Source organism: Bufo gargarizans, chromosome 2, assembly GCF_014858855.1.
Source record: "Bufo gargarizans isolate SCDJY-AF-19 chromosome 2, ASM1485885v1, whole genome shotgun sequence".
Classification (NCBI taxonomy): Eukaryota; Metazoa; Chordata; class Amphibia; order Anura; family Bufonidae; genus Bufo; species Bufo gargarizans.
The window spans coordinates 569,095,537-569,206,956 of record NC_058081.1 but is presented as its reverse complement, the minus strand read 5'-3'; the positions used below and the strand labels follow the sequence as shown (position 1 = coordinate 569,206,956).

General features: G+C 43.6%; 1 protein-coding gene across 1 annotated transcript; it reads left to right on the top strand.

The window, feature by feature from the left end:
• The first annotated feature begins 1,099 nt into the window (after positions 1-1,099).
• Positions 1,100-108,850, top strand: EPS8L1 (EPS8 like 1). Its single transcript, XM_044281699.1, has 22 exons — positions 1,100-1,219; positions 42,337-42,382; positions 46,619-46,659; positions 73,809-73,867; positions 76,459-76,620; positions 78,781-78,930; positions 79,018-79,100; positions 80,462-80,684; positions 82,974-83,082; positions 83,600-83,649; positions 90,140-90,266; positions 92,050-92,138; positions 92,224-92,298; positions 94,270-94,412; positions 96,689-96,824; positions 97,990-98,039; positions 100,074-100,170; positions 100,581-100,727; positions 101,728-101,839; positions 102,138-102,318; positions 103,230-103,362; positions 107,854-108,850. Exons 2-22 carry the CDS (start codon positions 42,366-42,368, stop codon positions 107,938-107,940), a joined length of 2,271 nt encoding a protein of 756 aa, XP_044137634.1. The 5' UTR covers positions 1,100-1,219; positions 42,337-42,365; the 3' UTR covers positions 107,941-108,850.
• Positions 108,851-111,420: the final 2,570 nt, after the last annotated feature.

Below are 111,420 nucleotides of genomic sequence, written 5' to 3'. Positions count from 1 at the left end.
ATGGCAGTTGTATTTTGGTCTTTTTTGTTTTCTCATTGCAGGTGCGGTACCGGCTCTGGTGTGGATCTTGGGGCATTCTTATGTCTTTTGGGGGGCTGTCCGGGCAGCGGTTTGGCTGGACAGTAAGCAGTTGGGATTCCCACGGTCTGAGGTGGTGGTAAGGTGGCTGGGGCGTAGAGGTGTGGTCTGGAGTATTCCAGCCTTGTGTCCGAGTCTTTATAAAAGGTAAAGGGGGTATGGGGATGTTTGGGGAAAATGTATTAATAAAAGAGGTGGCGGTAGTTCGGGGGGTGTCTTTAGGGGCATAGGACGATGAGAAAAGGGGTCGACCGGCAAGTAGCCAATACCCCCGTAATGAATTTGCACTATGGCTTCTTCCCAGTAACACCTGAATCCAAGGGAATTCAACAGAAGGACTCCCTATAAATCAGTTATGGTCCGTTTACCCAGGCTGATCATCAGGACAATTATCAGGAATGAGCATTCATGGAAATGCTAGTTCCCAATACCTATCCCATGTAAAGGTACTGGATGAATGAGTCTATTTATTGGGTGATCGGATTTTGTACCCCACAGCCAAAATTATTGCTTGTGTTCAGCACATCACCCTGTGTAGACAGGGACCTATTGCCGACAAACAATGAACCTGTATAGACAAGACAGTGAGGATCACTCCTGCTCATACAGCCGAGATGATTGCTGCATGTAATTGCTGCTCTCCCCAATTCTCAATGACTGGGCAATTATCGGGAGCAAACCAGATAATTACATGAGAATAGGCCCCTTAAAAGGACCAGAAGTATCACTGTGAGAAGAAGTGTCCCATATAGAACAATACCTATAAAATACTAATTCAGCTCTGCTACATCTGTATGTACAATGAATACGTAATTGCTGGGACGTCACAGCCTTCTCTTCCAGTCAGTGACTCCAGCACACCCTCAAGCTTCTTAAAGGGCCACCTCGGACTCCTTCTACCAGATATGTGTACTGTGTTTGAATAGTTGCCAAACTACACCTAGTTTCCAAGTGTTCTGGAATGTGGGTGTGCCTCATGTGAGGAATACTAGAGAGGGACCTGCACCTGTCACACAAGTAGCTGGGGACCTGGAGAAGGCGCGCACACCGTCCTTGGGCCCTTTTTAGAAGGAATGTGTATTTATCGCTCTGGGATTGTGGATTAACTGGCTTGGATTTGCCTCACTGCTCCTGGACTAAAGTAAGCAGTCACCTTCAGCTCTAGTTCCAGTCTTCTTATTACCTGCAGCAGGGTTATACTGGTGGCATGCCCAGCACTGAGCACCCACAGTACCCGCAGCAGGGTTATACTGGTGGCATGCCCAGCACTGAGCACCCACAGTACCTGCAGCAGGGTTACACTGGTGGCATGCCCAGCACTGAGCACCCACAGTACCTGCAGCAGGGTTACACTGGTGGCATGCCCAGCACTGAGCACCCACAGTACCTGCAGCAGGGTTATACTGGTGGCATGCCCAGCACTGGGCACCCACAGTACCTGCAGCAGGGTTACACTGGTGGCATGCCCAGCACTGAGCACCCACAGTACCTGCAGCAGGGTTACACTGGTGGCATGCCCAGCACTGAGCACCCACAGCTCCTCTGTCTCTGAGGAAGACTTGTCATTGATAAGATCTGAAGTGATTGATCGGATGATGAGCTTCCTGATCTGCTTCCTCTTGCTGCATTTTCCTATTTCTCTTACTTTTTTGCTGTGCTTATCTCATCATGAATTTAGTTACAGTACCTCAAAAATTAGATATTTGTGCAAAAATAATTTTCTACATAATACAGTCATGATATCCATCTCCCATCTCCTATCTATCTGTCTGTCTGACTGTCTATATATCTTCTATCTGATATCTGTTTATCCCATATCTATCTGTGTGTTTGTATGTATATCTTCTATCCCATATCTATCTGTCTATCTATTTATCTCATTATCTATCTAATAATAATCTTTATGTATATAACGTCAACATATTCCACAGCCCTTTACAATCTATCCGTCTGCCTGATTGTCTTCTATCTATCTATCTATCTATCTATCTTCTATTATCTCTTGATCTATGTCTGCCTGTTTGTGTCTATTTTCTTTCTTTCTTTCTTTCTTTCTTTCTTTCTTTCTTTCTTTCTTTCTTTCTTTCTTTCTTTCTTTCTATCTTTCTCTCTCGCTGGCTATTTCTCTTGCTCTCATGTATCTGTCTGCTTTCTATCTATCTATCTATCTATCTATCTATCTATCTATCTATCTCTCTATCTCTCTGTCTCTCTGTCTCTCTGTCTCTCTATCTCTCTATCTCTCTGTCTCTCTGTCTCTCTATCTCTCTGTCTCTCTGTCTCTCTGTCTCTCTATCTCTCTGTCTCTCTATCTCTCTGTCTCTCTATCTCTCTGTCTCTCTGTCTCTCTGTCTCTCTATCTCTCTGTCTCTCTATCTCTCTCTCTCGCTGGCTATTTCTCTTGCTCTCATGTATCTGCCTGTTTTATATCTATCAAGATGCCTATCTGTCTTTCTACCTCAATATCTATTTTTTGGAGATTTTTTAAAATAGTTTTTCTTGTGTTTTCTGAAAGTCTGTGGAAATTATGAAACAATACATGTTTTTCAGGAGTTTTTCCATAAGGGAAAAAAGAAAATGCCTGAAAAAAATGGATTTCACACATGTGAAGAAAACACCATAGAAATTAAAAAAGTGCATGCCGTTTTATAGCAGTTGTATGGCTTTTTTAGGTGGCAGAACACCCAGCAGAGCACCGAGGCGTGTAGAAATGTGTCTTCGGCATACATTCAGGCTGTATACCTTTCTGCTCACTGTATTGAAAAACGTAGTCAACTTTTCCATGTTTATCAATCACTTGAGACATTTTCCTCAAAACACTTAAGAATCGTGTCCTGCAAGTGGCAGGCAGTACAGATATCTCACTGATGTCTGGAGACGGACCAGAGAGTCAGATGACAGGTCGGCCTGTCATCCGTTTTTTTTGCGGATCCTCAATTTGCGGACCGCAAAACACATATGGTCGTGTGCATGTTGCCTAAGTGAAAGATCAGTCCTGACTCATGATCCTCAGGCACCTAGAGCTATGTCATCTTTATGTCATCACATGGGAGCAGCTCTATGTATTCTAAAGCAAACGTCAGCTGAATCACACGGCTTCTATATTTGGACGGTATTGATGCCATCGTTACAAGTTCCTATGGTTAATGGAATTCCCGATTGCAGCTTCATTATTCTTGTATTATGCAGAAGAATGTCAGAAGTCACTTCCGAGTTTTATGACGTTCATAAAGCTTCTGTATATTGTAGGTGTTACCATGTCTTGTGAGGTTATATATAGGACATAAGCAGGGACCTGTGACCCTTGCTGAGAGTATACTGACCCTGGCGCAAATTGCAGACATAAAACGGGGCAGGAAAACTTTTTAAAGGGGGTGTCTCACGTCAGTAAGTGCAATTTATCATGTAGAGAAAGTTACTACAAGCCACTTAATACGAGCCATTGTTATTATCCATATTGCTTCCTTTGCTGGCTAGATTCATTTTTCCATCACATTATACACTGCTCGTTTCCATGGTTACAGACCACCCTGCAATCCATCAGTGGTGGTCGTGCTTGCACAATATAGCAAAAAGCACTGGCCTATGTGCGCTCCCATGGTTCCGGCCACCAGAGAGGCTGATGCTTTTTCCTGTATTGTACAAGAACGACCACCACTGATGGATTGCAAGGTGGTCTGTAACCATGGAAACGAGCAGTGTACAATGTGATGGAAAAATTAATCCAGCCAGCAAAGGAGGCAATATGGGTAATAACAATACATTAGTAAGTGCCTTGTATTACCTTTCTCTACATGATAAATGCCATTTGCTGAAGTGAGACAACCCTTTTAAGTTGTTTTATAAAGATGCTGGTAAAATTTCTTATTTCAGGCCAGTGACGACTGACGTTGGCTTTTAAGGGCCCCATTTACATTAGTGTTTTGTCGTCCGAATCCAGTGAGTACGAGAGCTCGGGGAAGAGAAAGATTGGGCAAATTGAATATTTTCACTGGATCCGAAGAGATAAGACACCACCAGAAGTGTCTGGCAGTTGCTTTCTACCCTCTCCTTACGTTCATGGATGTGTATGGGAGGTAGTAGGAGAGATCAGGGGCGGATTGCCCATAGACCTTGCAGGGAAACTTCCCGGTGGGCAGATGCCAAGGGGGGCACCTGGGCCCTCCTCATTGCCGGCCAGTGAAAGTTTTTGGAGATGTATTTTGTGCTGCTGGCAGTATTTTGTTATAAAATAAAATGCGAGGAGCACTCGAATATCTGGTTGTAAATGGACTCTCACCAATGTGTAAAATAATACAATATCTAAATGTCTAGTGGATATAAAACCTAATTCACAACATTATTACCCAAAATTCATAAATAGTATAGCATTTATGAAGTTTGGGTAATAATGTTGTGAATATTCGAGTGCCCCTCACATTTTTTTTATTCAACATTTTATTTGACTTTACGACATTGGGTGTGTCGTGGGGTGTGCACCAATCCATTTTTGGTCAATTGGTTGAGCCGCTATTACAATTTTATCTCTTAAGTATTTTGTGATGGACTCTGTTGGGTACATGGCAATATGGTATTGCTGGCCCTGCCTTCCATCAATTTGGACCCCACCACAAAACAGGGCCACTTTTAGTATTTGTTCCAGGGCCACTTTAAGTTCCCAGTCCGCCCCTGTTAGAAATAGCTGTCAGATAAACAATCGTTCAGACAACAGCTGTTGAATGTGAATTGTCGCATTAAGAGTGGCCTAATCATTTTCCTCACCCTTGATATGGACTAAACAGAGACATTAAAAAAGATCTATATTAACCACTGATTGAGAGGCGCTATAAACTATTAGGCACATTGAGCTGAGGTGAGTCCCTTTAATTTGGACAACCTTAGGCTAAGTTCTGCAAGTAGCCTATTATATATCATGGAAAAATCTCTGAGTGGATTCATTAACAGCTCCATAGACAGCCATTCGCCAGACAGAGACCAAAAGAGAGTCCTTCTCCATGTTCCCATTATGCATCGGCATACTGTCTTTTTAAACTTTATTGGAATTGCACTTTCCAATACAGGGGGCCTCCATTTCAAAAGGGAACAATATGGGGGACAGATGCCATGACAGGCCTTTGCTGGAAGTATATGTACTGTATATACCCGATGATAGGCTTGAACATAACATATACAGAGCCTAAACGTATGTGAGGGAAAGCAGAAATGTTTGCATATGCTTAATGAGATTGTACACATTTATAATGCTGTGTGTCTCTGCCTGACCTGTATCTACAGAATTAGGCCGAATGCACGCGGCTGTGTTCCGTGGCCGAGAGCGGACGGTTTCCACGGTGTGCTCTCGGCCGCGGAACACGGCCGTGTGCATTCGCCCTTATACTGACGGCATTATTAAGCAAGATCATGCAGAGACACACAGTATTATAAATCATTATAATGCCATGCTCTCCTGAGAAACAAGCAGTGTCCATAACGGAGAATCACGCTCCCACACGGCACATTTTTTCCGCACCGGACACGATCATCTGAAAGAGGCCATACTATAACTTTGTTGTTTGCTTTACCTGTGTAGTATTTACCTGTCTTTAGACTTTGGTTAATCGTCAAGCTCAATATGTTAATCCCTTCCCTGCCCTGAGGGGCTCAGGTAGTTTGGCAGTCCTTGAATACAACACATAATGATGTCTGTATTCAGAAGATATTTTGCCTGTGTGTTTAGTTGACTACTACTGACACAACAACTACCCCATTAAAGTCACAGACCTGTTTATCTGTTTGGATTCCATAGATGATGTCCTTCCATAAATATATATTTTTTTATTGATGTGTGGGTTAGGTTTGTCGGTGGGCATTTATTGGGTAAAAGTGACATCTAGTGTTTGCAGTGATGGTGCTCATGTACCTAGAATTTACAGGGTCACTGGAGATCAGTATGAGAACCATGTTCTTGTGTATTTATCACACTGACCTACCAGAGGATGTACCACTAGATCTTGTAAAGACTTTGACACAAGGTCAAGCAGAAGACACAACAATTTAGAGTTGACTTTAGAGCCAGTTGCTTGCCACTAGGGACTTTCTGATGAGATGTGACACTGGAGGAGGTGTGGTTCCTCTGGATTGCTACAGATTTGGCTTTGGGATAAACATAGTCTAGGCCCGGGATGCCCTGCTATTCACCCTTAACTGATTTTCTTTCATGGTCACTGTGGACTGCTAATCCCGTTTTTCAACTGTATGGCAATAGAATATTTTTGGCTCATGAGGAACTTTTTCAATTGTGTGAGATTATTTGGAAACAAATATAACTAGTCCAACTGCAGCAATGAACGAGAGCTGGCACTGCTCCTTCTTTCTCCTTGGATATAGAGAATATCAAAATGGGTCCCCATCAAGATGATGGTTTGACCACCCACCACCAAGGCGCCTTGTGTTTGTTTCCTTCTCCTCACCATTTTATGACCCTTGGTTCAACTCCAGAGGGGAATCCTGTGTGTAGATATTTGTCATGGAGTAGCAAACACTAGCACTAACCAAGGCTGGACCCTCTTTCTCCTAGAATCCCACAACAGGTTTCCTCTAGGGTACATACTTTCTGCGTTCTGCCCCCTGTTTCTTGAACATGGGAGCCATTCTAAGTTTTGCACTGGAGCCCATGATTATTAGTTATGCTTCTGTCAGGGAAATCCTTTATTTTTTTTAAATAACAGAGAAGAATGAGAAGAGGGCCCTAATATAGAAGTTCAGGAGTGTGACCCTTCGCAGATCTTATAGTCACACCTGGTCCCTGGAACGTGAGGCAGCCCAAAGGCCCCTCTTTCCCATAAGAGCAGTCCAGTAATATAAATGATATGGATATGATAATACCTGAGGGCCCCATTTAAGTTATGCCTCTGCGTTTTCTGATGTTTCACATTTAAGCTGCATTTTATTAAATGGAGAAGAACACCTTGTACATTTTCCACTAGTAAGCGTCAGGCTACTTTCACACCTGTGGCCGTGTGTTCCAGCTGGCAGGTCAGGCAGACAATGTCGGGGATCGACCAGACAAAAAACACTGCGTGCAGTGGTTTTTGTCTGGCCGATTCTCGCTATACTTGCCAGGTAGCAGCCGGATCTCTGCCAGACCCCAATATAGTCAATGGGGTCCAGCAGGAAGGTGACAGCATCCACAATGCCGGATCTGGAGTATTCCGGTAGGTAGATGTGACAATAGATCTATGTCAAGACAGAGCTTTCATTTTCCCACAAATGTGTAGGGAGTCCTAAGGGTGGTATTACACTGCCCAATCTTTGGGCAATGCAAGCGGCGATGGATGATATCAGTGCTCGTGTGCTCCGGCCTGATTACACAGTGTGGGAGGATGGATTGCTACTGCAGTCGTTTCTTCCTCATTCTCTTGTATTCATTATCTGGAGCAGATCCGATTACACAGGGAGATGTCCTGCGATAATCGGGCATCGTTTATCCTGATGAAAGATGCCTATCAGCTGATGACCGAGCATTTGCTCATTGATCGGCTGCTCGATTATACAGTACAAGCCATTTCTTGTGAATGAGCGTTCATATTTCCAATAATTGGCCCGAAATCGTGCAGTGTAATAGGGCCCTAAGTGTTCAGAATTGATATGTGCACATTTAATATTGACTTGTACATACCTGGGGAAATTATCTGTACTGGCAGAAAGGGCATATGTAGCTTTAAAAATATCTGACTTTGCAACGTTCTCTACATTTTACTATTGTTGTCTCGGTGCCTGTTCATGCCGATTATGGTCTATTAAAGGGGTTAATTACCAGGATTAGAAAAAAAGAGCCTTTTTTTCCAATGACACCACTCATTCTTGTAAATGGTGCAGTACCAGACATAGCCTTTGGACAGTAGTGGCACTGTTTCTGGGAAAATAATATATATATGATTTGCAAATCCTGAACAACACCAGTTTTTAAACTAAATTGTATTCAAAATAATAAAAATAAATGTCTATATAATTTCTGTATGTAACTATGACTTAAATACTCTATGCGGGGCCTGAGGGGGAAAAGCGTGATTCTCCCTTTGGTGTTATTTCAATCAGCTATGCCCAGACTGTTCCTTTTAACAGAAATCAATGTGTAACTTATTTTCTAAGTTGTTCCTACCCTTGAAGGAGCTTAGTTTTCACATAACTACGTTCACATACCAATTGCTAACTATGTTACAATTTGGAAGGTACATTAGGAGGGGGAGTATAGCATGTATACATCAGCTACATTGTGGAAACCATACTATAATATCAAATACAGGGTCGGAGTACAGCATGTATATGACAGCATCTGAAAATATGTGGACTGGAACAACCTCTATCAGCTACATTGTGGAGGCCAGCCGCTTGCATTCCACAGTTTGCGGACCCAAACGGGCCACCCATTATAGAAATGCCTATTCTTGTCCGCAAATCAGACAAGAGTAGGACATGTTTTTTGAGGGGCCACGGAAGGGAGCAACGGATGCGGACAGCACATGGAGTGCTGTCCGCATATTTTGCTGCCCCATTGAAGTGAAAAAATGCAGCTCGGATGCGGACCAAAACAATGTTCGTGTGCATGAGGCCTAAAGGAGTATATAACCTTTAGACTGGGCATAAATAACATAAATTCATCAAAAGTCTAAAATTCTTTGACTTTTTGATGCTATTTTTCTGGTGCACAGCCGTTGATACAGTTTCCCCTATGTGATAGCCAATTTATACCTTTGACGTGCGTTTTGACTTGAGCTATAGCCCTCAGAATGCTTTACCCTTCAAACCAGCCATGACGTATAGCAGATTACAGGAGAATTATAGAAAAATTCCCTGTAACCCAGCACATGCAGGTGATTTTGTTCCTGATTGTTACCTATACTGTCAGTATTTGGAAAGATACGTTGCAGCCATGAGCGGACTTTACAATTCTAACGCTCGATTATTGCGGATTTTTGGCACTGAAGGTGATTTATGCAGATTGATGGAAACTGCTGGAACTACATTTAGTTATCCTAATGCAGGGATGCTCAACCTGCGGCCCTCCAGCTGTTGTAAAACTACAACTCCCATCATGCTCTGCTGTAAGCTGATAGGTGTAGGCTGTCAAGGAATGCTGGGAGTTGTAGTTTTGCAACAGCTGAAGGACCGCAGGTTGGCATCCCTGTCCTAATGAGTGTTAAGAGGTGTTCACTGTTTCTTGGCATAAAGTCGCTAAGAGCTCTGTTACTTGCAAGAACCATTCACCTTATTAATAGTCTTAATATATTAATACAATAGAACTGACACATTGATATATTTAGCAAAAAAGTATTTGCAGGAATTGGGTAAAATCAGGGAATTCCTAATTAAACTAAGCTCATCCTTTATTCCCAAACTGCATCTATTAACCAGAGCAAATAATGGCCACAGAGAGCATCTCTTCTTCTACTGTAGAAGCCCCACGATAACAGGCAGTACATTGATTTGAATGGAAACAGTGGAATATTTCATTTCTCCTGTAGTAGTGGTGCAGGAGAGCTGAATACTTAAACCAATGTGTCCCCACAGATTCCCTTTAATGTAACAAACTTTGATCAGCGTGTGTTTGAGGGACCATTTTAGCAAAAAGGTATTGCCCAAAATGGACAACCTCTTAAATATTAACAATTTTCAGATTGCTTGCCATAAAAAGCTATGTTGACATAATGCTATTGGTTGGCATTTATTGCCATTTTCCCCAAATGTGCTCATACGAGCAGTGTAATGAAAATCAAGCATGCCTTATGACCACAGAGGTATGCTGGCATGGTGTTGGTTGGTGGTGTTGATGGGTCGCAAGGCAGCAGGTTAACTTTTATTAAGAGAGATCCTCTTGCTATGCAGGGTCAATAATTATGGCACCCCTCCTTACTAGAATGTGATGCGACAGTGTTATTGAAAGTATTATTGTAAAGAGTGGAGGGACCATGTTTGATCACTTTATGAGCATAGTATTTCTCTGGAACTAGTCATGGCCCATCCAACATGGTACTGGGAATATCCCGACCCAGGAGCCATGATTGCTGGGGAGCTAGACTGTGATTTACCCAATCTAATGTCGGGACACACAAGTACGAGTGTGTAGTGTCTCCCACATGGAACCTATGGTAGAGATTATTTAAAGAGACCTTTCCTGCGCAAAGACTGCTGTTGTGGGACAGATTGTTATGCTGTGTCTGTGCCCGTGTAGCTTCTAAAGGTAGACGATCATGAGCTTCCTTTGGTGAGGACCCATGTCAATGGCAGATCTTATGGAGATACTGCCAGTAATTGTCTGTGATCCTGCATCTGAGAAAGGAGAAAGCAATTAAAGTGTGTGTGTAGCCCAAAACCCACCAGAGACCACCAAAACCATTAGTCACCACCAAGGCATTTGTGGATTGTCCAATGTTCATATCTCTCACAAGAAGATCTCTGCTGGCATTTAGTAAACTTGTTGCTACTAGAAAAGTCTTCTGCCATTTTTCAAGCCACAACACACTTGCCCTTTACCATTCATGCTCATCCTGACTTCACATTATTAGTTGGCAGTTTTTAGGGTAATTTAATTAAGTACTTTACTGATTGGTGCTGACATGGCCACAAGTGAATCTTATGGTTGGCAAGGCTGGTGTGAAATTTACTGTTAAAATATAGCGTACAGTAGATATAGCTTTGTCTGACCTATGTCCGTAGACCAGGCCATAGATATAGTGTTGCTGTTGCACTCCAGGTCATAGATATAGGGTTGCTGTAGCACTTTTTGCTCTAGGAGTATTTAATAGCCCTTATACCACATAAGAGGATAGCATTATAGGATAAAAGAGTTTGTGTATTCTCAATGAATAGGATTTTTTCCCAGTGTAAGTTTACAGAGATTTTAGGAAATGTCTTTTTTTCAAATTCCACTATACTACAGTATGTGATGTATTTGCCCACTGATTTCAATGATTTTTCAGTTTCCATTTTGGTTCAATAGTAGCGTTCTTCATCCTTCTTCATTCATTCATCATCCTTTCATCCATGAAAACCCAGCATCCAGCTTCATGCATGTGATGTTGGCCTCACAGTGCCCTAGTATATGTATCCAGTAAGGTGTGGATATGGATCCTAGCTATCTTCTTCATCATTCTTCTTCATTCTTTATCCTTTCATCCATGAAAACCCAGCATCCAGCTTCATACATGTGATGTTGGCCTCACAGTGCCCTAGTATATGTATCCAGTAAGGTGTGGATATGGATCCTAGCTATCTTTCTACATCAATTTACTATGTCAGATTCCTGTGGTTATGGCACATGGCTCTTCCTTGTCGAGGTTAAGAAGAAATTATTTCTGACTTTCAGCTATATGTTAGAAGCTGTTTGTGAAATCCATGAAACACGTATTCAAAGATTATGTAGGTATTAAGTTATGTATAGTTAACAGCTTGATTTCATGTATTTATGTTTGTGGCTTGTGGTCTCCAATAAAAAGAAGGATTGGCTCTGAGGGAACAAAGAAAAATGTCCTAATGCTTTTCTAGAACTTTGCTTCCTTACTATGTTAGACCAACTGAACTTAAAAATTGATGGATAGACTATGAATATTGGATCACTGGAGGTCTGAATCTTGAAACCCTCACCAGTCAGATGTTTAAAGGGGCTATTCCATTTGGAAGAGCTCTACAGCCACTTCCATGATTACATTGGTCTGCATCTGTGCTTAGTATTGCAACATAGCCCATTCAAGTGAGTTGCAGAGGTGCCAGGAGTAGGACCTACACTGATCTAATATCGAAGTCATATCCTAAGGATATGCCATACATTTTTAAAACCCAGATAACTCCCTAAAAGAATATGGTCAAATATTGATCTTGTTAGGAAGTATGAGAGTCACCATCCAGACCACAGCCAGTGACTCCCAAAACTGCTACCAGCCTTCCAAAACCACTCCGGATAGTATGAAACTAAGGCTGCCCCTAGATATTCACCAGAGCCTGCTGCAAGGCAGGATGGACTTGGCTGCTAGGGACCCAGCATACTTCTGTAGATCTAATAAACGAATACTGGTGCAGGTACACAAGTAGCAGACCATTCAGAATGACCAAAAAGGTACAAGCAGGGTCAAAACCAGGGAAATACATGCATGATCAATGCAGAAAATGAATGGTTAACCTAAGGTCAGTTACTAAGAGAGGCGGTATAAGCAGGAACAGCAGGCACAAGGTTAAATCCAAAAACACGCCAGAAATCAGATCACCAGAAATGACAGAGGAAATTTGCACACTATAGAGCCTAGAATACTAAACGCAATCACAGGCAAAGATGATAGGAAACAGCTGTTTTAAATCCCCTGCCTAGCTCTAGGGATTGGTCAGAGAGTCAGAAACCTGATTGGCTTGGTTTCCCGTCACTCTGACAAGTCCAGCAGCGGGGGTAGTCTGGTAGGCATAGCAACCTCTCTGGACCGCAATGCAAAGCGTCGCGACGTGCACTAATCTTATTAAATGCTGTTATCCATAAAAATAGATGCTTGATGGATACTGTGCAATGCGTTTGTTTACTTAGGGTTACTCAGGGGTAGCATAAAGGGGAGGTGTAGTAGGTGGTCACCTAGGGTGCATTGGAGACCACAAGTTATGGACTTAAAGGGGATCATCAGTAATATTATTTTTTATGCAAGTGTCTGCAGCCTGCAAACTGAAATAGAAGATTTCTACTTAGCTGCTCCATGCCGCTCCTGTGTCCACACTGCCTTCGCTGTCAGCAACTCACAGTCCCGCAGTGACACTGCTTGGGCATGGTGACATGCACCGATTCAGCCAATAACCGGCCTCAGCGGTGATGTGGCCACAAGCAGCACATCACCAATGAAGCCAGTCATTGGCTGGAGTGGTGAATGTGACCATGCCCATGCACTGCCCATGCCCATGCACTGCCATATGTAGATGGAGATAATGGAGGAATTGTGAAGGACTGGAGTGGCATGGAGAAGGTAAGTATGAATCTTCTATTTCAAGGTGTAGGCTTTGGACACTTGCTTAAAAAAACAATATTAACGGAAAACCCCTTTAAGGGATTGTAATGATTGACAGTCTATGGAACAGCTATTGTGCAGCTTCAGAGACCTAGGGTAGTGGGGCGCATTTTGTACCCACTGCCCTTGCGCAACAAGAGAGCTTCTGCAGTCCCTGGGTTTCATAGGAGCACTTGCCCAAAGGTACCCTGGCAAGCTGATCACAGAAATCTAATCAGTAGAACTCCATACAAAGAACATATTCACCGAGGTCCTGCAATCTAAACAGCTACTGCCCAATTTCAACTAAATCTTTAAAGTGGTCCTGAGAAAGATAAAACATTGACGTTGCCATGTCAAAGTTTAGCTTCATACTGCAGTCCTTAAAGGGGTTTTCTGGAGGATAGGTATTACAATCTTGGAAAACCCTTTTAAAAAAAGTTTAAGGGGTTAAAGGCTCAGAGTGGCATGAAAAAAAAAGGTGTCATATTCACCTACACTGATCCCTATCTGCTTCCGTTCCAGTATCTGCTTCCTCATCCCTCGTGACATAGAGGGAACGGCTGCTCTTTAGGGGTACGAAGAAGCAGAGATGATCAGAACGGAGGCAGCAGAGGATTGGTGGAGGTGAGAGTGGCTTCTTTGTTTTTATGCCAACTGGCTAACCCCTTTGAGATGTTTTCATATACCTCAAATGCATCTTTTCACACCTGCAATCCTGTTCTGTTGGTATTTGAAGGGCTGCCAGGTTCTGTCTATAAATGTACAAGGTGTGTCTGTTTGCACAAATTCTAACTGCCCCTCCTGGGCAATTTCAAAGAGCAGAGTGATATAAGTAATAGTAGTAGCATACTTGTAATGTGGGTTAGAATTGCAGTTATTTTATTATGTATCAATACGCAGTATTTGTTCAACTGTGATAAATGGATAAAGTTTGAGGGCATGGAAAAGACTGTTATCAATCAGATTCCAGGAAATAAACCCATCCCTATTACTTAATCTCACATACCTCCAGGTCTTAGAACCTTCCAAAACTACTTAAATACCAATGTGCATATGTATGGTAATAGGGAGTGTAGAGGTGGCTCACCCATGGATTCTTTGAACCCTCTGCCATATAAAATGCCACTAGTAATATAAATGATACATGGTCGGTGGGATCCTTTTACAGATTGGAATTGGCCAAGGAGCTTCTAGTTACAATTCTGTGAATGGTAGCAGCTCTCTGTTTAGTATGAACTACATTTTGATAAGGTTCAAACTTTTGACTTAGTGTCCTTCGAAACTAGCCATGTCAGCTATATATTTCTGGCCTACCTCCCTCATATACATCCATGTGTTCTAAATGGGCAAACTGGAGTAAGCTGTAGCCAGACACGTCAAGAGTTTATCACCCATTTTACAGTCCATAAAGAAATGTTTTTGTAGAGCGACGTGCATGAAGACTGCTCTGTAAATTCCACTGTAGAGTTATGGTCATCTTTGTTTAACTAATCTTACATTATGCTCTCAGAGGTCAAAGAAAAACGCTGACAATCGATGTCTTAAAGTGCCGATTGACATTAGTTAAGTTGGCTGAACCCACTTTTGGTGGTGTACTAACTTGATAGCAGGTTTTATGGCAAAAAAAAAGATCAGGTAAGTTGGATTTCAACTTGTTGAATCCTATGTTCTTGCAGGAGATAAACCACTGCCAGAGGAGTCCAGCAGTGGTTTATTCTTCCACCCATTGAAAAACATCTATCTAAGGTGGATGACCATCCTTGGGCCTGTTTATCTTCTATGGGAGTTTAGTACTGACAGACCAGAAATATTCATCCCACCCATGTCATTATTTTGCATAGAAAGTTAAAAATATGGACGGTTCTCCAAGCACTTACAGCTCGATTATCCACGTAACACTTTCTTATTATTATCCATTTTTTAGCAGTTTGGAAGAACAATACGTATTATTGACTTGAGGCAACTTGGTCCCGGCAGGGTAGTGCCTATACAGAACAAGTGCATGTCCCCTTACACTGTAGACTATCCTTTTGTTGCACACACGTGATGTATCATCAATAAGGACTATGGGGCATTAAAAACTACCCAAAGCAGTGATTAACCCTAGCAGTAACGTTTGCCCAATGCTTGGTTGAACCTGCTATTTTTGTCAGGATCTGCAGGTTATATAATGTGTATGAAGCAGTCCAATGATGTCAACCATCGTGAAAGAAGGATCTAGCATGTTGGGTTTCAAAACGGGTGTAGCTACAAGTGAGCATAAGCAACAATTGCACCTAGGACTTGGCGTCTGAGGAGAACCAAAGACCCCCCTGCCTATGACAAATTTTATATAGGGGCCCATGAACTTCAGATTACACCTATGGTTAATATTTTGTTCCTCTGCAAGACAGTCTGCTGACAGAGGTGACTGGCAGTAGTCACACCTAGGCTCTAGCTTTTGGGGGACCTAAAGGCCATCTCTCCAAAAACTCACACCTTTGGATGTCAACATCCAGAGATAATCTGCTTTTCCCTGTTGAAATAAACAAGCATGCTTGCTAGAGTTGGGAGGGCGAGCTGTGGCTCAAAAGAGTTTTCAACTGACTGCTTTCTAATGGGTATGGCTGACTTAAAGGCACTTTCCAGGAATACAGATTTTTCAGCAAGCGCCCCCAGCCTGCCTCAGTAAACAGACGATTCATACTTAACTGTTCCCTGCCACTCCAATCTTCTGTTGTGTCCATGCCCCCCCCGTCCCCCCAGTTTGTTTTCTTCTGGAGCCACATGGGCATTGGAAATGGTCACAAAATGACAAAACTTGTGGCTTTCTCCTCTCTCCCTATTGAAAACACACTTTTGGTCAAAGTGAGTGTATATGTACAGTACATGGAGACAGTTGTTAGCCGAATGATTGTCCATTGACATGGGTACTAAGAAATTACCTGAACTATAGGTCTAACTACATTTTGGGGAAGCAGATATGATATTACTATCCATGTTTCTTGTAGTTGGGAGGCTTTAGATCTTCCAGTTCTGCATCTACAGACATGGGTCAGTATTGGGATTGTCCTAAAATAGCTGACCATCCCTATATGGGCTGTGTAGACTGCATCTTCTCTTAGATGACCTCATATGTGTAAAAGGTCTTATAATGTTTACTTTTGACAAGAGTCTGATGAGTAAGTATTTTATATGATGCAGATTGAAACTGTGTAATATGTAAAAGGTTAATTGATGATATTATGTGGTAAAACATCTCCTACAATGTTTGCCTAAGGGCTCATTCACCTGACCGTATGGTCGCCACGCCTGTGTTGCAGACCACAAATAGCCGTTTGAAAGGTGTATTGGAGTACGGACCCTTTGACTTGAATGGGTCCACAATCTGCAAAATATGGCAAAAGACATCTTTTGCGGTGAGGACGCACGGACCAGAAAGCCCACAGAAGCGCTTCCGAGTGTTTCTGCGGGTTTTCAATTCAAAGCCTCTGCTCCGCAAAATATAAGGCATGTCCTATCTCTCGCCGTATCTTGCAGATTGCGGACTCTTTTAAGTGAATGGGTCCGCATCCGCAGTACAGAGTGCACCCGTTCATGCCTGTGCTGCGGACCACAATTTGCAGTCTGCAATGCATGGGCACCGGCTATGTGAATCCGGTATTGCGGTGCGGACCCGTTGACTTGAATGGGTCTGCGATCCGCAATATATGGCAAAATATAGGACATGTCTTATCTTTTGCAGTGCAGACGCACTGCCCAAAAAGCCCACAGGAGCGCTTCAAGTCAATGGGTCCGCATTTGTGATATGGGATTTTAGTTAAGAGGAATGCTGACAGACAGGACCCAATATATACATTTCCAGGAGGCGTACGAGAGGAACAGAGATAACATAGACATATAGTATACTAAAAGTGGTGGAGGAATGTGCTAGTGCCCTGCTCTCATGAACATACATTGTTGGCATTATCTATTTACATTGTGGTATAACGTGCCTATCATAGTACCTCATTACCTCATTGCCTCATTTGTTGTAAGCTGCACTGTAGGGTGAATTATAATCCGGTGAGGAAGTAAGTTTCTGAGTATTCAGCGGATGTAACATAAGAGCATGACTGTATGCGACAAAACTATAAAAACATGCTGGAAAAAAACTGTAAATATTTCTAAAACAGTTTCTTTGTCTCAAGAGGAGCTGCAGGTATTTAGCATAGGCCCTCCATGGTTTGATTAGTTTCAAAGAAATAATTTGATTCTATGACGCTGTTCATGAGGATTATGCAAAGAACTTGCAAACTCTCATATTATTTAATACTAAAAGATAATCTCCACATAAAATAGCTCATTTGTGTTTGTTTCTTTACTGATGTAACCCCTGCAGAGAAAGAAGTGGGTCTAGTGGATGCTGTGGCCGTCAGTTAAAAGCAGATTCTCCTGAGGTGAAGTGGACTACAAATCCCATGAGCACTTGCTCCTCTCTGCGGCCAATAGCAGGGGGACCAGGGAGAAAGGCTAATGAAGGAAGAGAAACAGCAGCCATCTTAGGCTTCTTTCGCACTGGTGTTAGGATTGTCCAGCAGGGGAACAGCACCATGGGGATGGGCTGGAGATGCGGCTGCAGCACGGCAAACATGCCGAGAGGTGGGCTGACAAAAAACGCAGCACACTGCCCCATCTCCATCCGTCCCCATTATAGTGAATAGGGCGGGAGCTGACTTTCAGCAGCACACGTGTGCAAACGTCAGTACGAATCCATCAGGCTGTTCCTCTGGCGGAACAGCCTGTAGGACAATCCTAACACCAGTGTGAAAGAAGCCTTAGATACAGCAGCATGATCTCCACAGACAGAAGTGTGCCCAGCCTCTGTAAAGATATTACAGCATAGCCCAGACAGCTCCTGTGTTTCCCGTATGGGAAGAGAGAGCTCAGCTGCTGCATTAACCCTACAGCACAGCACAGCACAGACAGCTTCTGTGTTTCCCGTATGGGAAGAGAGAGCTCAGCTGCTGCATTAACCCTACAGCACAACCCAGACAGCTCCTGTGTTTCCCGTATGGGAAGAGAGAGCTCCGCTGCTGCATTAACCCTACAGCACAGCCCAGACAGCTCCTGTGTTTCCCGTATGGGAAGAGAAAGCTCAGCTGCTGCATTAACCCTACAGCACAGCCCAGACAGCTCCTGTGTTTCCCGTATGGGAAGAGAGAGCTCAGCTGCTGCATTAACCCTACAGCACAGTCCTAGCAGCTCCTGTGTTTCCCATATGGGAAGAGAGAGCTCAGCTGCTGCATTACCACTACAGCACAGTCCAGACAGCTCCTGTGTTTCCCATATAGGAAGAGAGAGCTCAGCTGCTGCATTAACCCTACAGCACAGCCCAGACAGCTCCTGTGTTTCCCATATGGGGAGAGAAAGCTCAGCTGCTGCATTAACCCTACAGCACAACCCAGACAGCTCCTGTGTTTCCCGTATGGGAAGAGAGAGCTCCACTGCTGCATTAACCCTACAGCACAGCCCAGACAGCTCCTGTGTTTCCCGTATGGGAAGAGAAAGCTCAGCTGCTGCATTAACCCTACAGCACAGCCCAGACAGCTCCTGTGTTTCCCGTATGGGAAGAGAGAGCTCAGCTGCTGCATTAACCCTACAGCACAGTCCTAGCAGCTCCTGTGTTTCCCATATGGGAAGAGAGAGCTCAGCTGCTGCATTACCACTACAGCACAGTCCAGACAGCTCCTGTGTTTCCCATATAGGAAGAGAGAGCTCCGCTGCTGCATTAACCCTACAGCACAGCCCAGACAGCTCCTGTGTTTCCCGTATGGGAAGAGAGAGCTCAGCTGCTGCATTAACCCTGCAGCACAGCCCAGACAGCTCCTGTGTTTCCCATATGGGGAGAGAAAGCTCAGCTGCTGCATTAACCCTACAGCACAACCCAGACAGCTCCTGTGTTTCCTGTATGGAAAGAGAAAGCTCAGCTGCTGCATTAACCCTACAGCACAACCCAGACAGCTCCTGTGTTTCCCTTATGGGAAGAGAGAGCTCAGCTGCTGCATTAACCCTACAGCACAGCCCAGACAGCTCCTGTGTTTCCCGTATGGGGAGAGAGAGCTCAGCTGCTGTATTAACCCTACAGCACAGCCCAGACAGCTCCTGTGTTTCCTGTATGGGAAGAGAGAGCTCAGCTGCTGCATTAACCCTACAGCACAGCCCAGACTGCTCCTGTGTTTCCCGTATGGGAAGAGACAGCTCAGCTGCTGCATTAACCCTACAGCACAGCCCAGACAGCTACTGTGATTCCCATATGGGAAGAGAAAGCTCAGCTGCTGCATTAACCCTACAGCACAGCCCAAACAGCTCCTGTGTTTCCCGTATGGGAAGAGAGAGCTCAGCTGCTGCATTAACCCTACAGCACAGCCCAGACAGCTCCTGTGTTTCCCATATGGGAAGAGACAGCTCAGCTGCTGCATTAACCCTACAGCACAGCCCAGACAGCTACTGTGATTCCTGTATGGGAAGAGACAGCTCAGCTGCTGCATTAACCCTACAGCACAGCACAGACAGCTCCTGTGTTTCCCATATGGGAAGAGACAGCTCAGCTGCTGCATTAACCCTACAGCACAGCCCAGACAGCTACTGTGATTTCTGTATGGGAAGAGACAGCTCAGCTGCTGCATTAACCCTACAGCGCAGCCCAGACAGCTCCTGTGTTTCCCGTATGGAAAGAGAAAGCTCAGCTGCTGCATTAACCCTACAGCACAACCCAGACGGCTCCTGTGTTTCCCGTATGGGGAGAGACAGCTCAGCTGCTGTATTAACCCTACAGCACAGCCCAGACAGCTCCTGTGTTTCCTGTATGGGAAGAGAGAGCTCAGCTGCTGCATTAACCCTACAGCACAGCCCAGACTGCTCCTGTGTTTCCCGTATGGGAAGAGACAGCTCAGCTGCTGCATTAACCCTACAGCACAGCCCAGACAGCTACTGTGATTCCCATATGGGAAGAGAAAGCTCAGCTGCTGCATTAACCCTACAGCACAGCCCAAACAGCTCCTGTGTTTCCCGTATGGGAAGAGAGAGCTCAGCTGCTGCATTAACCCTACAGCACAGCCCAGACAGCTCCTGTGTTTCCCTTATGGTAAGAGACAGCTCAGCTGCTGCATTAACCCTACAGCACAGCCCAGACAGCTACTGTGATTCCTGAATGGGAAGAGACAGCTCAGCTGCTGCATTAACCCTACAGCACAGCACAGACAGCTCCTGTGTTTCCCATATGGGAAGAGACAGCTCAGCTGCTGCATTAACCCTACAGCACAGCCCAGACAGCTACTGTGATTTCTGTATGGGAAGAGACAGCTCAGCTGCTGCATTAACCCTACAGCGCAACCCAGACAGCTCCTGTGTTTCCCGTATGGAAAGAGAAAGCTCAGCTGCTGCATTAACCCTACAGCACAACCCAGACGGCTCCTGTGTTTCCCGTATGGGGAGAGACAGCTCAGCTGCTGTATTAACCCTACAGCACAGCCCAGACAGCTCCTGTGTTTCCCGTATGGGAAGAGAGAGCTAAGCTGCTGCATTAACCCTACAGCACAGCCCAGACTGCTCCTGTGTTTCCCGTATGGGAAGAGACAGCTCAGCTGCTGCATTAACCCTACAGCACAGCCCAGACAGCTACTGTGATTCCCATATGGGAAGAGAAAGCTCAGCTGCTGCATTAACCCTACAGCACAGCCCAGACAGCTCCTGTGTTTCCCGTATGGGAAGAGACAGCTCAGCTGCTGCATTAACCCTACAGCACAGCCCAGACAGCTACTGTGATTCCCATATGGGAAGAGAAAGCTCAGCTGCTGCATTAACCCTACAGCACAGCCCAGACTGCTCCTGTGTTTCCCGTATGGGAAGAGACAGCTCAGCTGCTGCATTAACCCTACAGCACAGCCCAGACAGCTACTGTGATTCCCATATGGGAAGAGAAAGCTCAGCTGCTGCATTAACTCTACAGCACAGCCCAGACAGCTCCTGTGTTTCCCGTATGGGAAGAGACAGCTCAGCTGCTGCATTAACCCTACAGCACAGCACAGCACAGACAGCTCCTGTGTTTCCCGTATGGGAAGAGAGAGCTCAGCTGCTGCATTAACCCTACAGCACAGCCCAGACAGCTCCTGTGTTTCCCATATGGGGAGAGAAAGCTCAGCTGCTGCATTAACCCTACAGCACAACCCAGACAGCTCCTGTGTTTCCCTTATGGGAAGAGAGAGCTCAGCTGCTGCATTAACCCTACAGCACAGCCCAGACAGCTCCTGTGTTTCCCGTATGGGGAGAGACAGCTCAGCTGCTGTATTAACCCTACAGCACAGCCCAGACAGCTCCTGTGTTTCCCTTATGGGTAGAGAGAGCTCAGCTGCTGCATTAACCCTACAGCACAGCCCAGACTGCTCCTGTGTTTCCCGTATGGGAAGAGACAGCTCAGCTGCTGCATTAACCCTACAGCACAGCCCAGACAGCTACTGTGATTCCCATATGGGAAGAGAAAGCTCAGCTGCTGCATTAACCCTACAGCACAGCCCAAACAGCTCCTGTGTTTCCCGTATGGGAAGAGAGAGCTCAGCTGCTGCATTAACCCTACAGCACAGCCCAGACAGCTCCTGTGTTTCCCATATGGTAAGAGACAGCTCAGCTGCTGCATTAACCCTACAGCACAGCCCAGACAGCTACTGTGATTCCTGTATGGGAAGAGACAGCTCAGCTGCTGCATTAACCCTACAGCACAGCACAGACAGCTCCTGTGTTTCCCATATGGGAAGAGACAGCTCAGCTGCTGCATTAACCCTACAGCACAGCCCAGACAGCTACTGTGATTTCTGTATGGGAAGAGACAGCTCAGCTGCTGCATTAACCCTACAGCGCAGCCCAGACAGCTCCTGTGTTTCCCGTATGGAAAGAGAAAGCTCAGCTGCTGCATTAACCCTACAGCACAACCCAGACAGCTCCTGTGTTTCCCGTATGGGGAGAGACAGCTCAGCTGCTGTATTAACCCTACAGCACAGCCCAGACAGCTCCTGTGTTTCCCGTATGGGAAGAGAGAGCTAAGCTGCTGCATTAACCCTACAGCACAGCCCAGACTGCTCCTGTGTTTCCCGTATGGGAAGAGACAGCTCAGCTGCTGCATTAACCCTACAGCACAGCCCAGACAGCTACTGTGATTCCCATATGGGAAGAGAAAGCTCAGCTGCTGCATTAACCCTACAGCACAGCCCAGACAGCTCCTGTGTTTCCCGTATGGGAAGAGACAGCTCAGCTGCTGCATTAACCCTACAGCACAGCACAGCACAGACAGCTCCTGTGTTTCCCGTATGGGAAGAGAGAGCTCAGCTGCTGCATTAACCCTACAGCACAGCCCAGACAGCTCCTGTGTTTCCCGTATGGGGAGAGACAGCTCAGCTGCTGTATTAACCCTACAGCACAGCCCAGACAGCTCCTGTGTTTCCCGTATGGGAAGAGAGAGCTCAGCTGCTGCATTAACCCTACAGCACAGCCCAGACTGCTCCTGTGTTTCCCGTATGGGAAGAGACAGCTCAGCTGCTGCATTAACCCTACAGCACAGCCCAGACAGCTACTGTGATTCCCATATGGGAAGAGAAAGCTCAGCTGCTGCATTAACCCTACAGCACAGCCCAGACAGCTCCTGTGTTTCCCGTATGGGAAGAGACAGCTCAGCTGCTGCATTAACCCTACAGCACAGCGCAGCACAGACAGCTCCTGTGTTTCCCGTATGGGAAGAGACAGCTCAGCTGCTGCATTAACCCTACAGCACAGCCCAGACAGCTCCTGTGTTTCCCATATGGTAAGAGACAGCTCAGCTGCTGCATTAACCCTACAGTACAGCCCAGACAGCTACTGTGATTCCTGTATGGGAAGAGACAGCTCAGCTTCTGCATTAACCCTACAGCACAGCACAGACAGCTCCTGTGTTTCCCGTATGGGAAGAGACAGCTCAGCTGCTGCATTAACCCTACAGCACAGCCCAGACAGCTACTGTGATTCCTGTATGGGAAGAGACAGCTCAGCTGCTGCATTAACCCTACAGCACAGCACAGACAGCTCCTGTGTTTCCCATATGGGAAGAGACAGCTCAGCTGCTGCATTAACCCTACAGCACAGCCCAGACAGCTCCTGTGTTAACTGTGTGAGAAGGGAAAGCTCAGCTGCTGCATTACCACTACAGCCAAGCCTGCATCCCAGGAGGATCTTGCCCCCAACTCCACTACCATCCAAGCTTCTGAATGCCTCAGTCCCCAGCTGGTTTCCGGGCTGGACAATCATAAGTGCACCAACATTAGCGCCAACGTTTTCTGCAACCGGGCCCCAATGTTTGGACTGGGTTAATTGCCAGACAGTGGGGTATAGTAAGCAGAGTGCTAGGAGTAGATAGCTAGGAAGTGCAAACTGTCTTTATCTTCCAAAGGGGAGTGTGTGACGTATGGGAAGAGAGAGCTCAGCTGCTGCATTAACCCTACAGCACAGCCCAGACTGCTCCTGTGTTTCCCGTATGGGAAGAGACAGCTCAGCTGCTGCATTAACCCTACAGCACAGCCCAGACAGCTACTGTGATTCCCATATGGGAAGAGAAAGCTCAGCTGCTGCATTAACCCTACAGCACAGCCCAGACAGCTCCTGTGTTTCCCGTATGGGAAGAGACAGCTCAGCTGCTGCATTAACCCTACAGCACAGCGCAGCACAGACAGCTCCTGTGTTTCCCGTATGGGAAGAGACAGCTCAGCTGCTGCATTAACCCTACAGCACAGCCCAGACAGCTCCTGTGTTTCCCATATGGTAAGAGACAGCTCAGCTGCTGCATTAACCCTACAGTACAGCCCAGACAGCTACTGTGATTCCTGTATGGGAAGAGACAGCTCAGCTTCTGCATTAACCCTACAGCACAGCACAGACAGCTCCTGTGTTTCCCGTATGGGAAGAGACAGCTCAGCTGCTGCATTAACCCTACAGCACAGCCCAGACAGCTACTGTGATTCCTGTATGGGAAGAGACAGCTCAGCTGCTGCATTAACCCTACAGCACAGCACAGACAGCTCCTGTGTTTCCCATATGGGAAGAGACAGCTCAGCTGCTGCATTAACCCTACAGCACAATGAATTGCTTTGTAATCTGGACCTGGCACATTTAAATCTATTGGCATAATTATAGTGGATTATACATACCGTAATTAAACTGACAGAATAGCATGCAGCCTTCTGTGTAATCTATAATTATATTGGCTAGACTGTTAATGTTATCCTAATTCTTCAGCTTTACTGTTATAAACAAATAAAAACCATTCATGATGACAGATGTGGGCCACCACCAAGTCCTATCATAGGATCCCCATTACCTGCCTCCACTATGCACCTGGGCTGTACAAGGCATGTAGTATAATCTTATATCAGTATTAATAGGTCAGAGCATAACCTTGTACTGGGGACCAGTTTGACAAGTTAATGTCAATGAATAATTAGAAAAATATCTAGCATGATATAAAAAAATGTCAGAAGATTACATGAGTGAGGGTCCTTGTGCTGGGACGCCAGCAGGTGCTTTGATTTGATGGACCATAAAAACCTCTGCATGACCATGACTTTATTGAAATCAATGAGGATGACAGAATCCTTTCAGTCAATGTAAAAGGCATTTGGGTCATCTAGTTGGTGGGGGTTTGGTTCCACGGCTGTAACCTAAAATATTGCACATCATGGTGTGTTATGGTTTACACGCAAGAAAAGAACCGAAAGAGGACACCAATATGGTGCCAAAGTAAGTCTTTTCTTGCCATAATTGTGCCCGGTTGAACTATCAATCTACTTCAACAGTACCTTGATCCATTCTTAGCTTCTCCCCTTTTCTTTAGTTCCATAGGACCAATATGCTCTCCATCAATAGCGTGAAGGGCTTTCTATCTCCAGAGATATTGAGATGTTAGGAATTAAAAACAAGGGATTGCAAGGTTGGGTGAACAAGCCCTGGGATATCTTGTCCACATATGGAATAATGTGATAGCAGGAGCCAACAACAAGGAGACATTTTTTTCTTTTCTTCAGTATAGGACCATACATAGACTTGAAGATATGTATGAAGCATATACTGTCTAATTTTTTGACAGGTCATTGTAACATTGTACATTCAACTTACACTATGCTGTGTGTCTGTCATGACAATACGTTTTCCTAGTCCGCAGTGGTCCTACCTAAGTATTCACAAACAGAAATGTTTCCATGTTGAGGAATGTTACCTAGGAAAAGCTCTGTGTGTGTACCTGTCAGGCTGTCCCTCCTACCCTGCGTCACAGCTCAGCTCAAATGATTTGCTACCTGGATGCCAAAACAACTTCAGCATAGGGCTGGAATTTAAAGCCACTGCATTCACGAGGCATTAATCTTCAAGAAGCATCACGGACCTACCTTTAATCAACGTCTTTCTGTATGTGATCATCATTCTTGTTTGTCTCATGATTTATACATGGATTTTTATTTGACAGTACGTCAACCTGTTAATAACCGGGTAGAACCATAGACAATTCAGCAATTTTTGGAATGTGCTGCTACCATTGTTCCAGGTATTGCTGTGCTGGGCAGCTTTAACCCATCAGTGAACCTAGAGCAAAGATACAGTGTTATGAGTGGGTTCCTAACGTGAAGCAGTCATGGTATGGTACAAAACTTCCTCAATTTTTTTTACAACCAATTGAAGAGTTATTCCTAGCTCAGCTATACCATAAAAGTTTGATAGATTGGAGTTCCAACCAGCAACAAGAATCGGGCCTCATTTGTCTGCTGCAGGAGAATGCATGCCTCGTTCCATTCACTTCTATGGGAGTTCCTAGACACCCAAACAGTCGCTGTGGATATGCATTAAATGTCTGAGGTGCAAATACCCATTTAAACAGCAAATTTATAGAGGGAGAAGAGGTACCAGCTGCACCTGGGCCTTGATGCCTATATTGGTACAAAGGCATGTCTACTTCTTTTCCTGGTATAGTAATCCAGCAGTTCACTACTAAAGAGTTAATTTGCTGCTAACCTAATGGTTATGTACGGGCAATAAGTGGTTAACACTGACAGTCTTAGCCTAGTTTCCAGGGTGATGGGCTGGTCCCGCCCTTTGTTTGAGGGAGTCTTAGCTGAGCAGACCTAGAGACAAGACCTCCATATGTGATCTCCTGAGAAGTAGGTCCGAAGAGAAGCCTGATCCAGGAAAACATAATTTCTGTGACTGAAAGCTGCCAGAAAGCGAAGGAACTAAAGAACTACCCCTAAGGCAAAGAGAAGGGACATTTAATTTGCTGCTAACCTAATGGTTATGTACGGGCAATAAGTGGTTAACACTGACAGTCTTAGCCTAGTTTCCAGGGTCATGGGCTGGTCTCGCCCTTTGTTTGAGGGAGTCTTAGCTGAGCAGACCTAGAGACAAGACCTCCACAATGGAAGCGCTCATCTTCCTGTGTCCTGTGCTCCCTGGCGTCCCCTAAAATTTTGCACCCGGGGCAACGCCCCCTCCCCCGGGTCCCTCCCACGCTATGCCACTGGTTGAAAGCCCTGCCATGAGAGGCAACACACGTGGCCGCAGAAAGTCCTGCACATATGGCTGAGCTGTTAGTGTCCTTTATATCATTATTAGAACATCACTCAGAACATCACACCAGCACATAGGGCAGTGTTTCGCACCACAGCAAAGCCAGGTTTAAAGCTTTCACCACAAAGCCACCATGCTCTAACCCAACCATCATTGGATTCCAAAGAGAACCTGGATCTCTCGCTAAAGACTGAACAGTTCCAGTGTGTAGCATTCCAGGTTTCTTCTTCATGACACCACTGCAAATTCAATGGCGAGACATGTAATGGACGCAGTGATACCAAATTTACTTCTGCTAAGTGCCTGTAAATAATCCGGGCAGTGACAGGAATGTGTAATGAAAGTGCCACCTGTGTTTGGATGGTGGACAACAAAAGTGGTAGCTGCACATGCTTGTCGGCAGATCAAGCGATCTTCTCTACTGATGGTCTGTCTGGGCCATCCAGTGCCTGCTTGCCGTGTGTACATGCCCTCACATAACCACTGCTCCCAAAATCTTCTAACAGCTAGGTCAGAATGGCCTAGATGACAGACCATTTATCTGCATGTCTAGCAGATAATGATCTCTCCCCCAGAGGTACACCACCTGAAAGTAGCCTCTGAGATCCTCCTTATAGGGCAACAGGGGAAACAGTTTCTAATCAGACCACACCTATAACCATTGATATATGTGCCTGAGATATAACTGCATGCCGAGTTATGCACATTGCAGCTTTTCTATCTGGGTGCTTCATTTTCTTTTGTTAGTGAGTATATATATATATATATATATATATAATGAACTGAAAGAACCTAGTATGGTCTCAGGTCTTGCATCATTGTTCTTTAGTGAGTTGGATAAAGAACTGTTAATGTTCTGGCACAGTTAATGATTGATCATTCAGTACTACACCCTGTCACCACCTTCTGCTAATTTTACAGTCATTGCAAAATTATCTGTTAATTAAATATCGATTCAAAGGTGTGATCCAACCAAAACAAGCACGTCCAGCTAAAATATGCTATAGTAAAAACGGTCAATAAACACTACAAATAACAAATCTACCCTCCCCCATGGAAATGGAATTCAACACCCCCAACAATCTACACCCATCAACAATGACATTGCAACACCAAGAAGGACAAGCAATAAGGTTATGCCAATTGAGGAAGTAGCAGGTAGTGATTGACGAACATCGGACAGGACATTTTGCGAATCAAATGTTTGCGAACCACGCATTTGCGGCGGGCCCCATTCACTTTAACGGCAAGCGAACCTGAAAAACCTTCAGGTCATATTTGCAGCCACCAAATACTTACTAGAAGTGCACAAATAGTCCCACAACATGGACAGTGACATACTAGAGGAGGACCAACGGCAAAAATTCCCACAAAAAAATATGTATTTTAACCAGGGGCCATTTTTATGCGTCTTAAAGGGAAACTCTCAAAAATGTGCCCTTCTGGAACCTAGAAACGATTTGTTTTAGGCCACAGGAGTACAGACCCCAAAAATTCGGCATTCACCTAACAGAAAAGAACAAGTGATTATGTGGCTGGAGGTACATTAGGCAGTCACTGAATAATAATTTTACTGTAGGCCAGTGGAGTACAGGCACCCAAAATTTGGCATTCACCGGACAGAAAAGAACAAGTGATTATGTGGCTGGAGGTATATTAGGCGGTCACTGGATAACAATTTTACTGTAGGCCAGTACAGGCCTAAAAAATTAGGCATTCACCGGACAGAAAAAGAACAAGTGATTATGTGGCTGGAGGTACATTAGGCGGTCACTGGATAACAATTTTACTCTAGGCCAGAACAGGTTCCCAAAATTTGGCATTCACCTGACAGAAAAGAACAAGTGATTATGTTGCTGGAGGTAATTAGGCGGTCAATGAATAACAATTTTATTGTAGGCCAGTGGAGTACAGACCCCCAAAAATTAAGCATTCACCGGACACAGAAAAGAACAAGTGATTATGTGGCTGGAGGTACATTAGACGGTCACTGTATAACAATTTTACTGTAGGCCAGTGGAGTACAGGCCCCGAAAATTTGACATTCACCTGACAGAAAAGGCCTTTTATGCCGCTGTATATACATTAGACAAGGACCATTCTTTGTTCTAGGTGTGGCGGATATGTGTGGGCTGGCATGAGGAAATTTAATTACACGTGGTCGTCACAGGTGTTGAATTCCTCCGAGATCCATGCCTCATTCATTTTTAGAAATGTGAGGTAGTCCACACTGTCGTGAGCTAGACGAGTGCGCTTATCGGTCATGATCCCCCCTGCTGCGCTGAACGTCCTTTTGGACAGGACACTCAATGAGGGGCAAGCCAAGAATTCCATGGCAAATTGGGCCAGCTCTGGCCACAGGTCAAGCCTGCACACCCAGTAGTTCAGGGGTTCCTCGCTTCTCAGAGCGTCCACATCGGCCGTTAACTCGATGTAGTCGGACACCTGTCAGTCTAGGCGTTCCTTGAGCCTGGACCCGGAGGACGGCTGTCGATGGGTTGGCTCCAAGAATGATCTCATATCCAAAGTGACCAACACATCTTCAAACCGTCCTCTTCTTGCAGGCGCGGTAGGATTGATACCCGCACCTGTTTCGCTGTGTGTGAAAAAATTCCTCTGCCAGCGCCCGCAACAGCAGAATGCAGCATCTCTCGCAGCAAGGTCTGGAAATGCTGCATTCTGACAGCCCTCTGTGATGCTGGTAACATGTCCGCCATTTTGTGTTTGTACCGGGAGTCTAAGTACATTGCCACTCAGTACTGGTCCTTGCCCTTTATGGTTTTTATATGGGGTCCCTCTTCAAACACTGGAGCATAAAGGCCCCCATTTGCACTATATTGGAAGCGGTGGAGCGCCCTGGTGCTGATAATCGCCCAGGAGAATGTCGTCCTCGGTTTCCTCCCCCCAGCCATGCACAACACCAGGGATCCCCGAAAAGTTTAAAGTTCTCCTCAAAGCCTGCTCTTCTTGCTCCTCCTCCTCCCCCCAGCCACCATCCTCCTCTGACTCCTCTTCAGACTCCTGCTGACTTGTCTCATATGGAGTAGCCCCCCTGGGAATTCATTCAGCATTGCGACTTCCTCATCCTCCAGCTCCTGCTCCTCGACGGCTTGATCAATGACACGACGCAATGTACGCTCTAAAAGAAGGTGTAAGGTACAATGTCACTAATGATGCCCTGGCTGCGACTGACCAGTTTGGTGATCTCATCAAATGGCTGCAGAAGTCTGCATGCATTGCGCATGAGCAGCCACTGGCGCAGTGAAAATAAACCAATCTCCCCAGAACCTGTCCTGCTGCAGAGTTCGTACAGGTAGTCGTTAATGGCACGTTGCTGCTGGAGCAGCCTATCAAGCATATACGGTACACGGTGGAGTTCCAGTGTGTCGGGCTGTCACAAATCAGACGTCTAACAGGCAGGTGTTGTCGCTGCTGAACTTCCGCAAGGCGAGCCATGGCCATGTAACGTCTTCTAAAATTGCCTGAGATTTCCCTGGCCTGCCACAAGACGTCTTGGAAGCCAGGGTATTTGGCAACGAATTGCTGCACGACCAAATTCAGGACCTCTTCAGGACATGTGCCATGCACGGCTTGTGTGTCATTTTGCCCTGTTTCAGCGTGCTCAGCAGATTGGCACCGTTGTCGCACACCACTTTACCAAATGTCAGCGGGGTTAGCCACTGATCGGCCTGTGACCGCAGAGCTGAAAGCAGTGCAGGACCGATGTGGCTTTTGGCTTCCAGGCACAACAGCCGCAGCACAGCATGGCAACATCTCACCTGGCACATCGAATAGGTTCTGGGGAACTCCCCTCCTCTTCCTCTCTTGTGGGCACCAACGTGATGTCCATCGACACGTCATCATCGTCCCCTTCACCACCACTGACATTAGAAATCTCGGAGTAGGCAGCAACAACGGGGACCACCCTCCTTGAGCGATCTGGGTACTGTCGTCAGACAGCTAAGTATCGAATTTTGCTACCTCCTCTTCCTCATCCGCTGCCAAGAATGGCTGCACATCGGTAAGGTCTGGGAATGGATGAGAAAATAATTCCTCTGACTCGAGTGGAGGGGCTATGGTGGTGGTGGTAGTGTCTTTGGGGGTGCACACAGCAGAGAGTGAGGAGGGTGCAGAAGTAGAAGTCTGAGTGAGCCATTTAACCAACTCTGGTGTGTCCTTTGACGTAATCGCACGCACCTTCTCCAACTTCCCACTTAAGCTCCGGCCTGGTGCACCTGCCCGACCCCTACCACTCCTGTGGAACGGCCTGCCTCTTCCTCTACCTGTCATTTTCAAAATGACCCTGTGCCAAAGTCCCTAGAGAAGAGCAGTGTTTTTTAAAGCAGGTATATCGCAGGCCTCAATCAATATTTGGTGGAAGCTGGTATATCAAACCCCTTAATCAGTATTTTGTGGAAGCAGGTGTATCGCAGGCCTCAATAAATATTTGGTGGAAGCAGGTATATCAATCCCCTTAATCAGTATTTTGTGGAAGCAGGTGTGTCGCAGGCCTCAATCAATATTCGGTGGAAGCAGGTATATCACACCGCTCAATCAGTATTTTGTGGAAGCAGGTATATCGCAGGCCTCAATCAATATTTGGTGGAAGCAGGTATATCAATACCCTTAATCAGTATTTTGTGGAAGCAGGTGTATCGCAGGCCTCAATCAATATTTGGTGGAAGCAGGTATATCACACCCCTCAATCAGTATTTTGTGGAAGCAGGTGTATCGCAGGCCTCAATCAGTATTTGTTGGAAGTCAATATATTAATCCCCTTATTCAGTATTTTCCGGAAGCAGGTATATAGAACCCCTTAATCAATATTTGGTGGAAGCAGGTATATCGCACCCCTCAACTGTATTTTGTGGAAGCAGGTATATTAAACCCCTTAACCAGCATTTTGTGGAAGCAGGTATATTAAACCCCTTAACCAGTATTTTGTGGAAGCAGGTATATAGAACCTTTTAATCAATATTTGGTGGAAGCAGGTATAGTGCACCCCTCAATCTGTATTTTGTGGAAGCAGCTATATCAAACCCCTTAATCAGTATTTTGTGGAAGCAGGTATACCGCACCCCTTAATCAGTATTTTGTGGAAGCAGTTGTATCGCAGGCCTCGATCATTATTTGGTGGAAGCAGGTATATCGCAACCCTCAATCAGTATTTTGTTGAAGCGGGTATATCAAACCCCTTAATCTGTATTTTGTGGAAGCAGGTGTGTCGCAGGCCTCAATCAAGATTTGGTGGAAGCAGGTATATCGCACCCCTCAATCAGTATTTTGTGGAAGCAGGTATATAGAACCCCTTAATTAATATTTGGTGAAAGCAGGTATATCGCACCCCTCAATCTGTATTTTGTGGAAGCAGATATATCAAACCCCTTAATCAGTATTTTGTGGAAGCAGTTATATCGCACCCCTCAATCAGTATTTTGTGGAAGCAGGTGTATCACAGGCTTCAGTCAGTATTTGGTGTAAGCAGGTATTTCGCAACCCTCAATCAGTATTTTGTGGAAGCAGGTATATCAAACCCATTAATCAGTATTTTGTGGAAGCAGGTGTATCGTAGGGTTCAATCAATATTTGGTGGAAGCAGGTATATCGCAGCCATCAATCAGTAGTTTGTGGAAGCAGGTATATAGAACCCCTTAATCAATATTTGGTGGAAGCAGGTATATCGCAACCCTCAATCTGTATTTTGTGGAACCAAGTATATTAAAACCCTTATTCAGTATTTTGTGGAAGCGGGTATATCGCACCCCACAATCAGTATTTTGTCGAAGCAGGTATATAAAACCTATTAATTAGTATTTTGTGGAAGCAGGTATATAGCACCCCTCAATCAGTATTTTGTGGAAGCAGGTATATAGAACCTATTAATTAGTATTTTGTGTAAGCAGGTATATAGCACCCCTCAATCAGTATTTTGTGGAAGCAGGTATATAGAACCCCTCAATCAATATTTGGTGAAAGCAGGTATATCGCACCCCTTAATCTGTATTCTGTGGAAGCAGGTATCTCAAACTCCTTATGCAGCATTTTGTGGAAGCAGGTATATTGCACTCCTAAATCTGTATTTTGTGGAAGCAGGTATATCAAACCCCTTAACTAGCATTTTGTGGAAGCAGGTATATTGCACCCCTCAATCAGTATTTTGTAAAAGCAGGTACATAGAACCCCGTAATCAATATTTGGTGGAAGCAGGTATAGTGCGCCCCTCAATCTGTATTTTGTGGAAGCAGCTATATCAAACCCCTTAATCAGTATTTTGTGGAAGCAGGTATATTGCACCCCTCAATCAGTATTTTGTGGAAACAGGCATATAGAACCCCTTAATCAATATTTTGTGGAAGCAGGTATAGTGCGCCCCTCAATCTGTATTTTGTGGAAGCAGCTATATCAAACCCCTTAATCAGTATTTTTTGGAAGCAGGTATATTGCACCCCTCAATCAGTATTTTGTGGAAACAGGCATATAGAACCCCTTAATCAATATTTTGTGGAAGCAGGTATATTGCACCCCTAAATCGGTATTTTGTGGAAGCAGGTATTTAAAAACCCCATAATCAGTATTTTGTGGAAGCAGGTATATCACACCCCTCAATCAGTAATTTGTGGAAGCAGGTATATCACAGGCCTCAATCAATATTTGGTGGAAGCAGGTACATCGCAACCCTTAATCAGTATTTTGTGGAAGCAGGTATATGAAAGCCCTTATTCAGCATTTTGTGGAAGCAGGTATATCGATAGCACACCTATACCAGTCCTTAAAAATACTTTTGTGGCCCTATTAGCTAGCGTTTGTAACAGTCTGTACCTGCTCCACAAAGCAACCTCTCCCTACACTGGCAAAACACAGAATGTAAAATGGCTGCCAGATCGGGTTCTGTTATAGGGTGGGGGTGTGTCCATGTGATGAAACGTCTCAATTAGCTGCCCTGTCCCACCTGATGTGTGTGTTATGGGTCAAAGTTTGGCGCAATGCAAAAGAATATGGCGCTGGCGAACATCGTGCAAAATCCGCCGTGAAACTACCGCCGGGCGAACCGCAAGGCTATCTCTAGTAGCAGGTGTCTGCAGCTGATCACATTTTCAAGCACCTAGCGCCAATCTGTGTCATGTGGGAGGGGCATAATAGCCAGATTAAAAGCAAAGTTTTTCAGCCAAATGAAACCTCCAAAATCAGATTAAGTCATGTGGGATGATTGTGTGATTCCTCCTGTGTATTGGCGTGCTAGTTGGCGTCACTTATTACAAACTGAAAGGGACAGAATCCTTGAACTAAGAGACCATGTGTAACACCCCAGAGTGGTGTTACCACTCCTGCACCCTGCTACTATCTCTAATGGGCTAACAAAACGTAATCTTATGTATTTTGTTCAGGTCCTCCACAACGTGCATTCCTATATCTTTATGCAACTTTTCATATCATGTGCCTGGTTCACCAGCAGATAGCAGCAAACATAGCAAAGCTGTACTTAGGTAGAATGAAACTCTCCATTCCATTCTAAACCCCCTCTGGAGAGAGGTGGGCTAGTCCAACTTCCTGCAGGAAGCATGGGGACCAGTTCCAGTTAGTTCTAGCTTACCCCATGCAAGGGGAAGGGTGTGCAGAGGCACGTCTCTGCTGGACATGCCCACACCAGCCAGAGCACCCTAAGCTTCTGCTGGCCATGGAGGCAAAAGCCTAAAGTATCAAGAGCCAGGAGATTAGTTCCGTGGTTGAAGATAAGTCAGACTACAGAGTGAAGTGCAGCATCAAGAAGAAGCTGAGTTATCCAGTCAGCCTGTCAGTACAGCAGTGAGAGATAAAGATATAGCAAAGTTGAGTTTGCCTGCCAGTTTAATGCTAAAACCTGCTGGAACTAAGACAAAGCATGTAAACCCTTTGAAGAAACGTTTATTCATGTAAAGCCGCCATTTAACTTCATCTCAAGTTCTGGACACAAGTTATTTCTTCAAATCCCTCAATATTCCCCCTATATATTGCTTCGGAGCCAAAGCTTGGGGTCCAGCCATATCCAGGTAGGAAAAACAAAATAAAAAAGTCAAAATGCTGCACCAACCTGATATATCTTATAATGGAAGCACAGACTGTGCTTGGAAAAGGCACCACGTAGAGAACTAGTTAAAAATAAGGAAGGAGGTCCAGCCTCCAAAAAAGGTGATGTTCTTGATTCCAATACACACACAATGGTTAAAAATCCAACATAGCAGACAGGGCTGCGCGTTTCGGATACTCTAATACCTGATCCTTATTCATGACCATGATGTTCAGTAAGATGGCACAGTAAGATGTCAATGGAGGCTGAAATGGAGGTCTGACCTCTTCAGCGATGAGTTATGCTTTTGTCCTGGATACAATGATAGCTGGAGAGTGGTCTGGAGACCAGGTGGGAAAACACAAGAAGGGAATGTCACACCAGTCCTAGTCCATAGGGATTATGGTGTGGAGTATGTAGATGTACAGTAGCCGGACCCCTCTAGTCTTCATTTCAGGTGCACTAATAGCTCAGCGTTACAATGATTTGACCGTGGAACCCGTAGTACTGCCATTTCTCAAAAGCCGTTTTCCAACAGGACAACACCAGACAGCATGTTCCTTGTGCCACTGTGAGCAGCCTGCATGGCCTAAACATGGTACCATGGCCTGCAGCATCACCAGATTTGTATCCCATTGGGCACATCTGGGATATCATTGTTCTGCAATTGCAAAGCGAGCTGCCAACAGCGGATCTTGATGATAGCATGTGTGAGACAGTGACAGGTTTCACACAGGGTAAAGGCAAGGAAGGGTTGGATAGTGCGGTCCACACCCCTATTCCACCACAGGTGAGACCAGCTGGAAGTAATCAGGCTGGCATAAAGCGCCTCCCAGAGTGTCAGCCAGGGGGGAGTGTGTTGCCTGTGGACAGAGGCCTGGAGACTCTGTGTGGTCCAAGTCAGGAGGGCTATTCCCCAAGAGGCACTGCACTGGAGAGAGTGGGCATACTGTGCTCTGTACAGCCAGTAGGCTGTGGGACATTGGCTGAGAAAGCTGCATGTGAGTCAGGGATCTGTTTGTTTAGTTAGAGCCTGGACGGGCAAGTGTTTGTATTATTGTTTATGTTTACGCGGATGTGCCGCAATAAAGCACAGTGTTTGGACCTTAAACTTGGTGTCCTGAAGATATCTGTGAGAATGACCCCCGAAAGAGAGCTAATTCCCTACACATGTTAAGGTGTGCATGTGGCGCTCTGATACTCAATACTGATTAAATTGAGATGTTTACAATATTTTGTTTCCATTTTTGTTATAATTTATTAGCATTTAGTTAGCATATCATTCTTCTTGGTGTTCATTTTCGGTGGCGAGGAGTGTAGAATAAAGGATTTCTGTGTAGCCAGGTCTATGTTATCATTACATAGTACATATGAGTATAATATGTGTCTGTAATCTTTTTGGTTTTGTGACCCACAAATTGCAAAATGTATGTCTACGGATTACTTTCAATGGTATAAATAATGGCTATGGTAACTAAAACAATGAATCAGTGTCTCTGATTAAACTCTAAACATTGTCAGGCCCAGAAGACAAGTTTACTGATTGTTTGGGATGGCAATAAACCTAGTGCAGTCCAATGCTGTATAAGTGTCTTTAACACTATAAACCAGGGAACTGACAAACAAATGATATACCATGACAGAGGCTTCATGCACATGCCAGTGTCACACATGAAGACTGGGTGGAGGGATACAATGTCTTGTGGAATTTGTAGAACAAGCTTTCATTGTAAATGGAATCTGTCAGCAGTTCTGAGTCATTAAAACTGCTTACAGCAATTTATAGGTGACAGGGATAGAAATGAAGACATACTTAGAAAGATGGTCATGTAGATTGTATAACAGGAATTAAAGCTTTCATCTACCTGGCACCATGGGCACAATTGTCCAGAAGTTAGTCTCTTCATGTTCAATGCTTTGGGATCTCTGCCCTGAATATTTCCCAGCCCCTAACCTCCGCTCTAATGGATGGCTCAAGTAGTCTTCTGATTGGATAGTAGTTCTCAGAGCAGAGGGCCCAAGAAGTGTGTGCAGAGGGCCCAGGACACTGAAATGAAAGGGGCAACCTCCATCTATGTATTGCTCTCCACATTTTTTTGAGCCCTGGGCTCTGAGACTCCCTTTAACATCTTAGCAACCAATGATCGCATATTTACGTTCACGGTCTCTAAGTAATTCATTAAGTGAATTCTGCTTCATGCATGGTGGGTTCCGGCTTCGTTGCACAGTTGAGTTTGCTGACAGCAGCTGGGATCTGAGTGGCTCCAATCCTGGCTGTTTAACTAATCAGATGCCGCTGTCAATAGTGAATAGTGCACCAACAGTCAATAGTGTGCTCTTCTGTCCTCCAATCAGGATAGCCACAACGTAATCATGGACAGCTGATCAGCTGCTATGGCAGCCGGAGATCTTCTGAAGGTCCACAGAATACACAAGTATTGCTGAAATATTACAGGTTTAAAGGGGTTGGCCACTTTGTGGCTATTGTTGACCAATGTGTATGTAAGATGACTATATTATGTGACACTTACTAATATTGCCTTTGTTGATATTCTATGCCGTTTGCTTTATTTCATAAGTCATGTCCCCTTTTTGGGCAAATGTTCTGTGCTGTCCGCTTAGAGGTACTGTCCATAAGACTGCTGCTGATGTAGGGTCATGTGACCAAACACATCAATCAGCCTCCTCTAGTCTAACACACTGCACCAAACCTCCAACAGTGCAAGTGCAGACCATAGGTGAAATGTATTGAAATGGAGGAGACTGAGTGATTTGTCTGGTCACATCTGCAGCCATTTTATGGACCGGACCTTTGTGCAACAAGGGGAAATGTAGAAAATGGTGCAGAATTTAAATAAATAGGTGCCATATCATCATCTTACAAACACATTTGTCAACAGTAGCCAGAGGCCAACCCCTTTAATTAACATAAGGGGACTAATAAAAACAGTAAAATTTAACTGAATAAAGTTAAAAAAAATATTAAAAAAAGTAACACTACAGAGTCATAAATCCCTCCTTTCCCCATTTCTCCTATGTCTGTTGTACATTATGAGTAGGAACAGAGAACACGTAGAATATATGGTTGGAAACTCAAATTCCCTGTAAATCTATTTATCTATAGGCATTAATTAGAGAAGCTTGTGTCTGCTGATAGACGCTCAAAAGGCCTCTTTGCAACTTCCATTGTGTATTCTGTAGTAGCTCACTCCTCCGGTATTAACTCATAAAGGCAGTAATCCACATTTTCTAGTGTGATTTTTCCTAGATCTTGTTGGAAATTGCCCAAAAATATAGTGCAGGTTTGCCCTTTTTAGTGCATTTTTATTTGGAACATTTTATTTTAGAGAAATCCACTGCAACTAGCTACCATGGGAGGGTGGGGCTAACCTGGAAAGGGGTATGACCTAAAACGCACCATTTAGCAAAACTTGGCGCCATTTTGGCATTCAATTCTTCCACAATTAAAGGGCTTCTGTCACCCCCAAAACACAATTATTATTTTTTTGGGCTTGTTAAAATCCTTATTTAACGACTATTCCCTATATAGGGCTCTTACCTTGTTCTGTGGCTTCGTTTCCTTAAAAATCGATCTTTTAAAATATGACTTCACTACCAGCAAGTAGGGCGTCTAGGCGAGCCTCCTTCTCTCAGAGCGCCTGAGCCGAATGAAATTTGAAATGGTGACAGGGCCGGCCGGAGGAGGAGAGGGTTCGCTGGCCCTGTCAATCAACAGCAGGAGGGGGCGGTTTTTTGCGGCGGCTACCAGCAAGTAGATGCCCTACTTGCTGGTAGTGAAGTGATTTGCATATTTTAAAAGATCGATTTTTAAGGAAACAAAGCCACAGACAAAGGTAAGAGCCCTATATATCGAATAGTCGTTAAAGAAGGATTTTAACAAGCCCAAAAAATAAATTTGTGTTTTGGGGGTGACAGAAGCCCTTTAAGCCAACCAATATTTGGAACAGAGTCTGAGAAAAGTGTCTGTCCCTGCACCAGATTTATTATCCAGCCTGAGCCCCTGTGATAAACCTGGTGCAGGTGTAAACATCTACTGTCTACAGGATTATTAAATCTGTCCCAGTGAGGCTAACAATATAAATATATTATGATACTACTCTATAAGCAGTTCTCTGATGTATACATTTGGATATCACTATTTGAGTGCCTAAGCTTTAAGTTGAATCTCTACTTTTTAGCAGCATTTTGTTTCTAGGACCACAATTCTGTGCTGATTAATTTCTTAACCTATCCGTATAGCTGTCATAGCTCTATTTCTGTCATTATGAGCTGGAAATGACAACATTCTTGCTTTCTCCAGCCACCACTAGGGAGTGTTTATGTGTTAATGCATGCATTAAGCTTTAAAGCGCCCTCTAGTGGTGACACAAAGGATTTGGAGCGCTGTATCACAGAAATCTAAATTTGACTGCTGTAAATACACTTAAGAAATTGATGCAGCATTTTGAACCTACTTTTCAAAGAAGAATATTTAGTTCAAACTATTTTGGGGAGCATCTCCAGAAAAAAACATGTGATTATTATTCTTTGTTAAGACCACTTCCATAGACAGAAGAGAATCTCAGGATTTACAAGCATTGTAATGGGCATGAGTGAGGACCCACTGTACCAACCAACTGGTTTGGCTTATGGCTAACTCTGAGGGTGTTATCCTGGAAGTCCTTCAGTACTCACCATTTAACTTCTATACAAGGATCTGGACTTCGCTGTGCAGAAACCACAAGGCTGCTACCCCTTGAGATGGTCCCTGTGTGGTTGGCAGCTGACCCACGGGGTCAGAGATACCCTATGTGTGGGCAGGCAGCGTACAAGGGTATCCATAAGACAAGTCTGAGGTCAGCCCAGGCAGCAGTAGGGTAATCTAAGAAACAGGCTAAGGTCAGGGCAGGCGGCTAGAAGTCAGAATCGGCAGTCAGGCTGGAGTGCGGTACATGGGTGGTCAGACAATGAATACACCTTTGCTGGTTACTAGAGACTAGTTACTTGAGATTAGCATTAGAACCAGTTTGCTTGATTTGTCTTGTGTCGTACAGTTTTTTTTTTTTTTCTGCTTTCTATATCTGAAACACTGATCCAAAGTCATCTGTTCCCAGGGTCATTCAGTGTTTTTAAATGTATTCATTGGCTTAGTTATTAATACTGATTCACATGGACACTACCTAGTTGGGAGTACTGGTTCTCCTTGCGGTCATCTGGCTAGTGTTGGAAGTTTTACAGGCAATGCTCCTCAAGAAAAAAGTATGGAAATAAGCTCCCCTCCAGAAGAAGGAACACTTTGTGGGTCATGTATTAAGACCAGTGTTTCAGACACTACACCAGTCTTTTATAATGCCCTGTGCTGGTGTTGGATCTACCAAAGTTATGTAGAGGCACCGGCCTCCATATAACTTCAACCGCTGCTTCTAAATCCTTCTAGCTCCCTTGCTGGCATAGATTTAGACAATTTTCTACACCTAAAACAGGTGTAGAAAATGATGAATGAGACGGGCCTGCCTGCCCACCCCCTTTCCTGCCCACACCCACTTTTTTAGACCTGCCATGAGCGGGGAAAAGTTGCAGATTGCGGCACAAAGGACCTTTGCGTCACAATCTGCACCAGATACACGCGTAATATAGGTGTATTTTCTGTTTAGTAAATGACCCTCTTTGTCTCTAGTTCCAAGTGTAAGGTAGATACCTGGTAAGTCAAGGTCCACCCTACTAGGGATATCAGCCAAAACATGGGTATCTCTAAACCTCAGTCAGATTTCAAGGATCTTTAAAGCATCTGACATTGACTTCCAGGGCAGCTTCCTACTACATGTGGCACTAGAGAAACAGTTTCGTCCTTCTAGAAGAGAACTCATTTGTAGACACAACTCATAGTTGTTGGGTTTCACCAAGTGAGTTACTGCTAAAGGTTACATAAAATCAAGAATACATCCATGCATACTCAACAGTGCAGTCATAGAATAAGTCACTCATTATGAAGTGACATCCAAGGTGACAATGATTGCACCGTTCCAATAGGCTAGTTCAACTTCTGCCTTACTAAGAGATGCTCAAGTCAGACCTTAGTAATAGACACTTGTGGGGTCATTTATCAAACTGGTGTAAAGCAGAACTGGCTTAGTTGCCCATAGCAACCAATCAGATCCCACCTTTCATTTTTGACAGCTCATTTGGAAAATGTAAGGAGGAATCTGATTGGTTGTTATGGACAACTAAGCCAGTTCTATCTAACACCAGTTTGATAAATGACCCCATTGATCTGTGGAGTGATGATGTGAGTTTCAGAATCTGACAGTCTGACAGATACATTTTGGCTTAGTGGATGCCAGAAGAACATTCTTACTCAATTCATGGTGCCAACAGTAAACATTATTGGAGGAATACTGGTTTAAAGGGGTTTTCTGAGATATTAATACTGATGAGAAGGCAGCAGTGCTCTCAATTTTTCCTAGGCCAGTGACGTCACGGTCCTCATTCACGTGACCTAGGTGCAGCTCAGTCCCATTACAGTGAATAGGGATGAGCGCAATACCAAGCACAACCACTATACAATGTATGGCGCTGTGCTTGGTAAGCTGCAAGAAGACCACAGTGCTCACAGGAACTACTCTGACTTCTCAAAAAGCTGATTGGCGGGGGGCCCAGGTGTGGGACCCCCACCAATCAGATACCGAAGACCTATACAGAGGATAGGCCATCATCAATATTAAAATGTCTGAAAACCCTCTTAAGGTGGCTTTATCCTGGGTTCCCTAGTTCAAGTAAATGGAAACATCCACAATAAAGTTATAATAATACTGGGCTTCCAATTTTGCCAATATACAAATCAAGTACCATAAAACAATTCTTGCTGAGATGGTTGGCAAAGACTATCCTTACTATCAGCCAACTGTGAACCGTTGCCAGACCCCACTAGGGATCTTATGGTTGAATGGATGGAGTCATGTTGCAAAATGAAGTATTTCCAAGAAATGAGATGTTCACCCAAAACATATAGATTTGATATTCTTCATACTTTAGGCTGTCTGGTATATCTGTTTGCCTGAACTTTTATCGTGAAATTCTAGTATGTGGAGCAGTTACAATTTTTATGGTTAAAGTCAGGAGTGGATTCAAAACGAGTGGTAAATAATTAAGGGCTTATGCTTCTTCTCTTCCTGTTGGAGCCACCACTTTCTTTGGCTGAAAAGGACTGCATTGAAAACTGCCCTTGTTTCCAGCCTAAGGCTAGTTTCACATTTGCGGCAAGAGATTCGTCAGGGAACAGGCTGTCGGAGCTCTCTGGATCCAGCATTGCCGGAATGTATCAGAATGCCCACTGGCATCATCAACTATAATGCAGTCCTGGCAGAGATTCGGCCACTACTCTGCAAATATGCCGAGAAACATGCGGGACAAAAAAATACGCTGGAAAACCCCTTTAAGTATACTGTATGCCATGTTCTTAGTTAGGTACTAATGAAAAATAATAATAAAGAAAAATAATGAATATTTTAATAATCTATTTTGTATGAAAAAGCTATTTGTGCCCATATTTTCTTAAAATTACACATTTTACCTGCAGTAATGAATAATAAATGTGCAGTACTGACCATCTATTTTCTACACAATTAGGAAGAAGATCACTTAACCTGAAAGTCAAAATGAATGCCTCACCTCGGTATGTACTATGCCTGCATTTATTATTAGTTAAAATTAGGAACGTAACTACTTGTGGAATTAACGTGTTTAGAAATTTTATAGTATGTACTGTGGCAATCGATAGGTACTCTGTGTGCCACCATATGGTACCTCCAGCAATGCTTCTAGGGCAGAACACCTCCATAACATGCCAAGTCAGTGGTACCTTGGTGACGAAACTAAAGTAATAAAATTACAAAGTAAAAATGCATCCTATGCAAATATTCCTACAACTTAGCTGAACTTAGGAACTTTTGGTGCACCAAATTCAAGAGTTAAAATATAGTTACAGTGGTGCTTAAAAGTTTGTGAACTTTCTATATTTCTGCATAAATTTTACCTAAAACTACATCAGATTTTCAGACAAGTCCTAAAAGTACTGTATAAAAAGATGACCAAATCAAACAAATGAGTCAAAAATATTAGGCTTGGACATTTGTTTATTGAGGAACGTGATCAAAAATCACATGTCTGTGAGTGACAAAAGTATGTGAACCTTTGCTTTCAGTATCTGGTGTGACACCCCCCCCCCCCCTTCCTTGTACAGCAATAACTGCAACTAAACATTTCCAGTAATTGTTGATTAGTCCTACACGTCACCTTGCAGGAATTCTCTTCAGGTCTTTCCACAACATTTCCTTAAGATTAAGGTCAGGACTAGTGATGAGTGGCAGGGGCTATATTCGAATTTGCAATATTTCAGGAATATTTGGGTGAATATTCATCAAAAATTCGTGAATTCGCGAATTCAAGATTATTTTCTTGATCGTGAAAAATCGGCAATGTAATATTTGCGTAATTCACGCAAAGTACAGGCGTGGGTTGCTTTTGCTACATTTTCTAAGCGGCTAGAAGTTTCCTGAGATTGGAGAAAATAGTTGGCACTGCAGAACATTAAAAATGGCATTATATGCAGTTAGAGTGCTCCAATATATTCGCAAATATATGATGCGAAAATTTTTGCATAATACGTGAAACTTCACATTTTAGCAGGTTTGCATGTATGTATGGACAGCAGATCCTATCACACTACCTAACACCCTGCACTGCAACAGATACACTATATCAGGATATAACCTACACTGACTATCTGTATTATATACACTGAACAAAACTCTTTCTGTTTTGCTCCCATTTTGCATGAGCTGAACTCAAAGATCTGAAAAATTTTCTTCATACACAAAAGACTGATTACTCTCAAATATTGTTCACAAACTTCTCCTTTACCGAGATAATCCATCCCACCTCACAGGTGTGGCATATCAAGGTGCTGATTAGACAGCATGAATATTGCACAGGTGTGCCTTAGACTGCCCACAACAAAAGTCCACTCTGAAATGTGCAGTTTGATCACACAGCACAATGCCACAGATGTCGCAACGTCTGAGGAAGCGTGCAATTGGCGTGCTGACAGCAGGAATGTCTACCAGAGCTGTTGCCCATGCAATGAACGTTCATTTGTCTACCATAAGCCGTCTCCAAAGGTGTTTCAGAGAATTTGGCAGTACATCCAACCGGCCTCACAACCACAGACCACGTGTAACCACACCAGCCCAGGACCTCCACATCCAGCATGTTCACCTCCATGATCGATTGAGACCAGCCACCCGGACAGCTGCAGCAACAATCGGTTTGCATAACCAAAGAATTTCTGCACAAACTGTCAGAAACCGTCTCATCTGCATGCTCGTCCTCATTGGGGTCTGGACCTGACTGCAATTCATCGTCGTAACCGACTTGCTCACATTTGATGGCGTCTGGCACGTTGGAGAGGCATTCTGTTCACGGATGAGTTCCGGTTTTCACTGTTCAGGGCAGATGGCAGACAGCGTGTGTGGCGTTGTGTAGGTGAGCGGTTTGCTGACGTCAACGTTGTGGATCGAGTGGCCCGTGGTGGCAGTGGGGTTATGGTATGCGCAGGCGTATGTTATGGACAACGAACACAGGTGCATTTTATTGATGGCATTTTGAATGCACAGAGATACCGTGAGGAGTTCCTGAGGCCCATTGTTGTGCCATTCATCCACGACCATCACCTCATGTTGCAGCATGATAATGCACGGCCCCATATTGCAAGGATCTGTACACAATTCCTGGAAGCTGAAAACATCCCATTCTTGCATGGCCAGCATACTTACCGGACATGTCACCCATTGAGCATGTTTAGGATGCTCTGGATCGGCGTATACGACAGCGTGTTCCAGCTCCTGTCAATATTCCGCAACTTCGCACAACTATTGAAGAGGAGTGGACCAACAATCCACAGGCCACAATCAACAACCTGATCAACTCTATACAACAGAGATATGTTGCACTGCGTGAGGCAAATGGTGGCCACACCAGATACTGACTGGTTTTCTGACTTCCCCCAGTAAGGAAAAACTGTGCACATTTCAGAGTGGACTTTTATTGTGGGCAGTCTAAGGCACACCTGTGCAATATTCATGCTGTCTAATCAGCACCTTGATATGCCACACCTGTGAGGTGGGATGGATTATCTCGGCAAAGGAGAAGTGCCCACTAACACAGATTTAGTCAGATTTGTGAACAATATTTGAGAGTAATGGATCTTTAGTGTATGTAGAAAATGTTTCAGATCTTTGAGTTCAGCTCATGCAAAATGGGATCAAAACCGAAAGTGTTGCGTTTATATTTTTGTTCAGTGTATATAAGCTATCTACCTAACTATCTATATACTGTAGTGTGGAAAGCACAGAGCACAGCAATGACGCTGCTGTCTCTCTCAGAACTTTAAAAAAAACTGTAGAAAATGGCTGCTGGGGAGGTTCTTATATAGTAAGGGGTAGGCAACTTTCCTATTGGTTGCTAGGGATGTTGCTAAGCTCAGACAAAGACATTGCAGCCGTCTCATTGGCCCACAAGCAAGAAGGGAGGTTACTAATGAAAAAAAATCTAGAATATTCGAATTTAGGAATATATATCACCATATTCTAAATATTTGCGAATTCTCAAAGTGGCAATATTAATATTCGTGATCAACACTAGTCAGGACTTTGACTTGGCCATCCCAAAGCTTTAACTTTATTCTTTTTTTAAAGGGGTTGTCTCACTTCAGCACGTGGCATTTATCATGTAGAGAAATTAAATACAAGGCACTTACTAATGTATTGTGATTGTCCATAGTGTCTCCTTTGCTGGCTTGATTGTACACTCCTTGTTATGGCCACCGCTGCAGCGCAGATGCGAGGTGGCCGGGGTGGGAGCTGCTGCGCATAGAAGTGAATGAAGAGAATGCTATGCATATATGGCATGCTCTCCATTTATAGCAGGATCTCACTCTTGAAAAAGGAGCTGGTTCCACAGGTGGGACCCGCACCTGTCAGACATTTATGGCATATCCTATCGATATGCCATAAATGTCCCAGATGAGACAAGCACTTTAAACTTTTCTCTACACTACCATGATTTTGAGAAGTGAAAACCTTCACTGGCATCACCAATATACATAGCATCAAATCTACGATGATGCAAATACTGGTAACTAGTAATGCCATCAGGTAGGTTCCTCTGTAGGCAGGTCATGCCATCAACCTTTACTTGTGCTTAGCCACCAGTAACTATTTAGCAGTTTGACCCGCCATTTCCACGTGCCATATGGCGCAACCTCTAACCACATATGATCTTGACATCCTCCTACCGGTTGCCGTTTGCTTTGACTCCCGGCTTTTGTCCTTTATTGTGCTTCTTTGTTGTTTCATGGAATTAATGATACAATTGTAGAAAATTTGGCAGCTGTGATAACAATCTGCCTGGATCTTATCATCCCCTTAATCTGGTCTAAATCTGCCTGGCAGGTGTAAGGAGGAAATACAGAAATGTGAATAGAGGGTGGGAGTGGGACCTGCACTCAGGCCAAACCACTCCAGCTGGATTCTTTTGGGTTCCCTTAAAACAACATTTCCCGTCTGGTGTTTTCTCTGGTCATAGATCCTGCATGAATGTACATATGTGATGTGACTCATGGAGGCGCCAGCGTGCATGCGGCACTGACGTAATACACCCTCTGTGCATGTATCACTGTATGACAAGAAATGGGTGACACGCCATATACTGTAAGACCTCTATTGGAGGCTGTATTGGTTATCTCTGCAATATACTGGCATACGTGCTAGCATCCACTATAGACGGTCAGTGTATCATTATTCTCTATATTACTAGTCTGATCATTACATTCTAATATCTTTTTCTCTTTCAGACTAAACGGGGTGTCAAAACCCAACGCCAAATCCATATATGGTGAGTCCAATATTAGCACTGAGGAGCCTGTTGTGTTGGCAGCCCCAATACCTGGCCTAATTAAAGGAAATGTGTTATCGGAAATTGACCTATTGTTTAAATCGAGTTTTTATGCTGAACATATTTTTTTTTAAATGTTGGTTATTAATTTTCCATGCCGCTATCTATATTTTTCGCTTTGGCCACTAGGCCTAAAACTAGATGCTGTTTTCAGATTCTCTCCTCTCTGGTTAAATAGGTTGTTCAATGAAGATCCCTGTCCATATGGCATATTAGGTTATGGAGGTTATCCCCCATTTGGGGTTATGGTTGGCTTGAGCCATCCTTGTATTACTGCTACAATAGCAGTTTGTGCCCACTGCCGCTCCTCTCCTACTGGTGGGCATGAACGCCACCTTACTCACCCATTCCATAGCTACAGGGCTCGGGAGACTTAGTCTCACCATCGTCTTCCTGCCCTGCAGTCCCAGGCGCTGGGGTAGAGATGCTCCTTCCATGCAGGCTGGGGCCTACTTCCTGCTAGCAATGCCTCTCTCTGCCCGTAGGGCGCTCCTCAATCTTTCCCAGCCAATAGCTGGTTAGCCTGGGTTACTTTAGGCATCTTCCCCTGTGGGAAGGTGCCTGAGCAATACATTTTAGTACCCTAGTTTCCTCCAAAGGTGTGCCGTATTCATTTGGATGTTCCATGTACCTTCCTCCGCTTTTTCTCTGTTCTAACCCTGATATGACTGACACTACTTCAAGAGGTAGCGGTCTAGTGGTTCACCTGCAGTGAAGTGTAGATCCCTGTATTGGGATAAAGGGTGAACAACTGAGGAGCCATTTAGATAAGCACTTAGGAGTAGCCCCAAGCCAAACCTGTTCAAGTGACACAGTGAGTGGCCGCCGTATAATGCTTCGTTCCTCTGCATGGGAAATGCCTGGCTGGCCGTGACTTTCCATAGCATGATCAGCTGGGGGGTGCCAGGAGTAGATGCCCAAAGAGTTTAATTTTGAAAGGTCGATGTCTCTGATGTGACAACTTTTTAAATATTGGGTGGCTCTAATAGGAAATATGCAGTGTTGGACTGGGGTGCCTAGGGCCCACCAGTAAAATTCATTTTGGGGGCCCACTGTAAAGCTGCATATAAATATTAACCACCCATACAGTGGCGGCAGCAGCAAGATGCTACAATATGATTATGGGGGCCCATGCAGTAACTTTGAGAGGGAAGGTCCCTGGGTAAAGAGGACATGGCTAGCCTGACTCTATATCTAAAAGTCATCTCAGCCACCCAACATGTCTATAATAATAAACTGGGTGCTTTGTTAAATAATGTCTCCAGGCTTATCTAGTGCTGTCAGTGTACTGTGCCATGTTCCACTTGTAAAAGGGTTAAGGGACCCATCTTGCTCAGGGGCCCACTTGTTCCCCTGTGGGCCAGTCCGAGCCTGGACATATGTTGTCTTGATAAAATAAACCCTTTAGTGCCATTTTAACCAAACAGATAATTGAGATTTATGCTTTGACTTTAGCTTTACATTGACGATGGTGCGGGTTTGGTGGAGTTCTGTCCATATCAATAAGCAAAAAAAGTAATCTCCTTTGTAAAGGCTCAGTTACTAGAAAATCTAGACTATCAAGTCTGCTAGTCACACCTGTCATAGGCATGGATCTAACGTCTATAATTATGGTAGCTACAGGTGGTACAACTCACAAACCCACCTGCTTTTCATTTCCACAATGTGTAATAAGCAGAAGGTTGGAAACAAGAAAGTAATGGGGTGGAGGACGACCCAGGGTTCCATAAATCTATAAGTCCATTGTGAACCAGAGTTGTTCGAAATGGCCACATGAGAGCAAGGGGGACACTATAGAAGGCTATTAATTTAGGAGATTTCTAGCAACTTATAAAAAAAAAAAAAAAAAAGGTGTTCTGATGGTTCCACTGGTGCAGAGAGAAGAGAAGAACCATTTTTGGTGGAACTGGGCTTCCCTAATGCCCTGAGATAAAAGGGTATTTACCCTGCTTTTATACATACAAATGGGTTTGATTTGCAAGGTTGAACAATTGTCCAATGTGTTTTAAAAAAGCCTAGGATGATTCTACTGTGGTGAACACCAGATTATTCAAGGACTTGAACCACTGGACTCATCTCATCGATTCATGTAACAGATGAGTTCTTTTACGACATAATGCCAAAATGGCCATTTGTAACGGGACATCTTTAGAAAGCTAACCCCCAGTTGCATAAGGACATGCTGGTGGTTTAGTGGTCCCAAGTCTAGTTTGAGAATCATCCCCACATTTTCTATGATTGCAGTTTCTTAAATGAGGGCCTAAGTTTTTAAAGGGGTATTTCTACCTAGCCAGCAAGTGTGATAAAATCATAAAGACTATATACTTAACCATTTTATCCTCCACCACATCCAGTGCCACCACTCTGGTCCTCCCCAGTGTGCTGTGTTGTATAAATTACATGCCTGTATACTCCATGTGACTGCCACAGCCAATCACCAGCCTCAGCAGTTAGGTGCCATATAGTGTATACTGCTGAGGCCATAGATTGGCTGCAGGCAGTGTCCATTGTATAAGGTTATGTCATTGTTGCAGCTAAAAAGCGGGGAGGAACAGTGCTGGAATTGTGGGGATGAAATAGGTAAGTCTATATTCTTTTATTATTTTATCACAATTGCTGCCACGGGGGGATTTTGTTATTAAGTTAACAACCCCATTAAACCTTTTGCTTATGTGCACAAGGGATTGACATCCTGTGTCAGAATGAGAGCAGGATCAGGCAGGGATAGCTGTGCTCCAGTCTGACAGTAACCAGAGAGAACACAATATGAACAATGTCCACTTGTTGTCTTTACAAACAGATATGACATTCAGACTACATGTTACCAGTTACCCTGACAAAATCTGGGGCTCAGGCAACAGAACAAAGCTGGTCATACATCTGTGAACGGGACTATACAGGGGAAGATCCAAAGCAATGTATAACACAAAAGAGATTTTACAGCATCTTGGCTAATTTTATTGGGATGAACCAACTTCTTCCTTTTGTCATGAGAAACCAAATATAGAGACACTTTACACCTACACGGACATTGAGTTCAACCATTCTTTGCTTGGTTGTCCTCTACTGCAGGTGACAACATACATGGCACTTTTAACCTAATATATAAAGCTGAGAGTATGTGAGTGTGTGTGTATGTCCACTAAAGGAATCCGCACTGTCACATTTACAATCACGAAATTTGGCACACAGGTACATCAGGTGTCCGGGAAGGTTTTAGACCAGGTCTCAGCTATCTAAGACATATTGTTCCTGAGATATTCCCCAAAAATGCATTAGCCAATAGAAGCTTGGTCACATGACCCTTATCAGCCAATAGAAGCTCGCAGGTCCTCCAGCCTCCACATACAGTTTTACTCCAGGTTTCCATAACAACCCAGCCAGTTATCTTCACTGTTGTAGATGAGTTTTAAAGGAAATCTGTCACCAGGATAATCGCTATTGAAGTAAAGCCATGGCCTAATAGCACTTAGTACCTTATTTCCAGATGTGCCTTTGTTCCAGCAAAATATGTTTTTATCCTCTGAAAATCCAGTTTATTTGGTGTGCAAATGAGCCAGTAAGGTGCCCAGAGGGGCGTCACTCTTGCAGAAAGGAGCCCAGACACGCCCCCTGCCACAATGTGTCCACCCTCAAAACACTTAAAACCCCACCCCCAGGTCCCCTAAGCCACGCCCTTACCTTATTAGCCCACGCCCACTCCCATTCCCACTCCTGAGCCGATGGGGATTGAAAAAAATGAAGGTAAAAATCAACTTCTGTCAGCTGCAGGGGTGGGAGGGAGGGTGACTTTCTCCCTGCAGCTCACACTCAGACAGTACAGTGCTGCTGTCTTAGATTGAGCTGTTCAAAAGGACATGCCCCAGATCCAGTTAGGACATGCCCCCTCCCACTCCTCAGCCGACTGAGATTAAAAAAATTAAGTTAAAAATCAATGTCTAAGTTTTGCTAAGCCATGCCCAGATCTGGTTAGGCCACACCCCTCCCACTCCTGAGCCGACAGGGATTGAAAAAATGAAGGTAAAAATCTACTTCTGTCAGCTGCAAGGGTGGGAGGGAGGGTGACTTTCTCCCTGCAGCTCACACTCAGACAGTACAGTGCTGCTGTCTTAGAGTGAGCTGTTCAAAAGGACACTCCCCCAATCCAGTAAAGGCCACTGTTAAGGGGGCGGGCCCCTTTGGAGGTCACTGTCAAGGGGGTGGTATGCTGTGAAAGTCACTGTTAAATGGGAAGACTGCTGTAAAGGTCAAAGTTAAGGGGGTGGGCTGCTGTGGAGGTCCAATTTTAAGGGATGGGGCACTGTGGGGGGTTCAGTGTTAAGGGGTGGGGGGCTGTGGAGGTCACTGTTTTGGGGGAGGGGGCTGTAGATGTCACAGTTATAGTGGATAGTGTTGATATCTTTTAACGACACACACAAACATTAAATTAAATAGATTAAATATACCCGAGCGAAGCCGGATCCTTCAGCTAGTAATAATAATAAAGCTCATTATTTGCCCCTGTGCGGTATTACTTTATAGCACTGAAATGTTTTGGCTTTAAAAAAAAATGCAGAAGATGTATGATTGAGCAGCTTCTTCAGCTCAAGGATTCCTAGTGAATTATTCTGATTCTGTTTATCAACTCCCCAAAATTGTACAGTGTTGTGAAAGATGGAGTTCCTGCCCCAGTATGAGACTGGTCTCATCATTGCCAGCTTGCTACATCAGAATTGCACCGTGTGTAGGTCCAGAGTTCAAGATGTTGAAGACAATAATTGATTGCTGGTACAGTGTACCAGTTATATGGTGTTGAAGTGGCATCACTTAAAGCATGTGTATCAAGATATTAACATCCTGTATCCACGGGAGCATCTTATGGAGGTCTGACTAGAGGTACCCCCTCCACCAATGAGAACAGGGGTCCTAAGTGCCTCAAATGAATGGAGCGCTATACTCGACCACCGCTCCGATGATTTTGTGTCGCAGTGCCAGAAATAGCTGAGAGCAGGAGTCCCACAGATCAGATGCATATCTATAGCCTGCAGAAAGAGCATAAGGTCATATCTAAGTACAAACCCTTTAACTCATAGTTAAAAAATTCTCCTGCACTATAGAGGAACCTCCTGAAGTAAGAAGAGACTCTCAGAGTCCTGGAGGCATTAGCGAGTCTCCTGCCAGATGTTTTAATACAGTCAAGTCTCCTGCAGGATAAAAAAAAATTCTAATTCCAACTCATTTAAATTTTTTTGCCGAACCTACTGCATAGTATGGAAAATTATGGTAAACATCACCAGTAGAAAATTATAATAAGTTATAAGAATTGAAACAGTATATTATTTTGGGGGTAACACTGAACATCCTATAGATCCAGATCATGAGACCTCCTGTGAGATGTCCTGTTATCTCCCTGCACACCCTAGAACCTGTGCATGAATACAAATATCCTTCAAGCTTGCCCATCCCTAAGCAGAAGAGGATATTGTTTTATAAAGTGTGAACCGCACCCTGTTTGGTTTCATTCCTTTCATATTTCTTCTTGTGAGAGGTTTGTTCTTTCCTTATCTTGAGAATACATCACTTTTGCTGAAATGTTCCCGTCCTGTTCTCGAGGGTCACCTGGCTGTCCTGCTATCACTCTTTATTACTGTAGTCCCTGTAGGAATGACATCACGTGTTATAGGGGATAGTTTTTTTTCTGGAATCATATATTTCATTTACATTCTCTAATATAGTTGTGTCTGTCTCTGTTATTAGTTTGCATCCACATAATGGGTATAGATTGATGTAAATATCATCCCTGTTCAATATACCGTATATCAATCTAAATAGTTTAAAAGAGCACCTGACAGCAGGACCAACAATAATTAATCAAAGATACTGCCTGGTAGGGTTGATCCTGCTGACTAAGGATGCCTGTCTTGTGAAAATCAGTTTTGGTGTTCTCAAGAAAAATAAGAAAACGTATTTATGCAAATTAGAGCTTCAGCGCATCGAGGGGCGGGGTCAGCTCTCGGTGCACTTCAGCTACCCATCTATCAAGCACTGGCCCCACTCCTCAGTGCACTGAAGTCCTAATTTACATAAAGAGTAAACATTTCTTTTTATTGGGAGTGCTGCAACTGATTTTCACAGAACAGATATCATTGTAATCAGCAGGGTCAACTCGTTCAGACAGTCTGCCTGGTTTAATGAGGTTGATCCTTTTGACAGCAACTTTTTAACTGTAATAATCAGGAAATTTGGAACTGTGATCCTATGTGGTTAGGTCATTTCTCCTAATCTGAGTGGAACTTCAATTGACAACTATTCTACGCACTTCATGCTGTAACAGTCATTGACATATCTACATAAAGACAGACCAAGCCACTGCTGTAAAACTCTTCAGGAAAATGATGAAATTCTGACTGCCTGAAGCTGCCACTAGGGGGAGCACATTGCCTAAAATAGACAATACGTCAGCAGTATAAATCTATTGAAAGAGAGCTCCTCCTAGTGGTGGCTGCAGGCAGACAGGATTATTAAAAGCGGTTGTCTAGCTATTTTTTTTTTTAATTGTCAGTGTAATAATAATAAAAATAATATATACTTATCATCCAAAACCCCCTCCATTCCAGCACTGCTGCTGTTCTCCTCCCCATTGCTGCAGCCGTGATTTAATGGTTTGGCTTGTAGCAATCACATGCCATAAACTGCAGGTGACTGCTGTTGCCAATCACTGGCTTCAACAGTATACAGCACAAGGTACTTCTGGTCTGATTGCTGAGCCATGGATTATCATTACAGAAAATAATGCACCGTAGATTTCCATGTGTTTCTCAAATATTAGCTAAGGGGCAGCTCGGGCAGCTCTCGGCTTATACAGTGACATCATCTGCAATACAAGTCATACAATCTCTACCAAGTAAACAGGTTACCAAGAACCTGCTTTCTTAGACGAGATGTCCTGCATTCAGTTCTCCTGCTCCGATTTTGATATGGCATAAATTAAAGGGAACCTGCCACTAGGAAATTCAATGTTAAACACACTAACTCAGCCGAATGTAATGATACCTTTCACTTAGTGGTCAATTTCTTCACTTTTAATCCATATGCAGATGAGCAGTTAAATGCACTGAGGGCGGCCCAAGCCACTCTGTGCACCCTTACTCCTCCTGTCAGCCCCTCCTTTTTCTTCTTTATTGACATGGTCAGTCGAGATGACTAGGCAGAACCTGGCCCCATCAATCAAGAAGGAGAGTGATATCTATCCATCCATCTCTCTGTCATAATTATTTTTTTTTCCATTTACATAGCCGTATGAGAACTTGTTTTTTGAAGGACAAATTGTACTTTCTAATGGCAGCATTTAATGTTGCATATGATGTAGTGAAAAGCTTGAAAAAATTCCAAATGTGGTGGAATTGGGTAAAAATGTAATTCCACCATAGCTATGTAGATTTTGTTTTTATGGCGTTCCCTAGGGGGTAAACTGACAAGTTAACTTTACTGTGCCGGTCAGTACGATTACAAGAATACCATATTTTTATAGGTTTTCTTGTGGTTTAATACTTAAAAAAAAAAAAAACTATTGATACCATGGGGTGTTTAAGACTTTTTGATCACTTTTTATTCATTTTTTGGGCAGTGTATGGGATAAATACTTTTATATTTTAATAGTACAGGCATTTTGGTACATGGCAATACCAATGATCTTAATTTTTTTGCTTATTTTAAGGCCTCCTGCACACAACAGTATTTTTTAACGTCCCGCAAAACGTGGTTCCGTTTTAGGCCTCCTGCACACGACCGTTGTGTGCACCCGTGGCCGTTATCCCGTTTTTCTGCGGTCCCATTGACTTTCAATGGGTCCGTGGAAAAATCGGAAACTGCACCGCTTGGCAGCCGCGTCCGTGATCCGTGTTTCCTGGCCGTGAAAAAAATATGACCTGTCCTATTTTTTTCACGGCCAACGGTTCACAGACCCATTCAAGTCAATGGGTCCGTGAAAATCACGGATGCACACAAGATTGTCATCCGCGTCCGTGATCCATGTCCGTGATCCGTGTCCGTGATCCTTGTCCGTTTTTTCCTATCATTTCAATGGCAAACTTGACTTAGATTTTATTTTCATTTTTCATGTCCGTGGATCCTCCAAAAATCACGGAAGACCCACGGAAGAAAAAACGGACACGGATCACGGTAAAACGGAACCACGTTTTGCGGGACGTTAAAAAATACTGTTGTGTGCAGGAGGCCTTACCGTGATCCGTGTCCGTTTTTTCTTCCGTGGGTCTTCCGTGATTTTTGGAAATAAAATGAAAATAAAATGAAAATAAAATGAAAATAAAATCTAAGTCAAGTTTGCCATTGAAATGATAGGAAAAACGGACACGGATCACGGACATGGATCACGGACGCGGATGACAATCTTGTGTGCATCCGTGATTTTCACGGACCCATTGACTTGAATGGGTCCGTGAACCGTTGGCCGTGAAAAAAATAGGACAGGTCCTATTTTTTTCACGGCTAGGAAACACGGATCACGGACGCGGCTGCCAAGCGGTGCAGTTTCCGATTTTTCCACGGACCCATTGAAAGTCAATGGGACCGCAGAAAAACAGGTTAAACGGGACAACGGCCACGGGTGCACACAACGGTCGTGTGCAGGAGGCCTAAAAATGGGGAAACAAAAGATGATTTGCCTTTTTATAGCTTTTTATTTTTTATATTTTCATAAACCTTTTTTCACGTCTTTTTACACTTATTTTAATTATCCCTATGGGTCTTTAACAAACATGCAATCATCAAATCATTTCTCCCATAGACTGAAATGATTTATCACTGCAGGCCATGGGAGATACACTGTGCTCCTATCAAGCCCTGCCACAGGCAGAGCTTGATCGGTGCTGTGCTTATGCCTAGCATCTATTTACACCAGTATTTAGCACCATCTTTTTAAAACATTGTGGGGGAACATTTTTTAAAACCAGAATTTTCCACACTGGTCGTAAGACCCTCTGTGCTGCTGGAGGAAGTGCCAAATTTATGTAGACCCAGAGGCCTCTACACAAGTTTGGCGTTTCCTCCATCAGGCCGTGCAACAGACTTAAATGATGGAATGGTGGAAAAAGATAAATGAGCGTGGCCTGCTGGCCCACCCGCTTCCCTACCCACACCACACACCCTTTTCTTGCCACTTCTGAAAAGTGACGTGAGTAGGGAAAAGTCACAAATTTTGTCGCAAAATGGCATGTAACAAAATCTGCAACTTTAATATGCCACTAAGCAAGACCATTTTCTTTTATTCTTTAAATCTGTCATGATAAGCATAGAAAGTAAAAACAAAAACTTAGAGTAACTGTCATATTGTTTTTATTTGCTAGTTTATTATAGCTGGGCATGTATACCTGAGTTAGTCTGTCAATGATTGTCAAAAGATCTGTAATGACCTTATAATAACAGCTTTCATTAATGTCCTCTGTCCCTTTCCACAGCTCCCTTAAAACCATTACTAGGGCTTGTCTGTCTCCCAACTTAATGTAAACAGAAGACAGAGGAGCGGTCCTTCACACTGCATGCCTGCATTAGGCTTCAGAGTGAGGAGGCGTGTCTCTCAGTAATCTAATCTGATTGGCTGTCAGGGAGCTGCTGGCTACAGCAAGTCTGTATGGGAAGTGTGGGAAAGCAGTTTTGGCCTCAGATAACTGGTAGAGGAGCCATCTTGAGAAAGTTCTCATATTGTAAATGTTTAAACAGCCGTAACTAAGGGGAAAACTCAAGGAAAACAGTGGTATGTGAAGAAACTAAAGATTGCTTTATGCATAATGCTGATGCAGCAGTAACATATGCTAAAAAAATAAATAAATCTGAAAACATGACAGTTACCCTTTAAATATTTGGCACTCGCCATGTACTATACTATTTTGGCACAATTAGTGGCAAAAATGTGGTGCATTGTGTTTAGTAAATATCTGTCTCTAATATAGATAACGCCGTCATTTTACTGGATAGGACAGTAAGATAGCGGCCAGCTGGCAGCCCCTCATACAATCAGCCCCAGATCTGTGACCCTGTGGAATGGCTGTGGTTTGGCGTTATAAGGTGGTATGAAGGGAAGGTATGAGGACTGTTACTTCCTCTCTGGGTAAGATGTGGAATGTGCTTCATCTCTGTGCAAACACTGGAGAAGAAATATCTTGTGTCTCTCATTTTATTCGGGTTGGAAAGTGTCTCACTAGCAAAATAAGACGTTCTATAAATAATGGTGTCCTGCCAACTCAAGCAATACACATGACTAGGCTGAACCTTACAAATGTGGATGGCCGACGTCATGGGGAAAGATGTCAGTTTTCCTGCAGGTCACTGTACGGTGCAAGGTGCTGAAAATAATCAAGCACATCATTCGTGGATGGGCCAAGGTCACTGTGGTTATACACATGAACGGCTGTGGATTAATATTTAAAGGGGTCTCCATGTAATATTTACAGACATCTGCAGCGTTTATGTCCCTTTATGTAAATCATTAAATCATCATAGCCTTTACCCTTATATTAGAAGACTCTCCGGTAAATTGACGTCTTTGAGGCGACCTCTGCTTCATTAAAACATTTATTCCAGAGTATAGAAAAGTGGCAATTAACCCGGGGCCTCCCCTATCCAGTCCCTTAATAATATAAAAATGTAATGTGTGGCAGGAGAGGAGATGATGAAGCTTTCTGTTACAGTGCTCTCCCTATCACAGCTGAGGGTGAATGTCCTTTCTGCTACAGATCTCTCCCTATCACAGCTCAGGGGGCATGTCCTTTCTGCTACAGTTCTCTCCCTATCACAGCTCAGGGGCATGTCCTTTCTGTTACAGTGCTCTCCCTATCACAGCTGAGGGCGAATGTCCTTTCTGCTACAGATCTCTCCCTATCACAGCTCAGGGGGCATGTCCTTTCTCTGGGGATGTGCCCCTTCTGCTGCCTCTCTCTCCCTGTAACTGTCACAGCCTCTAACAAAAGATACAACTGAAGGATGGAACTGAGCATGTGCGTCCACCACAGCGATGTTACTGAGGCGGACAGAGAAATATGGAAAATAACAAATAGCAGGTGGCACTATACAGAATACAGATACATTTTATCGAATAGCACAGTTGCTATACTGAATTTGTAACTACATGTAATTACAAAAGTATTCCAATCCTGGGGCTGGTTTAAAAAATGTATATATTTTGCAGTACAACCCCTTTAAGGTGCATAGCTAGGGTATGGAACCTGGTACGATTGCCTAAGGAGGGTGCCTTTGCCACAAAAGAACACACCAGTATTATAAATGGCGCATGGTAGGTGTTACGGAGAAATCAGGCAAATACTTTTGACAACAATGGCACAGATTTACTAATGTGTCTGCGCCCAGAATCTGTGTAAGGCTAGTTTCACACCTCTGGAGCCAATTCCAGCAGTCTGTTCCGCGGTTTGTGTCCGGCTAATTCTCTGCAATCTCTACTGGAATGCGGCTGGATCTCCGCCGGACCCCATATACTTAATTGGGCCAGTGGACATTCCGTCTGTATCCGGCTGTGCCAGAGGTGTGAAACTAGCCTAAAAAGTGCTGAAAATTTGGTGCAATTTCATGCAAATAGGGCTTCTACACCTTTTTTTAACTTGCTTGATAAGTGGGTGGGGCTTAGCGGTGAAGGGGTGTGGTGTAAGATGTAATAAGATTAAAAGGCTGTCTTTGCAAAAGGCAAGGGCCGCTCTTCATTCTGGCTCAAAGAGTTTTGTCCGAAGTGGGGCATCCCTTCTATGACACCCAAATGCCTCATTAGCACATAAGACAACCCGTTCATTTTTCTGACTCGCTTAACAAGGGGGTGGGGCTTAGTGGGAAAGGGGTGTGGTCTGATATGTGACAAGATTACAAGGCTGTCCTTGAAACAGCAAGAGCCGCTCTTCATCTCTTCATTCTGCCTCAAAGAGTTTGGTCCCAAGGGGGGTATCCCCTCTATGCCATCCGAATGCCTTATTATTAGCACATAAGACAACCACTTAGGCCTCTTTCACACGGGCGTCATGTTTTTTGCCCGGATAAGAGGCGGGTGCGTTGCGGGAAAATGCGCGATTTTTCTGCGCGAGTGCAAAACATTGTCATGCGTTTTGCACTCGCGTGAGAAAAATCGCGCATGTTTGGTACCCAGACCCGAACTGCGTGGGATTGATGTTCTGAAGATTGTATTATTTTCCCTTATAACATGGTTATAAGGGAAAATAATAGCATTCTGACTACAGAATGCTTTGTATAATAGTGCTGGAAGGGTTAAAAATAATAAAAAAGTTAACTCACCTTCTCCTCTTGTTCGCGCAGATGCCACTCTGTTCTTTAGCTGTGGACTGAATGACCTGAGGTGACGTCAGATCACATGCTCCAATCACATGGTCCATCACCATGGTGATGGAGCATGTGATCTGACGTCATCAAAGGTCCTTTAGCCCACAGATAAAGAACAGACCGGCATCTGCGCTAACAAGAGGAGAAGGTGAGTTAACTTTTTTATTATTTTTAACCCCTCCAGCACTATTATACAAAGCATTCTGTATTCAGAATGCTATTATTTTCCCTTATAACCATGTTATAAGGGAAAATAATACAGTGAATAGACTGTCACCTAGAACCCATGCGTGAAAATCGCACCGCATCCGCACTTGCTTGCGGATGCATGCGATTTTCACGCAACCCCATTCATTTCTATAGGGCCTGCGTTACGTGAAAAACGCACAAAGAGGAGCATGCTGCGATTTTCACGCAACGCACAAGTGATGCGTGAAAATCACCGCTCGTGTGCACAGTCTCATAGAAATGAATGGGTCAGGATTCAGTGCGGGTGCAATGCGTTCACCGCACGCATCGCACCCGCACGGAAAACTCGCCCGTGTGAAAGGGGCCTAAGAGGAATATTGATTTGTTTTATTATTTCACCCTATTGGGAGTTTATTATTTATTTTAAGTAAATGGCTGTACAGCCCCTTTAAGGCCCCTTTCACACGGGCGAGTTTTCCGTGCGGGTGCGATGCGTGCGGTGAACGCATTGCACCCGCACTGAATCCTGACCCATTCATTTCTATGAGACTGTGCACACGAGCGGTGATTTTCACGCATCACTTGTGCGTTGCGTGAAAATCGCAGCATGCTCCTCTTTGTGCGTTTTTCACGTAACGCAGGCCCTATAGAAATGAATGGGGTTGCGTGAAAATCGCATGCATCCGCAAGCAAGTGCGGATGCGGTGCGATTTTCACGCATGGGTTCTAGGTGACAGTCTATTCACTGTATTATTTTCCCTTATAACATGGTTATAAGGGAAAATAATAGCATTCTGAATACAGAATGCTTTGTATAATAGTGCTGGAGGGGTTAAAAATAATAAAAAAGTTAACTCACCTTCTCCTCTTGTTAGCGCAGATGCCGGTCTGTTCTTTATCTGTGGGCTAAAGGACCTTTGATGACGTCAGATCACATGCTCCATCACCATGGTGATGGACCATGTGATTGGAGCATGTGATCTGACGTCACCTCAGGTCATTCAGTCCACAGCTAAAGAACAGAGTGGCATCTGCGCGAACAAGAGGAGAAGGTGAGTTAACTTTTTTATTATTTTTAACCCTTCCAGCACTATTATACAAAGCATTCTGTAGTCAGAATGCTATTATTTTCCCTTATAACCATGTTATAAGGGAAAATAATACAATCTTCAGAACATCAATCCCACGCAGTTCGGGTCTGGGTACCAAACATGCGCGATTTTTCTCACGCGAGTGCAAAACGCATGACAATGTTTTGCACTCGCGCAGAAAAATCGCGCATTTTCCCGCAACGCACCCGCCTCTTATCCGGGCAAAAAACATGACGCCCGTGTGAAAGAGGCCTTAGGCTGGGTTCACATCACCGTGTCATTTTCCATATTCTGATCCATTAGAAGAACAGACTCAAAGTCAATAGTGCAGTGCTCACCTGTGTGTGACTTTGTATGTAATCTTGTATTTGGATTCTACCGCAACCGAAATAAAGCATCTATGTTTTATGGGAAGCTGGACTCCACCACTATTTTCTCAATTAGAAGAACAGACAACAAAAAAAAAACGGATCCTGTATTTCAGGCATCCGTTTGGACTTTTTTTTCTGTCTAAAAAATTGGCTAAATGGCTAAAACAGATCCAAAATGTGCATAATGGATGCTCAGGATCTGTTTTTTTACAGGATCCGTTTTTATTTCTGCTCTGACAGATCAGAAAAACGGAAAATGAAATGGTCATGTGAACCCAGCCTTACTGATCCTCTGCTGAAGCGTTCCAATGCCTCACGGTCTTGCGTTGGTCTCTTTTTCTCACTCCCTCTCAGCGAGCAGGAAACGCGGGCTCAGCCAATCACTGGCCATCAGCTGTGTCTCCTATGTTTCGCTGCAGCACCTCTGCAGGAAAAACAAAGAATTACAGCGTGCTGATGACACTTCCTCCTATAGCCACTCATGCTACCTTTTATTCATTTTTAAGACTCTGACCTGGCTGCTGGCCATGGATATACTGCAGACTATACTTGCCCAGATACTTGATATGTTTGCTAATGTCATTGAAATACATTGCTCTGAATTGTTTGAAGGGATTGGCCACTTTCTAGCTACTCTTGATCAACATGTTTGTAAGATGACTATATGGCACTTGCTAACATAGGGGAGATTTATCGAACTGAAGTAAAGTAGAACTGGCTTAGTTGTCCATAGCAACCAATCAGATTCCACCTTTTTAAGGAGCTGTAAAAAAATGAAAGGAGAAATCTGATTGGTTTCTATGGGCAACTAAGCCAGTTCTACTTTTCACCAGTTTAATAAATCTCCCCCATAGTCTGCTTAGATTTTCGGCACCATTTTCTATATTTTATAAGGTGTTCTCCATTGTTGGCTAAGTCTTTTGTGCTGTACACGCAGAGGTCCTGTCCATAAAATGGCTGCTGATGGAGGGTCATGTGACCAGACACCTGACTCAGTCTCCTCCATTCAAATACACTGCACCTGCACTAAACTCTCTATATTGCCAGTGCAGGCGGCAGATGTGATGGATTAGAGTGGAGAAGGCCGACTGGTGTGTCTGGAGTTATCTTTGCCTGGTCACATGACCCTCCATCAGCGGCCATCTTATGGACTGGTCTTCTGTCTGGCAGCACAAGGGGATGTGATTTATGAAATAAAGCAAACGGTAAAGAAAATCAACAAAGGCTATATTAGTAAGTGCCATATCATCATCTTACATACGCATTGGTCAAAGGTAGCCAGAAAGTCTCTGAAATATGATGTTGTCTGCAAGACCTGAATACAGTTCTGATCGGAGATCACTCTTTTGGGTCCACTCCTTATCCAGAACAATAAAGACTACTTTATAGACATAAAAGGTCCCTTTATACATTGTTTATCTGATCTTCACATGTGATTTGTGCTGATCTCCATAATTACAGTGCAGGGACTGTATATTCATGACACTGATGCTTTGCAGGCGTTGCTTCATGAAGCAGGGTGGAGTACTGTTTACAGGCAGACCACAGCACGAATCTGACAAAACAGGTAGGAAGCTGGTGTCCATGATACTCCATGGCAGGACCAGTATAGGTCAAGCGCCCAGCCCTTTTCTGGAGACACGTACTAGAAATGTAGGACGTTTCTGTTTTCTTTTTTTCTGACCTTTTTATTCTAGATTCTAAGGCCTCATGCACACGACTGTTCAGTTTTTTGCGGTCTGCAAACTGTGGATCCGCAAAAAACGGAAGCCGCCCGTGTGCCTTCTGCAATTTGCGGAACAGAACGGGTGGCCCATTGTAGAAATGCCTATTCTTGTCCACAAAACGAACAAGAATAGAACATGTTATATTTTTTGGGACGGGGCCACGGAACGGAGTGCTGTCCGCATCGTTTGCGGCCCCATTGAAGTGAATGGGCCCGCACCCGAGCCGCAAAAACTGCAGCTCAGATGTGGACCAGAACTACGGTCGTGTGCATGAGGCCTAAGGCAGTCTTTTTTGTATTGGCAGTTACACTTTTTCAAAGCAGAGAGGATTTCCGGGGGCAAACATAGACATGAGAAGGCCTCATAGCAAAGAATAAAGTCTACCACCAAGCACAATGGGGGTCATTTATCAAAGGTTGACTTTTTACGTGTTTGATAGCTCCTGCTGTGCCGGACAAAGCGCCTTCATGATGAGGCGGATATTCTGGGGCCAAAAAGAACTATTAGTCCATATGCAAAAGAGCAGTTAAGTGCAATAAGGATGGTCCCAAGCCACTCTGTGCACCCTTGCTAATTTTGTTTTTTCTGCCAGACCTTCTCTCTGCTTCTTGATTGACAAAGCCAGGAGAGATGACTATGCAGGAACTTGGCCCTGTCAATCAAAAAGAAGAAGGGGCTGGCAGAGGAAAGTAGAGGAGCAAAGATGCACAGAGTGGCTTGGGCCCCCTTCAGTGCACTTAACTACTGATATGCTTCTGGATACAAAAGTGGTTTCACTCCAGAACGAAGCTACAGATCCTGTTCCAAATTTGCCATTAGGCCCCAGGAATTTTATGTTAAAGGGGTTGTCCAGGCTACAGATAGGATAGATCATCAATATCCAATCAGCACCCATTAACTATCATCTGACATTCAACTGATCTATCCTGAGGATAAGACATCAATATCTATAGCCCGGACAACTCTTTTATTTAAACCTCTGGGTGTTGTAGATTTTACCCTAAGATTGGCATTAAGATTACAATTTCAATTTGAATAATTTTAAAATAAAATAATGCAATCTGTGGAGTAGCCTGAAGCCCTAGGCCCCAGTGTGAAATCCATAACAGGGCCGCTACCTACCATGGACTTCTCTTGTAACAAAGGGCCTCTGAGCCCCCTCATTGACCTGGGCCCATGTGCACCTCTTTCCCCCTATAGCTGCACCCTTGAATGTAATTAAACATTGCTGTATCTTTGGCTGCAATCTACTGTATAGGGGATTGCTTCTTCAGGAGGCTTTCCAGTAAACACCAGTCATTCAGATAAGTAATGAAGGTGTGAGCGGCGGGGGTCTGGGTCACCGATGAGGAGACTAAGTAATCTATTGCTCCCATCCATACAATACACACAGTGTAATAAACTGTGGGGTTAGATCTGCTCTCTAGACCAGTAAAGACATTTTTGCAAACATCCTCCATGAAGAGCACTTATCTGAAGCTTGAGTAATCATGCATTAGAAAGGTGCCAAATGCTGGGCCTCTTCTCCAGTCACAAGACAAACTGGTTCTGCCAGACAACAAGCAGGTAGTCCTTCTACAGCCGCCTGACAAGGAGGAAAGAGGAGTCAGTCGTGTGTGGGATTCAACATCATACACAGCCTGCCCAGGTAAAGAACTCAATGAAGATTTGTTTTATATATATATATATATATATATATATATATATCTCAGCCATATATGTATAGCAAGGTCAGGCTATAGAGAATGCATGTTTTATGGAATTGGGGTTTCATCTATGTTTGTACTTTCTTCCTCCACCCTATACATTAATGATATTTCATCTTATTCTACACTCATCTCACATAGGAATAATTAAGGGGGTACATCCTCTATAGACAGTAGGGGCTCACACTCTGTAATGTGTATATGAAGTGGTAGAAGCCAGACAGGTGCACTTGTATGACTGTACATTCGGGACATCCAGGCGTGTCCCAATTCTGCTACATTATGTAACCACTACCAGTTTTGCTGCAGAAAATTGGGACAATTAATCATTTTATCCACTCCCCCGTAGGAAGGCATTGAGGTGACATAGTGGAGCAGCACCCCAGCATTGTTGAGTGTTCTCAATAGTAGTTTAGTTTTTAAAATATTTTATTATGAGGTCGTACAAATGTCAGTATCAAAGAAAATCAAGGTACATAGAAGTGCTTGTGCACTAAGGTACATAGTAAACTGACATATACATAGACATGGAACAATGTTACTCTCAATAGTAGTTTGAGCAAAGTGTATGTTATAATATATAGATAATAGGAAGCGCGGTATCGGTGCCCTATTCCTGCTGCACTTAGGAGGTGAGTGGTCTCTATGTCACTTGCACACTTGAAAGTAAAGTATTGTAGGTGTTGGCAGCATATAAAATAGAAACTCAAACAACCTGTGTACATGTAGCACACCTTATCCCTGAAAGGCGTTGTCCCAGGGCTGCAGCCTTCTAGTTGTGTCGCACAGAATGAGCACCGTCAGACATGTATTGTGTCCGTACAGAAAAATCTGCGTCACAATAACAAAACTGTACCCAAAAATATCAAAAAAGACAAGGCAGTGTGACTTTCCATTGGAAATGACAAGAATCTTGATGTGACATTGTAGTTGTGGCCATAGTTGCTTCGAGGATACTGGATAGTAAGTAAGGTATTAAGGTGAAGGCTGGAGATATAGGTAGAAAAATGTAGATGTTTTTAACCACGTATAACACATTATTAGTAATAGATCCATATAGATTATTATGAGCAGACTGATAATTTTGGCACCCTGTACACAGCAGTAAAACTGGCAGCGGAAGCTCCTGAGATATCTCAGGTGGCCTGCTGTATATTTCAGACAGTTTTGATTCTGTGTATTTTGGCTGTACGGCCTGTGTTTAATTGCACACCTTCACCAGTACCATGTTCTTATGTGTTTTGGCAGGCTGTCAGAACATGTTGGGAGTTGCAGTTTTGCCACCAGTACATGTGAACATATGCCAAATGAATGAGTCAGGCTCTGCCTATATCTGAGATGTAGGCAACACTGAATGCTTGCATGCTGTGGGTTTAGGTGTGTTCCTGAAGGAATGGGCTTGATGTTTACAGAGCAATGTAGGTGGAAACCTCCATTTTACATTCCTTTCCCTAATTACATTGTTAGAAAACTCTCTCCTATTGTTTGAGCATGGACTTCTAGGTTGGCGGGAGGGGGATCCTGGGTGGCAGGCAGCAGGTTCTGCTTGATGCTGAGAGTGCAAGGTCCAACTCTCTGCTGATAGAGCCATGCCAGACCTGTATGCTGATACTCCCGTTCTATAGGCTATGTTCTGGCGTTTTCTGCTGCGTAATCCACATTCAAATTAGCACTATCAGCTTCCCATTGAGTTCTATGTAAAGAATCTAATGTTTTTTCAGGAGCTGATTTGAAAACCGCTTCAGAAGTGGCATGTCACTTCTTTCAGATGTGACGGTGGTTTTTCATAGAAAACAATAGAAAAGGTAAAAAATATATTGATGAGTGGATGAGTAGAAGGTGTATCTGGAGAGTATTTGGGGCATTTTGCTACAAAAGATTAGTCTTCTGCGGTTAATTCAATTACTGATCTGCCACTGGTTTTTCTGTTGCGATTATGCTATGTTATCCATATTGTTATCTCCATATTGTTATCTCATTCGCTAGCTATGACTCAAATACAAAAGTATATGCCTTCGACTAAGCATAGCATGCTGAGAGTTGTACACTCACCTAAAGAATTATTAGGAACACCATACTAATACGGTGTTGGACCCCCTTTTGCCTTCAGAACTGCCTCAATTCTACGTGGCATTGATTCAACAAGGTGCTGATAGCATTCTTTAGAAATGTTGGCCCATATTGATAGGATAGCATCTTGCAGTTGATGGAGATTTGAGGGATGCACATCCAGGGCACGAAGCTCCTGTTCCACCACATCCCAAAGATGCTCTATTGGGTTAGATCTGGTGACTGTGGGGGCCATTTTAGTACAGTGAACTCATTGTCATGTTCAAGAAACCATTTTTCCAGTCTTCAACAGTCCAATTTTGGTGAGCTCGTGCAAATTGTAGCCTCTTTTTCCTATTTGTAGTGGAGATGAGTGGTACCCGGTGGGGTCTTCTGCTGTTGTAGCCCATCCGCCTCAAGGTTGTGCGTGTTGTGCCTTCACAAATGCTTTGCTGCATACCTCGGTTCTAACGAGTGGTTATTTCAGTCAACGTTGCTCTTCTATCAGCTTGAATCAGTCGGCCCATTCTCCTCTGACCTCTAGCATCAACTAGGCATTTTCGACCATAGGACTGCCGCATACTGGATGTTTTTCCCTTTTCACACCATTCTTTGTAAACCCTAGAAATGGTTGTGCGTGAAAATCCCAGTAACTGAGCAGATTGTGAAATACTCAGACCGGCCCGTCTGGCACCAACAACCATGCCACGCTCAAAATTGCTTAAATCACCTTTCTTTCCCATTCTGACATTCAGTTTGGAGTTCAGGAGATTGTCTTGACCAGGACCACAACCCTACATGCATTGAAGCAACTGCCATGTGATTGGTTGACTAGATAATCGAATTAATGAGAAATAGAACAGGTGTTCCTAATAATTCTTTAGGTGAGTGTAGTCTCTTAACAGTTGGACAGCCACTGGTTGGTGACTGTTCTTAGGGAATGTTAAAAAGTGGGGTGCCAAAGGTCCTGGCAGTTGGCACACAGAGCAAACCTGTGCCGGCAGTGCCTGTATTGCGGCCCACTAACAGCGGAACGGCAATATACGCACACTGGCTGTGTGTGCACTGTATCACAGTATTCATATATACGGGTCTGCAATCTGGAAGATACTGAGCGGAAGGCCACAGAAGCACTACGGAGTGGTTTAGCTGCAAATCGGTCCGTGGCTCCGCACTGCAAAAAAATTGAGTATACTCAATTTTTTTTTGGTGCGGATGGATCACAGACCCATTCAAGTTGAGTGGGTCTGCATCCATCAGTGCGGGCCACACGGACGGTGCCTGTGCATTTGGGGACTGCAGTTTGCGGTCCCCAATGTGCGGCACGGGCGCCACATGTTCGTGTGCATCAACCGTTAAGGTATTTTCTCTACCTATGGAAAAGCAACTGCACATGATTCAACCTCATTCACTAGTTTATTGGTTGGGCAGTGTTATTTGGGCGTTATATGGTAGTGTTATTTGGAGACTATATTCTACATCAGGGATCACCATGCACACTTACTTGGCTGTTCTTGTAACTCCCATAGAAGTGAAGGGGGGATTCTGGGAGTTGTAGTTTCTGAACAGCTTGAGTGCCAAGTTGTGCGGTATGCCAAGGTAAATACAGTTCTGGTTACTCACAGTTATGTCGTCCCTGGGCAGGCTCGCATAAGTGAAAAGGAGAATGGCACAAGGATTCTCTGGGGCACACTCTGGTACAAGGGACACAGGCCAGATGGTGGTTCGAGGTGCCCTTGATGGGTCTGTATTGATGTGCCTATGGCAAGGTCCCTTGTAGTCGTGACGCCAGTACTTTTTGTATGGAGGTACAACCATTTACTGTAGTGTTAATGGAGGAACTTGAGACTGAGACAGGAAGGATGAAATCCAGGATGTATTAAGTTACTGCTCAGACTAGGCTTATAAAATATGAAAGTCTTACACTGGTCAGAACTCCGGCCTTATTCTAACCTTGGTTGAAGGTGCTTTTCTAAATCCTTGAACTTCTATTCCAATGCTGTTCTGACAGTTGGCCTAACTGTCCTCAGAGTTTGAACTGGAGGTGTGGGTGCCTTATGCTGTCTCCTATACCTGGTACAAAGGTGCCTAGTAAGCCCTCAAGTGCTAATCCTTTGTCTTGAATAAAACGTGATAATTCCTTAGATACTTGGCTGAATGCAGCTTGGACATTGGTCACCCCGGAGGAGTGATCTATAGTAGTGGATTGCTCACCTCTACGTAGAATAGTTGCAGGCCTTAACCCTGGGCTATGGAGCCGTCAGGGACAGAGCAGAGAGGCTGTGAATAAGCCTCCCTCCAGCTATACAGCTACATTGCTGCTGCTTTCTGACTAAGCTCATGAGTGAACTGGACTGAACTCTCAACTGGATTGACCTGAGCTGATTTGCCTAACTTAAGTCTGAGCTAAGCTTTATATACACTGACACTGACCCGTCTTGTGGGGAAACCAGTGTAGTGCACCCTGACTAGGCCTGTGTAAAGGATCTTTGCATGTAAAATCACATTGTGACATGGAGAATATGACGAGATGAAGTACAAAATGCAGGCATATCACATGATATTGATAAAAACACGTTTGCAGTGCCCACGGTCACGTAGTGGGACACTGCAGTTGCGGATCCCTGTTCTACACCAAAAAGTGGGATGGAAGTTTTTCCATCACATTATACAATATATACTTTCCATTGGTTATGACCACCCTACAATCCATCAGTGGTGAAAAAACCTTTGATCTCTCTAGTGGCCAGGACCGTGGGAGCGTGCATAGGCACGCATGCGCAGCAGCTCCCATCTCGGCCACTTTGTATCTGCGCTCTAGCGGTGGCCATAATGCTAAAGTAAGACAACCCCTTTAATAGACATTAAGTCTGGTCATGGTATTCACTCGTAAGCTTCTTCACACTGACAAAACTACTTTTAGCTCTGGTGGTTCTGTCTCTTTGTTCTAGTAGACATATATCTGTAAAGAATAAATCCTTGATTTATTCTTTACAGATATACCATGACCTGGATAAATGACAACCTTCACAGACATAGTAGACATATATGACTGACTTACAACAGCTCCTTTAAGAGTCGACCAACAGCAGAATCATAACTTAAGGCTCCTTGGCCCCATGGAAAATCAGTAACCAGCTGCCTAATTATCTTGCACACATTTATAGTATTGGTCCCCTTGTAAAATCCATGGCTCAAGTGCGACTCTCCACCCGAACTCCACCCCTGACATGCAATATATATATTAGGGACTTTGATGCAACCAAACAGACTCCACTTTTACTTTTTCAGAGCTCCTTTTTAAAATGTAAGGTGGATCCTGATTACCTGCTATGGGCAACTAAGGCTACTTTCACACTAGCGTTTTTACTGGATCCGGCAGGGTTCAGCAAAAACACTTCCATTACTGATAATACAACCATCTGCATCCGTTATGACCGAATCCGGTTGTATTATCTTTAACATACCCAAGACGGATCCGTCATGAACTCCATTGAAAGTCAATGGAGGACGGATCCGTTTTTCTATTGTGTCAGAAAAAAATGATCCGTCCCAATTGACTTGCATTGGGGGTCATACTGGACCTGTCTTGCTCCACATCCCAGGACGAAAAGTGAACTACAATATGTTGGGGTTTGCTCTCCGGTATGAGAACGCAACTAAACGGAACGGAATGCCGTTTGGAGCACTCCATTCTGTTCAGTTCAGTTTTGTCCCCATTGACAATGAATGGGGATAAAACTGAAGCGTTTTTTTTCTGGTATTGAGACCCTATGACGGGAATCAATACTGGAAAACTATAATGCTAGTGTGAAAGTAGCCTAAGCAAGTTTCCTTTTATACCAGTTTTGATAACTCTTCCCCAATTAGTCTTTAAATACAGACCACAGGGTGAAAAGCAGCCATCTTGTGGCTGGGAGGATGTTGGGTGAGCCCGCTGTACTGGCAGCAGATCCTCGTTTTACCCTGTCCTGCTATGCACGGTTGCTTTTCTTCAATAAGATTGTATCTGGTTTTACTTTTACTTTAGTAGCAAATAAATAAGAGAAATGCTGTTTACTGAAAGTACTGCCTTTTAGAAAGCCTTCAGCCTTTATTCCCCCTCTTCCAAGAATTGGCCGATTCTCGACCTGCAGCATTTTTGGCAGTCTACATCATCTTTTAGTTTCAGCTTTGTAGCTGAGCAGGTGAACATCCTCCATGTGCCTTGCCTGTTCCTGAAAACTGGTTCAGCTTCTATTTTACTGTAAATATAAAAATATCCCAATTACTGTAAATTTACACTTCACTACAGTACACTACACCGCAACTTACCGTCATTGCCCCAGAAATGCCAAGCATCTTCTTTAAAGAGGTTCCTCCCTTTGGACAAACCCTACCAACAAGAAGCCAATCACAAAGTGTCTCCCCTGGTGAGACCTCCCCCAATCTGCTTTCATCTGTGAGGAAACCTGGCAGTAAGTGTTCCGTTTTCATGCAGCGCCACCACAGGAGAAATCATGCATTACACATTGCCCATTTAGATGCATGATCAAGTGATGAGGTTCTTGAACAGGGGACCCCTTTCTTTTAACTCAGAATTCCCTAAAAAGGTTCATGACAAAGCATGTTCTAGCAAAGCTTTTAAGAAATTCATTGCACTCTAGAAAGCTCATCAGACCTGCTGGAGAGCACCAGGGCTATAAAATTGCTTGCAATAAGTATATCATACATTTAGGTGACGATGCATCACAGCAGTGGCATTGCAAGAAAAAAAAAATCATAGGACATTTTACTAATTTTTTTGGTGATTTATAAAGAGTTTTATTTCTGAAAAATTAAGTGCGACTATCAGCACGATTTTGCATACTGGACCAAGCATAGTGCCTGGCAGGGCTCTCAGTTTTCAGTGCAACAAGGGTTTGCCATAGCTTTTTGGCGCACCCAAGCTCCGCCACTGTAGTACCTACCTTCCTTGTTTAATAGACAGGCAGGGGCAGATTGGTCATAGACCTTACAGGGAAATTTCCTGGTGGGCCGATGACCAGGGAGCCGCCTGGGCCCTCCTCAAGGCTGACCAGTAGAAGTTTCTGGAGATGTATTTTGTGCTGCTGGCAGTATTTTGTGATGGACTGTGGTGTTTGGCTCTGTTGGGGTGGTATAATGTGCCACAATATAGTATAGCTGGCCCTGCCTTCCATCAATTTTGACCCGACTGCAAAACGGGGCCACTTTTAGCATTTTTTCCAGGACCTTTAAGTTCTTTAAGTTCCCAGTCCGCCGCTGTTGACAGGGCTCTAATGGATGAAGAAAAAGGGGGTAGTCACAAGCCTATCTCTGGCCACAGCTCCTGGGCCGGACAATCCAATATTACATACATATGAGGGCATATCTTGATGATAGGAGTGTGTTGGAAGGGAACCAGATGCTGAAGGCCCTGTTCCCCTCCTAACAATCTATTTCTGACTCTTGGGTATTTCTGACTCTCGGGGATTAGAAATCCAAGAGTGCAACGCCCTGATAGTAGGCTGTGTGTAGGGCTTGTATTCACTTGTATAGAATTGTGTCTGACTAATGGACACCTATGGACACATTTAGCAGGTCAGTCGAGAGCTTTCCTAACCTTACATGCTAAACATGTGGCGAAGACGCTATGTGAGTGCAACCTTATGTATGCGGCCTGCTGCCTCTCCATATGTTCTGTCTCATGCAGTGTTTGCTCTTGTTTCTAGGGAATTGTTTCTGTAGTGATCTCCTTCACCGTTGTGGAGTCTATTCATATCATTCAAGAACAGCAAGCTGCAATGTCCAATAAATACTTTCCTCTAAGGCGCTTCTGAGAAAGATTTATGTAGAATATGACTTCATTTTGCATTGCAGTAACTTGTTTAAAGGGGTTGTCTTTGTTACATTTCTATCTCCTGTTGTTCCTTTCCTGGTCACCATCTGATCGGATGATCCCTTCTGAGAGCTCCTGTTGTCAGATCTTATTGGTGGGCAAAAGCAACGTAAATGCTTAGCAGCAGAGCACTGCAGAACTTACAGGGGTTCTGCAGTGCAAAGATATTGATTCATACATATCAGATCGGCAGGGGTCCAACTTTGAAGAGGTAGCGGCTCTCATGCGAGCTTTGCTCTGGCTTCATCGCCTTTTCAGTGGCGACAGAGTGTGCAGTGATCAGGAGCGGGTTCGCTGACGCCACTTTTAGTGCAGTGACCGGGTCAGGTGGATAATATATCCTGCATTTGTCGTTACGCCAATTGCAGCATGCACAGGGTACTATCCAAGGGCCCTTACAAGGTGTTATAACGCACGTCCCAGATTAGGAATGCCAGAGTGCTGTAATGGCCTGTAATGTCTCTATAATTTTGTGGTAGTTGTGTCACAGTGTCTCCTACCTGGGTACGGCTGGACTCCTGGCTCACTTGCAATAAATTTAAGTGTAGTGATAGTAGGAGTAATAGAGGAACTTTGCAGAAGAAATTATGTCCAGACCTTTAGATGAAGTTCAAACATTTCTTTACTTGAAATAACTTGCATCCAAACAGTATACATCTTTGGTCTCTTGGTCCCAGCAGGTTTTGGCAATCATTGGCAGGAATGAGTACTTCTGCTTTGAATGTGGAGCTTGCAGGATAAAACGTCTGCTTGGTATCTCTGTAAGGCTACTTTCACACTGGCGTTCGGTGCGGATCTGTCTTTTATCTGCACAGACGGATCCGCACCGGTAATGCAAACGCCTGTATCCGTTCAGAATGGATACGTTTGCATTATTCTTTTTAAAAAGAAAAAAAGTCCAAGTCAAAACAGATCCGTCCTGACTTACATTGAAAGTCAATGGGGGGACGTTTTTTTGCAGCCACATGGAAGTGAATGGTTCCGGATACGGGACGCAAAAAAAAACATAATGGACAGGGACAAAAATACGTTTGTGTCCATGAGCCCTTAGACCGCTTTCACACAGTATTTGGTCAGTACCTACATCTGTATTCATAAGCCAAAATTTTGGAGATAAACCTACAGAGAAAAGTGTTTTAGACCTACTCCTGGTTTTGTCCATTTAAATGTCTTAGGCCTCATGCACATACACGATTTTTAGTCTGCAAAAAATAAAAATCTGCAAAAATGGATACCTACACTGAAACGTGTAGGGAATATCTGGGGGGAAAAAACTGTTGTGTGCATGGCCCCATAGAATTAAAGGGAACCTGTCACCATCAAAATGCAGAACAATCTGCAGGTGACATATTAAAGAGTAGTTTGATATCGTTTCCATGGTTACGACCACCCTTCAATCCAGCAGCGGAGGCCGTGCTTGTACACTACAGAAAAAAGCACCAACCTATGTGAGCTTCCACGGTTCTGGCCACAAGAGAAGCCAGCACTTTTTCCTATAGTCAGGCCACCGCTGATGGATTGCAGAGTGGTCATAACCATTGAAATGGAAGAATGAATCTAGTCAGCAAAGGAAGCAAGATGGACAATCACAATACATTAGGAAGTGGCTTGTATTAATCTTATCTACATGATAAATGCCACTTGGCGAAGTGACACAACCCCTTTAATAACTTCTGTTATAATGTGATTTTAGGTGAAATCCTCTTTAGATTTTTTTATAAATTGAATTTTCATTTTGTCCACAGAACAAAGGAAGAGATATTCAAATGTCATCATGGCTGATGTGTCACAGTACCAAGTGAATGTAAGTGTGAATCGCCAAGGACGTATGCGCAGAGTTCTTCCACAGACAGTAGTCATACACTGCATTGTTCACACTGCACAGCATGAGCTGTCACAAACGGCAGAAAGACTCCTTGGTATTACAGAGCCTGTCAGCTGAATGCCACTTCTGACACAAGCGGCACATATCTGACATGAAACCAGATATTATCAACAAACAACAAATTCTTCTTAATGTGCAGGTTTGAGGACCTGTCACCACTCCTGACATGTCTGTTTTAATAGCTTCATGCATTCCCCATGTAATAACCATTCTGGAGCATCTATTCTTATCCCTCTATCTTGTGCCATTCCATTATTATTCCTACTAGAAGTTATGAATATTTGCTAGCAGTCTGCAGTAAGGGTACAGAGGGGAGGTAACCAGTTGGGGGGGTACCTGCACAGTCTGAAAATGGCAGCACTGATTAGATAGTGGGGAATGCATGTAGCTATTAAAACAGGCATGTCAGGAGAGGTGACAGCTCCTCTTTAAGGTTACTAAAAATAGAAAAACAAATGCACTTTTTTTGGTCATGATGTACTGCGCGTGTGATCTATACACTATAGGATCCAGGCTTGTGATCTCAGACTACAGCTACATGCACACGACCGTATGTGTTTTGTGGTCCGCAAATTGCGGATCCGCAAAAAAAAAACGGATGGCATACTATTTTTTTTTTTGCGGATCCGCTTTTTTTTGCGGATCCATTGTAATAATGCCTATCCTTGTCCACAAACTAGAAAAATATAGGACATGCACTATTTTTTTGCGGCGCAACGGAACGGACATACTGATGCGGACCAATTGAAATGAATGGGTCCGCATCCTGTCCGCCAAAAAAACGGATCGGACACAGAAACAAAATATGGTCGTGTGCATTAGACTTACCACTGATTTTAAGAATGAAAGGTTTTGGTAAAAAGCTAAACCCCTTTGGCACCGCTCAGAGATTTCTGTGATTGGAATCTGTCACCACATGAAGAGATATTTATTTGTACGATAATGTTTTATCTCGTTTCCAGTAATAGAAATCTCTAAACAGTGCCAAAGGGGTTTCAGTCTTTTACTACAAAGCCCTTTCATGCTGTCAGTCAACCTGCTTGTGTAAACTTCCCCACCCACTTTTTTAGACCTGGCGTATTTCGGGTTAGTAAGTGACCCCCTAAATGCTCAACATAAGGCCCATGTTCACATGACAAAATACATGTTGGAAAAATGCAATGTGTATTTGCCGCGGAATCCCTAGCGGACATCCAAGGCTGACCCTTGAATTTCTGCAGCAGATTTGTAGTTCGTCCTGAGCTGGCCACGGATTCCATGTCCCGTCAAGCCCCTGGCTCACTGCAGCCACATGGAGACGCTACAGCTGGGCCTCCTCCCTCATTGCTTTGACCAGGATGTTTTCTTTTTACATAAGTGCAGACTGTGAACTTTCATCATGTACAACATTACATAAACATTTGGAAGACGTCTCCATGTGGGTCAGGTGTGAGGTTTATGTGGTAGGTGAGCATGACGTCAAGGACAACTATAGCCTTCAGGGCGGTCCCTAAGAAACCTTTTTTTTTTCTTTTTGCCTCACCCAGTTAATATTTTTTTCAAATCAGCAATGCAAATATAAAATGAGTAATTTTATGTTGCAAAAAAACAACAGCAATACAGATATGCGAGTATCAGTCATTGTGTAATGCTTGGCACACCCGCTAATCGCTTCATCATAGCGTAACACTAAATCCCTGACCATGCGCTGTGCAAGCATTATTCTAATCTAGTTATAGCTAATAGGCAAGATGGACTTTACTGCACCTATAAAGAAAATCCTGACAACACATGTTACATCTGAGTCTTCATTTTAGCAGAAAATCGCAAGATTAATTTGTGATTAGTTCAGATTTACGTTCATCTTCCAGTGTCAATGTTGGGTTCAGTTGAGATTGTCTGAAAGCCACTAACTTGGAGAAAGTTCCCAGTATTGTAATATAGAATATAAACTTTTACCACAGATTACCACAGAATTGCTTATTAATACATATGTAACTATTATACAGTATGCTTATTCCTATTGCCAAAACTATATTCCACAGAATCAGCAAAACGAATGTGAAATGGCCTCTCAATATTTTAATACAAACCCCATGTGTGTAATGTGTATGGAAACTACTCTCAGTCCTATTGAATTTTTATTTCTAGCAGCCATATGACTAGAACATATTTCTCTCCCCTCTCCAAGCAGGAAGTCACAGCATAGGGTAATCTCATGGCAACACCTTCAGGGCTGATGCACACAAATCTTTTCTTTCCGTTTCTTTTGGGCCTGTATGCGGAAGTATTCATTTCAATGGGGTTGGAAAAAAAATGGAAATGCATCTTTGTGCATTCTGTGTCAGTATGTCCGCATCGCTGTTCCGCAAAAAATAGAACATGTCCTATTATTGTCCGCATTACGGTCAAGGATGGGACTGTTCTGTTAGGGGCCAGTTGGTCTGTTCCACAAAATGTGAAATGCACACGACTGGTATCCATATTTTGCGGACTATAAACATCTAATGTTCGTGTGCATGTCTTTTCAGCATTTGGTGACCTTCACAATCGATGAAGAGGATGATGTCCACACAGTGGAAGATGCGATTCGGAAACTTAACCTAATGGATAACAAAGGCAGAATATGGATCCAGGAGATGGTTCTGCAAGTCAACAGTTCTACTGTTAAACTTCTAGATGTGGAATCCAAGGTGAATTATTCTGTGTTTGATTGTATTAGTTGAGTCAATTCACCTTCGAGTTTCCCTTTTTACTTTATGTGATCCTTGGCCCCTATACCCTCTTCCCTCTGATCTTTTCCATTCTACTCCATAGATGTCCATTCTCAGTTTTCTCAGGTCAGTGGTGTAAGTTTCTGGGACCCAATTCAAAATCATGGCTACATCCATCACATGCCATTTAAAATATTGGTGTTCACTTTCAGGGCTCCCTAAAGCACTAGAAACTGGGTGATCCTGCTACCATTGAACCCCTATATCTCCACCATTGCTCTGTGGTCATGAAGCTCTTATGTGGATTCAAATTACCATCCACATTAATATGTCTAGGCTTGAATAGAAAGACACATACTGTGTTTGTTTTGATTTGGGTTTGAGCTGGATCCACCTTCCCTCAGGTGTACTGGGTTTCATTGTTAGTGAGGATATTTATCCCCCCCCCCCCCCCAGTGGCCTGTGCGGGTTATAGTTCTTTCCTGGGAGCTCTTGATCTGTGGTGGATCGTCTGCTCCTGCTCTGTTCAAGATAAGTCCTCTCCTTCATTTCCCTTTGTGTGTTTATCTAGGCCTCTAGGGAGACGCTTGCTTCCTCCTGGTTTGAAGAAGCAGGTTGCCTCTTCCCTTTTCCCTGCTTAGGGTTTGCCCAGGGTGTTCAAGTTTAGGCACAAGGGCATGTGCATATTAACCCTAAGGGTATGCACATGGGCACAGCAGTTTATGGAAAGATTTTAGGGATCGCTAGGAGGTAACCCTTTTCTCCCTAGCTTTTGGGCCTAGTTGTTTGTTCTATTTGTTTTCCTGTGTTTGGTTATTTCCCCGGTTACCTACCTATCGTGACAATTGTCATTCAACAAAAACAAAATAATAACAAAAACATCTTAGACAAAAGTCGCAATTTATCACTGGAAACGTCGCAAATATGCTTCAAAAGTCACAAATATTTTTCAAAAGTCGTAAGTGAAGTGTGATCTGGACAAGGGTGGCTTAAATGGCGCATTTCAGTTGTAAAATGTCTCATTTTAGTGCTCTTGGTGTTAAAATGACGCAAATCAAGAGAAATAGGCGGATAATCAAGTTGATATTTCAAAAAGTCACATTTTACATGCGGCCTGCGCCTTTTGATATATGAGGTGAAACAAATAACCACTTTTGATTTGGAACATTAGTATGTTTTTGGCGCAAAATATGCCATTCTTGATAAATGACCCCCTTTATGTGTGAAATGCTGATGTGAACCGACATAAGGTCACCATGAAAACACTGCACCTGGCATATCATCAGAAACTCTCAGTAGTGCAGTTTAAGGGTCCATTCACACGTCCGTGGAATGGGTCCGCATCCGTTCCACAATATCCGGAACAGGTGCGGACCCATTCATTCTCAATGGGGCAGGAATGGATGTAGAGAGCACACTATGTGCTCTCCGCATCCGCATTTCCGGACTGCGCTGCCGATCCTCCGGTCCGCAGCTCCGGAAAAAAAAAATAACATGTCCTATTCTTTTCCACGGACAAGAATAGGCAGTTCTATGGGGGTTCCAGCCGGGTGTATTGCGGATCGCAATACACTACGGAAGTGTGAATGCTTTGTGATTGGTGGTAGTTCGCCTCTCAATCCTGAGAATAAAAATTCTGCTGAGCCCGTTTAGCACTGTGTCCCTTTCTAGTTTTCCTAGCGAAGCAGTGCTCTTAACCACCCTGTCTTGCAGAGAACCTTTGCCGATCCTATCTATGTGGATGGGGCCACGTTGCCAGTTTCTGCATAGCTAGTGGCTGGGGCACCACTGAGTAGGGAAAAACAGTAAAAGGGTCTCAGTGCTAGTCTACGAAGCAGCCCCTTCATTCTCGGGACTGGTGAGGTTTTCCCATAGGTAAACCGCCACCCCCGCCATCAATCATACAGTACATTGACAGCATATCCTGGGAATGTGCTTTCACCTAAAAAGGTGGGAACAGCCCTTTAAAGTCAGGCGATCATATCACAATGTACACAGAAGGGCCTTTCACACTTAAAAATGTTATCAAAGGAAGACCTCCACCTAAAAGATCACCCTGTCTACCGACTGTGGGATGCATATACAATTATACATGTATGTCGAAATCATAGTAATTTCTCTTTGTCTTTATGTGTACAGGAAGAGCTGGAAGTGTTTCCTGTCTCTGCCATCCAACGTTGCGATACTTTTCTCCCAGAAAATCGGCATCGACCTCTGCTGGTGCTAGTATGCCAGGAAAGATACCAACCGAAAGCTGATGTTCACTTCTTTCAGTGTGATGATATTGGGGTAAGGCCTTTGGATTCAGGAAGGTATGTTAAACTGATTACTGTGTAGGCAGGCAGTCTCTCAATAATTTATTTTTACGTTTTCTAGGTGGAGTTGGTTTGTGAAGATATTAATAGTGCTGTGTCCGATTCCAAAACCGGAGATAACTCAAAAAGATCAGCAGTTCTACGGTATTACATCAATGGATTAGATTTAAGCTATATTACCTTAGGGCGTTTCTCAATGCTTTTCTTAGCTGTTTATGAGTCATGTCATGAGATGTATAATGTATTCATACTTTACTGGTCGTAGTTCTCGTTATTTTCGGTGCAGTGCCAAATAGTTGTGGGCTCCAGAAGGGGCAGGCGCAGAGAGCAGAGGGCCACTGTGCAAGAGCTGTATCCGAGCCCTTGTTCTAAAATATCTTATAATAGATCAACCCTTTAAATCAGATTGTCATACTGGGGCCCTGTGAAACTACAAAGGTTAAAAATATGGTATGTCTGTTTCTGGGCTATAAAAGTTAAAAAAAAGTCAAAACTGGTTCCTTTTAACCACTCAAAGGGTGGATCTATGGCATGAATTTGCAATGGGCGCCTCCCCCTAGGGCCTTCTATATAACGCGCGTCTCTTGTGTAGGAATGCTGAGTGGTATGTTGCATCCTAAAATTTATCTTTTTGTGTATCACGGGGCTCCTACCTGGATATGGCTGGACCCCAGGCTTTTTGAGGGATAAAAGAATAACTAGAGTCCAGACCTTGAGATGAAGTTCAATGGCAGCTTTACTTTGCAGAAACGTTCTCCAAAATGGTTTACAGGCTTTGTCTTGGTTCCAGCAGGTTTTAGCATGAAACTGGCAGGCAAACTCCACTCTGCTATATCTGTTTCTCTCTGACTCTGCTGTACTGACGGGCTGGCTGTATATCCCAGCTTCTTCTGTATGCTGCACTTCACTTTATAGTCTGACGCTAGGTTATGCCAGGGAACTTTCCTCCTGGCTCCTGAGGCTTCAAGCTTTTACCTCCATGGCCAGCAGAGCTTAGGGTGCTCTGGCTGGCGTGGGCTTGTCCAGCAGAGACGTGCCCTTGCACACCCTTCTGCTAGCTGGGGGTAAACTAGACTGACTCTAACTGGTCCCCACCCTTCCTGCAGGAAGTAGGACTAGCCCACTTCCCTACAGAAGGGGGTTAGAATGGAATGGTAAGTTCCATTCTGTCTAAGTACAGCTCTGCTGTGTTTGCTGGCACCTGCTAGTGAACCAGGCATATTACATGTTATAAACCGTTACAAACATTAGAAATGCACAGTGTGGAGGAGCTGGAATAAATGCATAAGATGACATGAGATTAGACCAATAAAGACAGTAGAAAGATGCAGAAGTGGTAACACCACTCTGGAGTGTTAAAAATTTGTAAAGCGATGTGGAATATGGTGGCTCTAAATAAATATTATTATTATTATTATTACGTAACATATTTTTTAATGAAATGCTGTTATTGGATTGTTTGATATCAATCTTTAGCTTCTTGTATGCATCTTCCATCTCTTAAGGAACACTCAGGAGAAGATAAGTCAGCAGGAAAGCACAAGTAGCGCCGATTCCTTTGTGCCTAATAGACAATGGAAACAGCCCCAGACACGCTACGCCAGCCCAGCAGAGATCCTGGAGCGCGAATCACAGCGCAGAATTACAAAACCTGCAGACCAACCACTAAACCCTCAAGTCACTATCAATCCAGTTCCACAGTTCCAGGAGTCAAGCAGGTCCTCACAGGTATTTGGATTTATATTGACTGGATATGTCCATACAGATTCTGATATCGTATATAGTTTTCTTTTCTTTTTTTTTTCAACAACATTATGTTTCAATTTATCATCAATGTCAATATCTCTGCTTGCTTTTTATATATCCATAGGATAAAACTGTACTGATCTATCACTCATCACAGCTAATACAGTTATATAAAGTCTAGACAATCTCAGATAAACAGCATGGACTCTGGCCTGATTTTAAAGACGCTGATACATTGTAGAAAATTATCAGGGCAAGAGATTTTTGTAGCTGGTGGGCTTGTCTAGGCCTCTTTCACACTTGCGTTGTCCGGATCCGGCGTGTACTCCACTTGCCGGAATTACACGCCGGATCCGGAAAAACGCAAGTGAACTGAAAGCATTTGAAGACGGATCCGTCTTCAAAATGCTTTCAGTGTTACTATGGCACCCAGGACGCTATTAAAGTCCTGGTTGCCATAGTAGTAGCGGGGAGCGGGGGAGCAGCATACTTACCATCCGTGCGGCTCCCGGGGCGCTCCAGAATGACGTCAGAGCGCCCCATGCGCATGGATGACGTGTCCATGCGATCACGTGATCCATGCGCTTGGGGCGCCCTGACGTCACTCTGGAGCGCCCCGGGAGCCGCACGGATGGTAAGTATGCTGCTCCCCCGCTCCCCACTACACTTTACCATGGCTGCCAGGACTTTAGCGTCCCGGCAGCCATGGTAACCATTGAGAAAAAGCTAAACGTCGTATCCGGCAATGCGCTGAAACGACGTTTAGCTTAAGGCCGGATCCGGATCAATGCCTTTCAATGGGCATTCATTCCGGATCCGGCCTTGCGGCAAGTGTTCTGGATTTTTGGCCGGAGCAAAAAGCGCAGCATGCTGCGCTATTTGCTGCGGCCAAAAAACGTTCCGTTCCGGAACGGAAGACATCCTGATGCATCCTGAAGGACGGACTGTCCATTCAGAATGCATTAGGAAAATCCTGATCAGTATTCTTCCGGCATAGAGCCCCGACGACGGAACTCTATGCCGGAAGACTATAACGCAGGTGTGAAAGAGCCCTAAACTGCATACATTGAAGCATTTTATTTCTGTATGGATTTTCAGCCTTGACATGGAAACAAGAATATTTCCAATCAATGATAGCCAGCAGAGTTGGTGAGAAATTGAAACATATGATTTAAAATATATAACTCAGGTCTGCAGAGTGGTTCCTGCCACATTTTGTTGGTGCAAGCCCAGAGCCAATGTGCAATCAATGCGGCCTTGTCACAAACCATTCAGTTATCCTGACCTGCATAATGTACTGACTGTACCTATACACACAGTACAAGGGCTAGGCTAGTTCACACGGGAAATTTTGCCTTCGGGTTTTCAAGGAGCCAAGGCCAAACTGTACCTCCCTTCGAGCACCAGTTTTATATTTTGAGATCAGCATGAGAAGTAGTAAAATCGCACTGAGATCCTAACTTTTTGGGCCCCATAGCAGAGGTAAGGCCTGCCTCTAGAGTAGACATTCCATTCTTATTGGAATAAGAAAAGAAGGGAGGGGCTAGGGCCAAACTGTACCTCCCCCGAGCAGCAGTTTCAAATTTTGAGGTCAACACTTGAGGAGTAGTAAAATGGCACTGAGATCTTCACTTTTTGGGCCCCATAGCAAAAGAAAGGCCTGCCAATACAGCAGACATGCCATTCGTATTGGGATAAGAAAGAAGGGAGGAGCCAGGGCCAAAGCATACCTCCCCAAGCACCAGTTTCATATTTTGAGGTCAGCACTTAAGGAGTAGTAAATTGCCACTGAGATCCTCACTTTTTGGGCCCCATAGCAGAGGTAAGGCCTGCCTCTAGAGCAGACATGCCATTTCTATTGGGCTATACAGCACAAAGATTCATACATTTAAAACAGAATATCTGTAGGAGGGTCCGGGCTAGATTAGGAACATAGCTATGGGAAGGGTTGGTGAGGCACGTGCCAGTGTCGGGGAGGGGTTCCTAAAAAAACTGTTTATCTTCCAGCTACAGAGATGAGGCTTCAAACTTAACCCTTTAGGTGAAGAAGAACCTTGATAAGTTGGCTAGAAGTTGATACATTATAATGTAAATATATACAATATAAACAGGTCTATAACTTGTTATTATAGTCTATAGTGATAGGCTAACATCACTACACACCATAGCGGTGATATCGCTACAGACCTGTTAATGAAACGTCGCTGAAGCACATTTTCTCAGCTTCCCTTGTATTTCACATAGTGATTTTTTTTTACATTGTGTGCCTAGGAATCTATCTATAGTCAAGTGATACGACCTGAGAAGGAATTACACGTCCCACAGAATTCTGGCAGCCCACAAATGCAACAGAAAAGTAGCTCAGGCGGACAGACAGTTGGTAAGTCACCACAAGTATAAGGCTACTTTCACACTACCGTTTTAGTTTTCCACTATTGAGATCCGTCATAAGGGCTTAATACCGGAAAAAAACGCTTCCGTTTTGTCTCTATTCATTGTCAATGGGGACAAAATGTAACTGAACAGAACGGAATGCTCCAAAATGCATTCCGTTACGTTTATTTGCGTTCCCAGATTGGAGAGCAAGCCGCAACATTTTCTCTTTCACAATCTGCCACAATACAAAACGGATCCGTCCACTATTGACTTTCAATGGAGTTCATGACGGATCCGTCTTGGGTATGTTAAAGATAATACAACCGGATCCGTTCATAACGGATGCAGACGGTTGTATTATCAGTAACGGAAGTGTTTTTGCTGAACCCTGCCGGATCCAGCACAAACGCTAGTGTGAAAGTAGCCTTATCTGGATGAATGGACATTAAAAAACATGCAGCATTTCCATGTATCAATACGCACATGTACTAAACATATTGCTACCATTAATGTTCTTACAGTTGATGAAGTCATCCAAGACCCAATGGCCATCAGAGCTGGACGGGAAGTGGTGAGTGTCAAATGTGTAAAAGTTTTTAAATGAACAATAGACATTACATAGACAAGCGACAGAAGTCCTTTTTGCAACTGTAGAGCTTTTCCACCGAGCAGAAGACTGGGCTGCAATACTAAGCACAGCCACTACGAGAAGTATGGACTTGTGTGTTCAGGACCAATGGAAAGAATGAAGAGACCTCAGTGCTCTTGCTAGGGCTACGGCACCTTCAAATAGCTGATCAATTGGGGTGCCAGGAGTCAGACCCCCCATTGATCTCATATCTGCAGACTATCCTAAAGCATCACTGAGCTTTCAAATTACTTTTAATATATCATAGTGACACATGACACGCATGATCTACAAGTCCTTCCATCTCCTTGTTCCGGTGATGGGTGGGGGTCTCAGAACCTTTTGATATGTCGCTATGACGTATCAAAACTTTTTTGTAAGCTCAGTGAGCCATTTATTTTTAAAACCTGCCTAGACCAAATCTAAAAAAAAAATACTACAAATGGAAAATATTCACTTTGGGAGGAGTTTTCTCCACTAGATGTCTGAAAGATTTTTTAGATGCTGGAGAATATCTTCCAGATTTTCCTAATTAATTTCCACATTTCCAGGTTTGATGTTTAAAGGGAACCTGCCACACTGAACATGATGTCTGAGCTGCAAACAGCATGTTATAGAGCTGGAGGAGCTGAGCAGACTGATGTATAGTTTTATGGAAAAGATTCAGTAAAATGTGTAATTTATACATTTCCCCTCTCATTCAGGGCTTTGAAGTCCAGGAGGCAGAGCTATCAGTGATTGACAGCTATCTTTGTATACACAGTCATAGAGGGAAGACTGTCAATCACTGATAGGCAGTGTAGTAGCATGGGTTGCCAGCACCCGGGGCAAGCCAAAAATTGCGCCCTTCCCAAGCCTGGGGTCACGCCCCTTTTAACAGATAATGTAGTAGATCACTTGCAGTCCTACGTAACTCTACAGATAACACACTCTGAGTACAGATAATGTAGTAGATGGGTGTGAGGACCCAGAATTCAGAACACACACAGTGTGACCTGAAGTCTGGGGCCGGTCTGCGGCAATATGGGCCAAATTCTATATCCACCCCCCCAACCCAGTATAAAACAGATATTTGGATGGACATAACATACATCGCTATTAAATATACAGTAGAATACAGCACCACACCTGTTACATCCAGTGACATCTCCTGTGATGTAGACTCTTTCCTCAATGTCTTCATTCGGAGATAAGACCACCATGATACCTTCTTTCAGCCGCTTCTCGTCTCTGCAGAGTTTCACAGAATTTTTTTTAGATTCTTCACTTTACTATCATCCTCTCCTTCATGGTGTCTCAACACTGTCATCCTGCTGCCCCCCATTTCTGTGCTAGAGCCAGGCAGATTGTCCCCCATAATATTATTCCCCCTGTATATTAGAATGACCCCCTCTGTATTATTATTATTATTATTATTATTATTAATAATATTAATGGCCCCTCTGTATTATCATTATTATTATTAGTAGTAGTAGTAGTATTAATATTATTATGGCCCCATCTGTAATATTATTGTTAATAATAATATTAATGGCCCCCTCTGTATTATTATTATAATAGCCCCTCTTTATTATTATTATAATAGCCCCTCTGTATTATAAGTATATATAATGCCCCCCTCTTTATTGTTAGTATAATGGCCCCCTCTGTATTTTTAGTAAAATGGCCCTTCTTTATTATTAATATAATGGCCCCTCTGTATTATTAGTATATATAATGTCCCCCCTTTATTATTAATATAATGTCCCCCTCTTTATTATTAATATAATGTCCCCCTCTTTGTTATTAGTATAATATCCCCCTCTATTATTAATATAATGGCCCCTCTGTATTATTAGTATATATAATGGCCCCTCTGTATTATTAGTATATATAATGGCCCGCTCTTTATTATTAATATAATGCCCCCCTCTATTATTAATATAATGGCCCCTCTGTATTATTAGTATATATAATGGCCCGCTCTTTATTATTAATATAATGTCCCCCTCTTTATTATTAATATAATGGCCCCCTCATTAGTATAATGTCCTCTGTCCTCCTCTCTCTGCTCCTCCCCCACCCCCATAGTGCCCCCAGTACCTCTGCAATTAGGGTAGGGTACATACATTTAAAAAAAAAATACTTGTCTCTCTCCATCACAGCTTGTGGCGTCTCTCCATCACCTCTCTCCATCACTGTGCCTTCCCACTTCGAGCCATCGCGTCATCTCGCGAGACCCGACAAAGGAGGTCACAGTGAGGTAAACGTGACCTCCTGCGTCGCTCTACTGCCTCATAGGTTTCAGGCCTAGTGGCCTGAAGCCTATAAGGCATAACGGAGGGGATGGGAGCCATAGGCTCCATTGGCCCTTATTGAAATTCTTGCTGCCTGGCGCCCCCTTCAATTTGGCGACGGGGGCACCTTCCCCCCCCCCCCCCCCCCCCCAGGCTACACCACTGCTGATAGGACCACTTCCTTGACAAAAAACTAAATGTATAAATTACAAGTTATACTGAATGTTTTCCATTAAATCACATATCAATCTGCTCACCTCTTGCTGCTCTATAACACGCTGCTTGTAGCTTACATCACATTTTCATGGTGACAATTATTCTCTTAGTACCTTTTTCTTTTTGTTTTAAACTCATATTCTATAACATTAGCAAAGGGAAGACCTATTTTTGACACCTTATTTTTTAGTACACAATGTTCTTGATTTTGTCTCCACTCCAAACATAAAAGACGTCAAGAGACTTAAATACAAGTCACCAACAAGCGTGATCTGGAGTGTACTGTCCTAACCTAAATCTCCCTACCCATGTCTCTGGCTGATACAATCAGGGGCGTTGCTAGGGTCTGAAGACATCAAGGGCACGAGCCCCCGTGAAGCCATACCCAGCAGTTATTAACCCTTTAGCAGTCTCCCCTTCAGTGAATAGGGGACTGCTGAATGGGGTTAATAACTACAGTGAAGCGCCTAGCCATCTGGGCAACCCCACAGATCACCCTAACCTATGGTTTAAAATTAAGCAAACCCCAAACTATAAACTAATCACAGATTGTGCTGCTGGGATGCCAGAATCAGTTGTAATCTGTGAAGGAACCCATCAACAAGTGTAGGACGTTGAAACCCATCAACCCCTTGTACTTGTTCCGCTACTTGCAGGCTGCGCGGGCATGAGTTCAGAACGTCAGTCACTTCGGTCCGCAATTCTATTCTGCGGCGCGTGCATCCTGCAAGTAGCGGAACAAGTACAAGGGGGGTTGGTGGATGATCTGTGGGATTGCCCAGACGGCTAGGAATAGCCTAATAAAAAAAAAATCCCACCAGTATAAACATTCGGGGCACTGGACAAAATGTCCGGGGCTCCAGCCCCAAATGTTTTGACCTAACGACGCCCCTGGATACAATAGTGGTGATTTTTACTATTTTATTGGTAAAATATTTAATCCTTTTAAGAAACCTGCCGGACAGATCAATTCAAGCTGTTACAAATTACTGTCATCACTTCCCTTGTGCTAAATGGCCAGTTGAGGGCACTGAGAGCATTGTAGCCCATATTAACTTCCCATTGATCCTGATTACATCTGTGTCCCGGTCATTATTTTTATTGGGAGCTGGTAGCAAATACAGGTTTTCTCGATTTTGAAATCAGTAAGAATTATAGAAACCTTGAGTGCACAAACAATTGCCAGTAAGAAGCATGCTTTGGACACCCCATTCTCAAGATCTCATAAATGCCTAATACACATTTCATAAATATTAAAGGGACACTTCCATCAGAAATGGGTATTTGTAAAAATTCAGCATGCATAAAAAACTTTATTTTTCCAATTGCCATTGAAAATTAAATGCAAAATACTGTCCTTTAGCAGTCAGTGCAGAAAGATAAAATCCTGTATAGATAGGTAATCCATTGTCAGTTTACTGTTGATGTGAGAAGATGTTATCTTAAGGGCGATCCTCATGATAATACCAGGTGTAGAATTATGATAACAGTATGACAGCTGTATTATTCTCTTGATAGACCTATGCAAAGAGGTATATCCCAAGAAAGAGAACATCTCGCCAGCGCCCCTATTGGAACTGGCTCCCTATGAGTCAAGATCAAGCTAGAATCCTACTCCGTACTGATGAGGGGCAAGCACCCTGAAACAGCTGTCTACAGATAGATATTTGGTCTGGCTATATTCCCTTGTCAAATCCCAAGTCTATTTGGAACATTGGATCCTTGGAACGTTGGATCCTGACTCATAGGGAGCCACTTCCAATAGGTGCCACTGGTGAGATGTTACTTTTTCTTGGGAGATACCTCTTTGCATATTTGTTTCCCATCGAGCATTGCCAGTAAGTCTCCATAACATGGAGCACTACCAATAAGTTTCCATACAGGACTGGTCTCTTTAAAGGGAACCTGTCATCAACTTTATGCTGCCTATACTAACGGCAGAATAAAGTAGAGAGGTGAGTTGATTTCAGCTGTCTGTCATTTATAAGTTAAAAGTAAGTGGTTGCAGAGAACCAACATCACAATCATTGCAGACTGGGCCTGGAAAAGAGTCCCGGCCACCTGAGAAGAGTCATGGATATTCATAAATCACTGTTCTCCCTGCCCACCTGCTGATGGCTGGCAGTCTTCTACCTAGTTTTCTCCCTTTCTCTCTAGGAGAGAACTGCCAATCATCAGCAGATGGGTGTCACGACCATGGTTATGGTCGTGACTCCTTGAACCGCAGGCAGTTGCCTGCGGTCTTGTTCTTGTTGTCAATCACAGTTGAGGGCTGAAGTATGTTGCCTCACCTGTGGCTGCCACTGGCAACATTATGTATTGGCAGTATAGCAGCCTGAGCTGTGGCTAGGCAGCTTGCTGTCAAGTGCATGTGGTTTCACCTGCAACGTGTGTTTATATGTGTGCACTTTCCGTTCTGGTGTGCACGGGGTTTATTGTGTGTGCATTCCCCTTTAAGTTGCTGTTTTGCCTTTGTCACTACCCTGTTTGGTGATGGAAGGGTTAACTCCCTTCTCACAGTGTGTCTGTGTGGGTGTGGCCACTTTGGGCTATAAAGCCTCTGTGGAGACCTGAAGCTGAGGGGTTCTTCAGCCATGGTTTGCTGGAGATAGCCTCCTGGTTATTCACTATCTCTCCAGTGAGGGCCACCTTTGTGGTCATAACTCTTGTTTGATGTTATGAAGATGTGTTTGTGGTATGCTTGTTTATTGCACCTTATGGTCCTGGGTTCCTGTGTGATGTGTGTTGTGTGCTGTGTCCTTTTGTAGTGGATAGCAGCACTTGCACATGGGTTCTAGGCTTAGTGTCTGTGGCAGGTGAATGTTGTGTTTGTGGCATGTACCTGCCATTGCCATAAGTTGTATATGTTCCCCCTTCTTTGCAGCTTGGCCAGTGAGACGCCTGTTCCTCCGTATCCAGAAGGAACAGGTAGTCTTACCCTGCTCCTAGTTTAGGGCCACCCTGAGGGCTAGCAGGGACTTCAAGGTTCCGGAGTATGAGCCCTCCTACCATCAGGGTCGGCTCATACAGCTAGGGTCAGATTAGGGATGCAATTAGGAGGTGACCTGCTCCCTAATTCTGTCATCCTGGTCGAGCAGCGACCACTGTCATCGCACGGCTGAGGGTTTTCCCCATCCTCAGCCATGACAATGGGTGAGAGAGCAGGAGATTAGGAATACCCATGACTTTTCTCAAGTAGATTTGACTCTTTTCAAAGCCTGGGCTGTAATGATTATGAGGCTGGTTCTCAGCAACCTCTTACTTTTAGCTCATGAGTGACACACCGCATTTCTGTCACTATTTTATGCTGCCCTCAGTAAGGTCATCATAAAATTGATGACAGGTTTCCTTTAAGGAGATTCAGCACCTCGCCTAAGCAGCTTGATAGGCCTAAATAAAGATGTCCACAGAACAGCATTGCAATTATAAGTACGCTCTAACTAAGTCACTATCGGTTTGCAGCAGTGGGTTGATTGAAAAGGACAGGAAGTAGAATACGTGGAGTGACTTCAAAAAGTCATATCCAGAAAGTCATCCATTCATTTATTAATTTTTTTTGTTGCTTTTTGCTAAATTACTTAGAATAGTCATGTATAGGTTATTAATATGTAATAAAAAAATGTTTCGATAGAAGTGTCCCTTTAAATTATTGAAAACCGTTCAACTAAAGCTGAGCTGTGGGATCAGACAGTGTGACAGAAGAAGAAGTCCCGTGCAGCTAGAAGATATTCAATGTCATTAGTTTGCAGAGATTGGTGCTGGGTTGGGACACATCATATGTAACATTCACATTTCTTTTGCCCCCAGTACTGTATTTATACAGCATGCTTTTTTTTCTTCGTAAAAAGAGATTTTATTGGCTGTGATTTACTATATATGAATTATTGCTCTGTGTTATACCTTTACACTGTCTTACAGAGGTTTGTTTGTGTGTTGCACAGGACGTACTGAATCATTGCTTTGATGACATTGAGTTCTTTATGGGAAACCTTCAGAAGTCAGCAGAAGCATTCAAAGTCCTAAATCAAAGAAAAAAGTCGAGAAGGAACAAGAGACCAGAAGCCGGAGGTAAACGCTAAGAAACACTAAGAAAAGAAGGATGTAGTGTCTTATGTGCCTGCTTGATAGAATACCTTCCAATGTTGTTGTGACATTAATGGGGTCCTCCAGCTTTTATCATGCATAAAATAGGGTCTTCTTGGTACTAAGTAGAGAGCTGAACGTAAAAAAGAATAATATATAAGCAATGTGGTCAGTCAAAGGTGGGACCTGCACTTATCAGACAATGGGGGCATATCCTAGCGATATGCCCCCATTGTATGTGAAGGCAAAACCCCTTTAAATAAGGGTTCCGGTTTCTAAGGTAATGAATGGGGTCTTCCTTTCAGGAGCCCCATCTATTAGCCTGAGTGGAGATTGGCTACAAAGAGCACTTCTCCATTTCCCTCTCCCTGACACTACCATGCATTAAACAGAATGCCTATTAAAGGGGTATTCCAGTTGTCTCAAGTCATCCCTTATGCACAGGGTGGGGTCCTACCACTGGGACCCCCACCAATCAACATGTCTGTCACTACCCTCTGCAGCCCCCCGAAATGAATGGAGCTGCCAGTCGCACACATGTGTCCGGTTGCTCCATTCAATTCTATGACAGTTCCACAGATAGCCGGGCCCTGTACTCAGCTATCGCCGGAACTCCCATAGAAGTGAAGGGAGGGGCTGTGTGCATGTGTGACTATTTCAGAGGGACTGCAGGGGGTACTGGGCCCCTGTTCTTGTTATCAGTGGGGGTCCCAACAGTAGAACCCCCAGCGATCTAATAGTTACCCCTATCCTGTGGAAGGGGATATCTTGAAACAACCGGAATACCCTATTAACTTCAATGGGCAATGCTTAATTTAACCTGTGGCGGTGCTGCAAGGGAACTGAACACTTGCTGCTGAGTTCCACCACATATTATAGCTGATCACTGTGAGTCCCAGCTGGGGGATGACATGTGATTAGCATTTTTCTGAGGAACCTTCTGTCAAAAAATGTATCTGCCACCAGCGCTACCGTGGCCACTTGACACTCCTCACCTGTGAGGGAATCGCTGCTAGGTCCCCAGACACAGTCTGCTACTTAGACTGGTGAAATCTGAACACACATATATAAGAAAAGTCTGGTGAGAGCCTGCGCTGATTGTGGTGTAGTCAAGGGCTTAAAGACACAAGCACTGATATTAAGTTGTATGGATTGGTACCTTGTAGAAGATCGATGTATGCGTGGAAGATTCTCCTTGTTATCGCATGGAAGCTGGTGTCCGGGTTGCTTCTGGTTCAACCTTCTTGCGTGAGTGGTTCTCCGGCCGGCAGCAAATCACTCGTGCAAGGGAACCACCAGTTTAAAGTATGGTAACTTCGGCCTGTGACGTCACCGCACTCTGTATGGATGCCTTCAGGGGACCAAAAACTATCCGACGCGTTTCTGAGCCAGTCGGGCTCCTTCGTCATCCCTGCCGGAGCACCACTCACGCTAGAAGGTTGAACTAGAAGCCACCCGGACACCAGCTTCCATGCGATAACAAGGAGAATCTTCCACGCATACATCGATCTTCTACAAGGTACCAATCCATACAACTTTATATCAGTGCTTGTGTCTTTAAGCCCTTGACTACACCGCAATCAGCGCAGGCTCTCACCCTGGTTGTCTTAAAACCAGACTTTTCTTATATATGTGTCTTCTGTCAAAAAAGGCGACAAGCTCTAAAAGCAGAAAGCAGAAAAAACAGAACAGGCAAGCCCTGTAACTGTCCTGACATTCATGTACCTGGAGAGTAATGTTCTTACATCACATTTATATTTTTGTGCAGAGGGATTGCTTACTCTCCGAGCCAAACCTCCCAAAATGGAAGAATATGAAGAAGCTGCACAGAAATTCAAATACTGCTTCTGTCTACTGGTATGTGATAAACGCAAAAAGTGAATTAAACCATACTACAAAAAGTAGGTCTCCATATCATGTTTCCATCTGTTTCTCTACATAGGCAAGGCTTAAGAATAACATCATGAATCCCAGTTCGGTTGAGCTTACTCACTTCTTATTCGGACCACTTAAAACTGTAAGTTTTATCTATTAGTTGTTCTTCTTTATTCAACAAGTGCTTTCTTGTATGACTGTAATGTGACACTTTAGTGACATGTAGCATTTAAAGTGTAGATTACCTTTTGGAACTTTAGGGCTCCACCAATGTAACAGAAAAGTTGCAGCACTAGCAGGACTTGTGTCTGACCTCAATGCTTCCTACATCACCAAGGAGTCCCAAGCTTACTGTAATGGAGAGTGCGGGTAGACCCACTGTGCCAACTAACCGATCTGACATTGGGCTATTCCTGAGAGTGCTGTCCTGGTGGTCCCCTGGTTTTCTCCCCTCAACCTCTTTTCCAGGATCTGGTCTTAGATGCAGGGGAGCCACCAGGCCACTACCTCTTGGAATAGTCCTGGTGTAGTTGGCAGCTTAATCAGGGGGGTAAGAGACACTGGTATGAAGCACCAATGGGTCAGGTAGTAGTCGTAGTCAAGAAACAGTCAAAAGTCAGGGCAGGCACAGTTTGTGCATATCCGTAAACCAAGTCTGAGGTCTGGACAGGCAGCTAATGATCAATATGATAAACAGGCAGAGATCAGGACAGGCAGTGGAGGATCAGAGATGGTAACAGTACATGGACAGTCATAAAAAGATAAACACACATTCACTAGGACTAGAATACCTGAGGCAGGCACCTTAAATATACTCCATTGGCTCGGGAAGGCGTCTTAAATACACTGAACAAAAATATAAATGCAACACTTTTGGTTTTGCCCCTATTTTGCATGAGCTGAACGCAAAGATCTGAAACATTTTCTACATACACAAAAGGCCCATTACTCTCAAATATTGTTCACAAATCTGTCTAAATCTGTGTTAGTGACACTTCTCCTTTGCCGAGATAATCCATCCCACCTCACAGGTGTGGCATATCAAGGTGCTGATTAGACAGCATGAATATTGCACAGGTGTACCTTAGACTGCCCACAATAAAAGACCACTCTGAAATGTGCAGTTTGATCACACAGCACAATGCCACAGATGTCGCAATGTTTGAGGGAGCCACTCTGAAATGTGCACAGTTTTGCCTTACTGGGGAGGGGGGGGGGGGGGAACTGGAACACGCTGTTTTGAACAATATTTGAGAGTAAAGGGTCTTTTGTGTATGTAGAAAATGTTTCAGATCTTTGAGTTCAGCTCATGAAAAACAGGAGCAAAACCGAAAGTGTTGCGTTTATATTTTTATTCAGTGTATATTCCATTGGCTGGGGGCAACTAGAGTGCATGCATGCTGGCTTTTTAAAAGCTGGGAAGAGAGCACATGCCCTAGAAACAGACTGGAAGGTCCCTGCAAGAGCCACATGTGGTGCCGGTAGCTGGCCAGCTCCTGGTGAGTTGCTGAGGTTGAAAGAGTCCTGGCTGCCAGGACAAGAGAAGCAGGGTGAGTAATGTAGTACCCATGCCCACCTGGAAGAGTGTGGCAGGCGCGGGCACGGGCCGCCAATACAACACTTACCCAGACCTAAATTGCAATTAGAGATTACACATTAGGTTTATACATGATGATGATCAGGATCCTCCTCTAGCATTCTAATACTCAAAGCAGCATCCATTGGGAACAAAAAATGCTCTGGTTGTAGGCGATCATAGGGTTTCCAATTAGTGGGACCCCAGTAATAAGCTTGTTGATAAGGGACTTGAAAGACAATAATGTAACAATCTGGTAGTCAGTTATGTTGTGATAAGATATGTCTATTATCATGCAATGTTAATCCAGGGGAAGGCAAAAAGCGCACACTCGAAATAACCATGTCAACATAAAATAATATCATTATTTAGTGCATACTACAGGAAATAAAAAATGGAAGTGTGCTCCATAGTCGCTGCTATAGTAATATGAAGGAAAATAAGCAGAATTGTGAGGTTTAGTGATTTTGGGGCTCTAAAGTGCTGCTAATCGGTTGTAAGACATGAAAATGTTAACTTGTCTTTTCATGAAATCAGCTGGTGGAGAGTTCCGGGGACATGGCTGCTAATATCAAAAGTCCATTGCTAACCAAAGAAGCTGTTGGTATGCTGAATGAGTGCTTGGATGACACAGAGCTGGAATTATGGAATTCTTTGGGACCAAACTGGACCAAACCACGGTATGAAGAGATATACTGCACATCCCTGCCACAGGTTTATCTTGTTCATTAGGCCCCATTCAAATGACTGTATTTTTGGTCTGCATCCGATCTGCATTTTTGGGGGATTGGATGCAGGCCTCATTCATTTTAATAGGGGGGCTGCAAAAAATGTAGACAGCACACCGTGTCCGCATCCATATGTTTGTTCTGCAGAACATAAAAAGATAGAACATATCCTGTCCTATAATCCTATGCCTAAGGATGCATTCACATGATCGTAATTCGAGGTCCACAAAAAATATGGATGACTTCCATGTTGCATCCGTTTTTTTGCAGACTCAGTGTAACAATGCCTATTCTTGTCTGCAAAACAGACCAGAATAGGACATGTTCTATCTTTTTGGGGGGACTGCGGAATGGACAGACGGATGAGAACAACAAACTGCGGACCCATTGAGGTGCAGAGCAAAAATACGGTTATGTAAATGGGACCTTATCGAGAGGATCTCTGGGAAAGATGAGACATTTTTGAGAGATATTTTTCTTTTTTCCATATCATTGCCTGAATTACTTTGAAATAAAAAGGTTTGTTACAAATGCCGAACGCTATTGAATCTGTTTCTGTTAAAGCTGTGTATTGACCAATATGGCACCATTACAGCTTTCTCAGGAGGTTACTGCCCTAAATCCTAAATCATCGGAGGTGTAGGCAACACAACTATGGCTACTTTCACACTTGCGTTTGATCGGATCCGTTCTGAACGGATCCGATCATATTAATGCAGACGGAGGCTCCGTTCAGAACGGATCCGTCTGCATTAATAACTTTGAAAAATTTCTAAGTGCGAAAGTAGCCTGAGCGGATCCGTTCAGACTTTCAATGTAAAGTCAATGGGGGACGGATCCGCTTAAAGATTGAGCCATATGGTGTCATCTTCAAGCGGATCCGTTCCCATTGACTTACATTGTAAGTCTGGACGGATCCGCACGCCTCCGCATGGCCAGGCGGACAGCTGAACGCTGCAAGCAGCGTTCAGCTGTCCGCCTGGCCGTGCGGAGGCGAGCGGAGCGGAGGCTGAACGCCGCCAGACTGATGCAGTCTGAGCGGATCCGCATCCATTCAGACTGCATCAGGGCTGGACGGAAGCGTTCTGCTCCGCTCGTGAGCCCCTTCAAACGGAGCTCACGAGCGGACCGACGAACGCTAGTGTGAAAGTAGCCTATGATGTGTCATTTATAGTACCGATCAATTGCTGGTATTCAAGAGACGGAGGGGCTTTTATGGCACCACGAGGTCCAAGTGTGACCGCTACCTCAACACTTTCAAAAGTTATGCCCCTGCCCAAATGACAATGATAGTAACATAGTATATAATGCCGAAAAAAGACATCTGTCCATCCAGTTCAGCCTGTTGTCCTGCAAGTTGATCCAGAGGAAGGCAAAAAAACAACTGTGAGGTAGAAGCCATTTTTCCCCACTAAGGGGGGAAAAAATTTCTTCCCAATCAGAATAACTCCCTGGATCAACAACCCCTCTCTAGTAGCTATAGCCTGTAATATTATTATGCCTAGTGATATAGCAACACAAGAGGAGCAGCTGCCCTATCGCCAATGTCTGACCTATTCACAAGTCTTGAAACATAACTAAGGATATCAGTCAACCAAGAGCCTTCTCCAAAAGCAAAATGAGACCCATCTGCAGGCAGCTGTTGCAGGGTCTGTTAAGAGACATGGACTATAGGGCAGCTACCTCCATTAGGTGGCACTTCAGAGACAGCTTTCTTTCCCTTGGAAGTGAAGTAATCTGCAAATCCATCTTCCCAGGGAGCATTGCATTGCCTATAAGACTCCCTATGCCAGCACTGCCTCCCTCCACAAGGAAAAGCAATACCCTCCAAGAACACAAGAGGATATATCACTAACTCACTAGGCAGATAGGCAATCCGTTCAGGAGTCAGGCTTAGTGGGAGCTGTAACGGCTGCTCTTTTTCTACCCAACTAGACAGAAGAGAACATTTACTGGTATTATTTTTATATCGTGAGAGATTTTCTTTGGTCCTAAAAAACAAGGCTGACTTGCATTATGCAAATATATATAGAGCAAAAATGCTGAGACTTGCAATTTAAAACTTTGCAAGATGTTCCATACAGCTAGAATACAGTCTGCAAAATTAAAATCACATACTGTTACCAATGCCCAGTGCAAAGGAGCAGCTGTCATGCATCCGACCGACATGAATGTGCAGAATATTGTTTAACTGTTAGGCATTTACTGAATATCCTTTTTATATTTAGACTGGAATTCCCGCGGGACTATTGGGAGCCATACATTCCCACATTTAGGGATGGATGGGTGCCCACTAACACTGATGGAATACCCTGGGAAGATCCTGTTGAGCTCCAGCATCGCCATGAAGAATTACGGTTACAGGTTAGTAGTTTGCACATGAAACATACAATGTTACATTTTTCATACACGCCATTTTCTCTCCTGATTCCTCTTCTACTTCTGATGTATGTGTTTTTGTCTTATGTCTCAAAGGTGAAGGTATTGTTTAAGAATAGAAAAAAGCCTCTTTCTTCCCAGAAAAAGCACAATTTTTGTTGGGCATTTCAGCTCAGCTTAACTTATAGGGGTTGTCCAAGCTGATAACATAATAAAAGCACTTAAATGCTCCTTCTCAGCCTCATCCGATCCAGTGCCACTACTCCTTCCCTGGGCCACAGCCAGTTATGTATTGTTGGCCTCAGCGGTATACAGCCCAAGGCCACAGAGGCCAGTGATTGGCTGCAGAGGCATACAGCACACTGTGTGCTGTCCACATCCGTTGTTCTGTTCCGCGGCCTCGCAAAAAATATAGAGAATGTCCTATTCTTCTCACAATTGCAGACAAGAATGGGCATTCTTTATATAGCGCCAGTCATGTGCGGTACGCAAAATGCGGAACGCACATTGCCGTTATCCGTGTTTTGTGGATTCGCAATTTGCTCGTCCCCGTCCCGCTTGCCATTGGCTGCCCCCCCCCCCCTCGATACCGGATGTTTTCATCCGCGCACGGGGAGAAGCAGCAGCAGAAGTGTCGGGACCAGGAACGGCGCAGGGAGCGGGGTAAGTATTTTCCCTGTGAGGGACCTGGCCTTTTTGAGGGGGGGCAGTTTATAGTATTGGATAACCCCTTTAAACACTGTGGTCTCTTCCTACACTAGTGATGTCAAGTTCATCGTCACATGGACTATGTCCAGCTCAGTCCCATTTAAGTGAAAGGGCCTTTGCTGCAATACCAAACACAGCCACTATACAATGTGCAGCGCTGTGCTTGGTATGGTGTGAAGAGGCTGCAACACTCACCGGAGCACTGCGGCCTCTTCAAACAGGATGATCGACAGGGATGCCAGGAGTTAGATCCCCACCAATCAGATATTGATGACCTATCGTAAGTATAGGCCATCAGTATTGAACCAAGGAAAGCCTCTTAGCTAAATTGCATAACACCACAGCATGTAATGTATTTTCACCTCGGTATAGATAGATTTTCATGTACTCTGCTAATCTGTACATTTTAGTTATTTTTTATTTTCCATGTGTCTTTCCCTAGCAATCAGCTCCTCAAGTTCATCAACCGTTACCTCCCCCAACTCTGAATGGGTATGTGCTTTCATATAATTGCTGGCATTTATTACTATGTAATTATATCCTTTCTTCATATACGTTAAAGGCTACTTTCACACTTGCGTTTTGGCTTTTCGTTTCTGAGATCCGTTCAGGGCTCTCACACGCGGTCCAAAACGGATCAGTTTTGCACTAATGCATTCTGAATGGAAAAGGATCGGCTCAGAATGCCATCAGTTTGCCTCCGATCAGTCTCCATTCCACTCTGGAGGCGGACACCACAACGCTGCCTGCAGAGTTTTTCTGTCCGCCATGTGGTGCAGAGCAAGACGTTTTTTCTGACACAATCTGGCACAATAGAAAACTGATCCGTCCCCCATTGACTTTTAATGATGTTCAAGACGGATCCGTCATGGCTATAGAAGACATAATACAACCGGATCCGTTCATGACGAATGCATGCGGTTGTATTATTGTAACGGAAGCGTTTTTGCAGACCTATGACGGATCCACAGAAAATGCTAATGTAGGTTTTACCACAGCTGGAGGTTAACCATCACGGGTATAGACCCATGTTATATGCAAATATAAAATTAAAATGATTGAAATATAATGACCAGATAAATCTGTGGACTGTGCCTCTGTGTGCATCAATTTCATACAGAATCTCTGCTAATAATGACATGCTCAACTGGATGCAACGCAGAGGCACCCATCTGTAAGACTGCCCAACACCATCTACCATGTGGCATCTTTAATACTAGGGTCTTCTTATGCGGCCTTCGGGCCCCCTCAGCTTCCCCTGTATATCTGTGCCATTGGAGACACCATATAACAGTACATGGAGTGCTGCAGCTGTGTAATATAGAGTCATAGGGGCTATGTGTGCCGCTTGCTTAAAGGGGTTGGCCACTTTCTGGCTACTTGTGACCAGTGTGTGTATAAGATTACTATATGGCACTTACTAATATAGCCGTTGTTGATATTCTGTGCTGTTTTCTATATTTCATAAGCCATGCCCCATTGTCAGGCAAATCTTCTGTGTGGCCCACACAGAGGTCATGCCCATAAGATAGCCACTAATGGAGGGTCATGTGGGTCTTGCATTCCATTCAATTACACTGTACCTGCACTAAACTCCCAACAGTAAGTGCAGATGGCAGGTGCAGTGTATTTGAATGGAGGAGACATCATATGGAGGCGATTTCCCTGGTCACACGACCCTCCATCAGCAGCCATCTTATAGACATGACCTCTGTGTGGACAGCACAAAATACTTGGCAAACAAGGGGGCATATTTTACGAAATATAGAAAATGGTGCAGAATTTCATAAAAGGGTCTATTAGTAAGTGCCATATAATCATCTTACAAACACATTAGTCAACAGTAACCAGAAAGTGGCCAACCCCTTTAATTGTGTGCCTGAAACCTAATTTATAGAGATCACTGCACTAAAGAATCAAACGACTGAACATTTCTGTTAGGCCTCTTGCACACGACCGTGTGCTGCCCGTGGCTGTATTGTGGCCCACATACGGCGGGTCCGCAATACACGGGGCACCGGCCATGTGCATTCCGCATCACGGATGTGGACCCATTCAGTTGAATGGGTCCACAAATCCGGAGATGCGGTACGGAAGGGAACCACTACGTAGTGCTTTCGTGGGGTTCCGTTCAGTGCTACCGTTCCGCAAAAAGATAGAACTTGTCCTATCTTTTTGTGGAACGGACGGATCGAGGACCCCATTCAAATGAATGGGGTCGCAATCCGCATGCGGCTGGCCCACGGTCGGTGCAGCACGGGCACAGGCAGCACATGTTCGTGTGCAAGAGGCCTTATTTAGCGGCCAATATATTTGATAGAGCTGTATTTTATGCCAGCTTCTGAATGAAGTCTAAAAATGGAAAAGTCTTTCCCAGTGTGTGGTCAATCCAGCGGATTGTATGAAGTCTTTTGCAAAGAAAGAGCACGTCATTCCAACTTTTTTGCATTACCCAAGAATCGATGCATTGCACAAAGAAAGCAGAGCATGTTACACAAATTACATTTTTACTATTTTATTTTGCAGCCACCAAGAGACAGACAGCAAGTGCGTGAGCTGCACGTACGATTTTGTTGCCAGAAACAGCAGCGAGTTGTCAGTGTTACAAGGAGAAACACTGGAGGTATGTAATATGTCTATGCCACTAGTCTGTGCCCTGGCACTACATTAGGCCTACATTCTCAGTCTATTGCATGGCAGCCCATGATGTCCCTTTTGACCTACAATCTTGTATGTTAAAGGGGCATTCATATAATACTAAGTTATCACCCATGATAGGTGATAACTGCTGGGACCCCATAACATTCGTCAGAACAGGGTCCCATGCCTCCCTGTTTGAATGGAACTCCAGTCAAGCATGAGTGCTGTCTCACTAATCTATGGGTACAGATATTCAAATATGAGGGACCCTTATAAAGATATTTTTTTTTAAGAATCAGCATTGAATGTATGGAGGTCATTACTTTCATGTTCACTATGTCAAGTATCAAGGCACTGTACAACCTAAGAATGTCTTATTTTTACATCTTTTAGGTTTTGGATGACTCCAAGAAGTGGTGGAAGGTGCAGAATCGCTTTGGACAGACTGGTTATGTACCGTATAATATACTTGCCCCAGTAACAGCAGAGGAACTTAACAGAACAAAACAAAATGGAGTCCCACCCGGGAGCCCGGTAAAGGTATGCTCACTTTAAAAAAATTAAAATTCTTGTGAAGAAGTAATTATTCACAGAGTACAACCCTAATTTAAAACGTAGCCTTTATTATAAGCACTAACATTTTAGTGGGTAATTTTAGTGCTCTCATTTGGATTCATACCACCTGAGTATATCTACCCTCTGATGGGTTACTGCCTTAGCTGTGATTCCTTGTAAAGAAGAAGTAAACCTGAAGTTTAAATCTTCATAGGAGCTGCTAATATTAATATGTACAGTATGTATCTGAAAATTCCTGGAGGTTCTCCAAACTGGAGATGTGAAATAGGGTTGTGATCCTGTGTCATTCCTTGCCATACGCCTAAGATTGTGATCAGCCAGCACATTGTCTGTACAACATGCCAGACAAAATTGGCAGATCATGGAGACAGAGTGGCCTTGCGCATATTGGCAAATGATCGGCTGTAAAGATACTTAGTTTAGATAAAAGACAGTAGAGGGGAGACCTAATAATACAGAGATCTCTCCCATGATCTATTCATACCCAGGACTGTGACAATGATAAGGGGACTTCCTCTACATCTAGAGGAAAGCAAGTTTTTCCATCAACATAGAGTATTCTTTACTATACGAGCAGTGAGACTATGGAACTGTCTTGCAGAGGATATTGTGATGGTAAATTCACTAAAAGGGTAAAAGAGGAGCCTGGATGTATTAGTTACTAGAATTCTGGAGAAGAGTCATTGATCCAGGGAGTTATTCTGATTTGGTGTCAGGAAGGTTACTTGTAGTTTCACCAGACAGCCAAGAAATCCAACCTGACCATTTTGACAGACAAAGTTCTGCCATGGGCTCTTGCAAATAATGGTTCACATATAATTCTCAAACAATGGTTGTCTAAAATGGTCAAATCTGACATTTATCTTATGTGTATGTGAAGCATTAGTGTCATATGTGATGCAGCATTCAAGGACATTTAGTTGGAAAACGTTCTATTAATTAATCCTTTCACCATTTCTTACAGAAGTCACAACCACCAACACCTCCCAAAAAGCCATCAAAATCAAGTCTTGTCATCCCAGGACAGTGGGACACAGTAGATAGTCAATATCCACAACAGACTATTGGCCAACAAGGTAGAAATTGTAACTTTACATTCAGAAACTATGATAACCAAGATGTTATGTAGAGTTTCCAAAGACTGGATTTTCATTGGCAGACTCAGGAGATGTATAGACACATCTAATTATTCATGATCATCATAGGAGGACCATTAATGGAAGGTGTCCATTGAAATGAATTGTCCACTGTTGTCTCATCCTATGTGAAAGTGACTTGGGTGTAATGTCCAATACTGTATAGTGGGGGGTAATAGTTCAATTTTACCAAGCAATCTGATTCCAACAAATCCAACTGAATTTTTTGTTTTGGCAGAAAAATTTGACAGAATAAACAGTATGAATGAAGAATTACTTATCAGGCTGGCAAATGGCCGAACAGCACCACAGAAGAACCTAAATATCCACAAGATGTCAGATACCTCCATTCCACTAACTGATGAATCTAATTCCTCAGAGGTCTCCGCTTGGCTCCAGGCCAAAGGCTTTAACACAATGTGAGTCTTCACTTTAGGTCTTTCCCTGAGCCAATTTGTTTAGGCTTGTTTAGTTGTTTAGGTCCTTGGACTTGGCATGAAATAAACCTGCATTTTAAGCATTTATTGTTCAAAAGTTCTCACTAGGAATATTAGGTAGGTTGACCTCAGCCTGTGCTCTCTACGGTATTTCTTGAGAAATAATTCTTCAGTACTGTTATAGCATGTGGTGTACCTCAATATCCGTGGTCTACAGCAATGTGTCAAATTTCTCTTATACTGGATATCTGATTGCCTTTCTGAGCATTTCCAACCACCTAATAGTTTCTTTTCTGCATCTACATTCATCAGAGTGGGATTTTTTATCTTAAGATTTTGCAACAACCAAACACCGGCTGATAAAACCCCTGCATTTACTAAAGATGTGGGTGGATTAAAATGTATTATTCCATGGTGCCCATTGATATAACCCATGTAATACATTTGTAGATTTACTGCAAAATCTTTAGTGGCCTTACACACATTCATTTTGTCTGGCATATTTTACGCCAGATAAAGCACATTCATTTCTTTTTGGCCACCTGTGTTTTTTGAGTATTTTTTGCAAAGTGTTTTGGCTGACTGGCATTTTTTATGGCAAATTTTCCCCTATAGAGAAGCAATGCCTGAAGAAACACCAGAAAAAAATGCCAAGAGCTACATCATGCTGTGCCACCTAATTAACAAAAACACCAGAAAAATGCTGGTGTCCTGTGTTTCATATTTCCCACAGACCTACAGCTACCATTTGGATCTGGTGTTTCTACCACAAAAAAGGCACCAAAAACACAGATGCAAAAAAAACCACTCTAAAAACACCATCAACCATCAGCAAATACCTACATGTAAAAGCACCATTATACTAATAAGGACCATTTCTTTTGCTGTTTTAGGACTGTAAAATCCCTCAGTGTCTTAAATGGCGCTCAGCTGTTTTCTCTCAGAAAAGAAGAGTTGAAAGCTGTGAGCCCTGATGAAGGTGCTAGAGTATACAGCCAGGTCATGGTGCAGAAGGCTCTTCTTGAGGTATGAGACCAAACACACATACTCCTAAAAATATTTTAAGTACATATGTCGTCATGAACCAGTTCAATGGTGCTAGCACTTGGCCAACACAGGGCTTGTTTGTAGTCTGTATAGGAGCTGCATACACAAAACTGTGCAAAATTTTTACATCAAGACTATTCAGAGTCATTTCGTTTCCACAGGATCAATCATTAAACATTGGGACAGATTTACTAATCCTGTCTAATGGTTAGACAATATACTGTAGCCTAGACAAAATGGCAATGTACGACTTTTTGGCGCCAACCACTGTGATAAATTTGGAGCATTTTTAGACAAGCACATATATGGCATTTTTTTTGCTGCAAACTGTTGCAGAATTCTAGTGCACTTTGATTAGTAAATCAGCTCCCCTATATTTGCTAAAGTACACATGGAGGAAACTGTTAGTTTGCAAGTTTAGGCTACTTTCACACTAGCGGCACGGACCTCCGGCAGGCTGTTCCATCGGGTGAACAGCCGGTCAGATCTGTCCTGCCACTAGTGACCGTGTGCCCCCGGTCCCCATTGACTATAATGGTGGCGGGGCGGAGGCACGGCGGAGGCACGGCAGCGCACGGCAAGAGGCTACCAGAATAAATGTCAGACATGTCGTAGTTTTATTCCGGCAGCCTCTCACCGTGCGCTGCCGTGCCTCCGCCGGAACTCCGCCCCCGCCCCATTATAGTCAATAGGGACAGAGCGGAAGTCCGGGGGCACACGGTAGGTCGGATCCGACAGGCTGTTCACCTGACGGAACAGCCTGCCGGAGGTCCGTGCCTAAGAATTCTAATCTATGCTGTGATTGGTTGCTATGGTCAGCAAAGACCATTTTTTACACAGTTTCCTGACCTCCTTGTGTACTTTTGAATAATATAGGGGGAGATTTATAAATCAAAATGTGCCAGAATCCTGCCAATCTGTGGCAAAAAAGCTGGATTATGTGCCTTGCACCTTTCATTGAGTGTTTTAGGCAAGGGGGGCTTGGTGTGGGAAAAGGGTTGTTGCTTGACACGGTTTTCTTTTAGACAGTTTCATCAACCTGCCCCACAACCTTTAAAGGTGTGGTGCAATGGGAAAGGGGGGTTGGGAGGGTTGGTAAGATTGCTTACCTGCTTCCTGCTCCTGGCGCTGGCTTCCAGCACCTTTTCTTCTAGTCCTGCGATGCTCTTCTGGTCTCCCTCACTGTAAACATCCGGTTTGACATTGCTGCAGCCAATTACTGGCTGTGGCGGAGACCAGATCCCCTTGTGTCATGTGATCTTTTGTCATGACGTAAGGGTAGACGATCACCACCGCAGCCAGTGATTGGCTGCAGGCGATGTCAAACCTGATGTTTACAGCAAGTAAGACTAGTGAAGCATCACATGCCTAGAGGAGAAAGAGTGGGGAGTCAGCATCGGGAAGCAGAAAAGTAATCTTCCTTTTACAGGTTCAGCCAAGTGGTGGAGGGTTTGCCATTCTTGCACAACCCATTTAACCACTTAACGCAAAACGCCATACCTGTACGGCGGGGGAAGCTGTGCCAGAACGCATTCCTCCATACATGCATGGCGGCCCGATCACTGCTGATAGCTGGGCCGCTGCTGTATCCGCCGGCATCGCTGTAACCCCATCTATGCCGCGGTCAGCGCTGACCGCGACATAGAAGGGGTTTGTTGAGGGTGAAGGAGCCCATCGGGTCCCCACGCTGCTGTGGCGGGGACCCGATGTGTGACAAGGCAGCCTGATACTGTGCAGAAGCTGCCCAATGCCTTGCACGGATTCCAGCGCCCCACAAGCCTTCATACCCTTCAGAACAGATAAAAATGTGACCGCAGATGAAGGTCCTATGTGACCGAAAAGTCCGGTCTAAGAATACTGTTCATACTCACTAATACAAATATTGGGCAAATGGACAAAACTACTATATGATTTGAATGAATAAATCCTTTTGAAATTGCAACACTGAAAACTGTGTGCCTCAACTTTACTACGTGTATACTGGCTGCTTGCAGCCCTTGGTTGGCACCAGAACCTATTAAGTAGAGTGCGGTTCTCCATCTTCTCAAAAATGCACGGCATCGGGACCTGCCTTCTACGGGTGCTGAGGAGATCCAGCCTCAGGCTTGGTCTCCTAGGAAACCTGTTAGTGTATTACTCTGTGTAATACACTAACAGGCAATGCATTACAATACAGATGTATTGTAATGCATTGCAGAGGGGATCAGACCCCCAAAAGTTGAAGTCCCAGAGTGGGACAGAAATAAAGTTTAAAACAAAGTTAAAGTGTTTTTTAATAAAAAAAAATAAAGTTTCAAGTAAAAAAAGAAAAAAAATGCCCCTTTCCCCAGATTTTATAATAAAAAATAGAAGAAAAAAAGAAAGAAAAAAACACATATTAGGTATCGCCGCATCCATAACGACTGGCTCTATAAATATATCACATCATCCTCCCCGTCCGATAAACACCATAAAAAAGAAACTATGTAAAAAAAAGCAATTTTTGTCACCTTACATCACAAAATGTGCAACACCAAGTGATCAAAAAGGCGTATGTCCCACAATTTGGTACCAATAAAACCGTCAACTCATCCCGCAAAAAATGAGCCCCAACATAAGAAAATCGCCAAAAAAAAACTATAGCTCTCAGAACATGGAGACATTAAAACATTATAAAAGAAATTTATCACCAGTCCGCAATAATGCTATGCAGCAGGTCCGAAAAGTGTTGTGGGATCAGTCACGCTTTAAGCAGGTAAAATATATAGAGTTCGGACCGCGCTTATCATCAAGGCCAGTATGCAAACAATTTTTCTTTCTTCCTTCTTCCTTTTAAAAGAGAGCCGAGGGCTGCAAATATCCTTAATATGGATATCCTGCAACTAATAAAGATTAAGATAGTGTAAGTCCGTATGATTAGGTAACCTGCACTGCACAGATTATACTTACACAGCACTGTGAAAACCAAGGAGCGTATATAATCCCTCCGTAGCCAGTTGTCTATATTCTATCGGAAATCCACATTCCCATGCAATCCCGCAGGATCTACACACGGACTAAAATCAGATATACCCCAGGTGAATCTGCAGTTATTTTCTTCGATTTCTTTTCCTAGAGGTTTCTGTGAATACAAGTGGCTTCTGCAATAGTGAAGCTCCGTTGATGTTTGGTTAAAAGTTTTTTATTTGTACATACTCACAAACAACTCTTTAAAATTGGCATTTAAAATCCCAGCGTCTTTTACTTTTGCCCGACCCGGGTTTCACTCCTTCAGCTTCGTCAGGGGCACACTTAATTTTTCCCTCCCCCTTCTTTTTATTCGGTCGGTTGGAGTTAATCAGGCATCAAATGCGCTACTCCAGACCGCTTGTCTTATACTGCTTTAACCCTGTATCACCTAATCCTCAGGGGAAAAAACGGATGCTAATAGGTCCCAATTCACATGAACATAATTATTCTGTCAATTTTATATTCTAATTTAGCACAGCTTGCAGGTCAAAGTCTACATTCAGACCTCCTGGTTGTAATGTACCTAATTCATATATCCACTTACTCTCTTTTTTATTAATTTTTTCCAAAAAACTTCCTCCCCTCCAATACGGAACAGAAGACCGGCACTTCACAGGTAGAATCTTCAGTCCCTCCCCTCCAATGATTTTGTATGGATTCTACTCCCATAAACTTTAGACCTTCTGGATTTTTTTGGTGACATTTTTTGTAATGAGCCGATACACCATGACTTTCAAGTCCTTTTTTTATGTTTCTTATGTGCTCCTGTATGCGGACTTTAAGGGGTCTAATGGTCCGTCCTACATACTGGAGGCCACAAGGGCACTCCAGTACATATACAACCCCTTTACATGCCACTTTACATGCCACAGTACAAAATCATTGGAGGGGAGGAAGTTTTTTGGAAAAAAATTATAAAAAAGAGAGTAAGTGGATATATGAATTAGGTACATTACAACCAGGAGGTCTGAATGTAGACTTTGACCTGCAAGCTGTGCTAAATTAGAATATAAAATTGACAGAATAATTATGTTCATTTAGAATTGCTTCTAAAATTCTAAGCCTTCTAACATTCCCAAAAAAATTAAATGACATTTACAAAATGATGCCAACATAAAGTAGACATATGGGCAATGTTAGGTAATAAATATTTTATGAGTTATCACTTTCTGTTTTAAAAGCAGAGAAATAGAAATCTTGAAAATTTCTAATTTTTCAAAATTTGGGGTAAATTGGGGGATTTTTTCATAAATAAAGGTGAAATATATATTGACTCACATTTATGACTATCATGAAGTACAATGTGTCACTAAAAAACAATCTCTGAATGGCTTGGATAAGTAAAAGCATTCCAAAGTTATTACCACATAAAGTGACACATTTGCAAAAATCAGTCTGGTCCTTAAGGTGAAAAATGGCCCGGTCCTTAAGTAGTTAACTCCATGAACAGAAATTTGATTATTTTCTGATTCATTTTTCCAGGACTCTAAAAAGATCACAGAGCTGGAGGCTGTGATGGAGAGACAAAAGAAGAAGGTGGACAGTGAACTTCAGATAGACAGCCTTTGAAGGGATTCAATGACTTACTTGGACTTTAACCAGATGCTATTTAACGTCTTCCAAAGAATATATGAATATGTATATGAACTGCAATATATGAATATACCAAAGATGTCCCCAGTCACAGCTGCTGGAGAAGTTATCTATGGAGCTACTGAAGACAGAGGCCATTCCTCAGTGTATCTTGGAATGTAACGGGATATAGCGGTCAATGCCTTATAATGGCGGGATGGGAAGTTCTGCAAATGCACTATGCCTTATTTCCACATTCTAAAAATGAAGAATTTTTATAAAGCACAAGATATTGGTGACCACTTCTGCACTCTTATATTCCTCTGCGGCTTGGTTACGGTCAGGAATACAGTGTTCTAGTTTATTCCTTTAGGATTTGTGATCCGATGATTAGCTTTTATTGTTACCTGTTTATTCAAGTTAGTGATCTTTAGTCTATTATTTAGCAGAACGAGAGGGAAAAATCCTCTATATGGATATCTTTGCCAAAGTTTTTAAATTCTACATTTTATATGTGGGTGGATAAGGGCAAATCGCCTGTACGGGTATTGTAGGAAGAAAGCATTTGAGTTCTGTTGTATGTATGAAGTCGGAAACAGTGACTACAAGCAACGAATCAATTCTGACTACACCAGCATCATTTATATTTGCTTTTCATTTTACGGAACCAGAAATATATATGTACACACCATATGGTCTAATACAAAATAGTACTATTGAGATCAATTTTATTGAGGTGGTTCTAGACTTTTGACGCGCCCTGTATATACCGTACATCTAAAGTGATGGGTCAGAAATCTCCTGTATTCTGCTGTGATCTCTATTTTTCCATTTGTATGTAATAATGTCTGTCTACCTATTTAAATATATAACAATAAATTAAAGGGCTATATATTTCTGTAAAAAATACTTTTACTGTGATCACAAAGTCTACTTGATATGTTATGCTTTATATTGGGTGGGTGTAACATGACATGCAAAATAATACATTCATCTCTGCACTTATTGCACTTTTTTTAATTAACCACAAGTCTTCATTTTCTGATTGGTGATTGGGCCAGTGCAATGTCCCTCTCACTGCAGTAAAGTCTAAACACCTTACTGACTGATTCAAATGCTTGGCCGTGCATATTCTGGACTGTCTTGGTTCTTTCTTTCCTTTCTGGGGTACTGTAGAGATGGCTTTCTTCATGTAGCTCCTCTCACATCATCAGCTAGCACTAGAGTCACTCACTAAACTAGAGGCGGACCTTAGTCCATCACCTAGTTTTTCTACAAGGGGAAAGTCAGGATTGTTAACCCTGACTTATCTATACAGAGCTATACTGTGTTATATAACACATCCAATAATTGTATACAACAAGAAACAATTTGCAAGTACCATATTCTGGGATACTGCACAGTCACTGAATAAATTATCATTCTATGTATTATTCACCTTAGTGATAACTGTACTCAATATCTGAAAAATCATGTGATGACTGATGCCCCTGAACATTTTTGTATGACAAAACAGTGGCTCTGCAGAGTTTATTCAGAACCTAATAAAGGCAATTATACTGAAAAAACATTGAAGGCCTAGCATAGATGGCCGATGGGGTCAGGACCTGATACTGCAGCTTTGCTGCATCCACTTAAATAGGGGATAAACTGCACTGCCAAGCACAGCTGCATGCAGGGACAAGCAGCTGGGTCTAGGGGCCTTTGTGTTTACTGGAGCGTAACCTAATACTGATAAATGGAGTACCGGTAAATAGTGAGGGTTTACAAGTTTGTACACCCACTGATAAGCCACCAACATTTGGTCATCACTGTTCTTTATCAGTAGTAATAAAGAAGAGTAGCTCAAGTTCGCTGTCAAACAGAGGATCTGCTGGTGCCCCACTGTCTTCATATTCCCCTCCCCCTTTTGTCATGTCTGTGCCCGGGCCACCTGCAGTTGGAGGAATGAGTTCTCCAGAATGGTCTCAAGGTGCCATGAAACACAATTTTGATCAGGCCATACTTGTGCTGTACTACTTATAAAGAGGATGGTGAGATCATGCATGCGTCACCTCACTGCACAGGTAAAGAAAGTGAGCTGCTATACTGAATCAGCAGAGAAGTGTGCATGCTCACAGGAAGACGTAGCCAGGGCCAACAAGGTACAAACAAAACATTTGACTGCACCATTTTTGGTATTCATTTCTTTGTAAACATCTATTTTGTTAATTATTACTATTAGCAAAGATTAAAGGGGTTCTGTAGCCTTTTCTTACTGGTGATCTATCCTCCATCAGCATCTGATCGGCAGGGGTCCGACACCTGGGATCCCTGCCGATAAGCTGTTTGAGAAGGCAACGGCGCTGGCAGGTGCGGACTAGGAACTTAATGTGGCCCTAGAAAAAATAAAAATAAAAGTGGCCACAAGTTGATGGTAGGTCCAAATTGACAGAAGGCTGGACAACATGAGTAGACAGGGACAACAGAAATAAACGGGGCAGAACCAAATACCAAAGTGCAGCACAAAATACTGCCACCTTGTCACAGTATTTAACTGTATCACTATTCTGAGGATAGTGATGCAGTTGAATTCAGGAGTGTGACCACCGGCCAGGTGCAAAAATACTTGATGCTCCTATATTAATTAATGCTGAGAGCATCAGATTGTTGTGTACCTGATGGCTGTGAGGAGGGCTCGTGTGGCCTGCCTGGGCATTGGCCCACCAGGAAATTTCCCTGTAAGGTCTATGACCAGTCCGCCCCTAGGTGCTGGCAGTAGCACCGCGGCCTTCTCGTTGTTTCCTGCAGGCCCCGTGACATCAGGACTAGTATCACTGGATAGATCATCAGTAAGAAAAAGCTGCAAAACCCCTTTAACGATTTTTCAAAAGTGCCACAATGCGGCATGATCGTGGTTAGAGATGAGCGAAGTAGTCCAAAATTTGATTTGGCTGCTTTGCCGAATTTTACAAAAAAATTCACTTTGTGGAAACGCATTTCTTTGAAAGTAGCAGATGCAATGACAGGTCCAAATGGATGAGGTATTTTTTTTGTTTTTTACACTATTTCAGGTAAAAATCTATTCGCTGCCATGAAGCGCAAGAAAATTCGTCTTCACGGCAATCCACTCAACACTGATTGGGATGCTAGAACACCCTTTAAGGCAGTTGTCCAGCCATATAATTTCTCATCTAAGGTGCAGATTCCTAAGCAGCATCGCAAGTGTCAAACATTGCTAAATGTTTTCTGTTACCCCATGTAGCAGGCACTGCCCCACCTGACATAGCCCTCTAACTTTCTCTATGCAGTTGCTGGGACTTCCTGTTTATCCTGCCCCATTCTTCTAATAAAGTGGTACGTGTAATTCTGCCCATCACTGCATACACAGGGTGACCATACGTCCTCTTATCCCAGACATGTCCTCTTTCTGGGACCTCAAAAAATTGTCTCCTACAGGGCAAGAGCTGAGGGTCCTGCAGTGACATCACTGTCATG

Excerpts from the sequence above, each read along its gene's own strand:
- EPS8L1 (XM_044281699.1), top strand. Across the intron at positions 80,685-82,973 it reads AGTCAAGCAGGTCCTCACAG|GAATCTATCTATAGTCAAGT; the intron begins GTATTTGGATTT and ends TTGTGTGCCTAG. Across the intron at positions 102,319-103,229 it reads GCCAAAGGCTTTAACACAAT|GACTGTAAAATCCCTCAGTG; the intron begins GTGAGTCTTCAC and ends TTGCTGTTTTAG.